The following is a 142,542-nucleotide window of genomic DNA, read 5'->3' as shown; positions in this document are numbered from 1 at the left end:
TGGATTTGAAAATGTCAGTTGATCTATAAAAAAGACTTGGATCACGATCAGACATATCAAATCGTGATCATGAATAACAATTGCAATCAGTTTTAAGAGAGAAAGACGTGCTTCCTATCAATTGGATACGTCGCAAGTGGCAAGTTGCAAGTTGCAAGTGGCATACATATAATTTGCTGTATGATCGTTGCCACCTGATTATGTGTCGTGCTGCCAGATCGAATGCTTAATTTACAAGCAATTATATTTGGAACTACACTCGCTGATTTGCTCGAAATAAATCAATTAAATTTAAGTGTGTCACTGATTGTAAGACCCTCAGCTGACATCGGGTGTTTAGGGAGTCTATGGTTCAGTAGCCGAGTTGCCCATTATGCTAGATTTATAGATTTCTAGCTTAATTTACAATCGGATAATATTTGTTTTTGTGACTGGGTTAAAAAGGTTTCTTTTTTTGTTTTTGGTATAGCGCCATTTTTGTATTGTGGAACAGGTGAAAATGTGTTTGAGCTATAAAAAGAATGCTTGATATATAATGCTTAATAATAAATGACTACATTTCATAGATAAGAGTTTATATTTAAAGAAATATATATATTACTGGTTACTTAAAGTATATTATACTCCCATATCAGCTAAGTGAGTAATGGTTTTGAAAGACTTAAGGCTAATCACGAAATATAAAAATTAAACTATATAAAGAAAAGTTTTGGACTATGATATGTCTAGGTTATATATGATCTGGACACTAACTATTTATATATATTCTCTTTTGCAAAGCAAGACTATATCGCCTTGAAAAGAGTTCTGAGTTTTGGCACACACATTATATTATTCGACAAATATTAAACAATAACAATATAATCAACTTTTTAGTTATGAAAAATAAATATTTGAATGATTACTCGAAGACCTTTTTGCAATATCTTAAAGGTGAAGTGAAGATATATTTCAAAAATGATATGGAAAAAGAATATTTGTTTGCCGACGGCAACTTGAAATGCCGTGAATGATTCAGATTTGAGATGGAGCAATTGAGATAGATGTGTGAATGGGGTCAACTCACCTTGCAAAAGACGATTCTCGGCGTCCGTAAAGCTGAGCACCCAGGCATCGCCCTCCATGGCGGAGTTCTTGCCCTGGAGTGCGATGCACTCCTTGGAAAGCATATCGAAGCCCTCAGTCTTAACCTCTGCAACAATATTTGGATGCGGCCAGGGTATGCCCGGCAGGGGCCAGTGCGATGCTGAGCGCGGCCAGAGGCCGGCACACTTAAAGGCGGGCGTAATTTGGACAATGATGCGCTCCCTGATGCGCAACTTCACCTCGGTGGTATCGGCGATCATCTTGACAATGTCGCGATAGGCGCACTTGTCGCACGCCTGAGCCACCAGCGTCTGGAATCTGGAGCGAATCTTTCGCGCCGACAAATAACCAGATGCCGTAATGAACTCCACCCACAACGACATGGACCGCTTGCGTCCATCGCTCAGCTTGAGTACCGCACAGCCCGGCAAGGTGCCATCGTCAACGAAATTGAGTACACCCATCTGATTCAGATAGATGATGATTTCGAACTCTGTGGGTGAGATCACTTCCAGTCCCTCGAATCGTCCATTGTAATCGTTGAGCGAGGATATGAAGCGTGGCTCCTGCACCTCGACCTCTTTCAGCACATCCTGCACGATGCGACAGACCTCCTGGATTTGTTTGTGGATCTGTGCCTTGCGCACCTGGACACGATCCGCACAATATTTGTTCATTTGATAGACCATCTTGGACTGTGCCGCGATCATGTCCGACGGCACCAGCATTATTGACCCGGGCGACGACGTCGTGAAGCTTTTTTATTAATCTTTTGTTTTTCTTATTTTCTTTTCTTTTCTTTTTCTATTTTTGTGAATTCAATTCGCTTTAGGAACTGTTATTTTTCTTTTGTGCTTGGTTTAATTTCAATTTGACTGCTCTATGCGAAACTGCACAGATGTTGCATGTTTTTATTTCTTCTTCGTATTTTTGGGGGCACAACACAAAAAAAATTTATAACAAAATTGCAATTGTTTTAAAAAATTCTTCTTGGACTTTTTTTTATGTTTCTTTATGTTATTTATTATCACGTTGCGAACGGAGGCGGCGGCGGCTTTTTTGTGTGTGTGTTTAGGTATCACGTGAAGTAACAGTTTGAGTTGAGTTCGCACGCGTCGCAGTCACAGTCGCAGTCGCAGTCACAGACACATTCGAGATGTCGCAGTCGAGGTCGAAGTCGAAGTCGCAGTCAACTCGTGTCGCGTGTACTCGCGCCATCAACTCCAAGACATTGACTGATTTCGTATGGCGTGCACGCCGCAAGAAAAGTATCCGCAGTCGCAGTAGCAGTCGCAGCGCTGCTGCCCAGTCTCCATCTCGCCATCTCCCCACACATACACACACACACATGAGTCGGCAGCCGGCAGACGTGAGTGCGAGCGTAACAGCACTATAAATCGCAATATGCTTTGTCTGCTACGCGCACTCTCGTTCTCGCTCGCGCTCTTGCTCTTCCTCTTGCGCTCTCTCTGGCCGCTTCAAAGAGAGCGCACATAATGGCTGAGCGCGCTCTCAGAGCTCAGCAGGCGTGTTTGCGTGTGTGCGTGTGTTGGTTTCACAGAGTGTTTGTTTAATGCTCATTTGATTGTTTGTTTGTTTAATCAAAGCGCTATAATGGCGACCAGCTGAGAGAGAGAGAGTGAGAGAGTGAATGCGTGTACTTTCACTCATTTGAACCCACACCTAAACCCACCCTAAAAATGCAACCACTCCGCAAGCCCCTTTTCGTTTCGTTTGCAAGTTTTCATTTGCTTCTGTTGCTGTTTGTCGCTTGGCTCCGCCCACTTTTTCGCTCACACACATACAGGCAAACAGACCGGCAGGCACTCACATAGATACGCACTAATACAGAGAAACGTCGCTGTATATTTCTCTCTTTATATTTTGTTTGCATTTATTGGGGTTGTGCTTGTGGGTGGTTTACTTGGCCAAGTGTGAGTTGCAAGTACGCGTTGTAAATAGTTCTGTCGTTGTTTGTTCTTGGTTGTTGTTGTTGTTTGCTGTTACTCGTATTGCCAATAAATATCTGACCAAAAAGGCAGCTTAGCAGTGGCCATTTACACATGTGATTTATGCTGAAAAGTCTATTAGCCAACCCCCAATACTAAATTACACAAATACTCAACAAAATGCATCACTACTATTTCAATTTGATATTATATATTGAATAAATCGAAATGCGCATGTGGAATATTGAATGTTGAAGATAAATAACTAAATTATAGATTATGAAAAATTGTTTGGTTTTTTTAAGAAAATAGTATTTTGAATAATGGGTACATAAATATTGTGTACTGCATAAAAGATAAATATATTCAAATATAGATTATGAAATAATATTGTTTTTTTTTATGACAAATAGTATTTTAAATAAAAATAGTAACTAAATAATATTTACATAAATTTCTTGTTGTTTTGTTTTTGTTTTTTTCTTTAAGAAACATAGCAAATCATTCTGAAAGAATAGAGAGGCTGACAGATTTATTTATACGTGACAGGCATACATATAAATATATGTATATCTATCTGAGTATCTGAATATGTATATGTATCCATAGATATCTATATGTATGCCCCACAGTCAGCCATTACGAAAATCGGCTCAAGCTCCATCTTTCTAAGCCCGTAGCGTATTAATGCATATCTAATTTGATTAATGGACGTTTAACACGAGCTTCTAACGTGCCTCGCATCAAGCTGGCCTGTGGGTGGCGTCTTCGGCTCGTAAATTAACTCAAAAATTGAAAGAGAAAAATAGAGAGCGCTGCGAGTGAGAGAGATACCGAGAGAGACAGAGAGAGAGAGAGAGAGAAAGAGAGAGAGAGAGAGTGTGGCTTATAGAGGGCATCATATCTTGGTTTTTATGTGCAGTGCGGCAACATTAAGTTCCACTTTAGAGAGTGGCAAACAAATTATTATGTATAATTCAGTTTGAACTGTGTGCCGGAACCTGCATTAAGATAAAGCTAATTAACACCTCAGCCCCTCAAGGGTCCCAAGCGACGACTAGGCTAGGGTACCGGGCATGGAGGAGGAGGAGGAGGCGTGGACGGGGACGGGGAGGGGGTGCACCCTAATAGCAACGCCCATAAGTTTAAAGACCAAGATGTTTTTCCACATGCGTCTATCATTTTTCTTCACTCTGACTACGACTACATAAGCGATAAGCGAAATGCGGAATGGAGCTAAATTGAGTTAAGGGTCCCGGACATCGAACCTTGTGCTTGTACCTGCCGCTCGCTTGTGCCGTGTGTCTCTGGTCGTCTTGGATTGGTTGCATGTCATCGTCGGCTATGGAAATGAGTGGCTCTTAATGTGCGAGAAAATGCGCTGGGAATCACTTTAATGGCCGCGTAAATGTGAAAATTATCAAAGGGACACGAACTTAATGCGGCATATCGGCTCTTATGGGCCCCCGATATCTATATATATTTATATAAATATATATACAAATGGGAAATGAATTATGCAAACGGCCCACAACTTCAAATGCCCAGCGATTCCAATGAGACATAAGCGGACATCTTCATTAGCAGCAGCCACACCACCACCAGCAGCAGCAGCAGCAGCAGCAAGCGTCTCAAGGTCTCGGTTGGACTGGCTTAGCTTATGGCCTTTTTATCGATAAGATAAAAGCCGGGCGATTTATGCAAGTCACGCAGTACGATCGATACTCGATCAACGATCAACGATCATCAGCGATCTCCTCGAACCGTTAAGTGGAGCAGAGCAGAGCAGAGCAGAGCAGTGCCAGCACGGTAGTCGTCTCGTTTAATTAAATTGTGTATGTTTTGTGTCCGCTCACCCCCTACTCCCTCACTCCCCCCCCCCCCCTTCCCCCCACTACTAACCACTGCCCACCGCCTGTTAACCCCTGCCACAGATGCGACGTCTTCATTCGCAGCGGTTGCCCTTATCAATAGCACGAGATCTGCATTGATGAGGTCCTCCTTGAGGTCCACCTTATAACATTGGCATTGGCACATACGCTTTATGGTACGGTCCCTGTGACCAAATGAGCAAATGGCGGAAAATTAAATTCGTCGTTTTGCGACAACTGCAACAGTCCACAATTAACTGTTGCTCTGCCACATACCCTGTACTCGTCACCATACTATCGAAACCCGATAAATGATTGTGCATTTCATTTCGAAATGCAACTCTCAATTGTATCGATATTTATCGAAATGATTTCATCCAGCTGAATCCAGTCGAAAGAATAAAAACACAAATGCTTCCCTCAAATGTGTAAGTTTACCAAACTACAAGCTTATTCCTGTGTTCTTATCGATATTTGTCGATATGTTTTGATCTACATGAGTTATCGATCTCGAAAGAAATTATCTTCTTATCGCAAATTTCTTTAATTAAATGAAAATATAGAACAAGTAGATTATTGATATTGATTGCGAATTTAGTTGATGGGTTCAGATGAATATCGCACAGCTAAATTTTGAAGGGGTACAGGGTATAACAAAAACCCACACACTCACTTACACACACACACACAGAGAAAGAGAGAGCGATAGATTGCAATCGCTGGCAACTCACAACATTCCCTGCTGCTGCTCCTGTTCCTACTGCTGCTGCTGCTCCAGCTTTGGCGATGGCGATGACGATGGCCCCTTCTCGGTGCTGGACACAAGCACAAGCAGCAGCAGCACCAGCAGCAGCAGGAACAGCAGCAGCAGCAGCAGCAGCAGCAGTTGCAGCTGCTACATGGACACGACACGTTCCTCGTAACCCCGCCGCGTTTCCCCCGGTTTTTGTTTTTTGTTTTTTTTCTCTTGACTTTGTACCTTTCCTTCCTGCCGCATGTTTTTTGTATGTGTCCCAATTTCTGTCGCAACTACTACTTGGCTACTACTTGCTTTGTGGTGACACTTGGACGTCGACATGTTCATTTGTGTTCTGTTCTTCAGCGCCTTGGGGCCAGCAAAAGAATTGTGCAAACATATGCACAGACATACATATAATATATATACATATATATATATATATATATATATATAGCACATATTTCGAGCTTTAACACATATTAAGCTGACCTTTTATGCCTTAGTCTATCTTCATTTGTACAGTCAGCACTCAGGTTTAAATTATATTAGCCTGTATTTATTTAAAATAGTATTATTTTATTTTGGCTCATCAGGAAATGCTTTTCCTAGCTTGCTTCCTAGAGTGACTTACCAGTTAAAATCTATTTATATTATGGCTGACATATAAATTTCAATATATAGTTGGTTAAATCTCGAATTGCTGGTGGCCTCTGCTGGTTTTCCATTCAAGCATAATTGGCTATAAAGGTAAAATTGTATCTTTGACTTGCGCTCAGCTGCACTTGTTATTCTAATCTCAAATTGGGATGAGATCCCAAAGAGAAACACAATTCAGAGAATGAGATTCACAGAAACCGAAACAGAAGCGAACCTTAATTAGGGCAGTGCCCAAAATGCCACCTTAAAACCCCGACTAATTGACAATCTACAGAGAAAGAGAGAGAGAGAAAGAGAGAGAGAGAGAGGGAGAGTGGGAGAGGGAGAGAAGAGAGTTTCCAATGCAATACAAATGTCAGTTTGGATGCGAACCCATTTCAAATCAATGCACACACACACAGATACACACAGAGACACATATGCGATCATCGATCATTTTCCAATTGAGCTGGCCGAGCTCTGATAATCTGCAGAGCTGCCAGCACGCATTGCGTTTCATTGTGCAGTCGAGTTTGTCATTTGATATGATGGCAACGCTGACAGCAGCCAGCCCAAGATGAAGACCGCGATTGAATAAGGGCAATACGCTGAGAGGGACGTCTACACAGACAAAAAAGACAACCAAAAAAACAAAAACAAAAAGGAAAAGAAAAAGAAAAAGAAAACAAAAAATATATATATTTTGAATATCAAGTTTGATTCGTAGCCGATTTGTATTGAATCAGGCATTAAGCTCATTAGGAGCAAATGAGAAACTTGCGAAAATATTCTTGATTAATGCATAATTCTTAAAGTTGAAGTAACTCGGTGAGAAATCAAGCAAACTATCAAATGGAATTTCGTGGGCTTATTTGTAGATATAGATATAGATAGATATGTATGTAGATATAGCTGAAATAAATGTATGTCAACTCATTCTTAAACTATATCTTTGTATTTAATATGTGTAAATTGAAGCTGCAGTTTGTAATTTTGTTGTTGTTTTTGTTCAGTGTAGTTTGCCTGGCGCTTTGACAGGGCCAACTGGCGACATCTGACCTCAACGGCCTAAGCCATGTTGCTGCTGTTGTTGTTGGTGTTGTAGTTGTAGTTGTTGTTGTTATGTGGCATGTGCAAAGGTCAGCCGGTTGCAGGCAGCGACAGCCGCAGAGCTATCAACCGAGGGCATTGGCATTAGCATTTACTTACCTGTCTGATCAGCTCTACTCTTCTCTGCCCTCCCCTCCGCTACCCTCCTCTCGACTGACCAACCCTGCCCTGCTCTGCCCTGCTCTGCTCTGCACTGCCCTGTTCTGCTGTGTTCTGTTCTGCTCTGCTGTGTTGTTGGCCAAGTGGCGCCTGCATCCCGTCGCGCTGTGTCTGCATATGCGGAATATGCGTGAGCGTCGCTTAACAACAACAACAACATCAACAACAAGAACAACAACAGCAACAGCAACAGCAACAACGAGCCGCATGCCTCATGCAACAAGCAATCTTTTGGACAGCGCCAGCGTCCCGTGTCCAGACATTCAAATCAGTGCCAGTTTTCGAGCTGAGAATTGCGATGCAGTCGCAGTCGGAGATGGAGACGGAGACGGCGACTGAGAACCACCGCAGTTGCAGCGCCCCACCTGAGCCCCCCACCTGCGACACACACACACACACACACACACACACACACACGCACACACACACACACACACATTAAATTCAGCGACATGCGGTTAAATATGCTTAAGTTTTCCCGCGGACAACTTGAAATTAAGTATATGCCACAGAGCAACGAAAGAAAGAGCACCAAAATCGTTGCAAGTTGCAACTTGCAACAGTTGCTGCTGCTGCCCTGCCCAGTGATGCCATTTTAGCCTTTTTCCACAAACATCTCTTCAGCTTTTTACTTGAGGCTCTTCCGCAAATTGAAAATATATTCGACTTTTTATGTACTATCAAAATTTGGCCGCTTAAAGGCATTGATCATTAAATCAGTTCAATAAAAGGAAGTTTAACAATCATTCATCAATCAGTCAGTCCATCAATCACGACAAGCATTTGATTGAACATTGAATTCTCTAAGAACTATTTTTGTATACCTTTTCGCGTTGTACAAAGAAATCTCAAGTTTAGCTCTTTACTGTTTAGGCTGATCATCAATCAGTCAATCAGTCAATCAATCAATCAGTCAGTTAGTAGGGACAAACTATGTATTTTGGTGTAGAAACCAATTATGAATACAACTCTAAATGCGTATTTTCCTTTTATTTTTGGCTTCTTTTTAGTTTGAGCTGTTTTGCTTTTTGGGCAGCACTCTTGTCGCCCCATAATGAGTCTCCTCCATATCGCAGTTCCAGTTCCAAGTCAAAATGCACTACCCATTCCCAATTCCCATTCCCATTCCCAATCCCAATCCAGTTGTGCGTCCCATGCAGTTACCTTAATTTATATATTGTTTGGCTCTGTGCAAATATCAACGCGCTTTCTTGAATGTAGTTAATGCGACTTCTTAGCCATTATCCATTCATTATGACCATTAGGCTGTGTACCAGTACCAGTTATCCCCCCATCCTCCATCCCCCATCCCCCATCCATGTATCTCTCTTCTTCTGTTTGCTGCTTCTGCTCCTATTGATTAATTCCCGGTCCCCTGCATCCACTTGAAATTCACCATGCCATCGGATCAGTTTATGGCTACGAGTCTTACAATTTCACGATATTTGCGAGTATTTGTAAATATCGACTATTGAATGATTCCGGCTGGACATGTCGACTGATTCCACAGCTGCCAAACTTGTTAATCAATGAAATTTATCAAAGTGAATTATGTATCTTTTAATTGTTGATACGGAACAGCTTTTTAAGGTTAGCTGATCAAGTTGAGGGTTTCAATTCAATTTTCTGTAATATTCGAACTGCTTCAGGTTTTGCTCTTTATGAAACAAGTTTGGGATATGGGATCGACTCAGCATTTTATAATGATCAAGAATATATATACCTTATGGTGGTTGTGAATGCTTTCTTCTATTTTTGCTCAACTTCATTTTACAATTTGTCTCTATTTTTAATTCTTTCAACAATACTTGTCCAAATTAAAAAATTACATAGCATTTATTGGATAATTCAACGTTAAATAAAAACTTCAAGCAGTTGCCAAAACTGATAGAACAATTGCTAAAATATAAAAGAAATACTGAAAATCTGAGCGAGTTTCTTAGAGGCAACGTAAATCTTACCAGTTGGTTGGGATAACTTGGTAAATAAAAAAGTTGCCTTCATACAAGAACTCATCTATCATCGAATCGTTCCAATGGCAACTATATATATGATATGATATAGTAATCCGATCCAGCTGACTCTGGCACTTATGCTGCCCGCAGCGAATATATACCAAATCAAGATAGCTTCAACATTGACTGAGTTCACATAGTTAGTTGGATATATGGGACAAGTTGACTCCTGCTGATTAAGAAAATGCATACTTCATGGGATCAGACACGTTTCCTTCGATGCGTTACAAACTACACAACAAAATAATAAGGATATAAAAAACAAGAGAAGACAAGATTTGTTATTGACTGCACCTGGGACTGGTTGACTGTTTTTGCTCAGCCGTTGGGTGTCTTATCTGGTCTGCATTTAAATTATTGGCAAAGAAATCGGTGGACAGTCTGCGCTTACACTTATATTAATGCAATGCAACGCAGTCCTCTCGAATGCTATGGATCGTGTGATAACTTAGCCCGACTCGCACACAGATCGGACCAACATGGCAGGTATGAGCCATTAGCCATTAGTCGCTTGTTAATGCCAACCTAAAGAGAGAGACAAAGCGAGAGAGAGAGAGAGAGTGAGAGGAGGGCAGGAGTGAGGGCGAGGCATTGCTCAATAAGCTGAAGCTGACCATAAACATGAATATGCTATTATGGCTCCAGGCTGTGGAGCACTTTACGCTTTATCCTCGCTGATTAAAAGGAGCCCCCAAAACAGAGAAAAAAAACAAAGAACAACAAGTATTTGTTTATTCAATTAAAGCGGCCATTGAATATCCATCAAAGTCAGCGATTGGAAGACTGAGCGGAGGAGAGAGGGATGAAATGCCAAAGCCATAATCTGAGTGCCAGATCAGAGATTTCCCAACATAAACTCATCGAATTTATGGCTATAAAAACATGTCTCCTCGCTCGTATTCTAAAAGTGTTTATTTTGATGGCCACCACAGTCGGGGCGCTAATTAGGACGTGCTGCAGTCTACACAGCTCTGCAACGACTGCAGTCGTCTCCAGACCCACAAACCAGATCCAGACCCAAACCCAGACCCAGACCCAGACCCAAACCCATACCCAGAGCCAGACCCAAACCCAGTCTCAATCTCAATCTCTCTAAGTCCACGTCTCAAGTCGCATCGTATCATTAAAATCAAAATCAAAATCATGCAAACGTTTAACAACGCAACAAAACTTGTCACTGCATATGAACCAGGTGTGGGGGAGGAATAAAATGAGGGGCTGACCAGTTAGGGGAGGGGGTAGGGGGGTAGAGGGGTAGAGGGGTCATCTCTATTGGATCGTAAAAACGCGCCGTTACAAGCAGTTGGCACTTGGCAGTTGGCAGTTGGCTCATAAACTTTATAAACTAATTGCCAAGTTTTTCACTGGAAACTTGCCGTTTCTGGGCTCGCTGTTCATTATACCCTGTGAGCAGCAAGTGGCGAATGGGTATACAGACTGCATGTATATTTATATACATTTTGCAGACATATTTTGATGCCGAAATATCATCTTAAGTTCATAAGCCCTCAAAACTTTAGTGTTATAAAATAACAACAAATTTAAACATATTTTGAAAGATCAGCTTCAAATATTTTTGACTGGCAATGAACCACATCTAATTTGTATTATTTTAAAGGTAAAGTCTTTTATATAAACACTATTGATTTCATCCATTAAGAATGAGATTAAAGTCTTTCTTTCAACTCCCACATTGCGATTTCTATGATCACTTTTTCAGCTGATCATAATCGAGGAACAGAGTATTCAACAGTTGGTTGACTTTTTATTTTTTTTGTATTGCTGGTAATGGCTCACAATTTGTAATTGAATGCATGTAAATTGATTTCATGTGCCAACAGTCGTAATATCAAGCATTTAATGCCTCATATCTGACAACTCCCAAAGTCAGAGAGAAATAGTTCTGTCTCTCTCTCCCAAAAAAGAGAACTGAAAAAAAAAGGAGAGCGAAGCTGCTCAGACTTAAGTGCGTAAATATTATCGGCAAGTACACTTTAGGCCATTAGCAGGCCATTTAGCAGACAGCTTGCAACGACTCCGAGAACGAGAACGGGAACGAGAACGACTCCGAGAATGGGAATGGGAATGGGAATGAGACTTGGGAATGAGATAATTTTGTGAGAGGCTTGCGCAAGAGCTCTGGCTGCTATCTTGAATTATGTCAGTTTTGTAATTTTATGCGAATCTTGTTAATTGTGCATAAGGTTTGCTGCTGCTGCGGCTGCTGCTGCTGCTGCTGCTGCTGCTGCGGCTGCTGCTGCTGCTGCTGCTGCTGCTGCTGCTGCTGCTGCTTGTTCACTTCAATCCCTCCTCCGATTTGCCCTCGTCTTATCCCCACTTGAAAACACGCACGCAGCAAGGCACGCAGCAAGGCACGCAACGAAAGACTTAGGCAACGAACTCGCGACAGAAACGACAGCTGCATGCTATGGCTATGCCACAAATGACCATGAAATTGAGCAACCTGCAAACAACAACAACAACAGCAACAACAGCAACAACCTGCAACAACAATAACAGCGACTGTCAACTCGATAAAAACAAAACTTACACAAATTAACACGCCTGCTAACAAAAACCTGTTCAAGCTCTGCAAGAACCAAATTAGTATTTAATATATATTCTTATGACTTAACTCGGACTTACATTAATTGTAACAGAATATAGAATTTGATAGTGCAATCTAAATATATGTTTTATGTGATGTCATATTGAACAATCCCAAAATCAAATACAAATTGAAAAGAAATCAATTTAAACAGCTTTGCAGAGAATATTATGATTTTCTCACAATGCAAGTAAAAACACATTTTAGCACTAAGGGAAAAAGTGTGAAACCTGTAAGACAATGTACAAAATTGATATATTGCCCAACTGTCCAAGCTGAGCTGATGGAAATTAGTAAATAAATTGAATAGCAACAACTAAATCCGATTTTCAACTTTGTATATTGATATACAATATCTTGTTAACAATATAATTTTATTCTCAAGTCGTAAATTAGACTTGTCATTAGAAAGTTGGACTAGCATTGAACCAATCTGATTGGATATAATTAAGAAGTATACAAAAAGTACTTTTAGCTATAACATAATCACTTTCTTTGGGGTGCAAGTGTATTAAAACTTCGGCAGATTTATGCAGCTTTTTATCATATTATTTGTGTTGCTTTTTTTAAACTTTATTTTTATATATTTTTTTTTCAATTTTTGGCGCCGCCGTCTTCAAAATCGCATAAATTGCGGTTATTAACGCGCGCTTAGGCCACAACTCATGTCAAAATGTATCAATGGGTTCCATATGGGGAATATTTATATTTCTGTGCAGCTTTCGACGCCAGAGCGCCAGAGAAAACCAATAAAGGCTCCAGCAGCTGCAGGCAAATATATATCGGTCGGTTCGGTGCAGTGTACCTTTGTACCTTGCCACCTTCCCACCTATCTTCCTGCCTGCCTGCCAGGCTGCCAGGCTGCCAGCGTGCCTTGGCGGCTGCCTTGCTTGCTGCCTGCATAGGATAAATTATTTCGGGACAAGCAAAATATCACTTCGATTAATTCAAACAAAGGCGAACGCAAAGCTGAAACCGCATCGCCTCCAACATCAACTCCAACTCCAACTTCAGCATACAGCATACAGCATTGGGTCTCTCTCAGTCTCTCAGTCTCTCAGTCTCTCAGTCTCCCAGTCTCCCAGCTGCCGCACCCAATGCAAATAGAGTTGGCATTATCGACGGAACGGGGCAGAATTGAAATGAAAGAAACGCTGTGCGCATTGCTTCAAAATTCCCGGCGGTCAGAAAAGGATAAAAAAAAAACAAATAAACCAACAAAAACTGAAAAAAAAAGTGAAAAAAAGGCAACATGTAGTCGTACGACTTGTTTATTTGGTATTGAGCTTAATTTGGACATGATAAGTTGCTCGGACGGCGTTGCCGGCAACGGTCGGCTCTGCCTTTCAAGTCTTTCTTTCGGTCTTTACAATCCAATTGATGTTTTACTTGCAAGCCGTGTGCTATACGAGGCAGAGAGAGTGCGAGAGAGATAGCACTATCGATTCATTATCTCGCAAAGTAGTTGCTGAAAGCCTGCAATGAATACGCCCCCAGTAGTTGTCTGCATCTTGGCTTGGTCTTTGCCTTTCAACTATGCAGATCCTGTGGATAACGTTCTTCTAATAATTGATTTACCAATCGGAATGCCTTAAGCAGAGAGAGCAGCAAGAGGAGGAAGAGTGCTTTACCAATTTTTTATTTTTTTTTTGCTGTCTAGTTTCGTAATATTGGAATTTGAACTCGACGCATTTTCCCATGGTTCTGCTTTATTTTATGAATTCTTTTTATTTATTTGATTAATGTCGAATTTAAAACTCAAATTAAAACTAAAATGAAAGTAACAAAATGATATCAAATAATAATTAAATTAAAATATGAAAATGTAAAAATAAAATAAATTATAAATTAGTCCAACATTTATTTATAAATGATACTTTAGAAAAAAGATAATCAATAGAAATATTGCTCTGCTCTCGCCTCTGCGACAAATTTTAACAAATTTAACAGCCAAAATCAGAGAACTTCAATGAATGTTCTGGCAAGAGCAATAGCAATAGCAATTGAAAATATTTTTCCATTTTGCTCTCTGTATTTGCAGCAATAGTAGAAAGAATGGGAGCAGAACGAGAACTGTTTAGCTTGTGCTACTGGTATAACAATGAGATATTACCGAATTACCATATATCACCAGTATTGGCTCTGCTATTTATGCTATTGCTCAGTTAAAGCTCGTAGCAGTTGCAGGAGCAATGGCAAAACCAAGAAAGGAGCGCAGCCTTTTCAATCAAAGTTTGAAAAGTGCAAAAGAAAAGCGGAGTATTTATGAAACTTAAGCTAGAAGCTGTTTTGCTTGTGGTACTTAAGGTCTACCGATGCACTATATCAAAAAGCAATGAAAAGGGATCGCAGCTGAAGCGCCTCTTCACAGCAAAAGTGTCTTAAATTGCATACAGTAAAAACACATGGCAAACAACAACAGCAACAACAACATGGAACAGCTTGGAAAAAAAAACAAAACACAGGCAATTTAGAGCAATTTCGATTAAAATCAATATTTACAAGTCACGAGCGCCATGGAAAAGGTTCTGGGTGGGTTCCTGGGCACCTAGAAAGCGGACAGTTCCCTTGTGGGTGGACGGAGGACGGCTGGACGATTGGACGGTGGACGAGAGGGGGGAGGCAGGTGGACTAAAATTACGAATTTAAACATGAAAAGTTATAAATAATGTGACGATGACAGAGACGGAGACAACACACACACAGATCACATGCAAGCAGCACAAGAACAGCACAGTCGGGTGTGCTCGATCAACAGATACCCTGTGAATTAAGTATAAAACTGCACTTGAAGTACTTATTAGACAAATTCTGTGTTAAATATAAGAAAGCCCATTTTTAAATAGGATATAATTTGTTTATAGTTTCCCTAGCTTCAGAAATAAGCTTTACTACTTTATTATTATGTTATCAATAATAATTAGTATATATACATATACATAGTATATACTATCAATGCTAAAGGGTATTTGAGAAACGAGTCAGAAAGATAAGTTTGGACCGCTGAACGCTGACAAAGCCAGAAAGTTTGTGTTCTGTGCTCGAAGAGTCTTTCGTGCTGCGCGATCTGAAATAAACAAGGCGGTTGCCCCAAGGCGTCTCTGGCAGTTCGATGCGCAACCGTTTTGGGGAAGATTCGACGGGTTGTCGGTTCCGACGTCAGTCGCTCGTTTTGTCCTAAAGAGCTGTTGATGCGTACCGGGGCCCTGACGGGGCCAGCCTTCCTCCAACTGCCTGACTGTTGATGCTGGCTGGCCGCCTTGTTGGCTTGTTGGCATGTTGGTTGGTTGGCTGGTTGGCTTGTTGGCTGGCTGGTTGGCTGGTTGACTTGTTGGCTGGCCTGGTTGCTTGGTGTCTGGTGTCTGGTGTTGTTGGTTTGCTTTGGTAATCACCTTTTGTTATAAACACTGTAATTAGGGCTTCATTAAAAGGGTGGTCCCCGCTTGTCTTCGCCTGGCATGCCAAGCGGCTGAACGGTTCAACGTTGATTGAAAACGTCGCCTTCCGTCCGCTGTCCGCTGTCTGTGGCCAAGTACTGTCCAATACACCATTCAAGCAGGTACATCAACAGTGTGGTTGGGGTACGGGCTACGGGGTACGGGGTACGGTCATGTAGCGCCGATCAACAAGCGTGCCACGCCCACAGCGCACGCCTCATAAATAATAAGTGAAATGTGCGTGCGGCCCGAGTCCCGAGTCCCGAGTCCCGAGTCCCGAGTCCCGTGGCACAGTGGTACCGACAAACCCAAACACAAATTAAATACCAGCTACTGTTTCCATCGTTCGACTAAAGCGACAATCCTCGCATAATCAACTTGATTGAAAACAAAATAAAACAACAAAAACATTTCTTTTTAATTATGATTTTTGGTTTATCAATCGAGAGTGCTGCTTTGGCCCAGTGTGCGATCTGGGGAACCCAGAGCTAAACAAATAGCGAACCCAGCATAATTATAGCGTGCACAAAGTGTTTTTTAAGAAAGGGCGGACAGTTGCAGCACAGTTTATTCACCTGCCGTCCCACTGAGGCATCGAGGTTCCGGAGACCCACCGCAACGTACAAATTTCACGCCTCGAAGCTATTTGCAGCAAACGCATAAGCGAAATCAGAGCCACAACTAGTGATTCCTTTGAAGATGCTACAGCAATGCTCTACAAGATAACAATAACCTAAATACACCAAGATGTTTTCTTAGAACTTAAGATATCGGTTCATCATGTTGCATTCTTCTTGACCAAGTTCAATTATGAAAGGACGGAAAATGCATTGCTTGACAATCGATTCAGAGTGGAAAAGTTAAGGGAATTCAATTGAGAACTTTGTGCAGCGAGGCTTTTAAATGTGTCCATTACTTGCATATAGGGTATTCCAAAGATAGAACTTTGCTGGTCTCGGCCTCAGCCTCAGCCTCAGCCTCAGCTGTTGTTTGCTTTGATAAACGAAGTGTGCTTAATCATTTTCAGTTGCCATAATTAAAATGCCATCAGGTAGATGCTGTGACGTCAGAGCAGCTGAGCTGAGAATATACCTGCACCACTTGGCCACTTGGCAATTGATCGCTTGATCGAGTGCATCGGATAAGGTCACAAATGTTCAAGAAAACAACAACAACAGAAACTGTCACCGAAAGCATTTGTTTTCTGTTTTCTGTTTTCCTTTTTTCCTTTTTTTTTTAGGTTTTCAATGAGCATATGATTTATGTGTTGTACTTTTCACATGTGCGGGCCAACCTGTTCAGCTCTCAGCTCGAAGGACCTTAGATAAGTGGACCTGATATGGAGAGTCACGTTGTGGCTAACTCTGTCGCCCTCTCATTCCTCGTCTTCTACGTTTTCTCTTTTTATAGATCAGCTATTGGTGTGCTTGAAGCAAGTGGTTGGCCATAAAGGTTTGACTTAAAATATATGTCAAAGTCAAAGTGTTGCGCTTATAAAGAAGTATTAGTTTCTGGAATACTTAGAAGTATTAGTATTCCAGAAAACTTAGAAGTATTAGTATTCAAGAAAACTAACATTATAGTCTTGGATATGGTAAATATTTAATTTAAGGCAGCTTACCACCTACTTCTCCAAACATCAGCAACTTTATACAAATTGAACTGTTTCTTTAGCTTGATGCAGTTATCAGTTGAATACTTGCGACTTTAGGTCTAATTATATTTAATGTTCGTATATTTATAATAACAAATAAACCCAGATTAACTATACTATAACTGGCAGTATATAGATAGACACAAATTGAGAGATTTGAGTGATCGATTTGAACAGAAAAAGAAGTGCAACCAATACAAAAACCCAAATCGGAAGTTTCACATTTCGATTCGACTCGACAACTAATTTATATATACTGTTTATAACGTATTATCCGAAATACATGATTTGAATTACAAAATTAGCGTTACTCATCATAACACGCCCCATTTGATAGGGCATTAAATATGCGGTGCTACTCGAAGCTAAACAATTCAGCTGCCTTTTTGTCAGCTCATTTGTTGTGCTTATTAGGAATGTTGTTGTTATTATTGTTGTTCTTATTATTGTGGTTGTTATTGTTGTTGTTGTTGTTGTTGTTGTTGCTTTCTTTGTTTGTCTTCGAACGCAGCGGGTTGTCGAACTTGTTGTACTGATGACCCACCCGTTGTGTTATCCATTGATAAGAGCGACTGGCGACTGGCGCCTGCGCCAAAAAGTTTTGGCTGATCTCTTTTGGACTTGGCTTACTACTGCCAAAGTTATTGGCAGTTGTTGGTGGAACACAATGTGTCATTTTAATGTTCTTTCAAGTGATTTTTATTTGGCTTTATTCTAGCACTGAGATCGTGTCACGGTACTCCACCACGTACCCCCGCGTACACCCGTCCCCCCGTCACCGTCTTGTAATGGGCCCCCTGCCGCTGATACCGCTGCCTCCGCAGAGTCGTAAACATTTATTGGTTACGGCTCATTTGGGAAGGCACAAAACACAAATAAACAGTCAGTGGTAGGGACAGTGGTAGGGGTAGGTGTAGTGGCAGGGGCAGTGACAGTGGCAGTGAACAAACCACCTGACACATGCCAGACCAGGCAACTGGCAACTGGCAACTGGCACTTGGCAACTGGCCGTACGCAAAGTACGGGCAGGTCCAATCTACCGATCTGCAGATCTGCAGATCATCCTTTCACTTTTAATGAACTTAATGAACAGCCCCATAAATCATCATCGGAGCAGACCACAAATGTCGTTAGTTTGTCGCGCTCATTAATGGATACCAACACTAGGGGGGCCAACCGGATGGGATGGGGCAGAGTCCGTTGTTTTCTTACCTGGAGTGAAGGCGACCTTTTATCACTACTTACTGCTTGCCACGCCCCAATGTTGCGGTAGCATTAGGCCAGCCAACAGCAACAACAACAACAACGGCAGAAGCAGAAGCAACAGCAACAACAGTTCACGCTTCTCGACAGGTCGACGGGTCGACGGGTCGACAAGACGACAACATTGTGAATTGTATGCCTATTAATCTATTGTTATGGCGCACTCGGAAATTAACTTGCCACATCATTTCTTAGATGCTCTACTCAATTTGGCTGATCGTTGCTCCCGTTGCGAGCCGCAGGTGCAACATCAACTTCTTTGTAACATTTCTTCTGTGTGTGTGCTCGGCAATTAAGGTTGAATGAGCTTGGCTTAGTCGAAAGCCATCCAAAACTGTATTTCTACAAATTTTTATAAGTGTGTTGAATTATGTGTTAAACAATGCCAATGAGATCGTTGAGGCTTGCCACTAATTCATGCAACTTATAGCCGAATTCCACAATGCCCAACATTTCATATTGTTTACATTTCAGCATTCCATTGTTGTCTGTGACTGTGAATTAAATAATAAACAATTAATGTTGCTTTTGATGAGCAATCTAATTTATTGATTGTTGTCGAACTTTGCTCATCTTTAAGTTAAATTATTATTAATATTACAATTTGTTAAAATATCAGCTATTTGCGATAAATCATCACAGAATAACTTGAATAATCTTGAAATTGTTTATATTGTTTGATGTCAAACAGCAATTTACTTTCAGAAAAAACTTAAATTTGGAATAGAGTGTACCCTAAGAAAAGGTGGAAATGTTTATATACAACTGGAACTTTATTGTATATTCTATTTCGATTGGTTAGATAATCATGTGGCAAGCAGCAAATTCTCAATGCACAAATCTTGCAAACCAAGGTCGAAGACGACTTTGATTTCGAAGAGTAATTATTATTAATTCACATATAATTTTGTTGATTGGTTGTAATGATAATTACGGAAGTTGTGCCAAAAATGCGTTAGATTCCGCATATGCTACTCTGAGGCGATGCATTATGCTATTTATTTGCAACAGCTGTGGCAATAACAACAGCAACGCCCCTCTACGGCTACAACAAAGGGCAAACAGAGAGAACGACAGAGAGAGAGAGAGAGAGAGAGAGTGAATGAGAGTGAGAGAGAGAGAGAGGGATATATATTTGAAGAGGTAGCGGAACAAAGGTACTAACAATGGTCCATTGTGGCCATTGAGGCAGCGTCAAAAAAATGTGGCAAATGCGAGTGCTCGACAATTGTTTGAGGCATGTCGCTTATCGGGCTTGTTAATCAGTTTACATCAGGCTCGCTGACTTTGCTGAATGCCTCGAGGCACAGTTGCCACAGCCAGCAGCCAGCAGCCTGCATCCTGCATCCGTCTGCTATTCCCTTCTCTCTCTCGCTCTCTCTCTCTCTCTCTCTCTCTCTCTCTCTCTCTCTCTCTCCCTCTCTCTCTATCTTTCGCGATTGCGCATGCGATTGTCGACCCTTTGAATTTGAACTTTGGTTGGTTTTAAGTTACCATCAAAATGATGTACAGATTTGACACGTGATTAGAAAACATGGTTTTCGAAGTACAGCTACCCTTGTATCTATATCTTTATATCTATGCATCTATGCCGCACCCCAATCCGAACCAAATCTCATATTTAGCCGGATCTTTGTTAGTTTTACATGCTCCCAATTTCACTTCACTTAATCTGAAATGCTTTTAGGTGCGATTTATGCTTGCGCCAATTGTTGTAGTTATCATTATTATTATTATTATTATTATTATTATTATTATTATTATTATTATTATTATTATTATTATTATTATTATTATTATTATTATTATTATTATTATTATTATTATTATTATTATTATTATTATTATTATTATTATTATTATTATTATTATTATTATTATTATTATTATTATTATTATTATTATTATTATTATTATTATTATTATTATTATTATTATTATTATTATTATTATTATTATTATTATTAATATTATTATTCCAGCTTAGCAGTTGTGCTCGCAATCTCAATCTGACCACGGCTCCATATATGGTTAGACTATTTACAATGCCAAACAATGCGACCAAGTTGAGTTGTATTGGGGCGTAAAGCGACATGTTCTTGTTCCACTTAACGATACGATACCCATTTATATATATATGTGTATATATATATATATGTATATAGTGCAAGTGATCCCTGGATCCCTGTTACTATTAACCATGCATTCCACAAGCACCTATTAACCATGCATTCCACAAGCACCAGGCCCATTGACATTGTTATTGTTGTTGTTGCATGTAATTGTTTTTGCTGCTGCTGCTGCTGTTGTTGTTGTTGTTGTTTCATGTCGTGTTTAGTTGCCGTAATACCTCTCTCTGTATGTGTGTGTGTGTGTGAGTGTGTGTGTTGTGAATGAGTGTGTTCGTTCGAGGCGAATTTGTTTGTTTTATGGCCGCATAAAATTTAATGCCGCATAAAGTTATCGCCTAACGAGCTCAATGAGCGCAAGCAGCAAACACGAGTCGCCCTGTTCTGTGCACGTCTAGTGCACCCTGTCCCACTTGCATGGGGCATGCAATATGCCGCCTCACCTCACCTCACCTCCAATCGACTCCGCTCCCCTCCCCTCTCCTCTCCTCTCGACACGATTCTGCTTTCCATTTTTTTTTTTTTTTGTTGTTTCCAGTCGCTGTTGCAAGCAATTTTAATTTGCGTTGCATTCTCATTGCTTCGCAGCTATTTTCAGGCGCTGCAGCAGTTTTTATTTCTCGTTTTATTTTTGGTTTTTTTGCTGCTGCTCGATTGGCGTCTTGTAATTTGAGCGTAATTCACGTAAACAGCGAATTCCAATGCTGCAGATGCCAACCTGCAACGCAGCAGTGGCGCCGCCTTTACCGGCCTCTTTTGGGGGCATTCTTGTTTATGCTAAACAAAATAAATTGAAAGATTTCCAAAACTAGACAAATGTGATCAGTTTTTTTCAATTTTCATATTTCTTATATCGTTTTAATATTTGCAATAAAAGCGATTGCTTTGATAAATTTAGGCAGTTTGTCGGCTTATTTAAAGTCGAGTTTTGCTTGAGCTGTTTGCTGTTGTCTTTTTTCTTGTTGTTAAAAATCTCCTTACACTGTTGTTGCTCAAATCCCCCCTGGCTGCGACGCCTCTGCGGAGTCATTTAGCTGGGCAGTCAATTTGCTTGACACCTCACGTTCGTCAATGAGCTGAGCAGCAGTCGCCGCAAACCAGACTGTATCTCTGTCTCTCTCGCTCTCTCTCTCTCTCTCTCTCTCTGTCTCGTGGCCAGTCCTTTTTCCTTGCTGCTGTCCTTGCCGACAAACATATCAATCTGTAGCTGTCAATGTGTGCGTAATTATTCCAGCAATTTGTTGCTGCGCCAATTGCAGCTGCATTCCAACGGCACCAGTCTCTGTCCTCTCTCCTTCGCTCTTCCTCTCCTCCGCTCTTGCTCTGTGTCTTAATCTGGCTTTCTCCCATCTGCCATCTCTCCACTTACTCTGTATAAAACGCCTCCCTGCAAACTCTTCTCCCTCATTTCTCCCATTTAAGCTTTGTTTTTTTTTAAATATTCTTTCCATTTATCTAATTTAAAAATTGCTTTTATTTTTGAACTTTTTCTGAAGAAAAAACATAATTTTTTAAATGATTTAATAAGAAAATTGATATTTTTGCGACACAAGAAAAATTGGTTTATCTGTGAATTAATTACGCTGATAAAATAGATGAATTCCTGTTGAATTTTGGTCAAAATATTGTGGTTTAGTAAATCATCAAAATTGTATTCGAAATACACTGAAAAAAATAGAGTGCTGTCTTTGTTCCGCACTAAAATCAGTTGTCGAGTTTTCTGCGTGTTTTTTGTTTTTTTTTTGCTTGATGTTTGTTTTTTCTGCTTTCATTTTTTCATTCAGTTTTCGCTCTTGTTTTGTGCTGAAATATGTGAAATTTATTGCCAGCAATTTGGTTGCATGCCAGCCCAGCAATGCGATGCGATGCGGTGCAACGCGTTGCAAGATTGCGACGTTTGCAATAATTAAAAGCGGAAATGCATGCCACATGCATGCACGAAGGGAAACGGGGTGGGCGGAGGGGGGTATAAAAAGGAGGAGGGCGGGTATTGTGCCTTATGTATGTCATTAGTCGCTAATGGGCCAATCCATCAAATGATGCACTCACTCGCTCGATCCGCTCTTGATGATCCTCCACTATAAATAATCAATTGGACTGAGTGGAGTTGGAGATCGAGTTGAGTGTTTTTGGCGGCTAATTGATGAATGCGCCCCAGTTGCACACACACACACACACATATATATATATATATATATATGTATAAATTTCAAAATAGCACCAGGTCGATCAAAAGAGAGAGAGAGAGAGAGAGACAGAAAGACAGAAATACAGGTAGCTCCCGGTCAGGTAGCTAGCCAGTTGGCTAAGCTGGCCGAAAAGAGCTCGGCGCACGCGCCACAGTCATTTATCATTTATCATGCAACGACTCTCAGCTTTCAGCTTTCAGCTTTCAACTTTAACCCCCGAGCCCCGAGCCCACCACAACTGTAACCGCAACCAACTCCAATACCCGACACCGATTGGGGCAACGCTTTTTTTTTTTTTTTGGATTTTTTGTGGCAGTGGTTATTAGTGGCCGCTTGTATTGACATTTTGGCAACGCCCTTTCTCATTAGCAACAACAGCGTTTACTTCCCATCAGCTAACCTCAAAAACTCTCTCAACTTTGCCTGATTTATGCAGATATGTGTGCGTATACCCTTTAGCCAGAAAGCGTGCCCAATCGGGTATTTGTAATATGTGCCTCAAAATGCAAAACATGGCAAAGAGAGACATGAAATGCCTTTGTATATGAAATGATATATGATGTACTTATGAGTAAAAGTGCGTGCAGGGTATCTGTTAGTTAGTCACTCTATTATTATGGCTCCTAAGCCTCATTGACAGCTCTTTTCCGTAGCACCCTACAACTGGTACCGATATATTAATGCTTTGGACATTGCTAAACGGCGAAATGATCCATAAAGATTACGAGAGACACTCACACACACACACACTCGCACACACTCGCACACACACACACACACACTCGCACACACAGTTGGAAATTCCCACACAAATATTGTGTTTTGTTTTTAGTCAAATGCTCTCTGCTCTGCTGTGATTTTAATTTCCTTTTTATGAGCCTGGCGCCAGCCGGAGGGCAACGGGGAGAACAAGGGGATAGATGAGAAGAGAAGGTGGTTGCTGGAAGTAGGGAAACAAGAGATCGACTGGCTGGTTTTTGGCCATAAAGTTTTAATTATGTCCCATAAAGTTAGCCGGACACAACGCCCAAGATGAAGTCATAAAATCGGAAAACAAAAATAAAAAAAAAAAAAAAAAAACAAAATAAAGTTGTTTCGAAACGATTCGAAAATCGTTAAACTGGGCATGCCTATGAGGAGATGTGTAGGAGCTACCAGTTTTTGGAGATATCTGAGCATGATAAAAGCAACGAGTGTAAAACCGAAACAAATCAAAAGAACTTACCGCATCCAATACAAATCGTTTAGAAGCTAAGCACAATTGATATGGGATCAGTGTTCCAATTCACCGATCTATTCGAAACAGTCGAGGGAAACTCAAGCGTGAAAGTGAATCCGATAGATTGAAAGAGTTTTTGGTTTTTGGTTTGGGTTTGGGTTTCGGTTCTGGCTTTGGCCAGAAGCAATTGAGTGAGCCTGAAGGCTCAAGGATCTTAACCGATTTCTCTGAATCGCGCGCAGCAAACAAAAGCCAAATTCTGAATCAGAATTCCACCAACCCAAGTCTTGTTATCATTTTAATCCGCAGACTTCTTTTGATTTGTATGCTCTGTTCGCTACTGGAACCAAGCGTATACATTGCGATTTGTATAGCTTCTTTATTTATTTATTTATAACACAAGAATTTATTATCAATTTTTGTGAAAGAAATGAATTTAAGCTTGTCAAAATGATTGAGAAAACATACACATTTAACTGGGGCAGATTACAAATATTGCAAATATAACAAAGATTGTTTTGAACAAAAATATTTGCATTAAATTCATTAAATTAAAAACAGAGCAGCTTGCAGTCGGTTGACTTATTCGTTTTTGGTTTTTTCTCCGATCTCTTTGAACGAAATCCAAAACCAAAAATGCAGCAGCCGCCAGGCACTTGCCGTACCCCAAAGCCAAAAACCAAAAACCAAAAACCCAAAAACCCAAACTGAGTTATTTTGTTTTATTTGATTTTAGTAAATTCTTTTTGGTTACTGCTGCTGTTGCATCAAGCGTGAAAATACCGCGAAATTCACTTTTTATACCCCACTCCCCTCTCCCTGCGCCTACCTCCCCCACCGCATCCCCCTCCCTCTATGCATGCCTCAAATCTATTTGAATTCCAATTCAACCGCAGACTTTATGCATTATTTTTATTTGTGTTCTCTTTCGGTTTTCTGTGTTTTTTTGTTGTTGAAAATTTTATCAAAATTTGAGCAAGCAGAGTGGAGAGTGCACGACTAGCAGCTACCCTGTACCCATACATCAGTTATGTCTGTTCAAAATAAACCTTAAATATCACGTGCCAAATACAATGTATCAGTTTGTAATTATGACTGTTTCTCAATGAGAAAAATGCGCTCAAGTCGGAAAAACAAGGAATAAGAATTGCCTTAAGGGATTGCAGTTGAAATTAGGAATATTGGATGCCCACCAACCAAAGTTAGCTAATGGGGAAAATCTCATAAAGTTCTTTCGTTTAGAACAGCAAACTTGAAGTTGGGAAAAAAACATTGCATTGGTTAGTAAGGACTAGACTAGACTAGATAATTCACATTATTATTATCAGGTTTCTATATATATATATATATATTATATTATGTATTTATCGCCTGGATATTGGGCTAGTATCAAATATATCATAGAAATTAACTTGGCTGATCAATATTTGCCTCTGCTCGTAGTTGCTTCCTTCTGCCTTCTGTTGCATAGCGTTGCCATAGCGTTGTAAGACCCGTTTTGAGCATTTTGATTGGGTACAGGGTATAGAAATAAGCGTTAACATGGCAACAATCGCCTCCTGCTGTGACATTAAATTATTGTTATTGTGCATTTTTACGACACTCTCCATTTGGTCAATGTCTTTCTTTCTTTCTTTCTCTCTTTCTTTCATTCCTTCTGCTGCTACTTCTTCTTTATTGTTATTGTTGTTATTGGTGCTGTTGTTGTTATTAACATTATTGTTATGATTGTTATAGTTTGAATGCATGACAAGAATCGTTAATTATCATTCATCAGCATTCGATCCAATTAAACAATTTACACTGCTCGAATTTTGTCAAAATATACACTTTTTTTTACAATTTTTCCTTATGGTTTTTCTTAATTTCATGCGAATTGGAAGACTGGTATAGTTTAGTAGTGTTGGAAAGTTCCGATATTCAATCTCTGACTTACTACAAATGGTTAAGATGCTCCTACAAATATTGAATAGGCAAACTTCGAGTTTCTGCGCTTTTTAATATATTTTTTTTATGTTTGTAATATTTTTCTTTTATCCAATATTATTCCAAATAGATTTAATGTCAGCAAATTTTAAGTTCTACGTTTGCCATTGTCCCAAAGGTTCTTAAGTCATTCGACACCAAAGAAATTAAAGTTTAAGTTCGCTTTTCGCTCAACTCAACTCTTGCCGCAATTAATTTGTTTGTTTCCAGGCGTTAATTGAGTACATTTATCTAAAGGTAATTTTATTTCTCTGGTATCGCTGATGGAATGTGTCAAAATGCGTGACCTCATCAGTGTCAACAGTATTTGTTTGTTTTCCTTCTTTGCCTTTTGTTGTTGGGTATCTAATCTTTGATTAAAATGCCGCTTCCTTCCCGCCCGCTGGCTGTGGAAAGAACGCCCACTGATTGTATCCTTCCGTTACACTTAACGCTTAACGCCCCTTCCCTCCCCAACCCACTCCTCGCGATGTTTGTGTCCTTGTGTCAAAATGCAAAATTCAGAATTCAATTGTTTAGCCCTTTGTCGAGTTGAGCAGGATAAAGGATAGAGGCTGGAGGATGGAGGATGGTGGTTGGAGGATGATGTACTGCGGAGTGGAAGTTGCAGTAATTTAGGCAAAATTGACATAGAAATCCATTTGTCAGCCCCTTCAGATTAAAATCAAGGATTTAAAATGTAATTTGATTCATGGGTTAGTCAAGAGCCAGTCTCTCTTTCTCTCTCGCTCTCTCTCTCACTCTCCGTCTCTCTCGCACTCGCTGTGTGTTTGCTTCGCGGGGAAATGCGATCAAAAGAGCAAAGTGTGACCCCAGTAAAAAATCACACAAGGAACACACAGCGGGAACAGCAGCCAGGAACCAGGAACCAGGCATGATTGCAAGGACAACACCAATAAATGACAACAAATACACCCCCTCCCCACCCCCTCAAAAAAAGGCAAGCAAAGGAAATGGAGAGGGGAAGGGGGCGGGGGACTTGTGCTGACTGCGGCATGTGGTGCCACACCACAGTTGGGTTCTGGTCGTGCTCGAGAAAATGGGGTTGCGAATCGGAAGAGTGATTTTAACCTCGACTCCTGGCGTGCAGCGGAAGGATGCAAGGGTGTCGGCCACCGGAGAGCTCAAATCTCCCGAGTGCTATTTTATGCCGGAGTGTGCCAGACACCAGACCAGAACTGCTCCATCCACCCGCCTCTTCCCCAAAGCCGTAGAGTAAGCTGTGCCAGCAGTAGCAGTAGCAGTACCAGTTGCTGGTTGAGGATGCGTCTGCGACGGCGCCAACGGAGAGCGGCAGGCAGGGGTTGGAATTGCAGTGGCGGAGGGAGGAGATGAGGGAGGAGGGAGGGGGTGGGGTTTGGGTTTGGGTTTTTGTGCAACCAGTTGAGTCCATTAATCATTTTCTAATTTGTGGAATGTGGAGTGTGGCAGAGTGGAATGCTGCTGGCCCAAGAGGGTCGCTCCCTGCTGCCTCTCCCTCTCCCTCTCTCTCTCACTCTCTCTTTCTCTATGTGTGTCTCTCTCTCTCTCTCTCTCTCTCTGTCCCCACGGACACCGGGTTACAATTCTCAGCTTGCCAGTTGTTGTTGTTGTTGTTGTTGCTCTGACACTCAAAATGAAATTTTCACATCTGTAATTTGTTAAGTGCGTTTGTTATTTCCATCGAATTATTTCACTTTTATGGGTTAAGTGCTTTTTGAATTATGTTACTTCTTGTTTGGATCCTTGAGGGTTGCCACCGTCTGTGCTATTAGGCAACACTGGCCGGAAATATGCGCAACACAATTTACCTAAATTAGTTGTCTGGGAATTGCCAGCTACCCAATTGTCGGGCCTAATCTATTTAGATGTAACCAGATGAAAATAGAATGCAGAAACCAATATTTTAGTCTAAGCTCAACGACCAGGAAAAACTTTAATATTATTTTTTATTATTATGGTATTTAGTATACCAAAATAACTTGACTTCAAGTTGTCATTTAAAGCACAAATTTATTTATTTTTACTTGTGAAATTATAAAATTTATTGTGAAACTCTTGTAACATTTGATCTGAACTAGTTTATTATCCTAGTAGATCTTTATGATGGAGTTCGCTTGAATGAATTTGTGTTTAATTAACTACAACAGTTGTGGGGATAATTAGTTAGCTAGTTACTCAATAAACTGTACAAGTTTGCCTAAAACTGTTTTAAAGCAAGACTAACTTGACATGCTTTAAAATGAAATGACGATCTTGAATTGGTTGGGAAGTGAAATTCCAATTAAAATCACATTCTGCTGTGCTAAATGTAAGTCATAGTCGCACATAAGTCTTGTAATCTATTATTAAAAGTAGTCTCATGCTAAACAGCAATTCGCAGTTAAATTTGTCTAGTTTCTGTGGTTCTTCGATAAAGTCCTTTCCAGTTTTCGCATTTCGCATTGTGATTTTGTGGCGCAGTTTCGGCAAACACTTCCAGCTCATAAATTTTTGCAGCCAACTGACTGAATTTTAAGTTGATTTGATTCCATTTGATTACTTCATTTGCGACAACTAATGGCAAAATGATTGTTGTTGTTGCCATTGATTCTTGCGACAAGTGAATATTTGCGCATTTGTCTTTTGCCCACAGCATGGGCGAGGCAGGCATGTCCTTTGGGAGGGGATGCAGTGGGTGGAGTGGTGTGGTGTGGTGTGGTGTCCTGCCGATTGTCGACTGTCGACTGTCGATTGTCGAGGGTGTCATTTGGTAATTGTTACAAGCTGCCGCATATTTGGACAGTCAAGCACGACGCACTCAAAACAAACAAATGAGTGCTGGATCAACCCTCGCAACAGGACATGCCTATCCACATCCTTAACATGCTGTAAGCGGATACGCACAAAAAGACACAGCAGCAGCAGCAGCAGCAGCAGCAGTCAGGCAGGATCATAAACAGATGAGGGTAGTGCGTGCTGCGTGTTGCGAGTTGCGTGTTGCATGGTGGCGTGGCGGGGGGGGTGGGGGGGTAGTCAGGGGCTGCAGCTACAAATGTCATTAGTTTACAGTTGTCTGATTTCATTTCAATATTGTGATCGATGATGACATCGTCTCCTGGTGCTCTAAGAGGCTTTGCCAACGGGGCAAGTCCAATGGAAATCATCGACCCAAACTAGCCACAGATAATGTCAATGTTAGTCCAAAATACACCCTGAATAACAATGGATAAGCAATCACAACTGGTTAGTTATCATTCAAGCAGAAGAAATCTATATAAAATCAGTTTCTTTTTTCTTTTAAAGAAAAGAAACAAAACAATTATGGGAATTACTTTAATCGAATCGAATATTTGTTGCTTCGAACTTATTGCATAATCAAGTCATAATTTTGTAAAGAATTAAATAAAATAAATATATTAATGACTTGAATTTATTTGTTCATTTAATAGCATAACGGAACACAATATCAAACAAATATTTGGAACCACTTCATAAGTCTGGAACCGGATCCGAAATACGATTTTCGATTATTCTTAGCACTACTTTTCCACTCGCAAAGAGAAAATATTAATGCTGTAAGCAGATTAAATATATGAATATAAATTTATATATATATTATATATATACATATATACATTTATAAATTAGACTAGTCAGTTTTAGTGGCGCATGAAAACACTTAACATTTGGAATAGTACATTTATTATATCATTAGAAACTGGAACACTGAGCTGACTGCATTTTATGATCTTCCAAATGATTCCCAAAATGGCCCTCAAATGTACCGCAAGATGTTGCTTGTTTTGTTGTTGTTGCTTGTTTTGTTGTTGTTGTTGTTGCTTGTTTTGTTGTTGTTTGTTGTCTGTTGTTCTGCTGTTCCGCTGCCGCCCCCTCGAGCTTTCACAAATATGAAAAACCGGCGACATCTGCTGATGCTCTGCTCTCGTTGTTGTTGGAGAGCATTCGATATGATTTGTGATTTACAACAGGTTTCAATTAACAGAAAGAAAAGAAGCCACTGCAAGGCAGTGTACACCCCACCCCACCCCACTCCCACTGCCCCCCCCACCCTCTGCTGATAGAACCCAGCCAGCCACCGCCTGGAACAGGCCTCCCCATTCCTGCTGAGAAAGACTCTTCGTCTGCACTAAAACTGGGTATTTTCGTTCGCTTACTGCACATGTAACGCCTGCAGAGCGAGCTCGACTTGAAGATACCCTGTAACGCAGCAGTTTGTTGCGATATAAATATACTTTTTGGCTAACAAAATCTGCATTTCTTATTTATTATTATATGCAATTTGTACAATTAATCAAAGGTTGATCTAATCCCAGTCATGAATATATATACCTTATGGGATCGGATATGCTTTGCTCTGCTTGTGCCTCACTGCGTTTAGGGTATTCAAATGGATCTGATCAGGTATATATATTTTAATACATATAATACTAAGTATTTAAAAATATTAATAATATTAATTATTAAATGTAAGCATATTCACTAGTCTATTTATTTTCTTCGTTTTGTTTTTCTGAGTGTATCTTCAGTTTTCATTTATTTATTTTGTCTTCTTTTTTTTGCATTTTGTAAAAGTGAGCAGCTGAGAGGCGTTGACAGGGACATAAATAAAGATCTTTTAAGTATCAAGTAATGCTAGACGAATAGTTTGAAGTTTGATTTTGCTCCCCCTCTCTCTATCTCTCTCTCTCTCTCTCGCTCTCTCTGTTTTACTGTGTGTGTGTGTGTAAGCGGAGATTCCCGAGATGTGCTCCCCAGGGGCAAGAACAAGAAGAGCAGTTGGCTGGTTGCTGGTTGCTGGTTGCCGGTTGCAGTTGCAGTTGCAGTTGCAGTTGCTGGCTGCCTATCGACTAATTGAAGACAAGGCGGCAACGCTGGCGGCATAAATTAGACAACAAGCCAAACAACAAGAGTGCCATTAAGTGGATACCCCGTAAAAGTGGTGGGGGCAATGGAAATGTCTGATTGATTGTTAAATGTGTATGAAATGTCGCCGCGACATATTTCAATTAAACATGCGCCAGCGACAAAGTGTCGAGACATTTCACTGCAGCCGTCATACAGCATGGATACCCTGTAAATTAATACCCAGCCATTGATTGGCTCAGCAACTCGAAAAGTTCATTCGACAAATGTGCTTCGAATAGTTTGGTTTTCAATTTCCAATTAAATTGCCCCCAACTCAATTCCACAAAAACTGTTGGAAACTGATTTTTCAATTTTTCAGCAACAGCTGCTGAGTAAAACTGGAAACCAGCATAGAACTTAAAGCCGATCCGAATCGTATATTGCTAGAAAGCTCCGACAAATGTTATCAGAATATCGAATATTTTTCAGTATTCGGTTTCTCCAGGCTCTTTTCAAGTCATCAGTTTCTGTGACTTGTTCTTAAAATCTTTTTGCCAAGTTGCGGTTCCGGTTCCGTTTCCGCTTCCGGTTTGAGACATATTTTTATTTACAATTCAATTATTTTCGTACAATCTTTTATTGATACAAAACAATCGAATTTTTATTATTATTATTTTTCTTTTTGCATTTGCACATTTTATTTCATTGAATTAAATATTTCTTTTGTAATATATTTTATTAATATTCGATTTTTTTGTATTTACATTTACTGAATGTATTTCATTTAATTTAAAATTGTTGAGTTTTTCTAAATCCTAAGTAATGTTATTTTATTTATTATTTATTTATTTCATTTGAATAATATTATTAAAATGTATATAATTTATTGATTGACTGTGGCTAAGCCAGACTCACTTTGAATTATGGCGTTTATCATATTGTTTGCCAATTACAGAGCATCTGCTAGTCGTTGTCGCTTGCATGTTAATCATGTGCATAATCTTTGGGGCCCATTAACTTCCAATTGGAATTTGTTTAAATTCAAACATAATCCGCTCATAAACATTTTGTTTGCTGCCACTCCTCCCCGCCTTTCTCTCTCTCTCTCTGAGCAGCTACCATAAATCACCAGCTGTATTTTGAAGGATTTTCCTCTGCCTGAACTCAACCCAACCACCCCCTCTGCCTCTGCTTGGACACGTGTTTTAGTGCGCACAGCGCACTTAAGACTCCGCAACGAAATGCTTTGCAACACTGGCCAATTTCATCCAGCTGGCGTTCATCATTCGCTCACTCAAAAAATCTAATTTCAAGCACCAAAGAGCACAAGCCCAGGACGAAGGGGCACGGGATGGAGTGTGTGGAGTGGGGGTGTGGCAAGGGAAACAGGTCGCAAGGACAGTGTTCCACATCGCTAGCTTAACGATTTTAACTGCTGCTGTCAGTGGAGTGGAGTCGACTCCCAGTTACACACTTTGATGTCTTAATGCACGAAAACGAGAAAAGAAATATAAAATAGACAACAACAAAAATAATAACACCCAATCCCGAAATCCCGAAAAAGCCAAAGTCAAATCCCAATTCGTGAACCACCCTGCTGCCCCTGCTGCATGCGATTTTAATCAAATGGATTTGTTTCTATTTTCTATCTAATTCGACTTCTGCTTTGGCTTCTGCTTTGGCTTCGGCTTCTGTTTCTCATCGTCTTCGTCAGCGTCCTCTTTGCGTCTGCTTTGTCACCCCCCAAAAATAGACAACATGTCAGCCCCTCCCCACGCCCCCCCCCCCTCACGTCTTAGATAGGTGACAGTGGTGGGGAGAGGGGTGGTTGTTAGGGGGAGCGGGAGCGGGGGAGGGGGTTCGTTTTTATTTATTCGTTTTTTTTTCTTGAGGAATTAAGTGAGCCTAGTTGCAACAATAATTCACAATATATCCAAGTTCACAGATCTCCCAACAACTGACAGATGGGTTATTGATCTGAATCTGAATATGTATATATATATATATATGTGTGTGTGTGTGTGTGTATGCATATGCATATGTGTGTGGGATCATAGAGAAAATAAATTAGAAATATTATTTACAGTTGTTGAGTAGATAAAAAGTGAAATAGTTTTTAATTTCAAATACAAAATTCGCAAAAGCTTGAAAAATAATTCACAATTTACAAAACAATTCACAATTATATCAAATATTTTATCCATGCAAAATCGAGTTAAAACATTAAAAAAAAAATTTTAATTCAAATAAAACCGACAAACGTTAGGTGTGAGTCTGTGCTAATTCCAAGATACATATATTAGCAAAATTATTGCCTAATATACTGGGAATAGACTGAGCTTTAAGCTATAAGCAGTGACACAAGCCAAATGCAAAAGCTTGAAAACATTAACTTTGCCGCCCCGAAGTATGCAATGTTAGTTTACAAATCCTGTACACACCACCAACTTAGTTGATAATAGCACCATAAAGCACAAAGCAGTCCAGCAACAAAACTCAACCTTGGCTGTGCTGCAAAATGTCGAAGTGTGTGCGCGCCAAACTATCGATATCGCGCGCATGGTTTAATGCCAAATATCGATATATCGATCGGTACAACAGTGTGCAAGCAGTGTAAGCAATAACAAGCAGCAGCGTGTTACTTTAACAGACAGTTGTCAGTCGGTTTTTTGTACTCGTTCGTTGCGGGCGAACTGCGCTCGGCATTTTTTTTTGTGTTTTTCGAATTAATTATTTTCTTGACGCGCTTGAAATTCAATTGTGGTTCGTTCAACTGACGCCCAGTTTATTTGAGTGCATATATTTAAACAAACAAAAAAGAGAAAGAGAAAGATTGCAACGATAAAATGTTAAACAACAAAAAAAGAGCAGAAAAGTGAAAAGCAAATTTTTCTGCTACGCTTGAGAACCAAAACGAAACGAAACACAACACAAAAAAGTTGTAAGAAACGCAAGACGAAAGCGAATAGCTCACAAGAGCAACAAGAAGAAGAAGTCGAGAAAAAGATCATGCGTGCTTAACGACGACGGCGACGACGACGCTAGCAACACACTCACACAAACACAGGCACAAACACATGCAGCTGGCAAGTTGTTAGAGGGGGGGGCAGCAGAGTGACAACAACTAGTGCCAAACAATGCAAGAGATAGACAAGAAGAGCAGCGCAGCTAACAGAAGCAGAAGCAGCGCAGCCAACAAGCACAGTATTTTCACATAATTGACAACGAGCGCCTGCAAACGTGAGCATTACAACAACAATAACAAGACCGAGAAGCCTCACAAGAGAATAGTCAGCAAATTAGACACAAAAAAATCGAAGAAAAATAAATAAGACTTATCACAACACAACAACAACAATAACAAAAATAGTGTGTATGTATGTATTGTTCTTGTGTTAGTATTATTGCACCCAGACAAGAAAGCTCTTTGCTTGTTGTTTGTAAAAAGGCAACAGGAGTTTGAGATTTAATTGAAGAATCCTACATTATTGCTACCAAGCAAAAAAGGAAGGTGTTACAAAAAACAGTGTTACTGTGCAAAAGTATTACTGCAAAAGCGTCTCAAAGGAGGCAGGCACAGAATATAAATAAAACAGTGTTGTGTGCAGCAAGGAAGTGCTATAGCCGAACAAAAAAAGCATTTTCTTCAAACCACAAACAGTGTTGTGTGCAGAAGCAGCAAATAAAAGGAGGTCAAACAAGGAAGCGTTTGATTCGGAACAGGAAAACAGTATTGTGTGCACAAGCAAATAAAAATAAGTTTCTCAGCCAACAAAAATAAACTGCAAACAGTGCTGTGTGCGCACACATCTACCACAAGTGTAAGCTCAACCCAAAGCACGCTCTCAATTGAACGAAGGATCAGCCATTCTCTCTCTCCCTCACACTCTCTCTCTGCATTGAACGACGAAGCTTTGCAAAGATGAAAAGCTTTTGGTTGCTGTTAACATTACCGTTACTGCTACTACTACTCCAGCTGAGCCACGTACAAAGTGTAGCAGAAGCGGACAAAGAAGAAGAGAATGTTACAATAACAGCAACAACAACAGCAGCAACTGCAACCACAACAATTGCAACAGCAGCATCTGGTCGACCACCGCCGCCGCGCATAATGTTGAACAAGTGTTGCCACCAGGGTGAATATTTGAATGCAACAACGCTGGCCTGCATCGCTGGCGCCTCCGAGTCGTGGATGCCACTGGTGTATTTGACGCAACAGTTGCGCTTCTTTGAGCCCAAAGGAGGCAAGCCGCGCTTCATCAAACTGCTGCCAAATGTGCGACCCGACTGTGGCATGCAACAGCAGCAACGGGAACTGTTCAGCAGTCGTCAGGCGAATGTGGTCATCTTCCCCAATGGCACCATGTCGGTGCGGGAGCGTGGAATACTCGTTCAGCCCAAGAACTACTGTATCGATCAAGATGTGGCCTGGGTTTGCCTCGAACCGGAAGTGAACAAGGATGAAACGCACCTAGTCAATGGCAACTCTGCTGCTGATGCTGATACTGATCCTGCTGCTACTGCTCCTAATCCACCCCCGGCTGCCGCTCCTTCAGCAATAGCAACTCCTTTGCGTCTGCGCAAATGTTGCGGCAAATGGGGCATCTACGCGAGCAGCAGCAAAAGTTGCAGCCTTGCCCCTGCGCCAGCACAGGATGGCCAACTAATCCTCAGTCCGAAATTGCAGTTGGGACAATATCAGACCACGTACGGATTGCCCGAGTGTTTGGGCAATGCCAGTGGCTATGCCATAGCCGGAGATTGGCATGAGGCAACATTGAATCGCAGCACGGGCGCCTTGCAACTTAGCCACACCAATCTGAGTGCAACGCAATATTGCCTCGAGCACACCGAGCGACCAGGTGAGGTGAAGATAATCGCCTGCACCCAGCACTTTAATCACGATCCCAGCAATCCGAACAACAACAACAATAACATATCCTTTGGGGTTGAGGGTAATCTGCAGAAGGCTGTGCTTGATGTGGGCATCCTGATCTCGATTGTCTTTCTGGCTGCCACTCTTGTCGCCGGCTACATGCTGCCGGCTGTGCATCATGCGTTGCACTGGCGTTGCCAGATCTATTACGTCTTCTGTCTGCTGCTCGGCAAGATTCTGCTGGCCATCGAGGAGCTCAACAAGAGCTTAATACCAGGGTCAGCGAGCTGTTTCCTTTTGGCCATTGGAATGCAGTTCTTCTTTCTGTCAGCCTTCTTTTGGCTGAATACGATGTGCTTCAACATCTGGTGGACGTTCCGGGACTTTCGTCCCAGTTCGCTGGAACGTAATCAGGAATCGTTGCGTCTCCGGCTGTATTCGGCTTATGCATGGGGTGTTCCACTGCTCATCTGTGCGATTGCCGCCTGTGTGGATCAGCTGCCGGAGACGGAGACATCCCTGCTGCGACCGGGCTTTGGTGAGGTCTTCTGCTGGTTCAACAATCGCTCACTGGCCATATTCGCCTACTTTTACGGACCCATCGGACTGCTGCTCTGCGCCAATATTGTGCTCTTCATATCGACAACGCATCAGTTGACGTGTGGCCTGTGGAAACGGGATGATGTCAAGTCAACGTCGGAGAAATCGGCGCTGGGCAAGGTCTGCTTGAAGCTGGTCGTTGTGATGGGCGTCACCTGGATATGGGACATCATCTCGTGGATAGTGGGTGGACCGCATGGTGCCTGGCTGGTCACAGATCTGATTAATGCCCTTCAGGGTGTCTTCATCTTCATTGTGGTCGGCTGCCAACCGCAGGTGTGGACCGCCTGCAAGCGTCTCTGTTGCCCGAGACTGCGACACGATATCACCAATACCACAAATGGGGTGCAGCACTCGAGCAGCTCCCAGGGTCTGCCCTCGATGGCCAATGGCACCGAATTCACCCAGAACACCTCGATGAACATCACAACGACAACAACGCCGACGACAACAACGGCGACTACAAATGCAGCCCCAGCTACACCCACATTTGAGAAGTCATCGCCAACTCCCCAAACAATTGCTGCTGGCAACAGTTCAAGTTTGAGTTCGAGTCCAAATGCAAATGCACATTCGATGCCAACTCTGGCGACAACTGTTACAAAGATACCAATGGAGACTATTTGCTAAGGTGAGTGTTCAGCATATATAAACATGAGATATCTTCACACACACAACCACACACACACATATATATATATATATATTTATCTCACACTTATCAGATAGATAAGCTTGCGGCTATTTTTCAAACAAACACTTGTCACAGGTATATCTTGCAATCGAAGACACACCTTAGCCACATATACTCATGTATATATCTGTATATGTCATGTGTATCTCTATATATATATATATATCCAACTTTTATCTTGGGAGATACGCAGAGTTATAGATAAGACAATTTCTCTTCTCATTTCATATGAAGTTTCTCTTGCCACAGTTAGCAAGATGGATCTTAAAACTAAATAGATAGAAAATGGTTAGAAATTGTATCATGAAGTTGTGCAAAAGTATGTAACAAGCAACTGGAATATATTATTTGTAACATCATGTTATCGATAATAACAGTCCCCCTTTGGCGAGTATGGATACAAATCGATTTCTCACGCACATTATTGATCATCTGATCAACAGATATTGTTAAGCAATATGTATTTAAAAATACCATGCGACCAACTATATATTCTAAATCTATGCTCGGACGATCTCTCGCAAAATAATCTTAATTTAATGAGAACTGAACCATTTTATAGAATGATGCAATACATTCCAGTTCTACTCAGTGATTTATACTTTATACTTACACATTCAGAGATTTTATCTTCATATTGAGTTACTTTTATTCGTTGATATCTTAGGGGAAGTCTGCAATTACAAGGTCTGTTTCGATTAATAGTTGAAATCTGGTTGCTGCAACTTAAGTCTGTGCAATATACCAGGCAGGGATTTGATTAAAATGGTTTTTTTTTAGGGCACTTGAAATGCCATTACTAATGGTAAAGAATTCGCAAATGTGTTGCTTTATTTGAGGAGCGTGAGTCAATTTGCAACGCCCACTGAGTAAGCGCTGCTGGAATGCGTGCCCAGGCATGTGGAATAAGCATGCTTGCATGCATTCCCTGTGGGAATATCACAATTAGAGACCATATGCCCCGAATGCAGACAGGAATTACATTGAAGATCTATCTTAACAGATATATATATATATATATATATATATATATATTGAGAAATATATAGAATTTCCAACAGTTTTTTGGGCGAGGCGCCGCGGCGCTTGTGGCATACTTTTACTGTTGCAACTAGTTGCCTGCCGCCTGCCTGCTGTTGTTGCCTGGTTCTTTGTTGCCACATCATTGTTGCATTGTTTAATTGCTTTACGACCATGTGCTATGCGACCAAGTTAACAATTTCCTCTTCTTCGCGGTTATCTTCCTCTTCCTCATATTTGTCTTGCATTGCGGGTCCACTTGAAAAATGCCATAAAATTTGTGAAATTGTGAAATGTTTTTCATTGTGTTTTTTTCGCTGGAAAACCAAAACGGCGTCACAGTCGTCCAGACGCCGCCGTTGGCAATTTGGACATTTCCTGTTAAGATTTCCACATGGCCATAAAATAATCAACGCAACCCTTGACATGCACACACATACACACACACACGCGCACAAAATCCCGATCCTCTTGAAATCGAGCAAAACATTAACCCAAAAACTGAACAAATATTCACAGCACAAACTTCAGATAAGCGAGAAAACCCGACTTAATCTATCTAAAACTTCATTCCCTCCCCCCTCCTCCAGCACATACCCCTCTTCCAAGTTCCCTCTGTGGCGAGGTTATCATTGTCAATTACAATTCAATATAAATACAAATTATGAAACGCTTTTCCGTAGACTATCCCCAATTTCAGCTAATTCAAGTTCGTTATTCAAAGTGCTTAATCAAAAGAAAAAGTTTACCCAAAACATGCCATTTTCAAAATGAAGATGCTGCTCTTTGAGTCATAATTAAACTTAAATTGATAAAGTTTTACACCTTTTTCCAATTTTAATAATGATATGAAAATTAATGAATTGCATGGGCGAAGGCTCAAATAAATGATGATGATACTTCCGGTAGATATATCTGTAGTCGCTGGTCCGCTTACTTGTCTGCTATTTGAATATACCCTCTCTATTGCACAGTTTCGAATAGGGTATAACCAGGAGAAAACCAAAATGAAATCGAAATTGGAATCGAAATCGAAATTAAAATGATGCAAAATGTTTTTTTTTTTTTCTGACTGCGTCACTGCCTGCCTCAAAAACAGAAACAGATGTCCAGCTGCAGCATGGTGTGCTGCCAGGTTGTGTGTGAGGGGTGGGGTATGGTATGGTGGAGTGGTTGGTGAGGGGCGGGGGGTTGGCTGAAGGTCTGTTTACCAAGCTAATAATCAACGCTGTTCGAAATGACTCTTTGCGTGCTTTTGCTGCTTTTGTATTTTGTGTTTATTGAGGTGGTTTTACCCAAAAGACTCTCAGTCTACTCACATTAAACACACACACGCACACTCACACACACTGTTCGCGGCTCCAACCTGCCTTTAGGCCATTAACGTCTCGGACTCTTACGCAAGCGACCTTTTTGGGCAAACTCAAAATAAAAAAAAAAATAAAAAAAAAACAAAATCCGGGCTCAAAACTGTGCCTGGGTCAAGTGTGTAAATATGTATGTATATATATATATATATAATCTACTTAAGAGCTCTTTCAACTTGTTCCACACTTACCTTTTTCCATCTTGCAACATTTACTAGACTCTTGCGGAACCTTCAATTAGCATATATATATATATACATTATATTAATGAGATTTAATTACTGTGGAGCGATTAACAAATTATATTATCAGTTAATGTTAATTGAGTAATTCTATTCACATTTTATCGAACCTGGGCAGAAGTTCAAAATACAGTATTCAAACCCGGTTCTTAACTTTTCCCCTTTGAGATACAATCGAACTTTGCTTTATCGAATTTTCTGTGAGTCTAAACAAATTAAGATAGAATTCCATTCCAGCTCCATAAATGCATAGCTGGTTATTTTTAGACCGAACACAAACACCTTGGTACTATTGACTAATTTAGGAGGTGTCTTTATGGGGTTTGGTAATATTAAGTAATCTTATGCAATGGCTTTCACAACTAGGTTGCAATAAATGTATTTATATTGTTAACTTTTACTCATTTTCTATATGCAATTCGACTGGGTTATGCGTAGTTTTACAGTTGGAAGAACACTGACTATTATTTTAAAGATTACGATTAAAGTTTTGAACTAGTTCGAATTTTTTGCCGGTCGTCGGTTGTTGTTATGTGGTACAAATTTTGCAAAACCAAATAATCAGCTATTATTTTGGCTAGTAGTTTTTTCCAATAATTTTCTAAATGTTTACTGAGTTAGTTAATGGTATTACAGTGTTTACAGTATCTTCTCCTGGAATTCGCACCCATTTATTCAGTAGTCAAATGATTCAAGTGTATTTTGAAGTGCGTTGTGCGTTTCCTTTCTCAGTTAACTTAAAAACACAAACAACAACCCTATTGTTTACTGTAATCAAATTCAGTTGGAATGTGTTTACTCAATGTGCCAGAGAGAGAGAGAGAGAGAGAGGGAGAGAGAATATAGACTGACTGACTACGACATGAATGGAATTTATTTAAGGGTTGCTCAATTTTGTTTGGGTTTTAGTCTGTTTTCATTTCTGGTTGTTTGTAAACAATAACGAGCACCTCCATTTACCAACATTTCTGCCTGCTGCAATTTGTTTACCAATTTTGATTTCGACATTTTTGGAGCAGTCTGGCACCACTGTGCAATTTAACTTTACTCTCGACTAATGCACGCAGCTGCGAATGCAATTTCTTTTGCTTCCTTTTCGTTTCTGTTTTTTTTTCTGTGCTTTTTTCTTCTGTTTTTTTTTTCCTTTACCTTTTGCATAATCCCTGGACAGCGTGTCACCGTCACGCTCTCAGCTCGACACAGCCGGCACATCCCTGGGCACCAGCACTGAGCAGCATCCCAGCAGATGATGTCGATCCACGCCACGTTGCACTTAAAGCGCTCCGCCTAAATGATCCAAAATACGGCTGCTGGGCATACACGGCGAGAAAAGATAGATAACTCTCTTAGATAAAAATAAATCAAACATAATAGATACAAATTTTAATTAGGATGTCAATCCGATTCTAAATTCTGTCAAGTTCGATTCTAAATGGACTAATAGTATTGGTTCTTGTAATAGATTCTTTTAAAAGAAAATGTTGAAATGTTTCTTCATGGTACTCTATGTGTAAATTAGCCATTCTTTTTTATATTTTTATATTAAAATACATATTAAAGAAAGCTTAAATGTGCTTAAGGTTGTCTTAAATTGTACCTAAATTAATTAGAAACGCTTAATTCGCCTCTCTTCTGACAATGCTACTTAGTAGTAGCATTACTTAAACATTTTGTTGGGATCATATTTCTTGCAGTGCAGAGCTAGTGGCAGGTAGTGCTGCTATCGGGTAGCGGCAAGGGGTAGCGGCAGCCACAGCGACAGCATCTTTCGTCAAGCGCTACGCGCATATCAGCGTTTTCTTTTTATGCCACACAAATGTGTGTGTGTGTGTGTGCTTGTATCTTGCGAATGCGAATGTATCTTATAAATACGACTGCGAATGCGAATGTGGAGTTCGAGTTCGAGTTCGACGAGTACCCGCCGAGTACGTGCTTGCATCTTTTCACTGCTCTTTGTCAAATTAGCGACAAAAAAGAAGAAGAAAAACAGCACAAATGCGAAACGTCCATCATTCACACACACACACTCATTTACACACACGTGTGTGTGTGTATAAATCTATATATACATATATAAATATCTTTGTATACAAGTAGACGTAGCTCCGTTCATTAATTGAGTTTAGCGGCAATTTTAATTTATACGTTCTGCTTTTTTTTCAAGTTATAATTGCAATGTGGCCCATTTGCATTTTACGCTCGATGTTTTTAAATGCCCTTCTACCAAGTATATTACAACTTTATGACAAGCTGTGCTGACAAATATGAGAAATCGCTCGACATGTCGAAATTTTTATAGTCGAATGCCCAAGTAATAAAATTGTTGCTAAACTAAAATTGGTCGGTAAGCATATGGAATTGTTTTGTGGTATTTTTTTTCTTTCTTTGCTAATTTGCACTGATAAGCAACTCTGCGTTCCCAGTTCCTTTACATTACTCAAACAAATTAGGTTCCTAACTTCTTAGAGATTGATGAGAATTTTTCTTTTCAATACAAACCACAAAGAATTTATTTGTGCGCCTCGTCTTCTCTCTATTTAAGATCTAGAAAGATAAATTATCTGAAAGGGTTAATATAGTTTAAGCAAGATTCTTACAATTACTAAAATTGTTGCATTTCTCAGAACTTTCCAAGCTAACCTCGCACTTACATAAAATACGTAAATATATTTGTAATCGTTTGCTGCCCTTTGGTTTCCTCACTTTTTTTGCAGAAAGCTGAGACGAGCGAAGACAATGCAAAAGTAAACCGGGCAACAACAATGCAGAAGTAGCAGCAGCAAGCCCGACAGCAATGCTAATGAAGGCAGGCCGACAACAGCAGCAGCAACCACAACAACAACCACAACAGCACAGAGAGTGGTCAGACTTGCGCAATAGCAAACGTAAAAGCTACAACACCAACAAAAACAGTTAAACATTCAAGCACGCGCATTGACCGACCTGCCAATGACAACAGCAACAACAACAACAACTGCCCAGCCCAACCACAGCTGGCCAAGCTTTTTCGTAATGTGAGTGTATTTGAGTTGTGTATGTGTGTGTGTGTGTAAGTGCTTTTGACAATCAGCTTTTAGCCGAGGCGACAAAAGACGGACAATTACATATGCATGTAGAAATGAATCTAAGTGTGTGTGTGTGTGTGTGTGTGCATGCGACAGCATTTAACTTGAGCGAAGGCTGGCACAAAAGAAATGTACAAATAACGGTGAGTGCAATGCAAATGTGTTGGGCAAGGCAATGCAAGAAGAAGAAAGCGAGTGCGTCAGTGAGTGAGAGCGAGAGAAAGAGAGACAACTTTAGCATATTTACCATTCTAATTGAAAAGTCAAAGTCAGTGTTGCAAAACGACTTGCGGTGTGTGTAGGCGGCCAAAGAATGTGGTAGAAATAGTAATAAATACAATAGCAAAATGCAAGACAAAGCGTTGCCATTGTTCACAACAAGAAAAATACTTTCAAATGGCAATTCACAACACCAACAACAACAACAACATAAGTTCAGGCAATGTGCTTTCTAAGCATTTATGCATGAATGTATTAAGTATTATTGTTTGTCTGTTGTTTAGCCAAACGTCAGCAGCAGCAGCAGCCACAAGGAATTTATTGTTGAGGCATTTTTACTCGAGTTGGGGTTTTATTTTTTTCATAGTCGTAGTTGTTGTTGCGCTTCTTCTTCCGCTGCTGTTATTTTCTTTTCAAGTGTTTCGAGTGTGAGAAATACGCCAGCATTCAAATTAGCCAGAATCTGATTGGAATTGTGGTTGGCCTGCTTGCCTAGCATTTTACGTCATCGCCACACACACACACACACACACATGTGTTTGTGCATGTCGCTGTTTTCTGTCATTTCAATTGCTTCATTATTTTGGCATTTCTTTTTCTGACTTCCGCTATGAACGTCAATTTTCTTTCGTCACTTTACAACCCTGCCCAATGCTCCATACAGAACTGCAGTTAAGATAAATCCATTTTATATACAAATTGCAAACAACTTAATAGCACCAATCTCTCACAGCTAATTTTTTCAAAGCTGTCTATTTCCAATTTTTAAGTTTAGATGTGAAAGAATACGCTTTAAAAAAAAAGTGAGCAAGAAAGAAACCATTATTTCATTCACCGTTTTCAAAATATATACATATATGTGCACTTATAATTATGAAAATTAGAAATAAATAAAGTCTGTAAGTGGTGATATTATTAATTATATAGCTGCTTTTTGGCAAATGAAAAAAATATACATACATATATTGAAAAGAATTCCATGAACAATATTAACTTTACTTTTCCCCCTATAAATTAAAGTTAGTACTGTTCCTACCGCTACTAAACAATATATTACAAAAGAACATTTGAAACGATTCCTAAAATAATGGTTTGTTTTTCATGCCTTAGAAAAAATGTTGTATTTCTCAATGAGCGTATTTTATATATATTTTTCTATGTTGTTTAGCTCATCAAGGTTCTTTTGAAAGCGTATTAAGCCACTTCAATTTAGATAAACTTTCTTCTTTTTTTTTAATATTTTTAAATATGTCAATTAATTGTTTTCATAACTATACTTCTTATTCTTCTTCTTATTCGACATTCATCTGATCGTTGTCCAGTTTCCGTAACGGGGCAGGGGTATTCAAAAATAGGTTAATATTCGTTTTGCTTTGAAATGGCAGCAAGAGTTCAACGTAATGAAAAACTTATCAAGGTTAAATGGCCCAAAAGCAATAACAAATACATTAAATATTTTCGAGCCATAAATGGAATTGAAAACAGAAACTGAGAAACTGAGAAACAGCAAAGCAGGTAAAGAAGATGCCAAGAGAAACAAGCGCTTTTAATTAACCGGACGCACACACACACGCACACACACACACACACTGACACACACGCAAAGTACAGTTAATTGGTGGCTAGCTTAATAGCGTTGCCAGATTTGTCTGTCGATTGGCTAACTGCTAAAAAAAAGAAAAGAAAAAAACTAAAGCTAATTCCACAGCGCTGCCAGACTGTGCTGCTTAGCGTAATGCTGCAATTGTTGTATATTGCATATTCTCCAACACACTCCTGTTTTTATTTTTTAATTTACACAAATTTAAACACAGAAACTAAAAAAAGTACAATTATTAATTTTTATTAAATATTTTATTTATTTGCTTTTTTTTTTAGTTGTAAAATGCGTCTAACGCCCGCTTAAGCAAAACAAAACAAAACACACAAGAAAATAATTGAAGGAATATTTATTAAAATGTCAACATTGTATTATGATAGTTATTATTCTATATATGTAAAGTACTTCCAAAGTGTTCAGGCCAAAAGTTATTTCCCCCCTCTCTGTTTGACCCTCCCCCCCCACTATTTGTTAATCTGCATGTCTATGTATATATGATATATTTAAGTACAATATGTATTTTTTTAAAAAATTTTTTTTTGTGTACTTTTTAAAACAACTACAACGAATATGAAATTTTAACTGACTGATGCAAAGGCAGCGAATACAATTATATATATATATAAACATGTCCTTTTATATTGTGTACACATATATATATATATATGTATTTATATACATGTATATATATATATACATACCTTTAAGTAGCTGGCATACTATTTTTGATACTACATGCAACAACAACAGTCAGCATGTAATTGTATTGTGTATATACAGTTATATATATATATATATATATATGAGTGTGTATGTATGTATGTATATATAACTATGTAAAACTATAATTAACACATATTGTAATTGAACAATTGAAATTGATGTATGAAATTTGATAGCTATAGACTTTTTACCACATATGCATACATATACCAGATATATTTTAAATTTCAACTTTTACACATTTTGTAACACTGATCAGCGCATATTTGCCCAATTAGAATTAAGTGTATATTTTTTTCAGAATCGATTAGTATTTAATTAAGTAGCTCGAACAATTGAAATTGAAAAGTCTGCAGTTATTTGGAAAATGTGTTTAGTCAGCGCCAACAAAAGATTAAAGAAATCGTTAATGGGAAGTAAATGCGTTTATATATGTATATTTACATATATATATAATATATATGTGTGTATTTTTTCGAATATCTTTTCTGATTATTTATGGAGCGTACCCAATCATTTTTCAAGGCGTGTGCGCTTTTTTTGTTCTTTTTTTTTTTTAATTTATTGCGCACAACATTTTTATAGATAAACAGTCGAGGAAAAATTGTCGGAAAAGGGGCAATTAAACGAAACCGAAAACTGAAAACTCAGCAAACAATTTGTGCAGCTATATAGGCTAACCAAACTATATATATATATATATACATATATATTTATATTTATATATGTTACGTGTATTATCTACTATATCATTATTCTGTGCAGAAAAGTGATGATGACTAACTTAGCACAGGCAACTACAATATAGTATTTATACTTTATATTTATACTTAATTTATATGCTCATCAATAAATATGCATCTCCCCTACAAATAAATAAAAACTCATTTATATATATATATATATATATATATTAAAGCAAACAAAACAAAACAAAAGCATAACAAAACGTTTTTCTCATTTCATGATTAGTTGATTCTCTGATTCTCCCTCAATCTAGCCCGAAATTTGTCAGCTTTCTTGCGGGCAAAATTTCGATTGTATGCAAACGAGGCAGCAGACAGGTGTGGCAATATATCTGTATCTGTGACGTAATTATAACCTTTATGGGACTTGCGATTTCAGTTAAATGCAAAAACCGGGTTGAGAAACGCTTCAAATGCTTCAACAATGCGACATCATTTATATAAATAAAGATCATTGCGCAAACCAACTATGCACAACTTGTACACAATTCTCTCATACGTATGCCGAATCTAAATACTCTTTTTCTGCAGGTTAATTGCATTTGCTGAACATGAATAAATATGAATATAGTAATCATCCAACAAGTTTTCGAATAGATATAACTATTATAATAATATACAGTCTACACACACATTTATTTTTCTCTGTGAATAGTTCATCAAATTGGAAAGTATAAAGAAAAATGCCAGTTATGGCTTTAAAAAAATGCATGCTTAAAAATGCCAAGCAAAAGAAAGGGTATTCAAAGATATAAGCAATATCTGAAGCAAAGTTTTATAGGCGTTACTTTCCCAGAAAAGGAGGAATACTATCAGGAACTTATATCTTACAAAAGGAATGGATTAAAGTCTCATCGAAATTGATATAGTGTATTAATGTAAACGGTCTACAAATGCGACTACATATAGATCATATACATGCATAGATCGGAAATTGCAACAAATAAAGCTAACTATATAAGAAACAAGGCCAACAAATGTTCCGTCGATTTTTGACTAAATTATATAAATGTCCAAGGCCTCCGCTAGCTAGTCAACATGGTATTCCGTGCGATGTGGTGAGCCACTTCGCTTCTCTGCAACAAATGGAGCCGAGATGCCCGACACGCTGGTCACGCCACGCAATCCGGTGCTGCGGAAATAGATGAGAACATATTGTTCGCCATGACGCAGCTCGACATCGTCGGCGAAATCCAGACGCACCAGCTCCTCGTTGGCGACCTGCTGACGACGCAATCGCTGCCGATTGCGATGATGATGTCGTTCGCTACGATGATGCGGTGCCGGCGTATCGAAGTAATCACGTTCCTGATTGGAATCCGATGAGGTTGGGGACTCCGCCTGATTCACATACTCGTAGGCCACATAATGCGCCAGACTGGCGTACTCAATGCCATAGATGGCAATCCAATCGTTTGGTCCCTCATCGAATTCAATTTGCTTGCGATACTCCACCGTATTCTCATCGCCAATCAACCAAACGGATAACGGCGTAAATGTGACGCCGGGCGCCCGATAATTCGGATACAATTTGAGTGTAAAGTCACTGGTCACCGGCTTATGATCGCTGATGTTGTAGGCGGGATGGGATTTATACGAGCACTGCTCGATGGCTAGCTGCATGCCGGGCTGGCGATTTGATGGCTGTACGGCGTACATAATGCGATCCGTCCACGCCGGACGACGCTTCAAATCATAGTCGCTGGTGCCCTCCTTGAATTTGAATGTGGGCGGAAAGGCGGGCAGACGTTCGTGGAGCACCTGAAACGCCATCTGCGATTTCTCGCGCACGTCGTACAGCTGATCCCGCTGGATGAGTGCGTCGTGCTGCTGCTCATCCCGTAGAGCGTCGCGCACCTCCGTCGCCGTATCGCTGCCATTGAGACGAAAATTGAGATCACCAAACCAGAAGACATAGTCATGATCATAGATCTCCCGATAACGTTTCACATGATAATGATGATTCTCCAGTATCTGTTTATAGTCCTCAATGCGCTCGTCCAACTGATGATCATGCGCCGCCAAGTGGGCAACGACAAAGGACAGGCCACAGCCGTACAGCGTGAACCGTATGCTGACCGCACCCTTATTGCCCCAAATGCCACCAAAGCCGGTACGTGTAAATTCCGCCTCCATATCCTTCAGATGCTCAACATGCTGTCGCCGCACAAACATCGTCAGCAGCAGGCCCTGCATCTGTTCGGTCTTCACGGCCACGTAATTATAGCCCCGCAACAGTTGCTTTGCCTTGTGCGTCCACGGATCCTCCTTGAACAGGCCGATCACCTGATGCTGGGGTTGTGCATTCACCTCCTGCAATCCAATCGCATAGATATCCGGCAGATCCTCATCATCCGCCTTCCCGCTGGCATCGTCATGCAGTCCGAGCAGCTGACGCAGCGAAATATTATCCGGAAATCGGCTGCCAACATTCCATGTGACAATGTATGCTCGATATGTTTCCAGCTGCTGCGCTTTGGGCGCGGCTGTTGCTGTCGCTGTCGCACTTGCATCTTCCATCTTGCTCATACTAATGCCACACACATAAACACACACAACACACATATATCAGAATTTGATTCATGCGATTTGAGCCATATTTCTACTTACATTAATGAATGATTAACGTGTACGTCTTCTTCTTGTTGCTATTGCGATTGGCAATATTTATATTGGCTGGTGTCGTAATTGGGTTAGATTCGATTCGATGAGTGCAATGGTTAACTCGTTACGGGCTTGTGCTCAGCGCATAGTAAACAAAGTCAGTAAGCAGTAGCGAAGCAATAGCAGACAAAGCTCGTTTTGAAATAGCAAGGCCAATTAAATCATAAACAGCTGTCTGCTGCGTTCACCTATCGTTATCGTTATCGATGCTTATCTCCACCACACTATCGGTGTCGCGCATTTACAAATGTATCAATGTTATTACGTGTTATTTTCAACATAAATTCAAATATTTTCCCTCTCAAAAATATTTGTAGCTCATTACGTTGCAAATTTGTTGTGCTCAGTATAAATATATTTAAATTTAATTTTGAACATAAATTCAAATATTTTGCCTTTAAAGAGCATACAATATATAAATCAAATAAGTTTACTTTAGAAATTTATTATGCTCATTATGTAAACGTAAAAAAAATGTACTAGAAAATGCAAAAATGTTCAACCAGGTGGCAACTATGAGCGGTGCTGCCACTAGTTGAACGCTTTGCAGCACTGTCGTCAGTTTTGGATTTGTTTTTGTGACACAGATATTTTTTTGTTTTATTGATGAAGTTGATAAGAAAATACATACTAATAATATACGGGCAATATCAACACTACAATGAATAGCCGATCAAGTTCGTGCGTTTAATTGAATATATAGCGCCAATACACGGCGTTCACTGCGGCCACCGAATAAAAGGCGAGCGAAGCACTAACCAAAAAAAAAAAAAACCAAATACTAATTTTGGTTCTGATTTTTGTTTGTGTTGTTTTTCTTATTTTTTTGTACTTTGACGTTGTTGGCAAGCGTTGGCGCTTTTTGTTATTGTTGCTGCTGCTGTTGTTGCCGTATGTTATGTAAATTATATACACGAAGAGCTAAACAGCATCCTTTAATAAGTTGAATCCGTGCGTTGAATCAAGCAACAAATCAAAGTCACGGGATCCAAAACAAATATTTAGCAAAAACAGCAGCAGCGCAGTCAGAATCGCAGCTGGGCATAAATTTATTTATTTTTTGCTTATCGAAATAGTTGTCATATATATATATATATTTGTTTTCTTAGTAATTATAATTTATTAACAATTACAGTTGAAGCATGCCAGCGTCACAGACAATTTCTGCTGCTGCTGCCATAACCACGGCTAGTGTGCCCAACAGCGATGCGAACGCTAATCCAGCAACAACTGCAGCGAGTGCAGCAGCAGCCAACAACAGCAGCAGCAGCGGTCGCCATCAGCTGCGACCGGTTAAATATGATTATGCGGATTCTTTTGCCTGCACGTATGTTGTATCGGTTGTTGCTGCCTCTGTTGCGGAACTGGCCACATATCCGTTAGATCTGACAAAGACGCGACTGCAGATCCAAGGCGAGGCGGCCAGTGTGGCCACCATTGGCGCCGTCAAATCAAATGTGAGTAGTTTTCTTTCGTTTTGTTTTTTTTTTTTGTTATTCCTCTTTGAGTTCAGTTTTGGTGTCAAGCGCTTGCTGTTGTTGTTGGTGTTTAATGCATGCTTCGCTTTTGAACCCGGCTTTGCTAATTGCCAATTGCTAATACAACCTTATAAATACATATATATATGTATATGTAAATGCATATTGTATATGCATATATATATGTATCTATATCCTTGCAGGCTATATGTTACAAACGATACCACAATATCATCTTATAACTGTGTCCGCCACACTCCACAACAATATCCGTGTGCCTGTCTCCATTACACTCTATCTGTCACTATCACTATCTCCACTATCAAATTGCGATCTCATCTTGCTCATATAGTTTTTCTACAATCGATAACAGTAACAGTAACGATAACAATTATTATTTAATGCAGATAACGGCTTTTATTTCGATTAAAATGCAGGTTTGTTAGCCTTGAACGATACTTTTGTTGTTACTCTTATCACTTTATATTATTGTATTTATGTTATTTTTTGTTTTATTTTTTTCTGTGATACAGTGAACGCTCGTGAAAGTGAAACTGCCAGAAAGTAGTAGTTGTACAATAATGAATATTAATTGATTTATTGCGTAGATAGGCGAGATTTCAAATAAGAATACGAATTGTAATTAATTATCGCAACTGCAAGGGTATTCAACTTTATTGGATGGCTTCGGTTTGCCGAAGTTAATTACTGCTTGTTTTATTTTTAATTTATCTGCTATGATTAATACTCATTATCAATTGATAAGCCAAATAAATGGGGTTATTTTTGTGGTATGTCCATCCGATAGATAGATAGATATGGATATTAGAGGCATATAAAGATCGAGATCAGCTGACTGCGTGTGCTCTTATGTTTGTTGTAATGCTGTAGTAGTCAACTCTAAATGTTATTCACTCAAACCACACTCAACCCTCCACCCCACTCCCCTCACACTAAACTTCTTATGCCACATCTCTCGTTTTGTGTGTGTTTTTGTTAAATGTGACAAATTTACAACTATTTTGTTGCGTGTGTGTTGTGTGTACTTGTGTATTGGATAGCCTATATGTTCTATGATGCATATTTCTGAGTAACCGAGAAACAACTGACCAACCAACCCAACCACCCCCCTATTACCAGATGCAATATCGCGGCATGGTCGCCACCGCCTTTGGCATTGTACGCGAGGAGGGCGCCATCAAATTGTGGCAGGGCGTGACGCCGGCGCTCTACAGACACGTCGTCTATAGGTGGGCAAAAAAAAAAAACAAAACAAAAAAAAACCGAAAAAACAATTTAACAATCAAAATCCAGAAAGAAGAACTGCTTTCTTTGGCATGCCAAAGCTGAAATACCCTTGCAGAATAAGTCCATTAAATCTAAAGATTATTCCCATTTTGATCTGTATAATATCTATGCCGTTGATATAGTTGTCTGATATATACCCCATGTAAACAAGTTCTCATCAAATACTTTTTATATGCAATCGGCTAAATGCTCATACTAAAACCGGGAAACATCTCTGCAAGGGTATCAAAAATGCACTCCTTATATTTTTTTTAGCATTGCTAGCATAACAAAAATAATTATAATCGCCAGTAATTGGCTTGATCGAAAACTAATGTCGCCTGTTGTTATATTGATAGCGGGGTGCGGATCTGCAGCTACGATCTGATGCGCAAGGAGTTCACTCAAAACGGAAGTCAGGCGCTGCCCGTGTGGAAGTCGGCGATATGCGGTGTGACAGCTGGTGCCGTTGCTCAATGGCTCGCCTCGCCCGCTGATCTGGTCAAGGTGCAGATCCAGATGGAGGGACGACGCCGGCTGATGGGTGAGGCGCCGAGGGTGCATGGCTCGGCGCATGCCCTAAAACAGATCATTCAGCGTGGCGGCGTCAAGGGTCTGTGGAAGGGCAGCATACCCAATGTGCAGCGTGCCGCACTTGTCAATCTCGGTGATCTGACCACATACGATACGATCAAGCATCTGATCATGCATCGCCTCCAAATGCCCGACTGTCACACGGTCCATGTGCTTGCGTCCATCTGTGCGGGCTTTGTTGCGGCCATCATGGGCACTCCAGCCGATGTGGTTAAGACCCGCATTATGAATCAGCCCACCGATGAAATGGGCCGGTACGTAATCCCTCAATCTCTGTAGCGCATATACGTAGGAGACTTTGATTTTAAAGCACTCGCCTTGACAAATCATATTAATAACTACTCAAGTTGTGGGGAGCACAAGTTATTTGTATTCAAAATTATTTGTTTATCTACCTAATATGTATATAGTTTCTCTAGATTCGCTTAATTCATTTGTGTAACATATTTGCATTTAAAATTATTTTGCATCTGTCTGATATATAGATGGGTTCTCTAGATTCGCTTAGTAGGAAAGATTCTTTTGATATATTTCGACTAGCGCACTCTTATATCTTGCTTTACTAATTGTTTCTGTATATATGCTTCCATTCCTATTTGCAGTGGTCTGCTCTATCGAGGATCTGTGGATTGCCTGCGCCAGACTGTTGCTAGGGAGGGTTTCGTGGCGCTCTATAAGGGTTTTTTGCCCTGCTGGATCCGGATGGCGCCTTGGTCGCTCACCTTTTGGCTGTCGTTCGAGCAGATACGCAAAATGATTGGCGCTTCAAGTTACTGAGTAACTTGGACAAACTTTAGCTATTAAGTCACAGTTCAAGAGTTTGGGCATAAAATGAGAATCAAAACTAAATGCAATCGATATTTTAAAAAGAAACAAAATATATGTATACATATATATTTAATGTTAATTCTACATTATATTTAGTTGCTTTGTGAGGCAAAGTAAAGAAGTGCTATTTTTAATGGCACAACTACTTTCAAGACTGTTTTCTATATGTCTCCAAATTCTATTTGGGAATCACTCTAAACTCAAAGCTAATCAGCTAAAGTCAACGATTTCATATACATCGTCTAATTCAGTAATATGTGGATATGATCGCAGAAAAATAATATTGTCTATGAATAATAATTGTATTTCTGTGTGTTTTCAAACAACCCTTCGATAATTGTGTGGCGAAATTATAGATATATAACCTATAATCATGTGTACAAATAGACTCCGCATTTTATACATAATCAACATGTCTGAAATAAAAATTGAACATCTGGCAGTTGATGTTGGGCCAATAACATCCGGGAAAGACAAAAAATGACAGTGATCATGATTGAGGAGAAAAGCCTTTCAAACTCTTTTGAAAAAGCATACTTGAATAAATGGAAATATAAATTAATTGAAGTTTTTTTTTTATTTGCATAAATGTGCGTTTAATTTATCTTATATTTGTTCATTTTTCTCCTAATTCCAGGCTTATACAATATATAGAAATATATAACCACAAACATTAGTCGATAAGCATTAAAATCTATAAACAGGTTTCAGAAAATCAACTATTTTTGTGAGTATACTTTTAGGATGAATAAAAAATAACAGATCAAAACTGAAGTAGTCTCAACTGGAAAGATGAAACAATGAACTTCAAATTAGATAGTCTTTCCTCAATCTAATAATGCAATGCTTAAACATTAACTTACTTAATTCAACTAAGCAAATTTGTCAAGTCTCGCAATTGATTAACAGCTGTAAAAACGATCCGCATTAAATTAAAATATACTTAGTATCGTTATCATGATGATGAAGCATCGATACCCGTCATGGTATTTGCTGTGTCACACACAGTTTGGTCACACTGCCGACCAGCGAACATATTTCATTGTGTCGTATTTAAGACGGGGCAACGGCAACGGCAGTCAATCAGTTTTAAGCACAGTCCAAAATGTTATTTAAATCAATTGTTCCGCTGCTGTGCGCCGCCTGTGCATTAAGCATTTCGCCATATTTGGCCAGAGCCGCCACCGACGAGGAGCAAAAACAAACAGATCAAAAGCAATTCGCCATCGAACTGGACCCGGAAACATTCGATGAGGTTATTGGTGCCGGCAATGTCTTTGTTAAGTTTTTTGCGCCATGGTAAGCAATATTAAAAGTTCTATTCTTTCGTTTTTCGTTCCTTTGTTTTTTTTTCTTTTTTTTTTGACAATTTGGCAGTTTTATTTCCTATTGGGAACAGTGCCGGCAAATAAGTAAAGTTCCAGAAACGCACACACACACAAGACACGCATACAAATGCAGCCACGCAATCTTAAAAAAAAAACATCTGTGCATACACAGGAACAACATACACACACACACACACATACCTGTTTACCTGTGTACATGAGTACATGTGTTTAAACATGTGTTGGCAAGCATACCAAAAAAAAACGAGAAGAAAAAAACATTAGAAAAAAAACATATTTTCTTGTTATAACACACATATTATTGTTTAGAGTACATTGTCCTACTTGACAACATTTAAACAAGTGTGTAATATTATATGTAGTTTTTGTTGGTTTTGTTGCATTTTGAACACGTACCACGATAAGGGGCTTGAACCGGTCAAAAGGGAGCTTTGCGTTTAGGTTCCACTGGGATGAAGAACTGCCATTGATTGACACACTGTAATTACACACTAATACTTAGTTAAGCGCCCGGTTCTAATCAGTTCTCTACACATCATCACACGCACGCAATACATACGCACATATATGATATTATTATCATCGTATATGTATATTAAGGTTTGGGGCCATAAACGCGAAAAATGTTGATGATCCACGAGACGATTGTTTTCATTAAATTTCACTTCTATTGTGAATCATTTTTTGTTCCACGATTTCTTATCAAGAGATTGTAGCTACTCGCCTAGTTGGGTTCGTTGAGATCAATGTTCTAGTTTTTGATGCTATAGTTTTAAGCATTTTGTACTTCCCCTTTCTAAGTTGTGGCTTTAAATCAGCTCTTATCAGATATATCATTAGTTAACTTCCTCAGCTTATAGTGTTCATAATAATCAGCCTTATCAATACGTGATTTTAAACTAGATTACGAAATTGTTTAAATTGCTCAAAAAGCCTTAAAGCATCTACTGTTCAAATTAACAATTAGTTTATCAATATTAAGAAATTACACTTAAACGATTTCCTCACTTGGTTAATTTTAAAACGCATCTGGCTTTCTGAGTTAGCTTTTTATTTATTAATTTAACGACAAAAATATATATCATTAATTAACATCTGTTCTTCACACAGGTGCGGCCACTGCAAGCGTCTGCATCCATTGTGGGAGCAGCTGGCTGAGATCATGAATATCGATGAGCCCAAGGTGAAGATTGCCAAGGTGGACTGCACAAAGCATCAGACACTGTGCGCCGATCATCAGGTGACCGGCTATCCAACGTTGCGACTCTTCAAATTGGGCGAGACGGAATCGGTGCGATTCAAGGGTACCCGGGACTTGCCAGCGATTACCGATTTCATCAATCAGGAACTGAATACGCCCGCCTCCGAGGATCTGAGCGGTCAACAGTTGAAGGATGAACAGAATCCGAATTTGGGCAAGGTCGTTGAGCTCACCGAGGATACGTTCGCCAAGCACGTCTCGAGTGGCAATCATTTTGTGAAATTCTTTGCGCCCTGGTGTAGTCACTGTCAGGTATTGTTAACTCCATCATATAATCCCTGATCAAATCCAAAATATTAATTGATCATGCTTTAATCGACAGCATTTGGCGCCCACGTGGGAGGAGCTGGCCAACGCGCTGGTTAAGGAGCCGGCGGCAACGATATCAAAAATCGATTGCACTCAATATCGGAGCATCTGTCAGGATTTCGAGGTGAAGGGCTATCCGACGCTGCTCTGGATTGAGGATGGCAAAAAGATTGAGAAATATGCTGGTGCCCGTGATTTGGCCACACTGAAGACCTATGTGGAGAAAATGATTGGTGCCCCCAGCGGCAGCAACGATGTAAACGATGCCACCAAAGATGCACTGGACGCAACCAAAAAACAAACCGTACTCCAATTAAATGGCAAAGATGAATTCGAACAGGCAACCGCCGATGGCATCACCTTCATCAAGTTCTATGCACCATGGTGTGGACACTGCCAAAAATTGCAGCCCACCTGGGAACAGTTGGCAACGGAGGCGCTGGCCAGCGATGCTGGCATATCTGTTGCCAAAGTCGATTGCACATCGCCGGACAACAGACAGATCTGCATCGATCAACAGGTCGAGGGCTATCCGACGCTCTTCCTCTATAAGAATGGCCAGCGGCAGAATGAGTACGAGGGCAGCCGATCCCTGCCCGAACTGCAGGCCTATATCAAGAAATTCATTGGACACGATGAGCTCTAAATCCCAACCTGAAATGAACAACAACAACAACAGCGACAACAACAACAAAGACATATACACAATAACATTAACGATTGTCATCATCGCGCCAAAGTCATCCAATTTCTGTTAGCCTGCCTCTATGTGGGCATCCTTTAATAGAGTTGTGCCATTTTTTTTTTTTTTTGGTACAAGTAGGCATCCATTTACATAAATAGCAAAAAAGAAAAGATGAGAAACATTTGAAAAGACAGCAAAAAAAAAAAGAAAAGAAAAAAAACAATCAATTTGTATTTGAAGTAATGGAATTATACAATTTAGTTTTGTGTTAGTTGCTCGTGTTGTCCTTTTAGCTGCATTACTTTGCTTGTTTACTTGCTCTTAAGTTTTGTTTCACATGTGCCAAATATCAATTTCGAGATGAGATATTATATGTTGTAGAAACATTTGAATTTAAATATAGTCTATTTATGTACAACAACAACAAGTAGGAATATCTGGCATGTTTGATCTCAACTTTCCACTTTCCAACATTGAACATCTCTTTTAGTTTTTGTTTTAAGCACAATTCTTGTAAATGAATTTATCCTTTGAAGTAACCTAATAAAAACAATTTTGGAATCGTGAACTGATTGTTGTTATTATTATTATTATTTTTAGTTTACTTTTCGATTATCATCCAACTAAAGTTATTTTCACGTTGCGTTGAAAGACTTTTGACTTAAAATGTTAGTCATTAATTTGTTTAAGTGAATCAGCAACATTTATATTTTGTTTATTTATATTGATTCAAAAATCGCATATTCTAAAATTAACGTTGTATAATTTGGCTTAAAAGTGCCACTTGGTATTAATGGCTGGTATTTTGATTGCAGCTTTCGCCGTGGTATTTTTCTCGTTGCAGCAGTACGGTCACACTAATCCACAAACGCAATTTGTTGTTTTCCATCGCGCTGCTAAATTTCATGGTAAAGCAATTGGGCATGTCCTTTCCCACGGCTCGTGCACAACTGGTGCTGTAGACGCCCAAGTCCAGCCAGTGCTGCCACATCGATCGATTTCGCATTTCTTTTTCATTTCTTTTTGTGTTCTCTCTTATTGCCGTTGTTGCTCCCGCTGCTGCTCTTGCTGCTCCAGCTGCACACAGGTGACAGTGTGACAGAGACAGAGACAGAGAGTGTATAAATCGCTCGCAAAGTTTTTGTATGAACGCAAATAGCAGAGGCGCTGCGGCCTCTGGCGGTGCAGGTGGCAGCGGTGCTGCTGGTGGAAGTGCTGCTGCTGCTGCTGCATCTGCTGCTGCTGCAGCTGCTGTAGCTGGTGTAAGTGGTGCTGTTGGTGGTGTAGCTGCTGCTTCTGCTGCCGCTACTCCTCCTCCTCCTGCTGCGGGCTCCAATGGGCCTGCTGCCCAATCAGCTGGCGAAGCTGTCTCAGCAGCGGCGGCGGCAGCATCTAGTTCTACAAATGGCGGCAACGAAATTGGCGGCACCAATCTCAATGATGATCAGGATGCAAAGCGGCGCAAGTGCTTGGAAACGGATGAGGCACAAGATGGCGCCAGCACAGTAAGTAAAGAGAATCCCCCCCTCCTTCGTTTTATATTAATTAATCCTGTGCTTTAGATGATTGATGCGAACAGCGTGCTCAATAAGATGGCGACTGTGTATGCGGAGCAATTAATGTCGGACATTGTGCTGCTGGTGGATGGCAGGGAGTATCCGGCACATCGGGTCATATTGTGCGCGAGCAGCGATGTCTTTCAAGTGATGCTCATGAATCGGGAGTGGAACGAGTGCAGCAAGGATGTGATTGAGCTGCACGAGGAGGCCTGCTGCTCGGCCGTCTTTCCACAGTTCATCAAATATTTATATGTGGGTCATATTGAGGTGACGCTGCAGACGGTGATGCCGATGCTGGCGCTCTCCGACAAATACAATGTGCGGGATCTCATCGAACTGTGCGTCGGCTATATGAATAAGAATGTCGCAAAGGCGGCAACCAGTGGTTATCTGGTATCCTGGCTACAGTATACACTATCGTTTACGCCCACGCATAATGATCTCACCGAGACGCTTAAGCGTTTCCTCAAATGGAATCTGGAAATGGTCGCCGAATCGAAGGATTTCATCGATATGGATCCGGCCATATTACAGTTGCTCCTACAACAGAATGACATTGTCATTACCAGCGAGTACAAATTGTTTACCATCTTGCAGACCTGGTTGCTCCATCGACGCGACCTCATCGAAGCGATGCCCGGCCTCAGTGCCGAGAAGCGGGCCAATACCTTCATGGAACTGATCGAGCAGACTGTCATGCATATACGATTTGGCATGATGACGCCACGTGAATTGTCGCATCTGCTAATTGTGCCGCTGGTCGAATACCACAAGGAGTTCCTCGTCGAACGGATTGCCATCGGCATGAGCTATCAGTCGGGGCAGGAGGATCGGGTGCGAGAGGTGCGCAAAACCGAATGCGGCGAACTGCAGTTCACTCCGCGTCTCTACTGGAACGACACGTGGAGTGTTCGGATCGATGTCCACAATTTCGATGAGATCGAGCACTATAAAAACTATGTCACCTGCTTCTTTTCCCAACGTCACATCGCCGAGACTGAAGATGGTGAGTCTATCTATCTATCTTATCCATAGTACTGCTATATCTTATATGATATAGATAGATATTAGTTTTTTTTTTTAAATTTAATACAATAAAATGGGGAAAAGGGTGCCATTATATATATAACAGGCAGACGGAATATAATATTCGTAATATGATGATATTCCTGATCAGCATCAATAGCCAAATAAATGTGACCAATTTGATTTGGCAGATAAGTTCTTGCAAATCAAATTTGTTAAATTGTATCGATATGTTACGAGAATAAATCGATAAAAATCGATTTCCGAAGAAGACATAGTGTTCTTATTAACATATAATAAACCCTGATTATTGATCAACTGTAAGCATATCATTAAGAAACACAGCTTTTGATATTGAACAAACTCAGATCAGCAAATTTTCTATCCGTTTAATTATTATATGTCAATCAAAGAAGTAAATTAATGAGAAATTGAGAGACTTTGAAATAATACTGTACACATTTTTGCCAGAGGCTAATTCCGCATTGAAGTCGTTTATATTTCGATAAGGTTATGGGAAGATAAAGATATGTATCTTGTGTAGAGGACTTGTAATTAAAATGCTGATAGTCTAATAAGAATATATATAGCATTATGTACTATTTAATGATATGATTCGATTCAATTCGAAATTAACAAAATCCTTTTTGCAGATTCATGCATGACTTGGGAAATTGAATTCTTTCCGCGCGGCGTCAGATATAATAAGGCCAAAATGGTGTGTGGTGAGGATGTGCCCGGCTGTTCACTCAACACGGTGCGACTGCGAGTCACATGCAAGCACCAGAATATTGGCGAGGAACGTTTTAAGGTACACTATATATATAACTAAATATATCTGTATATATAATAGGTAAATGCCCGTTTTTTAGATTGCTGTGCTGATTGTTGGTGAACAGAATAAGATTGCCCATATACGGACTGTGGTGGAGCGATCGGAATACTTTTCGGAGGTGGCGCGTGTCATCAATTTGGATAATCTATTGCCGTACGAGGAGCTCACATCGCGCTCTTTGAGTCCACATCTAACGGGCAATAAGCAGAATACGCTCTCCCTGCATGTGGTTATTACACCAATGGGTTCGCACACCTGTCGCGACACGCCCCCATTTCAATTTTAGGCTGATCGATAACATAATAAGGCGCATAAGTCTATACTCCAACCCCGCCCCGCACCCCGCCCCCGTCAAACCATGTGAACACATTGTAGAGTGCGAGTACAATCCATTTAGCACACCAGTTCTCTCCAGTTACGCTCCTGGTTCATCCTAGTCGTTTTTACGCAGTTTTTGTGCTCGCATCCAGCTACACTTGAAATGTTCTCCATACAACTCTAAATGTATTTGCATTCATCTAAAGCGCAGCACCTCGCCTCTGAGGTAGTTGCACACAGATACCGCTGTGCTGTACAATTCCCAGCCTAAGCATTATATACTATATATATATACATACATATATATAGGTCCTTCAATTCTGCAAGATTTACTGTTTTTGTGTTACGATTATTATTATTATTAATATTATTATTACTATGATGATTGTGTATTTTACATTTTTTTAAATATTTTTTATTCGATTCGATTTTAACTAAAGCAATAACTATAGCGAAAAGGCCATTTACTTGATTATATATTGTGTAATTTGCCTTTTAAAAGACATGTTTACGGTTCAATGAACATTGTAACTATTGACTATGGAAAACAAATTTTTTTCTAATAAACGTTGATTTGTATAGAAAACAAAGCGAGTTTTAACTAAACTAACAATTCCCCCACTTACAACTATCTATCATAGAAAAAATAATGGAAGACATTTATGATTTTCTTTTCTCATCTCATCACTTTGCAGCGGTTGATTTAGTTAGCTTTGGGTTTTTGTTGTTTTTTACTGTTTGTCTTCAGTTAAGTAAATAGAAATATTTCGTACATTTTTATTGTGACTACGTGTTTTTAAGATAATGCCAACCTATGTAAGCCTGTTACCAACTTACTAGAAGATAAATGTTAAACAACAAATACTTATTATATATATATACATATGTATATGTGTGTGTATATATCTCTGTATATACTTAGTAATTGCTAAGTCGAAAGCTTAACAATTTTACGTACTCTGGTTTTGTGTAAATATTGTGAGCCATGTTTTAATAGCTACTCGGCTTTCGTTCTAATCCTCAAAGACAGCTTCGTAAACCTTAATCCAGAAGTATACAAATAGATAGCTATCGCCCATAGATAAGAAGAGCTGAGCACACGCAGCAAAGGAGCGAGAGAGAAAGCGATGGCAAGCGGTGAGTCTGTCAACGAGAGAGAGGGAGAGAGAAAGAGGTAGCGAGAGGGAGAGAAATCGAGTGTGAGTCGAGATATGCACAAAGAAAACCTTTGAAATCGGTACAAGATAAAAGTTTAGTCATTTAAATTATCTGTTTTTTTCATTATTATATGGTTTTGACGTCATCTTCATTTACTAATTTAAGCACGTTTCTAACTTTCTTTCAAGTTGTTTTCTAACCATACAATAAATGCCATTGATTTACATATTTTGCTTACTTTGATTTTAATTTGGAAATTTACATATATATATATACATATATATATATATATATATACCACACAAAGATATATATTTGTGCATCGTAACTGTTTGAATCTGTGCCGCATATAATTGAGCAATCATTATAATGAAATGTTATAGTCATATTTTGATTTTTAAATTCGAATTTAAAGCAGTATTTGGAAACTGTTACAACTATCGAATTACTATACATATGTACATATATATATATATATATGTATTATGTATGTATGTATATAATTTTAAGAATAAGCAGAAATGATTGTACTAAGTTATACCTATTCTATACATAAGCTCATCAGTTTATAATATATATCTGGAAATTGATGTGCAATTGCTAAAAAACGTGTAATTTAATTGCTATTCTCCTTTTCTTGCTGTAATTATTTTTGGTTTTAATATTGTTCTAAGGGAAAACATGATTACAAAAAGCCAAGCTTATCTTATCTTAATTTTCAATCATTCAAATGTCGTGCTTCAAATATGGCTCTGATTATGTAATTGCAATAATTGTTTCACTATAAAGAAAACAAATAGAACTTAAATTGTTTTCACAACATTTATATAAAGCTTATGAGATTATATAATTATATTATATATTGAGCAAGTTAAAATAAAGAATAACTTATTTTGTTCTTTGTGGTTCCTAAACCCTGCTGGATCATGATCTATTTTATTACTGTAAGGTATTACATTTAAGATCAAATATAACTGCGAATTGATCGATTATTGTTAATAAAAATACTTATCTACATAAACTTCTGCTGTTCCGAGATATATTTGAATTTTTTTGTCATGAGACTCCACGAAAAGAAACGGACCAAAGTCGACCTTGAAAACACCTCCAGAAACATTAACAGCAACCAGTTTTTTCTTTCTTTCTTTTTTCTTTTTTGTTACTATATTGTTAACATGTGTTCTGCATTAAGAAAAAACAAAGGCAACAACAACCACAAAGTATATAATAAAAGCAATTACATATTTATTTAAGCATCTTCTGTATAACTGTATACCGCACTGCACCACCATTATAACCCTGGAAGAGTGAGAGTGTTTTTTAACCCACCGGCGCTGACTTGCACAAAATTGGGCAGAGCGCTGCTATTCTTAGCGTGGTATCTATGCGATTATATAAGTTTTATTGCTCAGTTAACCCGCGATTGCTATTGCGCCATATCGTAGTTCTTGTGTGACAATTGGCTTTCTCAGCTACCCTGTAAGCATCCAGAGTGTAGACGAAAGGGTATGCTCGAGTAGTGTAACAAGTGTAACAAGTCTCCATTCTCTTTTATATACCTTGAAAAATTGTGTAGTTCTGCACCAGTATAAAGCAGACAGAAGGAAGCATATCCAATCCGATAAAGTATATATATTCTTTATCAGCATCCGTTTGTCTTTCTGTATGAGTAAGCCGATCGCAGATACTCTTCAAATTTGGAATATAAAACACGCTTCAACATTTGTATCGATAACTGCTCCCGTTAAGCGAATATCGATACAAATCGATTTACGATAGCAATAAAAGGCATAATTGTTCAGATATAACCTTTAAATTAATATTTATTATATACTTAGACATATTTTCATTAAGATCGCATAAAAACCTCGAATTTTATTTGAATTTGAAAAGATATGGCCTTAATTTTGATCCTATTTACCTATTTTATTATCATCTTCATGTCTTGAAAACTTCATAAGTATCGATGATGTAGCAGTAAAGTTTTATAAGGAAACTGTCGACTATTCTATTGAACTATTCTGATTCTATTGAACTCAACCCAGAAACGAACTTGGTAAACGAATAATGAACATTTTACAACAGTTAAAGGTTGACAGTGATTTAAATATTATCAATTAAAATTGAACATTTTGTTAAATACGAATTACAGAAATCGATATTTTTGCTCCACAGAGTCCCATAACGGATTCGAATACCGGAACCGGAAACCCAAATACGATTTACTTTGTCATGCTGCTGAAGACTTGGCCATGATGTAAAAATCATTGCCTTTTGATACTCAAAAAAAGTATCTGAAAGCAATTTTGAATTGTTTTTTTTTTGTTATCAAAGTTTGTCGGAATATATATGGAATATATGTAAGATTAAGAGATATCTATTTTAATCGAGGAGAATTTGTTAGCCGAGCACACTCACTTCGAGCGAAATGTTTTTGGTTTGTTTTATGAGTTTGAATATACTCTCTGTTTATACAGAACATCATTCATTCGTTTACAGAACCCATTTGTAATTGGCCCATCAAACGATGGTAGATTGTCGAGCAGAACATTAACCGAAAGATAAATATGCTTAAATTGCCGTGTTGGGTGTTTTAATACTGCCAGTCGAAATTTGGCAGCGACAAAAGTCGCATCAACCTTCTTCGACTTTAACTATATATATATTTATAGATATAGCTAGAAAAAAAGCATACCATTTCGATTTGCAGTACGTGTAAAATATATAATATATATATATATTTTTTTTTTGGTTTTTCTCAAAGTTAATGCGCAAAAAAGTTCCATGGATAATCCGGGATATGTGATAGATTGCGAGCGCGAGTTCGGTGAGTTATATCGTTCAAAGCTTTGAAGTTCTTCAAAGTCTTAGAATAATAATAAATAAAGTGATATCTGAAAACATAATTGATAAGCTTTGGGGCACCACTAATTGCAAGCCAATGCGCATTGGATCATAATGTTTATGTGAGCTATAAAACCGATTTAGCCGATTTACGCAAACAGAAATTCTTTTCAGTTATTAAAATTGTTTTTTTTTTTTTAAATTGAGCACTGATTGCAAAAATGCGGTTACTATTCGAATACCAATTCTGAGCAAGAGAAAACAAATGAATTTAATTGGACAGCTCAACGTCAATTTACATATAAATTGTGATAAATATATTAAAATGATTTTTTAGCATATTGCCAGCATTCCATAGGCATATATAGAGCCTTGATTCTTGGTATGTATTATTCACCAATTCATCAAGATATTCGAAATATTGGGCTTATAGTTGAACACAGGTTAGTTAAGATATCTCAACCCTTAAAATTAGATTTATAATTTAGGCTTTTCATAGGGTATCTCAGTGAAGACTATTATTAAATCGTCTTGTTTTCCGCAAAATTATTTAGTTTCGACTCGCATCAAGAAGGTAATTAAAGTTTTCTTTGTTTATGTTGGTTTTAAACTTTGTTCTATGCTTTATTATTGCCAAAATGACTTTTATTTTTCATCTAAGTACATATACACACATATATGCATGCGTGTGTTTGTGTGTGTGTGTGTATTTTATGGCCATCAGATACAAATACAGTTACAGGGTACAGGAATTCTATGCCATAAAGCCATATAGTTTATATATATCTGTATAATATATATATATATATATATATATCGTTATTATATATATTTTCAACTCAATTCTCATGTTTAAGATGTGTGTTTTATAGTGGTTTAGATATGATATAGGGATTTTCATTTTTTTTTCTTCTTTTGTTAGAATTGCCTTTTTGCCGATCAAACTAGTCATATAATGGAGTACATCAATTATAATATTAAATATGAATATTTATAATAATATAACAACAATTTGCTTTATACAATTATAAAATTGCACATTCATATTTTAAGGTGATCGCTCGAAATTTCGAAAGTTGTTTGTATTTAAAAATTCTTTTTTTTTGAGCATTAGTTTTACTTTATTTATTTTAAACTATAAATTCCTTGTCCATCAATTCCATTCCATTAAATGATCAATTTTTGCTATAAATAAAATTAAGTTGTCCAGTAAAACATTCGTCTATTCGAGCGAGCACTGTATTAACAATTTCCGTTTACACATTTTGAATCTAGCAGATTCTGATATTTGTCTAAGTTTTTATTTGGTTTCGCTTACATTTTTCTTCTTTTTTTTTGATCGACTATGTTTTTCAATTTCTTGTGGAAAACAAAAAGTTAACACTTTTTTTGCATTTATTTCTGAATGCTCTGAATTCCATTTCCGAGGCTAAACATATATAGAAATGTATTGTAGTGTAGTAGTATATAGCATACTTTTAAGAGAGCAGGATAGATTGAAAATTCATTCGATTTGTTGTACTACTTATCGATGTATATACACACACATATATACATATATATATATATATATATATATATATATATATATATATATATATATATATATATGACAATATTCCATATATAGTTTTGTTTCGATCATGAAACTCAGCACAAATGTATATATATGTATATATTAAGTATACGTATATTTTCTATATAATATATATATATATATATATATGTATGTGTTTTTGCAATTATTGAGTGCTGTGCACTTTGACTTACATGCTATATACAAATACCATATATATATATATATATTTATATATGTAAATCGATATCAATCTATATGGAACCATCTATGAAATTTATGCATGCAAATATTTGCCAAAGCTGAACCCGCTCCGATCTCTTCCATTCATGCCGATGCCGTGATTTATCGTGACTTATATATGTATGTAGTATGTATGTAGGTGTGTGTGTGTGTGATATTTTTTTTCTTCTTTTTGGATATTACTAAAGTTAACTAGTTATTGTAGTTGGTGTAGCATTCGCTAGCTGCCTTAAAGCAGTGTCCTAGGTGGGGTGTTGTTGCATTCTTGCCGCAGTGAGTGACGCTCTATATAAATGTTTTTGGTTTTTTTTTTTCATTTTTGGAGTGGGTCCCGTCTAGGTACATCTTTTGTATACAAGTACCAATAACTATAAATGTCTGCCATATAACCATATCATTATCATCTATTATTGAGTAATTGCGTTCGCCGAGTGTTTTTCTGCCTTAGAATTCTATTTGCTGTGAGTCTATTTGGGTTTTTTTTCTGAAAAACTGTTTAAAGTATTGCCCCTCTATTTTTTTATATGTTTTTTCTTCATTTTTTTTTTTTTTTGTAGATATAGGTATGTATTGGAGGTGTTGATAGTTGTTCATATGTGTGTGTGTGTGTTTTTTATTTTTTTTAATTTGCATTACATCGTTTATATTGTACTTATCAGAGATGGCAATCGATTTCAGCATTCAGATCGATCAGATCGATAGCTCAGATATATACTGCTTCTTATACATAACTAATGGCCGGATTCCATTGGGCATCGTTTTGATTAATAGTTTTCAAGTGAAGTAAATATTTGTTAAAATAATAAAACGAAATTTAGCTTGCTGTCAGCTAACATGAACTTTAGCAGGCAGCTGAGAAAACAGTCTAAACTTATTTGTTAAAATAACTAAACCAAGTTTAGCGTAATGTCAGCCAACATGCACCTTAGCAGAAAGCTAAAAAAACAGTTTAGCGGGATACATATATTTGTTAAAATAACAAAGCGAATTTTCTCTATAAATCAGCTAAAAGTTACTTTAGCTGAGCAAGCAATGTAAAAATATTTGTTAAAATAATAATAATGAGAAAACTGTGCAAACATATTTGTTAAAATAACAAAACGAAATTTACTCTAATGTCGGCTAACATGAACTTTAGCAGGAACATCAGCGAATAACATTCTATTCGTGTAACTTTGGAACATCCAACTAAAGAATGTTTGCTGCCGCTTGAAGAGCTCTAACTGGGACCACCATGAGCTTCATAACGAACTAGGGAAATACCAAATACTATATATATATATATATAGCACAATGGAATCCGGCATTTATACCTACATCTCTGATATATACTCGTATTTATGTGATGCAATTGCCGTGTGCAAGTTTCTATTTGGGGATTATAGTAGAAGTAGTACGGAGTACGGAGATATGATGACAGAGTTAGAGTCGCCAGATTTTGCGACCTTAAAGTAAACTGTTTTTTGACTTTTGGCCAACAACTATTCAGCTAATCAACGTTTCTTTGATGTTGTGTGTACAAAATGGGGGAAAAACATTTGCATTTGCAACCAGTTGTCGCCGCTTACTTCTCGAAGATTAGCTCGCCGGTGAGGAATGGATTGAGATATGTCTGGGCATCGTAGCCAGAGACGCTAGCCGTAGTGGTGCGACGACGAGCCTGACCACCACCAAAACCACCACCACCACCAGCACCGCCCCGACGATCGCCATGGGAATGAGTGTGAATGTGATGCGAGGGTCGCTTCTCGCTATTGCTCGGACTGAGTATTAGCGGTATGGGCATGGAGGTGTACAGTTGTAACGGTTGCTGCACTATGGTGCCAGCTGCTGGATTCAGGGGTGTGTCCATATAGCCGTGTGGTGCTGCTGCTGCTGGCGCCGTTGGTTGCTCGGACGCTGCTGGGTAGCTGCTCGGTAGTGCGGTACTGCGTTCCGCTGGTAGCTGCTTCTTTTGGACACCAGCACTACCGAGTCGCGCTCGATGGTGCTTGTAGTGACCGCGATGAATCTTTCGCTTTGTATGCATCAATCCATCGGACGATGGGGGCGATGTGTCCAGCACCAGTGGCACCACATTCGATGGCGACAACTGCTGCTGCTGATCCAAGCGATAGGTGCCTGAATCACTGCCGGTATTGTTCGAGTTAAAATTGTGTGTTGCTGTTGGTTTCTTGAGCGTGGGTTCGCGTGAATGCGGATGCGCCTGTATTATGGTGGCGGTGGCAAATACCTCCTGGAAACGATTGCTCGCCTCCAGCTGCTGGAGCTGTAGATGTTGCTTCGCAAGGAACTGCTGGCGTTGCAGCTGCAAACGATTTAGGATGCGGTACTGTTCGAGTATGTGCTTGTAAAACTGCTCGGCGCTGACTTCCGATGAGTTTATTAGGCGTATGGCAATCTTTTCGGGTATCACAATTTTATCTGCAATAAAAAAGTCCAGAATTGTAAATGATAATCGTCATCGTCGTAATAATAATAATATAATATAGTATCTTGTATCGCATATCGAAACCAATTTCATGGCTGGTGACAATGCGTTTATTGAACCGCAACCAAACGACTGCATGTGCGTGTGTGTGTGTGTGTGTGTGTTGTATGTGTGTGTGTGTGTGGGTGTGCAGGAGATAGCCCATTGACCCAATTTCGAGTTGATTTAGTAAAATGGAAAAGAGAGAAATGCGCCAGCAACAGCAACAAGAAGCAAGAAGCAAGAAGAAGCAGCAGTTTCACGCCCTTCCGGCAAAACAACAACACACGTAACGACAGCGTTCCGAGCCGTTAGTTTGTGGGTGCTGCTGGGGTGCTGGTTGGATTCGGGCTAGTTGGGTTCGGGGCCTGGACTTGGGCTTGGGCATGGGTGTTATGTGGTTTTGGCTTATATGCAATTTATGTGTTAGCCCAGTGGAAAGTGCTTTGTGCTCCAGTTTAATTTAGACCCACAGTTGACCACAAACTAAAAACCGTAAAATTCCCCATCCCGCCCAAAAACACACCCCTACCACCCACCATTCCCGCCGCTAAATAACAGCATCTGCTTTTAATAGGAATTGCTCAAACATTTTTGTGATGCAAAGCAACAAATTTATAACTTAATTTCCAATTATTTAAGAAATGTTATATTTCTGCATTTATATATATATATTTTTGTTAAATATATTTATTTTGTTATTCATTTAACTTACCGCACTGGTTGGCCTTGGTGACAAAGGGACGTATGGTTGGATCCCATATGAATATATAGTATAGCGATAGCATAATGGCAGCAAGGGAAACGCATAGGACGTAAACGGCTACCGTTAGAATGCGGATGACCTTACGGTTGCTCTGCTGCGGCTGATAGCAGCGGCTTATTGTCTCCGTCGGCGGCAATTTCACTTTCTCCTCAAGCGAATTGCTTTTCGAATTCATTTTCAACAAATTGTTCTCGTTTTTGTTTTCTTTTTTGTTTATTGTTTATTGTTTGATTCTGTTGCTTTGATTTTATTATTCTTTTTTTTGGCTTTCAATATAATATTTGATTTAGATTTATTTGTGCTGCATTTTTTTGTTTTGTTTTTTGCACTTTCCTTTTTATAAATATATATATAAGAAATGTTATTTTATTTATTTTTGATATGTGGGCAGTGCAAAATTTGTTAGTCTAGTTATTATTATAAATGCAATGTTCTTTTGTAGTTGTTGTTGTTTTTATTGTTATTGTTTGAACGCGTCGCGTTGCGCTTGAGGTTAACAGTTTACAAAGTTTTACTGTACAATGGACTATAAAAAAAAGTGGTGCTGCTGCTGCCAACCGACGCGTCGAGCGAATGCAAGCCAAATGACGACCCAGAACACGAGGGAAAATAAGCCACAGCCAAAAAGCAGAGCCTGACGCCGCTGCCGCTGTCGCTGCTCTGCTGTCAGCAGCCAATGCAGCAGGAGTGTAATCGACTTTGGAGCATCACACTTCGTGTCGCTAACTGTTCGCGTGGCTTAGCCTTCGTGCCTGCGCCCGAAGGCGCGCCTCGTCGCCATATGCCGATCCTCTCGCTCTACGTTCTGCTGCTGCCGCTGCTCTGCTGCTGTTCTTTTTTTCGGCATTTTTTCCCACATATATAATTTCATTCATAAAATGCCTGTTTGCTTGCTGCTTTGCCTTGCTCATTTTCATACACACACACATACATGCATGCATGCACAAAATATGATACATCAGCGTCGGCGTCTGCTTGCTGTTGTTGTTTGTTAAAATGTAGCTGGCACGCGTCGTTCGCATTCCAAACAAAAACAATGCGCTGCTGGCTACGACTGCGACTGCAGCGGCGACGACGGCAGCAGCACGTCGGCACGTCTTGAGGCCTGTCCACTGCTTTATGTGTCAAGAGCGAGACGCCCACCCCACCGACACCCCCACCACCCCTCCTCGCCTACACGCCTGGTGTGAGTCAATCGGCGTTTGGCATTTGTTTATATTGTTTTTGCTATTGCTGTTCATTGCACGCGGAAATCGAAATGCGCGCCTGATTTCTGCCCAAATATCAACAACAAAAAAATTAAATATATATATAAGATATAAGAACATCAATCAATTCAAATGAAATCATGCTCCAATTGCATTTGCCAGTATATTTTAATTTTTTTCTTGCCTAGGGTGACCATGCGCGCGGGCAACCTTCGCTGGCGGCGTTGCGAAGGACAGCAAAAAGGCAAAAGGCAATGCAAATAAGAAACAAATCCATACTTATGCACGCATACACATACATACATGTATACATACACACGCCCATATGTATGGACTAGTTTGTAGTTGTTGTTGTTGCTTTTACTTTTTGCGCTTTGCTTGGGCAAACTTTCGCTGTTGGTTGTTCTCCTGCACCTGCAGCTTCGCAGGTTCGTCTGCCAAGCGATTTCGTTGTTGTACTCTATGTACTTAAAAGTTGTGAGGTGGGTATAACAACAATCACTAAACGAATGTAACGGGAGGAGGAGGAAGCTTTAGATAAATGATAATACATGCATAAATATACATATGTGTGTAGACATCCATCACATAAGAAGCGTAAAAATAGTACAAATGTACCAAAAATGGCATGTGCCTACATTTTTGCTTAGAATATATGGGCACACATAAAAATGGTACATTCTCATCACATTTGTGAAACAGATTCATTTGACAAGTTGACCATCAAAAGTTATGCTTCTACTTTATAGAATATGTATATAAGTATGCTCTTAGCTTTTTCTGCAGGGTATTTACGCACCTAGTCCTCGCTGCAAGTGCAAAACTTTTACTTGTTTTCTATTTCGATTCGGGTAACGTTGTTCGGCATGTTCGGCTGCTCGTTCGTTCGGTCATCATCGGACTGGGAGGTTAATAATCTGCAACTGGGTCACTAGGACAACGAAACGAATGCAACTGAAAAATCTGACACACACACACACACACACACAGAGAGAGCACACAGAGAGAGAGAGAGAGTTTGTGTGTGTGAGAGAGAGCGGACAGCGGCTTGGACCCAGAGCGATTGCAATGTTGGCCATTGATTTTGTTGTATAAGACTTACACACACACACACACACACACACACACGCATATAAACATCCATCATGCTGGCTAGCTTAAATGTAGGCCACACGCATACACACACACACACACACACATACACACCCAGTTCCAGTTCCCCTTTGCCAACAGACTGCAATAATGTTTTTTTTCTGCTTTTTTTTCTTGCAAATGGCCCTCAAGGAATTTTTCTTGCATTGCGGCACCTTGAATAAAACATAAACAGCAGATATGCTGATATGCCAACTCTATATATATATATATATATATATAATTAAATAGAAGTAGGATTATGCCATCAACTCGCGTTAATTGACAGAAGGTAAGGACAACTAGAGATAGATAGATACCCTGTAAGCGTTATCTAGATCGGGTCTTTGGGCACCTTTTGTGAGTATAAAAAGAATGAGCATAAAAAGAATTGCTTAAAACGCAGCCGGATTTTCTCACTTGAATTACTGTTACAAAAAATAAATAAAAATCGCTAAGTGAGTGAGTATTGTGAGCTCGACTACGATATACCCTGCACGCAGCCGTTAAATATACAAAAGATGCTTTTTCCACTTGAAAGGAATTATATCAAAATGAGACTATATTTTATTGGACTCCAACTTGGGTGTTTCTTATCCGATCTTAAAGAAATTTGTACACTTGATCAAAAATATGTCAATGTATATTTAATCGCAATTAGAAGTCAGTACAATACAAATTGTACCTGTTATTGCTTTCGGAAATCGATAAATATCGATATTTGAGAAATTTAGACAGTTATCGATAAAAATGAAGCAAACTTGATGGGAGTCGAGTATACGAGAAGCTATGCCTGTTACATACATTTGCCCAGAAATGGGTACATTTTCAATGGTTTCAGGTTATAAAAATGATAAACAGTTACAAATTCGAGCAGGTTTTCACTAATCTCGATGATATCTTACCAACTTTTTGCAACTCAATGGCTCAAAGACTGAGTTGGCCCAGTTAGCCAAAGGCCGGCGCCTTCTTTTGTCCCTTGAAGACGGGCGGCATCCGGGAGTCCCAGGCAAAGAAATGATAGATGGATAGAATGAAGCCGAGGCTGCACAAGCCGCACAAATAGATCACAATGACAAAGTAGCGGGCAAAACGTTCCGAGAATGTTGGCTCCGCAAAAATAATCTCCTCCAGTTGCGGCGATTTGGGTATGTAGGAGTAGGTGCTGCGACGGGGAATACCGCTGCTGGCCAATCGAATGTTCCGCGAGCTGCCAATGACAATGTTGGCGGCTGGCTCCTCGTCCTGCACATTTGAGCCAATGAGGTTCACTATTTTGGCCAAGTTAACGGCGGCCGCTGCACTCGGCTGCTGTTCACCGGACATTTCTCTCTAAGTTGGTGCACCTCCTGGTCAACTGGACAAGTAGACAGCTGGACAGCCGAACAGCTGGCCCAACTTGCTTTGCGTCGCAGCGATTACTGATTTCATTACTTTGACGCTGAAGTCGATTAAATCAAAATCGGATCGTCAAAGCGGCTGACGCAAGCCAATAAATAGGAAAACCAAAAAAAAAAAAAACAAAAAGAGACAGAGAGAGAGAGAGAGAGAGAGAGAGAGGGAGGTAGAGAGACAGCGCTATAGCTGCACTGCTCTGCGATTTAGCCGTACACATGCTAAAGCGGATTAGTTTTGTGCGTGCCTGTCAACTTTTTTATAACAGACCCGCCAACACAGCACCGCCAGTACCCTCTACAAACCCTACCCCAGCACCCTACACTCGACATATAAGGAATTCTTGGAAATGTACCATTTTTATATATCTAAATTGGAATGGGGTATAAGTATATATATATATATATATATCTCTTTATATATATTTATATATATTTTCCAGTGTTAATTACGTAACTTATGAAAAAGAGGCACGATTTTGAGTTGAAAAGTACCATTTTCCAGGTGAAAATCGATTAACAGATACTTTTTTTTAGCTGATGAACTGATAAGCATTATATATATATAATATTAGAAGGATTATGTATTAATATTAATACTTTCATAGAAGAAAAACAAACTTTATGTTTAAGTTAATAAATATTTAAGCATTAATATACAATTTAATATATATATTTATATACATATATATATAAGATAAGATGTACCAAAAGAAAAGAGAGTGACAGGTACATATTTTGGTACATTTGTACCAGCGCTCGACAACCTCGATTCTAGCTTGCCACCAATGTGGCACTTTCTCTTTCAAAGCACGAACACCCTACAAATTAATCCCCACCAACTTGGGACAAGTAAATAGATATCAAAAAATATATATATTTAAAATGAAGACCCCGAAGAACGTGGAGAACTCACCCAAAATAATGTTGATGAGAAGCACGAATTGTGGCACTGTGGCACTGTGGCTTTGGGTGGACTTGGCGAGTGCTAAACTAGCCAATGGGATGCGTATGCTTGAACACTGGCAGCGGTGGCATCCGTGAGTCCCAGATGAACATATAGTACATGGCCAGAGTTAGGCCCATGCCGCTGACACCGCCCATGTAGAGCATTAGGGTTAGCAGGCGAAAGGTTTTCGATTCGAAGAAGTCATCCGATTTGGGCACTTGAATCTCCTCGTCCTTGGCCTCCTTGACCACAGCAGCCATGTTATTCATCATTGCTGCACACGTACACAATGTCGAAAACAAAAACAATAACAATAACAAATGAGGCTAAACGAGGCAAGCGTTAGAAATCTGCGGTATTCCACGGCTCGGCGTCTCTGGAGGCGTACTGAATGACGGCGGACCAATGCCGATGCTTTTGCCCCTGCAATTTGCTCGGTTTTGCGGTTTCCTTATGCATTTGTATTTTGTGCCACTTCTTGTTGCAATTATTGTTGTTGTTGTTGCTGCTGCTGCTGCTGCTGTTGTTGTTGTTGTTGTTGTTTGTTTTTATTATTGCGGTTGCTTCTGGCCGAGCGGTTTTTGGGCGCTGCATCGTTGTTTGGATAGCGTCTTGACCGCCACGCTAATAAGATTCAACACCCTACACCCTATGCCCATACCTGCACCAACTTGCACCAACTTGCACCCACCATGCCACCAGCACCTTGCCAACCCACCCTGCCCCTGCTGCCTGTGTGCTATCTTCCGTTGGGGCCTCTTCCACAACGCCCACATCACGTGCGATATTCTTTTAGCCACTTGACCTGGTTTGATTCGCTTCGAAATTTGTCTCTTTTTTGTTGTTGCGCTTTTCTTCTTGTTTTCCTCTTCTTTTTTTTACTGTACTCTATCCACAGCAGACCCTACCATAGGCTTGCCACAGTCAACTACAACAACAAGTTACACATGAAGAAATTTTGTACAATTTTCTTAACTTTTGGCATATTTTAGTAAGTTTTCAGTTTGCTTAGATCAGAACTTTTGAGATGAGTTAAAGCTGCTAAATATTTATATTAAATTATATATTTATTTGGATATATTTAAGTGTAGGGTATTCATTGTTCGAGCTTGCTTGCAAGCAATGTGCATGGGCAAATCCAATTAGACATGGTCGATGTCAGGGGGTAGGCTGAGTGGCTGAGTGTTCTAGGGGAGCTTAGCTCAGACATACCTCTCTCTCTCTCTCTCTCTCTCTCTCTCTCTGGATGTTTCTCTTTCTCTCTCTCTCTCTATGTCTGTGTGCGTCTCACTGGTACTCGTGTACTTTCTGCACCGGGTGCCCGCCAATTGAGACGGGAAACTTCAAATGTATATCGGGCATGCCGGAGTCAAAGAAGATTAGATAGTAGAAGGCGAGAGCCATGCCCAGTCCACTGATGCCGCCCAAATAGATAATGATGGAGATCAGGCGAAAGGTTTTCGATTCAAAGAACGCCGATGTTGGCTGCTCCTTGGGCAGACTGACATCATCCGGCAGGGGATCGCTGCTCGCAGACGCTGCCATCGCGTACCGTTAACCGTTAACTGTACGGCGGCAACTTGGCATCGGCGTACTTAAAGCACCTCCAATTATGCAAATGAAGCGTGTGCATTCCTAATCCCAACCGACATTGATTGACTTCAATCGACTTTTGATCGACCTTCAAATCAACGCAAAGCCAAAATGCATTTTTATATATAAATATATGTATATAAAGACTGGGTATATCAGTTCAAAAATGCTCTTTAAATTGACAGGTTGATTTTCATTCGAAGTGTGAAAATGGGGAACAGCAGCTCAGCTGCAATAACTAATTCAACAATTTTAGACTAGTCGAGAGAACTCGTCTCGAAGATATCCTGTTAAGTGTTAAGTGTGTTGAGGCAATTAAAATACAGTTTCTAGTTTAGGACACTCAAATGTAAAAAGGTAATTAACTTTACTGTTATCTAATCTATCTATATTTGTGCTCATTTCGATTATCATGCTTCTCTCACAAACAATATGATATATATATATAAATCAGTTATTCTTATCTTGCTGAAATTTTTCCAGTTGATCAATAATATGTCAAGGTAAATCTAAAACTCAGTTGAGAGGCAATATCTTAATCAATTGGAATGCTATCGGAATGCGAAACTACGGCATTTATAGATAACATGAAGTAGACTGTGCTATGTGCATGGCATACAAGAACATATATATACTGACGAACTTATATATATATATATAAATATCTGCTACATTTTACACACCTTTTAACACAACTTGAATGTATCATTTCTTATTTATTTATTGAACATCAACTAAAGTCACTCGCCACAAAAATAAATACAAAAACTGATGCATTAAATTGAATTAAAAATAAAATGTAAAATACAATTTAGAAAATAAATAAATAAATAAGAAATATTGATAAGATTTCTGGCTGTATTTAAACGATTACGGACAACCCAGAAAAAAACCCAAAAAAGCTAAATATTATTCAGGAGAAAAAACGCTTAAAAATTGAGTTCTTAATTATAAATTTTAGAGGACTCTGAATTGATTACAGATGATAGAGTCTATTGTAATCATTGTAAACTACACGAAAGACTTTAATTGAAGTATTGCAAAAGGCAAGAAACTCTTCAGCAAAGATTCCAATCAAATTTAATGAATCGGATTCCAGAATTGGACGTAGACGAGAAGGGAAAAGCATCTTGGTCGTGTCAGGCTCATAAAGTTCCTTAATAAAACCACAAAAACTTGACAGTGAATTCAATTTCAAATCAAATCAAAATATATATTTATTAAGGTATATTTTGTAATTTGGCAGGCACTGTGGAGAAATGCAAGCCCGTCCAGAGTCGCGAGTACAGCTTCGAGGAGGCGATCACGTTGGCTGGTGTTGGCCGATTTCACCTGAAACTGCTGCTGATCTGTGGCATGTGCTTCATGGCTGTTATGGTGGAGATAATGGGCGTTAGTCTAATCATGCCACTGGTCAAATGCGATCTGAATGCCACACTGGGTGAGCAGGGCATACTCGCCTCGGCTGGCTTTCTGGGCGTCGTTCTCAGCTCGCATGCGATGGGCTTCCTGGCGGACACTTGGGGTCGGGTCGCAACGCTCCGGATTGCGATAGCGCTCAGCGCGATCTGCTCGATAGTGTCCGCGTTTTCGGTCAACATTTGGATGCTGATCGTGTGCCGTTTCCTTACCGGCTTCTTCATCTCCGGCGGACAGGCGTGTGTGTTCAGCTTGTGTGGCGAGTTCCATGGCAATGGGTCTCGTGTCCGTCACGTCACACTCCTCTCCTGCTTCATGTGCATTGCCATGATGTTTGCACCCGGTAAGTGCCCATCAAATGTCCAATATTTAGGTAACCTTCACTTGCTCCTCTTTCAGCTGTTGCCATTGGCATTCTGCCGTTGCAGTTCGAGGGCTCGTTGCTGGGCTTGCCACTGTCCTCGTGGCGTTTGTTCATCATTGCGGATGTTTCGATATCGCTGATAGCAATTGTGGGTCTCTATGCGCTGCCGGAGACGCCCAAATATCTGCTCGTCCAGGGTAACGTGGAGGAGGCACTGCAAACGCTGGGCAAAATCTATGAACAGAATTTTGGACGATCTGCCGGCGATTATCCCGTCAAGCGTTTATCGCCACAAACCGGTGGCGCCAGTTTGTCCAGCGTTCACAGTTTCTGTGATGCAGTGCGTCTCGTCTGGCAGCAGACGGTGCCGCTGTTCTATCGCTCCCGCGTCTTCCACACACTGAACATCTGCACCACACAGTTCATCATCTATGGCATTGCCCAGGGCATATTCATGTGGTTCCCCACCATACTCAACGAGCTGGGCAAGCACAGTGGTGAGGGCTCATTGCTCTGCACCATCTTGCAAGGCTTCAACACACCCGCCGAGACCGAGATCGCCTCAGACAGTGTCTGCCACATAGCAGCCGATATCAATACGTACCAGGTGATGATCTGCATTGGTGGTGCCTTCACAGTCATCTATCTGATATTTGCCTACACCATCGATATGATTGGCAAACGGAATCTGCTGAGTGAGTAACGGATAGATCTAGATGATGGATGGATCACCATATACTCATCATATTTTACAATCTATACAATCTATACAGTTGGCTGGATGATGTTGACAATTGTGTGTTTGATCCTGTTGCATTGGCTCGAGAATTTTGCACTGGTTGTCATCGCTCTGACCATATCGATGGCCATTGGCAATTGTGGGGGCTTGGTTAGCACGATTGCTATGGATTTCTATCCGACGCAGATAAATGCGATGGGCATGTGCTTCATCATGATGGTGGGTCGCCTGGGCGCTGTGGTCGGCAGCAATCTGTTGGGACGACTCCTGTTCAATAGCTGTGACACTACATTCTGGGCACTGCTTGGCGTGGTCAGCGTGCTCAGTGTGATGACATACTTTCTACCGGATCAGGCCAACACTGCCAACACCTCCAAGGCCAAGTCTGACAGCATCAGCAGCGCCACCACCAGCAGCAGCCAGGAAATTAGCTCTAAGTAACTGTAGCTCCGTACTATCTCTAACTATGTAGTTGTAAATTTTGTATAAAAGTAAAGCAAAAAACTAGATGAATTCAACACGGAACGGGAACGTCAATGGGAACGGGCAACGGGTGCCTGGAGCAGTTGCTGAGCAGGGGGGAACGGGAACGGGAACAGGAACGGGAACGGGAACGGGAACGAGAGCAATTGCATTGGAAATGGATTAAGTAAATGTTTGTGCTCATTTCAACAGTTGTTGTTCTTATTAAATACCCTCGACTAACAATGATAGCTGCGCATCGTTTAGACTACAATTTTGAAAATGAACAATATATATATATATATATATAAATATAATCAAGTTCTCTTTGGAAAACATCATTCATGAACATTTATTTCTACTTTCAATCGTTTCTCTATTTATAAAATAAAATGTTTTTCAAATCTCCATCAATTTCTCTATCGGATTTGTAATTTGAATTCCTAAAATTAGATATATCATAAAATATACGTGTAGTTTTGAAGAGGATCCTCTGTTAATGGAGTACAAATTGGTTATATTTATGATATGTGACTAACTTTAGAATGAAAAGTTCTTTAGACAAAATATGCAATTTTCTTTTGCATTTTCCTATTTTTTTTATTCAATTCATTTCTGGCTTAAGCCCAACAGATTATTATGAAGCAGAGCAATATGTTAATCTTAAATATATATATATATATATATAAAGTGGATATTGGAATGCCAAACCGGAACCGAAACCGCAGCATTATCTATAGAAAATAACGAACCAAAAACTCAAAGGAAAATCATTTTGAAGAACCTTTTACAGAAATCGCAATGAGTCAAAATAATAACGAATAACGAAAGAAAGAAAGTAGTCCAACAAATTCATAGGAGAATCTTCATCTTCGTTCCGGAACCGGAACCGAAACCGATAAACATCTTCTGTGTTCAAGAAGAGAAATATTTAACAAAACGACAACAAACGAAAACAGAGTCTGACAGATGATGTGAATGGGTATTTACAGGGTATACTGCTAGTGCAACAGTCAAGTCTATTGACTTACTTAGTTGCTTTGCTCGTCGTCAACGTTGTCATTTGTCGATAGTTGCTGTTGCTGCTGCTGTTGTTGCTGTTGTTGTTGCTGTTGTTGCTGTTGTTGCTGTTGTTGTTGCTGTTGCTGCTGCTGCTGCTGTTGTTGCTGCTGCTGGCTGCATTAACATTCTTCACATTGGCTGTCCTCTTCAGGCCTCTATTGCTCTTGCCTTCTACCACTGTTTGTTTGTTGTTCGGGGAGTGGTGGCAGTGTTGGGTAGACGATGGGGGAATGGTGGAATGGGTGTTGGGGGGGGGGTATGTCGCACACTAAACGCATTCCAACTGCAAAGTCTGCCGCATGTGGCAATCGCAGTAAGTACGCTTTTATTTATACAACAACGAACGCTGTTTGCACCGCCAACTGCACCGCCAACCGCACCGCCAACTGCACCGCCAACCTCACCGCCACACCACAGTCTCCAAAGAGTTTCAGTTTGAGTCTGATCCACCGGCAGCTGCCAATCATAAATACGCGTACGTAACACACACGTTGTCCATTCGACAAGCTAGCGGTCCTCAGACCATCATTGACTCAACTCGCCTCGACTCGACTCGACTCGACTCAACTCGACTTGACTCTGGCCTCGACTTATATGGCTTGGAGACAGATAACCAAATAACAACTGCCAGATCCCAGTCCCAGTCCCAGTCCCAGTCTCATCTCCCAGTGCCATCTCCCAGTTCCAGTTCAGCTGCGTCTCAGCTTCCCCTCTCCGTTCCCATCTCACTTCGACTTGGCCAGTTGTTTGGGTGTACCACAAAAAATAGATATATACTCGTATTATTATTCTGAGCAATAAATATTGTAGATATTGCAGATGCAATTCTAATATTATTCTTTATTATTATATATATATATTTTTTAATTTTAATCTATGTAAATTTGAGTTAAATTGGGACAGTTTCCCCCTTTCCCTAGTATTAATCTAGAGTTAAAATCATGAAGCTAAGTTGTGGCTTTGGGAAGTTTTGACCCGTCCCTAGAAGTACTCTTTGAGGGTCATCGCTTTTCCAATTTTAAATGTGGTTTTTTATATCAAGGTCAATTCATGACCATCTTTCATTAATTTGCTCTCTCTCCTCCAAGTATGTTTTATTGATATTCCATTAATTTTTTTATCTATCTTAAGATTATCATAACAGTTATATATCTGCTATCTTTTATATGCAGTTCATCTGATATTTATCTTCTATGTATCTTTATTTTTATATTGAGTCTATCTTTCGTTTAAATATCTATCTTTTTATATTTCATATCTCTTTAATATATCTTTCATCTGTTTGCTCTCTTTCCTCCAATTATATTTTATTGATCTGCCATTTATTTTCAATCTATCTTTAGTTTATCTTAACAGTTATTTGTGCTCAATTTATCTTGCATTTTTCATAATTCCATCTTCCATTTATTTTCTCTGTATGTTTCATTAATATTGAGTCTATCTTTAAGTGATATATGTATCTATCTATCTAACTATTAATCTATCTATATATCATACATTTTCTATCTATCATTAATGTATCTTAGCAGTTATTTATCTTCCAGCTATCTCTAATTTATATTGAGTATATCTTACATCTATCTGTAGTCTATATTCGATTTATCTTATCTGTAACTTCCCTTTATCTTATGTGCAGCACTCCACCGATCAAATGTATCTATATCTGTTTGCGTATCTGTATCTGTATCTGTATTCTGTATTCTGTATTCTGTATTCTGTATGCTGTAAACTGTGTATCTGTTTCTGTATCTAATCTATAGTTAATAGACTGCACCACATGCCTGCCCCTTTTTGTGTGGTGTCATGATTGATGGCGAGAGGGCGTGGCATCTGCATGCAGAGTGTTTGTGTGTCGACTGTGTGTGTGTGTGTCTGTGTGTGTGTGCGTGCGTGTATGTGGATTGTGGGCTGCTAATGTCGCGGCAATTAAGCGGCAGCAACAACTGTCGTCGTTCCATCAATCATGGCGAAGACTGCTCTGCCCGACAATGCTGGGGTTCGGCTATGTTGACCCACAATGGGCCACAAATTAGGCGGTAATGTCGGCTCTTCTCTGTGTCTGTGTGGCTATCTATTCAAATAGAGAGGAGAGCATACAGAGATAGAGAGAGAGAGAGAGAGGGGGGGGGGGGGCAGAGAGGAGCATTGGGGGTACTGTTCAGAAAGAAAATGCAGGTGGCGTCTCGTCTACGTTGACTGACTGCTAACTGGGCAACAAGCACGACAACAACAAACAGCAAACAACAACAGCAACAACAACAACAACAACAGCAACTTGGAAGAGGACGTGCCGTGAAATAAAATCAGAAATAAAAGTCGCACGTCCAAATGGGGCAGCATCAACTTGAACAACTACAACTACTGTGGCTGAGAGCCGAGCAGCCGACCAACAACGGCAAATGGCAAATGGCAAAAATAGTTAAATAGTCGACTTAGGCAAATTGGCACGAGGCGATCGCAATGGCAAAACAGGCAACGGGCAACTGGCAACTGGCAACTGGCAGCTGGCTAACGTGCAACATACACTGGCCAAAATAAATGCCAATGACAACGAAACAAATTTCACAGTTTTTACAAACTTTGTCAGCCAGTTTGGAGACCTCTTTTTGTAGCAAGGCTCTATGCACTATATGTCGAATCCGAATCGGTTTACTATAGCTTACAGCTAAATGAACTTCTTGTTTGAACAACTTTCTTGTTTAGCTCCTTTTTGCTCTGCAAGAATATAAAATTTTCTTCTATTTCTTCTTACTTGTTATTTGAACCTTGCATCGAACCAGTTTTTCAGACAACTACCCAATTTGAACCTGAGTTGAAACACTTTTTTCTTTATATATTTTTCTGGGATATTCTAAAAAATATGGAGTATTTTTAATTGAACTTGAAGATAAGCAACCAAAACCAGAACTAATTTTATTATATTAAAATGTGTCAATTTTAGGTAATTATTTTTGGGAATTTTTTACATTGTTACGGAACCAAAAACCAATAACATTGTCACGAACCAGACCAATTTGTGAACCAATGATTGGAGCCATGAACCGAACCAGATACAAATTTTATTCAACTTTTGAAAAATACTTGACAAATGCATAAAAATGCAAGAAAATGTTTCAACCGCAAGCGATGTGGTTTTTCTGAGTGTAGCAAGTGGCAGCTGACAACAACAACAACAGAAACTGCTGTCCAGGAGCAGCAATCGGAGCAGGTGAGTTGAGGAATTACAATGATGCGATGCCAGTCATAGAACGAGGCGACGTTAATAGATTTACACGCCAACTGAAAACAAGCAAGAAATGAAAGACAACAACAACAACAAAAACAGCAGCAGCAACAGCAGCAGCAACTGTTGCTGATGATGCCAAATTGAAAAGTAGACTGCGCATGCGTGGAATGGGAATGAGAATGAGCACAGAATCAAACAGAAGAAGAAATGAAGAAAGACACAGCAAGAGAGAGAGAGAGAGAGAGAGAGAGAGCGAGAGAGAGACGACAACTGTTGTTGCTGTTGTTGTTGTTGTTGCTGTATCCATGTACAGCTAATGAAGCGAACGGATGCATCGTTTATGCGCATCATTTATTGTGATAACGATCATGCGTTAAATATTTGCGAAACTTGAAACATCTTTGATAGTTCTCCAAAAACAAGCAACATCAAAATCAAATCGCATTTTTTTTTAGATTAAGCACTATTAAAACAAATTGTAATTATATAATATACATATATATTAAGTGTATTTCAAATAATAAAAAGAAAAATATAAATTTCATATATTATTATCATGATATAAAAGATTTTGTAAAAATTGCAATTATTAAAATTTGAGCAGAATCGAAAAAAAGAGAACATAAAAAAGGAAGAAGAAAAATCATCACAAATGATAGTTGTTATCAAGCAGTGCATAACGGGCCAATTGCCTATGTATGTGTGTGTGTGTCGCATAAGCAAGGCAGTTGACGAGGACGCCAAACAACGACGAAAGCCTAAACGCAGACGCAGACGGAGTTGCAGACGACGTCGACGTCGACGCCCGACGCCAAGTCAAACGTTATTTAATCAGAATCGCAAAGGCAAAAGGCACAGACAGACATACAGACCAGCGGACAGAGGACAGAGAAAGAAACACAAAAAAAATGTTGCCAAGACGTCTCAGCAGCGTCTGCAGCGCTAAACAACGACAGGTGGCTGCTGGCAGCGACGTCGACGTCAACGTCGGCTGCTGCTTTAAGCACAAAAGTGCAGTAAAGAAATAAAAGTTGGCAGCAGGCGCAGCGGCAGCAGCCGCGACGGCCAATCAATTCTGAGAAATGAAAATGCCGTCTTTGGCATCGTTGTTGTTGTTGTTGTTGTTGCTGGCACAATTGTGCAAAGCAAGAGCCCCACACACATAACCACACACACACAACACACATCAACATAAAAGAATGCGAAGAAATGCAAAATGCAAACACCACGAGCCACTTTCCAAATGCATTCATGATGTTTACCGTTGAAATGCGCCCAGTTGCCGCCGCTGCGTCTCTCTTTCTCTCGCTCTCACTGTGTGTGTGTGTGTATAAAAGAGAGGCTGCATCGCAGACTCTAACAGCAAATGTGGAGAAATGAACAAGCACCAACAACAGCAACTTTAAATCAAGCACGCACACACACACAGATAGACAAGTGCTGACAGCAGAGTTGCCAATTGCGCTGATTTTAAGCAGGTGCTAATAAATATAAAAAAGAAATATATGTATAGTAATAGTATATGATGCATAATAAATATATTTGGTGCTTGTTAAATTAAAACCCAAAAATTTATAACAAAGATAACTTATCGGGAAATGTTAACAAGCTTTGACAATTGGATGTAAATAAGTATTGACGACTCTTTTGCCAGCAGTGCTGACATTTTGGCTATTTAATAGCTATTTTTGCGCATTTCGATTGCTCTAGTTATCGGTTCTCTTTTGAACTAGATCAAGTTGTTGCAATGTTGCAGTCAATAGTATGTGGCTTTTTATTTGTTTCATGTATTATCAAACAATTTAAAAATAGTTAAACATTTATTTGTGTTTGCAGTGCTGCCAACACTGGTTGCTACAAATTAGGTGCTCGCTTTAAGTTCAAGTTCAAGTGCGCCTGCCACTGAATATGATCCTGCAGGAGCTTTTAAGCAACATTTGAACGGCCAATTGTTAAATGATTCTGCATTATTATTATTATTTGTGAACCAAATCGAGCCGAACTGCAAAAGTGAAGCAACAAGTGCTAATTGAGCCTCTACTGCGAGCGAGTGAGCGATGGAGTCTGTGTGTATGTGTGCGAGCGAGTGAGCGAATGCCAGTTGCTATGCTCTGCCGACGGCGCAGTCGCCGCCTGTGCTGTGCTCATTTGTGCAGTTTGGCGTCGCGTCGCGACGCGATAGCGTTGAGAGAACGCGGCGCCTGCGCAGCATAGTCACAGCCGGCTGCCTCTGTCTCAGCCGCCGTCGCAGTCTCAAGATTTTGCCGTCTGTCTCTGTGTGTGTTGTTGTCTTGAATTTCTTCTTGTGCTGCTGCTGCTGCTGCGACCGACTGCTGCTGTTGCTGTTGCTGTAGCTGTTCCCGACAGTTACATTACGAGGCCAAAGAAAGTATCTTGGTTGGTTCGCGTGTATTTCGCGTTCGTCGCTCGACGAGTTCACACGTCTTTCGCTCGCCTTGGCGCATCAGCTAGTTCGAATTTCGAATTTCGCATTTCGTATTTGTATTCGAATTCGAATCCCCGCATCGGATCGTGAACGAGTCTCGTTTTTGTCTCGTGCTCGCCCCCAGTGACCAGTGTTGTCGAGTGTCTTAAATTCTTTACACACACACACACACACAAACACACATACATAGATATATTTTTTTGCTGTTCGTTTCGCAATTACCGTTGGTCAGACTTGGAGATCGCAGTGAAGTGAGTGATGTTGTTGTTGTCAGACATAATTTAACCCAGAGCGGGCAACTAAAAAACGGACAACTGCATAGTAAAAAAAAACTACTACTATAAATAAAAAAGGTTTTTTTTTGTTGTGTTTACATATTTTTTTTTTGTTTTCACTCATAAATTGATTGTGTTCAAAACGAAAACAACAAAAATGTGCACAGCAAGGATCTCAATTGGAATCCAATCAGACACCTTACGAAATATAAAAAATATGAAGAAGAAGCAGCAGCTAAATACCGTTGCACCTGCACAGAGCCGATTAAGCCTCAAGAAGGGGGCAGGGGGATATAGGCGTTGTTGTTTTTTAGGGGGGCCAAGCGGATTCGACATTTCATGCTTTCTAATTTTTCCCAATTAGCACAAAAGCTGTGTCTGCCTTCTCTGTCTCGCTCTCTCTCTTTTTCGCTCTCTCCCTCTCTCTGAGAATCGAAACCAAAAAAAATCAAAGTTTTTCATTGCTTATTTATTTTTTTATTGTTCTTTAAAAGCTGTGAAGAGCATTAAGCATAATCATCGTAATCATTACACACACACACACACACACAAATCAAAAAACGAACAACGAATGCGACCCACAAAAAGTGGCTTGTCATGATTTTTACCTCCGTCTCCCATCCAATTCGTCTCCTTGCACTCGTTACTTATATTGACAATTTAACCAATGCCATTCACATTCCCATTCACACACACATACACACACATGCATACACACGCATATGCACCTGTGTGTCTGTGTATTTTTGTTCCTTCTTCTTCGGCTTTCGTTTGCCACTGCAAGAAAAGAAAAAAGGAGACAGCGCAAAAGAGATGGACAGTTAAACATACACACGCATACACACGCACACACATATACAGACACATATGTGTCAAATGGCAACTAATCACTAATCAGTTGGCATCATCATCAACTTTTCAATGTGAAAAATACTTTATGATATTTACCTCCTCTAATTCGCCCCTCCCCCCACCAACACACATACCCATCAGTGCTGTCATTTTTGTTCTTTTTGTTTTACCGTTTTTTGGCAGCTGGAATTTTAGCTTTTTTTGTTTTAATTAGCTTCTCTTGTTAGCAGCGAATAATGAATAACCGTTTTTAAGTTTAATAATCAAATTTTGATGTTTATGGCATTGACCATTATAGTGATCTGCACTTGGTAAATGGAATTTTTGCTGAAATTAGAGCTTGTCCTTGAAACGCCTAGAAAAAAAGTGATGAAGAATCTTGCCAAGCGCTTACTATAGATATTAAATATTTGCTTATTGCATTAAACATAGATATTAAATATATGTTTATTGCATTTAAATTGTCTTCTTTTTTTGCACATAAAAATAGCTTTTTCTTGCTACCTACAAGTTGGCAGCACTGATCACCCCTCCCTCCTGCATTTCACCTGAGTTGCTTGGCTGGTTAGTTGCTGATGTTGTTGTTGTTGTTGTCTCTTTGCTGGTTGCTTGGCTGGTTCTTATTTACGTTACGTGTTCTGCAGTCCCGTTCAACCGATTTCACTTCATCTTCTTCTTCAGCGTACTTACATATTCTGCTGCTGCTGCTGCTGCTTCTTCTGATCGTTTTTTTTTAGTTATTTTGTTATTTATTTATTTTATTTACTTCTTTTTTTCTCGCTGGTACATTTTATGCACTCGCTTTTTCGACTTTAGTCGCAGAAAGCAAACAAATCGTTGACAACACACAAACACAGACACACACACACACACACATACATTTATACCCAAGGAGCCCGACGTGCCGCACAAGCAGATAGAAAGAGACAAATAGAAAGAGTGTTTAACACTAGGACATTTGCTTTTCAACGGTAAGTGCTTAAGTTTACTCAAAAACTATCGCTTTAAGCGAGAAATGAAATAATGGATACAAGTTGGCAAGAAGTATTGACTCTGATTCGTTAAAATATATATAACAATTAATATCATCAATTATCGAACTGCTAAGAGTGGTTTCTGTCCAGAGACAGTTTCGAACTTTTGGAAATTTATGGGGAGTGTGGAGCTTAAAAAATATGGGCAATCGGAGCTTTTTCATTGATTAATTTGCAAGTTTCAAAAGAAAAACTATTTCAAATCTTCCTAGTTTCAAATGAGAGAGAGAGAGAGAGAAAGAAGAGAGAGAGAGAGAGAGAGAGAGAGAGAGAGAGGGAGTGAGAAAGAGAGGAAGAGAAAGATAGTGTTTTAAAATGATGTAAAGAAATGCTTCGTTTTTTGACAGTTCTTTTAGTGATACGGCTAATTTTTTGTGCGATGATTTCAAGAAATATTCGCTTTTTAGCAGTAGTTTTATTGATTCGGAGTATCTCAGACAACCAAAGCTTATCTCTTGCTCATCTCATCATCAATCATCAATCTATACACATAACTATACATATAGCTATATATGTTTGCACATAGCTTAAAAAGATTATTGCTCACACAGCTTATTGGTTAATTGGGGTTGTTATTGAGAGCCTAATCAGTTCACATATCAATCAAATCCAATCAAATCAAATCGAAAGCAATCGCAATTATTTAGTAAACAATGCCCATTAGAGCCACACACATACACACACACACACACACACAGAGGCAGAAGAGATCGGTGTTAAATGCATTTGATCCGTCTTGGAGCGCATTAAATGCACCGTTAACTACCTCGAATTCTAATCAAGCTGATGCGACAAAAAGAAAAAGAAAAAAATACAAACAAACGACAAGAAGCAAAGAACGCCGCGCGGTGGCACAATAAACTCAATTCCTCGAGCCAGTTGCAACAACAACAACAACAACAAAGACTAAAACAACACACAACACACAGAGACACTTTTTAGAGAGACAGGTAAGAAACACGCGACTTGGCCATAAATGCAATGCCAACTTGCCAACTTGCCAGTTGTTGTTGTTCTTGTTGCTGTTGTTGTTGTTGTTGTCGCATCAGTTGCAAGTTGGCAACAGCTTCAGCAACACTTGTGTGTGTGTTTGTGTGTGTCTGTGTTGGCCTCAAATCATTCGCCTCTTCTGCTTGGGAGACACCCTAAAAAGCAAATGTGACGCGTTGAAGTCTCTGAGCATTTATTTGATCTACGAGTTGTCGCTAGTTGTCGCTGTCTCCCTCCCTCCCCCCCTCTCTCTCTCTCTCTCACACTCTTTTAGACAGTGAAGAAAAGAGAGAGAGAGAGAAGGAGAATAGCCATTAGGCAGATTTATGAACAGAGAAAATCAGTTCGAAGTCGTACTATTTGTCTAAAACTTGATGTGCACATATTATCCTCATTTTAGTATTTTTTTATTTATTATTTTTATAGCATGTATTTTATTAGGCATATTCAAAATTTTTTTTCTTTCGCTTTTTTTTTGTTACTGACAGTCATACAAAAAATAGCGCTAAATTGTTGCTTAGTTTTTTAGTTTTCGTTTTTATTTTTATGAGCCATCGTTTTGCAGTTGTCATTTGAAGTTCATTCAAAGTTTAAACAGTAATTTTGTTGTTTTTCTTTAATAAGCCAATTGATTTCTTTTGTAGCTGACTGTTGATTGTCATAAAAAAGAGTATTAAGTCTTTGCCAGTCTTCTTTGTAGGTCTTTTTTATTTGTATTATTGTATTTTTTTTGGGCCTATATTTTTGTATTCGTCATTTTTCATTCATTTTGGCCGCTTCTTTTGGACAATGCATAATTTATTAGCTGACGCGCAAGTCACTTTGATATTGGCCATTTACTTAGTGCCATCTTCTCTGCTTGCTGCAGCAAATGGCGAGAATAACACTAAAGATACACACACACACACACACACACACACACACACACACACACACCTACTTTTTTACAGCAATGAAAACATGCGATTGGTCATTCATTGTGATATGCTAATGAGCAGCTCAACAAGTTTTTGAACAATTTCTTGGAATCTTCTGTTTCTTTTTAATGCTGTTTTTTGGCGTCTAACTGTTCTTTGCCTTTCTACACGCAGCATCGGCATCTGATTCAATCATGAATGAAATGGAAATCTCATAAACACATCTCGACAAGCAACCAAAACGTATGAAAAGTGAGAGTGAATAGTTTAGTTTAGTTGAGTGGAGTTGAGCTGAGCTGAGCTGAGCTGAGTTGAGTTGAGTTGTGCTGGGTTGATTTGATTTGATTTGAAGAACATGCAAGCCACATTAAACATTCAAATTTAATCCGCATCCGAATCAAATAGAAACTCGAACTGTAAACTGTTTACTGAATGCCAACACGCACTATGTACTCTCAGCCTCTTACCATAAATACTTGCGGCTACTCTGCGAATGGATTCAGTATTCGTCTCATTCGAGTGTCAATCCGAGTCTCATTTGCTCTCCGCAATTTAATATTATTTCTATTGTAATTTATATGTGAATTGACTAAATAGTCTACATAAGTCGATCATTCATAATATTCTTAACTGGTTACGAGTGTGTGAACACATTCGAATGGGAATACAACAACAGTTATCTCTTCATTAATTTATTCATAACATTCACATGGGAAATGAATAAGCGAACATCTCCCATAATTTCAATGAATGCTCACATTTCGTGGAATTTAATAGCTACTGTCAAGTGTGAAGTGTCAAGTGTCAAGTGTCAACTGTGTGTGTGTGTGTGTGTGTGTGTGTGGATTGTTTCTGTTGTTAATTTTCTTGCTCGCATAAAATTAAATCTGTCAGACGCTGATAAGCGTCCCAACTCAGTTTCTCAGCAAGTTAAACATTCCCTTTCCTATTACCCCTCTTCCAGCCAACCCCCCACCACCCTCCCACCTTCCACACACACACACACACACCTATGTTTGTATAGCAGGATGCCAAGTTCTGTCGCAATTTGCAATTCACATTTTGTGCCACAAAATTGAAAAGTTAGTTTGGTAGCAGCTCTTGTGGCAGCTGCAACTATTGTCAATCTTTTAGAGCCAGCCCCATATTAACATTAGCACTGACTAGACAAAACTCGCCACATCCCTTAATACCCCAACAACTGAAATTTGTTGCACTTGGCACTTGTCCAATTGCACAATAAGAGTGCAGCTGCTCCAAAACAGCTCCAACTTTAGTTTGCTTAACTCTGATTAAGTGCTTTAGCTGACAGTTTATTTGCAGATCTAGTTTCCTATAAGTAATAAGCTTAATAAATAATAATAATAATCGCATAACGCATTTTACGGACAGAAGGAATCTTCTCCGAGTCCATTAAATTTATATATTCTTGATCATTATGTGTATGATTAGATGAATGCTTGATTTCATTTTATCGATAACTTTCCCCGTTTCGCGAATATCAATTTATTTGTCATTTGCAAATCTTACAATGCCTCATTCCATCTATTCTCGATGGAACTCTCTCTTTCTTTAATTAACATTTTTCAATAATAATACAATAATAATATAATAAATATAATATAATTAGCTGAGGTAAACATATCTTACTCCACAGTTTCAGAGTTTCAGAGGTTTGCCTATCTTTATCCTCTATCTTTCTCTCTGCCTCTTGATGATTTTCAGTTTTCCTAATCTACTCACGCTTCACAATTTTCCCCAATACTTGCAATATATATTAGACTATAATAAATTTTAATAAGCCTAGATTTATATCTAAATATAGACTATATATATATATATATATATATCTAAAACTTATGGCTAAAGACTTGGGTTCAGGCCGTCTACTATCTCTGTGTAGATGTGATTTCTCGCCTAGAGCATTCTTACTTGTTTCAAGCAATACTCAAAACTTTGTATGGCAAACAGAGGTAATTAAAGGTACATAGAGTTAGGTACATGGGGGTACATAGAGTTATTTAGAGGTAGAGGTACCATTGCTCCGTGTGCTAGCAGCAACTAGACCAGTTCGGATGGCTGGTCTAGAAACCAGTTTAATTCAAATCAGGTGCAAAAGAAAGTGAACCATTTGTAAATGTATTTTTCACTTGCATATGTATATATATATGTATATATATATATATATATAGTTAAGTTTGGATTATAATTAACATTAATTGTGGTTATTGTTGTGCAGTTTTCATTGTGCAGCAACCAGTCAAAAGCAGAAGCCGGCGAAATAGACGAATAATGGCATTGAAATGGAAAGAGAGGCGAGGAAAATGCCAACATAAAAGCCAACCATAAAATATGGTTTGTAGAAGTAACAGCGTTTTTGTTCGGTGATTTACCGTTTTGCACTTGACTTGACTTGACTTGGCTTGAAAATGCCGCTTCGATTGGAAAGTGGTTATTTTAACTGTAGTCCAATTTTGTGTTTCCCAAGCTAAAAACGCCCAAAAAAAAAACAACAACAACAACAACAACAACAAAACAAAACAAAACGAAACAACAAAAGAAAAACGAGTTGAGAAAGAAAAGTGAAAACTGTCGCACGATTTGTTTGTTGCTTTTCCATTTCATTTCAGTATCGATACTTTAATGTGTTATTAATAAAATATGGGTATCGAGTATCGAATATCGGGTATCGGGTTGCTGCCGCTGGTGCTGCTGCTGCTGCTGCCCCATAACAAAAGTTAACCGGCTTAATGCCAATTCACAATTCACAGGCCCCAAAATGCGGCGGCCGTCTTAATTGCAACTAGCTGTGGCAGCATCTGTGACTTGCTGTAGTAGTAGTTGTTGTTGTTGTTGTTGTTTTTGTTGCCATTACCATTAATTAAGCGTTAGCGGAGCGTGCAACATGCCACACGTTGTTGCCCGCCACTTTCTTTGGCTTACATATACACTTACACACACACACACAGACACACACACACACGGGGTTTTAGGTCTGCTCGTCTGGCGGCTGCCACTTGGCCAAGACGACGCCACCACCACCGCTTAAGTAGATCCCGGCCAAGATGACGACGCCACTTAATTGGCTGCTGCCATGGCGCTGACTTTGACCAAAGAGGCGTTAATCGCTATTTTTTCTTAGATTTTTTTTAGCTGATAAGCAATTGCTGAGCGTGCAACATCAACAATGACAACAACCATTACTCAGGTGTTCTTTACAGTTAGCCAAGCCAAAGAAAACATAAAACAATCAGCTACAGTTGAACTTCTCCAATTTGAACGGCCTCAAATTGTATTTTGTGTATTATGCGAATCTAGAAACAATATTCTATACCGAACGCGATCCGAAGAGAGCTCGACTAGCAGTTATACTTAACCCAAGTCTTAAGAATATTCAAGCCAGACTCTGAACCCAGCTTAGTAGACTTTTTATATATTTTTATATATATCTTTAAATTTGGTGTTTTGTATGCAATCGGAAGAAGGAAGCGGCTGATGAGCAAGCGAGAGTGGCGGCAGAGCGACCCCTAATAGAGCCAGAACCGTTTTCTGGCATAGAAAGACTCGCAATACGACTGCAACTTAGAAACAAAGAAAGACAGAGGCGACAACAGAGCTGGGCAGAGGCATCAGGACTCCGACAATCCAGATGTCTTTTGGATGGTTATAATCTTTAACGATTTAAGCAAGTAATAACCATGGGGAAGAACAGGCTGAGGATACTCACCGGACATTGTAGACTAAGAAGTCACCTAACTAAACTAGGTGAAGGTTTAGTGAAAGCGAGGAGGAATCCTCAATGCACATCCTAACAGAGTATGTCGCCTTAATCAGGATGCATCTTATGAGTTTCAAAGACATAGAAGCCCTCAACCCAGCATTTGTGCAGGTGCTGGGATTGATGGAGGATAATAGATCTAATAGGTTGCAGTGCAAGTATCCCAACAATAATAATATAAAATGTGATCGAAAATCGATTTGTCAATCGAATTAAATACACTTTATCTGGTCGGAGGTGCTCCCATCTGCCCATTATTTATTTTTGCACAATTTATTTCGAAGCCATTTACACATTTTCTCCTCTGGTTTCAGAGTATACAAAATTGTTTATTTTATTTCTTCCAATTTGTCTTACAAAAGTATTCACATACTCGATTTTTGATGGTGCTGAATTGAAGTTCGATTGTATTGAATTGTAATGTGGTCAATGCTTTGTTTAAGCCCAATCGGTTGCGGGGCCAATTAGCCAAAAGAGTGAAAAGATGCTGTCAGAAAAAAAGAGAAATTAATTGGGCGCAAATTAAAGGCAAATACACAAGATGTAGAAGACATAAATATATGTGTATATATGTATGTGTATATATATATGTATGGGAAAACATAAAAAAATGTTTATAAGCTTTATAGGCGAGAATTTACCGTTTGTCTAAGAGCGTCTCTATTGATTCGTTGTTGTTGCGGCTCTTTTGGACGTTTATACAATTTACAGTTCTGTGCGCGATTCTGACCGCATTTTTGCGCTTGAATTCAAAGACAACAACAACAGCAACAACAAACAGCAACAACAAACAGCAACAACAATCAGCAACAACAATCAGCAACAATAGCAATTCAGCTTTAACAATGGCTTGTGGAAGTTGCGGCCAACTGTATCTGTATCTGTCTATCTGCATTTTGTATCTGTATCTGTATCTGTATCTGTATCTGTATCTGTATCTGCTGCCACCTGTCTAGCTGTCCATCTGTCCATCTGTCCGAATCCCAATCTGGCTTATTGTGTGTCCGTCCGGCTTTTTGTCTCGGAGTGTAACTGAAGCAAGCCCGAAGCAATCGATTGAAAGCCGCTTGAAAGCAGCACAAACTACAAACAACAGATTCAAACCCAATTTCGATTTCATTTTCACCTGTTGTTATTTGTATTCCCTCCCCCCTCTCCCCCTCACACACACACCCCTTACTCCGCCCCAACACCTCCCCCCACAACTGCCCGGTAAAAGTGCGCAAATACGTTAGTCATAAAAGAGAGAAATACAACTCCAGATCTGCTGTTTATCTTTATTGATTTTGTTTCTTTCTTTTCTTGGGTTTTTGCTTTTATTATTATTGCTCTAATGTGGGTTGATCCAAGTTACTCACTCGTTGCTTGACTGACTGACTGACTGACTGACTGACTGACTGCGTGGCTGCCTGGCTACCTGACTGATTGATTGATTGATTAATTGCATGATTCACATAGCTGCTTGTCTGTGGCGGTAAATTCTCTTTCAAATTTTAATAGCCACCGCTGTGAAAGTGCGTTCCCCAAATTCTCAGCTCCTCAAATGCTTTTCTCCTAAATAGTCTCTCTTTCTAGCCGTTTTTTTCTTTCGCAAACTTTTGCCAGCCTCGAAGTATTTTTGGGGCTATGAAATTCAAACAACGCTAAATTGATTTATAAATTGTATATCCATTTAGTTGGGCGTTGTTCGCTAGATCGTTTAAGCAACTCAATTAGAAATACAATGCTAATTTTATATGCCAACTTTGGTATTTAGGCTCAATCTTAACTCGATTGTGGCAAGAACTGAGCAGCGGGAATTGAAGTCTGGCCCATTTGGCCTATGGCCACTTGATCCACTTTTTGTTGGTGTTGCTTGGCGTTACTTAAATAAGCCGCTTTGTCGCCTTAACAATTTTAACGTGCTTCAGGTTAAGTGCAAGCTGAACCCCAACCCGAATTTGTAACATTGTAACATGAAATTGGGCTCTGAAGTTGATGAGCCACAGACAAATTGAAGCAACACTAAAAAAATTCCACAAGAATTCTTACAACTGTTGCACTTTTTTTTTGTTTTAGTCAGAATTTATATATATATATATATATATTTCTTGATATTACTTTAAAATTTAAAAATCAATTTACCAATAGGGTACGGAATAATTAAAACAAATGTCTTTTACACGTTAATAACCGAATTATATTTTAAATTGTTCATTGTTTTCTATAGCTAAAGCCCTGATCAGCTTTGACAGTGAAAAGTTTCCTTTGTCGTTTGTTTTATACAACGACGACGATAACGATAACTTCGATAACTCTCGATAGCTGCTTAAACTTGAGTGTATTTTGTATAGTGCCTTTCGCGCTTGGAATTCGCTAATATTATCCATAACCTGATCATGGGCAATCGTTAAAGAGTTGGCCGCTTAGCGAATTGACCACAAATGCAATCCTCGCAGGCGCAAACCGATTGTTTTGCGGCTGCGCTTTTATTAACCTCCATTTTGTGGGTCACGACTGGCTTGGCTAACTGGACCAGGCGTGAGAGACGGGCCCAAAAGCATTTCGCATTTCGCACTTGGCATTCGCATTCCTCATTTCCCATTTCCCCATTTCGCATTCCCCTTTTTCCCATTTACCATTTACCATTTCCCATTCCACAATCCGCAATCCGCAATTCGCAATTCGCATTCGTTAAGCTCTCCCCGCTGAGTTTTGCAATTGGCCAATTTCTATTCATTAGCCGCATTCGCCACGCCACCCACTCACGCCAACTGCAACTCCGATAAGTGGCAGTTGCAAGCGCCGCACAGTGGTGCCAAAGTCCACGAAACCCACGAACACCATTTATCTTTCATCAGATATGATTATGAATTGGCTCAAAGAATGTATTCGTTCCATTATCATACTATATGAACTAATGTCTAATAATAATATAAGATTATGTGTTATCTTTTACAAGATGTGATGACATACATATGTAATATTATCATTAGTACTTTATATATATATACCTTTATATGCTCCAATGCACTTTAAAAATAGGTTTCTTCTTCTTCTCAGCCGAGTTGTCAAGTGAATTATCATTAAATTGTTTAACTCAACACAACGTCTTCCTGAATACACTATTACAATATATACATAGTTCTAATAATATTATTATACATTTTATTTTGAACTGTTAACTTGGATTTATTATTATTATTTTTTAGTATTATTCGCTGGCAAAATCCGATTTAATTTGAACCCTGCTTCAGCTATATTGCTCCACTGTGCTGATGTGATCAGATTGGCTGTGCCTGCCGCAGTGGCCACAGTCAACTCCTATTTCCACGTCAATTTTTAATCGGCTAACTTATTCAACTAACTAACTTAATCGTTGTTTTCACCCATTCCAGATATAGGCGAAGCGCCCACATCGCCAGCATGTGGAGCCCACAAAAAGGTCCTACACGGCTGTGGGACCTTAGACTTAGTAGCTGTATATTTATCTTACATTTAATGGTGAGTATAACTAACATATAATCTAACTTTAAATACGCGTCTTCCTTTTAAATGATCCTCAATCAGGGTGTTAAATGATTTACAGCATTCGTGTTGAAGCCAATACAAGTAAAACTAAATGCAAGCAAATAAAATGATGCCACAATGCATTCATAATATTCCCGTAGCGTTTTCTTGACAAATATTATACTACGACACTAAGTCTGGCATCTGGCATTAGAGGTACTCCCACTCAGAAAAGATCGCCAATCATCTGCACAAATGCAATTATTGTAGTTGAACATAGAGCCCTAAGTTTACAAGTATTTAGCTGAGAGGGTCTCAGTCGGCCTATTGCCGGGCAATCTTCCAGAATTTGCTCTGGAGTCTCGTCAGATTCAAGGTGGAATCGGCATAACGAGCAGATGGAAACATCTCTAATCCCATAAAGTATAAATATTCTTGATCAGCATGAAAAGCCGTATCAATCTACCCATGTCAATTTCTACATCTGTGTGGCCAAGTCGATCTCATATTTAGATATTTATTTGCATGCTATCGATAACTTATCGATTAAAATTGAATTTCGTTAGCAATAAAATCCACTATTACACAGATAAGTATTTTTTCCATTCAGACATTTACCTCGACATAGATATTGATCAACTGCACAAATTTCATCAAGATCGGCTAGAATGCAACCAAGTTGTTAAACTAAACGTTTTATCATATTGAATTTACATCAGGTTGAAATTGTTCCATTGACGTTTTAATTATTGCAATAAATAATTAAATGGCGTTTCCAATTTTCAAATTGAAACGACTTTCGTTTACGTGGGGGAACTGCTTTCTTCGTCTACGGATTAATCGGCGCAGTTTCGAGTAGACTATAAAATAAACCAGCCTACAGAACTATTTAGAAATGCCACAGAGTTGCCATATGTACATAAAAAGAAAATACTCTTAACATTATTGCCAGACAAAAACAAAAGAATTGAATTAAATGTAAAATCATAACTGACAACGGAGTTGGCAGATTATGTTCCCATTTGCATGCAAAGTAAATACAAACTAAATGGAAAAATGCATTTCACTTTCTTTGTACAATGTATAACTATATAATTTAGACTCGATATTAGAACACATGCAATAAGATAATATATAAATAATGCAATTGTCCCATCCGATTGGAGTTACTCCCTTGCTTAAAAGTGCTCACCAATTGGCTTGATTGTGAGCTCGTGTATCTGAACATTCGGAGGTGTCTGAATGCAGTAGCTGATCGCATCGGCGACATCCTCTGCGCGCAACATGGGCAATTGGCCAATCTTCTCGAGCAACGCTTTATCAATGATCTCGGTATCGACGGCACCGGGACTGATACTCTGTGTTCAAAAGAATGACAATGATAATCACATTGATAAAGTATATTTGTGTAGTCGAGAATTGTTGACTTGAATTTGGAAACTCCACTTACGGTTATCTTAATCTGTGTGCCTGCGTTGAGGAACTCTTGACGCAGCACCTCGGTCAGTGCGGTCAACGCATACTTCGACGGTGCATACATGTTCAGGCTCATCCCCGGTACGATGGGCACACCGTGTCCAGCAATGCTATTCACGATGACAACATGCCCATCGTTGATCTTGCGTCGCTGCATCGAGCAGGCGGCCTCCCTCGTGCACCAGGAGACGCCCAAGACATTGGTGTCGAGTACGGCACGCAGATCGGCGCTATTGCCCGGTGAGATGATGGTAGTTTGACGCGTAATGCCCGCATTGTTCACCAGGACATCGGCACCACCCAATTCCTTGTCGATCCATGCGAAAGTATCGATCACGTCCTGCTCCTTACTCACATCGCAGACACGGTAACGGAAACGCTTCGCCTGATCTGGCGGCAGTTGCTGACTCAGTTCCTTCAGTCGATCCTCACGGCGTGCCAGACCCACGACGACCATGCCTTTGGCAACCAGCTCCTTGCAGCAGGCAGCTCCAATGCCCGAACTGGCTCCGGTCACAGCAGCCACACGCTTTGTCCAGCGATCCATATTATTTTATTTTAGCTATTTTCCTTGTCTGCCTGTTGAGCTATCAACGGTTGAACTGAGCACAACTTTGTCGTGCCGGCATTTATATCATCGGTTGTTCGAGAATAATATATGTATATATTCTACATATTAAAACGAAATAATACCATAGTACATAATGAGTAGATATATAATGTCTATCTTCATGTCGACGTGCAGATGCCCTCTCAAAACGGCGTAATTTATTTAATATTTGACTCAGCAAGCGACGGATTTAACTTGCAATGCTGACACATTGTAGAACGAAATTGCTAATATATTATTGTATAGTTGAATAAATAAAGAGATATAATTACTTAATGAACCCGCACGATAACCTACTACTTCAAACTTAAAGTGGCCTATTTGCTAGGGTATACTTGATACATACTTAATACATACGTAATACATAGGCAACATTGAATTAAAAAGCGTCGCGTCATGCTGATAGCAATATTACCAACCAGGCAGATAGTATGTGATCTATGAGAGGGCTAACCTTGAGTCTCTCTCGAACATTCGTTGCCCATTTACTGTTTTCCTCTCTCTCTCCCTCTCTCTCTCTCTCTCTCGTTGTTTACCCAAAAATGGTTCTAACGATGATTGTTTGAAATTTGTCAAATTTGACCAAACAATCAAGTGCGAGAGAGAAACTTTCTGTTAACATTTACTTGTACATAATATGTATATTTTGGGCAACTATTTTATTTTCTTGATCTACAGTCTTAATTTATGTATTTGAACTCTGTTATTTTTGATAACCTGCTCAAAGTGAACCGTATTTAGTAAAGGTTTGCGGTAAAGATTATGAATTGGTTTCCAAATGTTTTATTTTTTTTCGGTATTTGGCACCGTTGTGGTACTTTATGGACTAATAGTATCGGTTCCGGTTACTGGTTCTTCAAAAAAACATTGAATTTATCTCTTTTTATACCTGGAACATATACTTATCTATGCTCGCAGACAAATTGTATAATTTAAGTTCTACATACACTAGGAGGCTAGGCTAGGCTAGGAAATCAATAAAATCGATAATCGCAAATCGATAAACCCATATCTCCCACACAATTTGAAAACTAGTTATGTGTATTACAAGTAACACTCTTCACAAACATTTTGGACCACACCTACACCTGCCCCCAATAACGATAAAAGTCCATATCTCTCGCAATTTGAGAGCTACAGTTATCAGTTTTAGATGGTATTACTTATGGGAATCAGAGTATTTCGCAGTCGGTTACGCCCGACTGTAAGGTTCTCTCCTCTTTTTCTTCTACCTTTGTTTCTCATCTTGCAAAATAGGTTGAAAATAATTATTCTATAAAAAATATCTACAAATTTGAGTTTAATTTGTGGCTCATTAAAAATGCGCTACACTAAAAAAAAAAAGAGCTCTCGTCGATTGAGCTCGATTTGGAGATACCCCGAACCCAGATAATATTATGCAAAGGTATATTTATACTTAATATAAACTGTGTATGGTATACGATAACTTATATTCCAAATTTGAAGCCTCTTGCTCCTATAGCCTTTGATATTTTAATATTAGGTAAGCTATACAAAATATTTCACCAGATTTCAGGGCTTAGCCTAGTCGTATAAGCCACTTACCTGTTTTGTTACACCATTTTGGCGTATGTCATAATTTTGTTATTGTTTTTGTTATCCATTAAAGAAAACGTATATATGTATACATTCTTGATCAGCATGAGTAATCAAGTCGATACTTGTTCCCATTTGTTGTCTTATAATGCGCAGAACTCTTTCAGCTTAAGATCTATCTTGAAGAAGCTAGATATTCGTCATTTTACTGAAGGCAATACATAGAGATCGGAGCTGACCAGATCGGACCACAGTCATGGGAACAATCGGTAGAAAAATGAGGCTTAAGTTGCATTCATTTATGTATATGCCTATCTTGATTCCACAACTTAAGTATATTTAAAGTTGCGATAGCCGTTGACATACATATCAATATAATTTCACAAGTGTGGAATATTTAGTAAACAACCAAATCTGAAACTGGTACGATAAGACAAATATTTATATAAAGCGAACATTATTTTTTTATTAAGCTCAAATTTATTGAATAAAACGAACAAAAATATAATTTAAACATTGATATTGATATTGAAATCCATAATTGTAGCTGCTGCACAGCAAAACAAATATTCTTGTTTATATCCAAATATCTTTGTATATATTGTGAGATATATTGTTGAGATTGGATCGGTTATTTTAATAAAATTTTGTTTTGCTTTTTCAAAACATGGAAAAATAAAATTCCAATAGAATTTGTAGATAACGATTTTGTTCAAGGTGAGTTGAGAGGTGTTTCCCTTTTTTTTTTTGCATACAAAATGATCAGATAATTGGTATGCAGAGGAACCGGAAATATTGGAATGGGAACTTACCAACAATTTGTGATATTAATGAATACATTATTAGATGACCGTGATTCGATTTCGCACTGTCTAGTTTAGTTAAGTATATTTATCTTACATTAATATCTAGCTAACACTAAATTGCCTGAATCTTAAATTAGAGTAAGTCCAATATCTTTATCGATAGTAAAGAAAAGACAATTGTATGCCCCATATTTGTGTTGCATTAAAATTGAATATGAATTGAATTTAAACAAGTTGCAGAGAGAGAGAGAGAGAGTCGCTTAATTAATATTATATTCTAAAACAATTACCTCATGAAGTGAAGTCTTTAATTTAACCTGTCGGGTTTTTCTTTGTATATAGATACAAAAATATTGTATTTTGCATACGGGTTTTTGTACATTTCAAATATTTTTCATTTATCGTATTCACTATCTTGTTTCTTACTTAATCGCCAGTTGTTTTGTCAGATATTGAGATAAGAAATTTATGTCGAGCTTAGATAAAACTCATAATTACTTGACAGTAACAAAACCTGCAGCTTGTTTGGTTTATACACTTTCTTTGTATAGAGTATAAACATTATGTTGACTCTATTTTTCATGCTCACTAGTGCTGCACAGTGTAGATACAGTGTTGAAGAGTGTAGTTGTTGCAGACAATTTGGCACCGCCGTTTGGTCAATTGCTGCTCAGCTGTCGCTCAAGGCATGGAGGGAGAAAGAGAGGGGGGCAACTAATAATAAAAGGGGGAAAGGATTGTTTTGGTTGCTTTGCTGGTTGGGGAGCAACTTTTACTGCAAGTGCAACAAGAAATTCCATTTGCAATTTGGTTGCACAGATTTTTTTCTTACTCTTTTTGGCCAGTTTAATTAAAGCCAAGCCAAGATGAACTTGGAATCCGGCTCGGTGTGGCAAGGCAGGCTCTGGGGCAAGTATGCAAATGCCAGCCAGCAGCCAGCAGCCAGATTTAGCTTAGACGAGTTGTTCCCTGCCTCACTTGCCCCTGCCCCCCCCCCCCCCGCCCTTTCCCCCGCACGTGACTGGACTGCTGGAATTTGCTTTCTCGTTTGTGCTGCCAAATGTTGAAAGCTTTGGCTCGGCTGCATTTCGTTTTTATTGGTAACATGTTTGGCGGGGCCAACAAAACAACAAAACAAGTGCAATTAAAAAGAAAAACAACAACAAAAAGATGAGAAAAAAAAAATAGAATAAATAAATGGCAGAGGCAGTCGTCAAGGCCGTCGCTGTGGCAACCCTTATTAAAAGAAGTGCCATGGCAACTGGCCGAATAATTTAATGCAAGCAACTCAACTGAGGAAACAAGCAACCCAACTGCAAAACTGTTGCTGATGCTGATAGAGATGGAGATGGAGATGGTGTTGCCAAACCATTCCAGTTCCGATGGCAGCTTGCCCGATGCTGTTGCAGTTGCAGCTGCAGCAGGTGTCAAGTTAGCCAGTGGGAATCGCGTTAATTAGAAATTATAACGGTCTACATATCGTTGTCAGCTGCATCAGTTAAGATCTAGAAATGTGCTGTGTTCGCTGCGTACTTTCTCAAAACTACATTAAGAAAAGTCAATTAAATGTTGAGAAATGCTAGCAGTTATTTAAAGTCTAGCATAAATTCTCTCACACACACAAAGTCAGACAAAATTGCCAACGAAATTCCCCAAGCAGTTTTCTCACTGTTGAAACTTGATGTTAGACTTAACAAGTGCTGCATAACTGCTTAGAGATATTTCTGGTGTCGATCACTGATTCAAATGGTTTGCTACCTATTTGAAGACTCCTTAAGACCCCTTAGCCATATCTTTTCATTATTTATGTCATCGTTATTACTATAAATTATATTTATTTTTATGTTTTACTTTACAGTTTAGTTTAGTCATAGCTGGTAATGAACTGTGGCCCATGGATCGGCCAGATGGTATGCCAAACATAGTTTCACTTGAGGTCATGTGCGGTAAGGATCACATGGATGTCCATTTGACCTTCTCCCATCCCTTCGAAGGCATTGTTAGCTCCAAAGGTGCGTATAAATCACACACAGTACACAGTTTATTCGATCGATTGCCACTAACACTAAACACGAATCTGTTGACAGGACAACACAGTGATCCCCGTTGCGTTTATGTGCCACCATCGACGGGCAAGACGTTCTTCTCGTTCCGCATCTCTTACTCCCGATGCGGCACCAAACCGGATCTCAATGGCCAGTTCTACGAGAATACGGTAAGTGGAACATGTCTGATTCTGATTCTGATTGGGTTTCTATGTTTCTTTGTATAACTGTGAAATAATTGTATAGAATAATGAAATATAAACAGTGATCAGTGATCAGTATTCCAAAGCGCAAATTAGGATTAGACCTTAAGCTTAAAGTGTAAAACGATTGTTGATGGTACTAAATGAAGCCCACAAAGAGAGTGATCAACATGCAAGATATCTAACTGAAGCAACTGAATGCTCGATGTTATCTTTAAGTATCCCAAAATAGTTCGTACGATTAAACATTAATCGGAACTGCAAAACGATTGCAAGCCTCTTTCAATAAACAGTTCGCTTAAGGAGCGATTATTCTCAGTGTTCCCAAGTACTTAAGGTCAAATTACTTTAAATACAACTACAATTAAATACTCAAATAATGCTGCGATCAGTGATCAGAAAAGGGAGTCCCCCTTTATATAAAATACCCATACATGGAAAACTCAAACAGATTGAATTGAATTGAACATAACTGATTACTGATTACTGATAACCGATCACTGGTAACTGATTAGCGATCACTGATTGCTGATCACTGATTACTGATTATTGATCACTGATCACTGATCACTGATTACTGATTACTGATTGCTGATTGCTGATCACCGATCACTGATAACTGATCACTGGTAACTGATCACTGGTAACTGATCACTGGTAACTGATCACTGATTACCGATAACCGATCACTAATAACTGATTACCGATCACTGGTAACTGATTACCGATCACTGATTATTGATCACCGATTAATAATCAGTGATCAGTTTCCCACGTCGCATTGTTCACCTTGTGCATGCATTCACCTGCTCGAGGCTTTTGCCACTTGGGCCATTTACTTAACCCGCTAAACCACTAAGCCGATAAGCCGCTAACCGCTTAATGCCTGTTTTGCTTTTTATCTTTGGTTTTACTTTGTGACCGCAGGTAGTCGTGCAGTACGACAAGGATCTGCTGGAGGTCTGGGACGAGGCGAAACGTTTGCGCTGCGAATGGTTCAACGACTATGAGAAGACCGCCTCCAAGCCTCCGATGGTAATTGCCGATTTGGATGTTATACAGCTTGACTTTCGCGGTAAGTAAGCCATGCAAAGGTGAACCATTCACGGTTCACGGTTCACGGTTCTGATATAGCCAGAGCCCTTACTATGCACACCACTCCAAGAAAGAAAAGAAAAGAAGATAAAAGGGTATCCTAAAGTTGCGCAAATGCTGGTCACATTCAAGTAATAAGAAATTTGAACAGACAGCTTACTTAGAATGTAGCACATCCTTTATCCAGTAATCAGGATTGCATTTCAAAACCAGAATCGAAATTCAATATTTCTTTGTTTGTAAGAAGCAACCAAAAATAACACTGAGAAAACTTTCATACCTTGCTGCATAGATCTAAGCTGTAGCCAAATGTGTATGCGATTAGAATTCGCAGGGTATCTGCCAGTCGAGCAGAACACATCAACTAGGGCACTCAATTACATAGCTGACCTCAAAATTAACTTTCTTCTCTGTGGCTCTCTTCCCTTTTTGCTTGTGTGTGTGGCACAGGCGATAATGTTGATTGCTGGATGGAGATACAACATGGCAAGGGACCGTGGGCGCCGCCAGTGAGTGGCATTGTGCCACTGGGATCCACGCTGACGCTTGTCGTCGCCATCAATGACTATCGCGGTGAGTGTCATCCATCGAAATGAAATTTACACATATTTTTTTCAAAATCCAACTTGATTTTGTCCATTCGATTCCACAGGTGAATTTGATATGCGGGTAAAGTCTTGTGCCGCATCTGATGGTTCCGGACATGTGATCAATTTGTCAGATGAATTTGGTTGTGTGCTGCGACCCAAGATGATATCCCGTTTCCTGAAGGCCCGTGCGCCCGATGAGCGCGCCACGGTGATAACATACGCCTTCTTCCACGCCTTCAAGTTCCCGGATGCGCTCAGTGTGCACATCAAGTGCAAGGTGGAGATATGTCGTCATGGCTGTCTCGATCACTGCCAGAACTCGGCGCCTGTCGGCGGTGGCGGCGGCGGCGGCGGCGGCGGTGATGCCTTGGCTCATGGCGTTGGCAATGCGCATGAGCGCAAAGATGTTCACATTGCCGATGTGATGGGCAGCAGCAGCAGCAACAACAATGAGCTGCACAGAGATCTGGACATGCAGCCGGGCTCAATGGGACACGGCTCCCAATCGTTGCAACACGGCTTGGGCGGATTGGGTGGACTGGGTGGATTGGGTGGCATTGGCAGCATCGGCAATATGGGTGGCATGGATCATGACATCTTCTACGAGGACATTATCCACGATCACAAGCAGACAATGGGCGGCCCAGCTGCCAGCGATCTGTATGAGGAGAAGAGCGGCAATTTGCAGCCGCGACCCGTGCACGAGGATCTCGATGAGGAGGCCGATCTATCCGATCTCTTTGGTGACGATGATATGGGCGACATGGATGGCGAAGGTGAACGCTATCTTGGCCTGAAGAAGAGCGGCAAATTTCCGCATGGCCCCCGCCAACTCGAAGCACAAAAGCGAATGGGCGTACCAATGGCCGGACCACGCTCCCTGGAACCCAGATCGGATGATGTGCCGCGACCCGTTTACCGGCCACAAGCGGAGGCATTGAAAAAATCACGCGAAGATCACATCGATCTCGATGAGCCAACGGCAAACAGTTCGAAAGAGTCGACTGCAACGCGGGACAGCAGCAATGGCAGCAATGGCAGCAGTGGGAACAGTCGACGTCGTCGTCGCTCCTTGGTTATCTCGGATCGAAAGGTGCGCAGCGCCGATGTCGGCGTTAGCGGTCTATACGATGTCATTTCCGAGGCGGATTTGGCCTTCTCGCCGGATGTCAAACAGGAGGCGGTCACCGTTTTTCAGGGCAAGATCAGTGAGGAGGTCGTCTATGGCATCTGTATGCCGGTGCCCGGTTTTAGTATACTCTTCATTGTTGTAATTTCGGCGACAATTGTCTCAGCGTTAATTGCCGGCTCGCTGCTATATCGCTATCAGCTGCAGAAGGAGGCGCTCGAGAAGCAGACACCGATGCCGGTGCCCGGCACCCTTGCCTCCTGGATGACGTTGCGGCTCTTTCGCATGCGACATCTACAACAACAACAGCAGCAGCAACAACAGCAACAGCAGCAACAACAGCAGCAGCAACAACAACAGCAGCAGCAGCAGCAACAGCAGCAGCGACAACAGCAACAGGTGCCCAGCGCTGCTGCTGGCCATGAAACGGTGCAGTGAGAAATGGCTCTGACTTCCCGCCCCTAATCTATTCCCCTCGTATCTATATACCCAAAACTATCTAATGTACCGCTGCAAACATTATTAATTTATATACTTCTTATTTTTATTTTTATTTATTTATTTTATTTTATTTATTATTTTTTGTTTGAATAACAAAAAGAATATCGAACTGACTGACAGGTTTTAAGCCTGCGCCTTTTTCCAATTCGTTACAAAACTCGGCACAAGTAGAAGAAACAGCACAAGAGAAGTAGTCACAAGCAGAGAGACAGACAGAGAGCGAGAGAGAGAGAAAGGGAGAGAGAGAGAGAGAGAGCGAAAGGAACGAAATAGAATGGAACATGCATGTGCTCTCGTTAGTTAGCCACAAACTGGAATGGAACACCGAATGGTTAGTTAGTTGGCAACAAATTGAGTTGAGGAACATTATGGAATGGAACACGGAATTGTTAGTTTCTCCTTCATTCGTCAGTTAGCTACAGCGGGTATTGAATGGAACATGCCTTTCTATCACATTCACATTCGCAGATGGAACAAAAACATATTTAAATCGAATCGAATAAAACATAGATGGAATGGAACACGCATGTTTTCATTCGTTAGCTTCTTCTTTTTTTTTTTTTTTTTTTTTGTTATATACTCGTTAGTTTTTGCTCTCGTCAGCTGAAAACGGGCAACATGGCAATACCGGAAGGCCATCCATTAAAGAGAGGTATAGAGAGAGAGATAGAAAGAGAGAGAGAGAGATAGAGAGAGAGAAAGAGAGAGATGCATTCGATGTCCCGATCTTCACACACACATTACTTTTGTCTTACTGGTGCTGCACAATATTTATTATATTTATGTTGAATTTTTTTTTTTTAATTTTTTGGGTGCATTTAGTCGTTAAATTTGCAAAAAAAAAAAGAAAGAAAGGAAAAAAAAGGAAGAAAACAACCCAATATCGAAAAATACAAATAGCAATATCGTATGCCCGATATAATCGTACTTACTTCTTGAATAGAAATCGACGCACATGACTAACGTTAGGGGACACTTATTTATTGATTTACTTAGTACTCGATAAGCACCTATCATAAGCAGCACAAACTATCAAACAAACAGCAACAATTTTCAAGAATCTGAATCGGAATCGGAATCGAAATCGAAAATATTCGAAAAGTATTGAAATTATAACTCATCAAGTCATTGGAATGCAGCGTTTAGCAAATTTTAGTTAAAATTCATCACTTTTTATACATCTTAATTCATATAGATCAGCCATAAGGCATATATGTATATCTATATATATCTATATATTTAGATATATATGTATATGTATTTTTGGCATATTTCGTTTGTTTCAAATTAAGTTCCCATATCTCTGATCTATGTGAATTTAGACTTATGTATTCATGACTTATTTAAACATCTAGTAAATTATTATTAGAGCAATGGAATGGACAAAAAAAACAAAAACAAAAACACAAAACATACAACATAAAACATACAACATAAAACATACCACATACAACAAATGCAAATCGGTTGTCAAGGCCAAATAATTTATACAATTCTTATTTAATTACCTTTTTTTTAATAAATACTCGTAAAGCTAAACAATATAAACAAACACTGAAAATTGTAATGAACTAAATGCAAAAACAAAATAAATACTTAAAATTAAGATTAAATATACTACAATAATTATATATTGGGATGCGTCTTTTATTTTGCCACTAAATGGAAAATCTCTAATCTGTTTTGGGGCAAATCTATAACTCTTATACATATATATATATATATATATATATGTATATGCATCTGAGCACATTTAATTTTGAGAAGAGCGCTGTGGATTTGATTTTGATATTGAATATCAAATTTGTACTGCATACATTTAGGCATAATCGACTTTGATCAATTATTTGGATACTTAAAAATAGTTGAATCATTTTTGGAAATTTCTTATAGATCTATCTTGTATATATATTTAAATTTCGGAGATATTGGCATGCTCAGCTGGAGTTTTCAATCAAAGATGTAAATCTTCTCTGAAAATTTGCATAAAAATTAATGAATAAAAAACACTCATTTTTTATTATTGTCGTTTATTGGTTTTGCTCATACAAACATACAATGTTGCATTTGTATAAATCGTACATTTCGTAAATAAGTAAATAGATAATTTGATATATAGATTATGTAAGAAAGTAATCGGTACACTCGCATTTGTTTTCTGAACCTAAACAATTCGATTAAACAACTTTTCCAATATGTGATATTATTAACGATTTATTGAACACGTTATTAGCTTAATTTCCGCCTCTCTCTCTTTCTTGCAGGAATTACAATAGTAATAATAATATTAATAAAAAAAAAAAAACAAAAAAAAAGCAAATACTCATAATAAACAAATTGGGGCTTGTTGGGGATTGTACTAGTTGGTAAAAATAAATAAATAAATAAGAGTATAAATTAGATACGCTCCATGTGAGACAACAATTAAAAATTAACAAGATGCAACAAGGATCAGAAGGATCTATGGATCAAAGAATCGATTCGAATCCGGAGCTTAGACTAAGTTTAAAGCACTTAAAATATTTAGTGACTAATTGAAATATACACACGCATATCTAATGCGTGCATATAAGTATAAATATCTGGTAAGTATTAGTGTAAGGACAGTCTAAGAAGAGTCTAAAACGTTAGTGTGCATTTTCCCATGTTCCCGTCAAAAAGTTAACTGAACGTTTACCAATTCTCAGTCACTGTTAAATTGTTCAATTTGACAATTTTACTAGAATTGCTTGCGTTGCCAGCTTGTCGTTAAAGTCCTGTTCTGATCTCCTTCAGTACAATGTGAAAATGCGCCTTGAGCGTGAGAAAGACAGAGGCAGAGATAGTCGCATGAATGGGATAGAATTGACAGCGTTGCCAGATTGGCCAAAGTATTATTTTGTAATCTGTAAACATTGGGCTTAGCACCGATTTTAAGTAGAACCTCGACTTAAACTAAAGCATGATTTATATGGATTTCATTTATTTTCTTATTATTTTTTTTCTTTTTTTTTTGTTGTTTTTTTTTTTTGATAATAAAGACTACCACCAGGTGACGAAGAGAAAGACAGATGAAAGAGATGGGTTGAATAGCTTATAGAAAGAGAAGAAAAATCCAATCGAACTTCTACACTATAGTTGGGAATTGGCTTAGATACGGATAGGGATTGTGAGAGGAGAACCCAGTAAAACGGCATGAACTACATAATTATAGATAGATCTGTGACAAAAATTAAACTAATGAATAGCAATTAGCAATTAGCAGACGAATTCAAACTGAGGGGCAGACATCCTGAATGGATGGCTGGAGTGGATGGAGTAGCTGGAGTGGCTGAAGTGGATGTTCGGGATGGATCATTAAAACTGTTGACGCTCATGAGAGCGCCCGCTTCTTGGAGAGCGTGCCCGGCAGCGCATCCACCGGCGATGGCAAATGGATGACGGGCAGAGCGCCAGCCGCCAGCTGTGGATTCGTAAAGGCGACGGCTCGCTCCTTGGCGGCAAAACTGGAGAAGGGCCGCAGTCGGACATAGAGCACTGCCGAGATCAGACACGAGGTGACTAATATGCCCAACAGCACAATCAACGTAATGGCAAAACCGGGCGTTGTCATACAAATCAAACCCTCCTCCCTCACCGGGAATACCATGGTCTGTGGCAATGTGTTGCCGGCATTAACGGCGGAACCATTACCATTGCCCGCCTGCTCATCGATGGCAAAGGTCAGATCACCGGAGGAGACAACCTTAATGATGCGATTCAGGCCCACTTGCTCCGTTGGCGTTGCAACAGCTCGAGCACGACGCTGCACCCGACGCTCATCGCGACGCTTACCAATTGCACTGGCCACATGATAGGCATCCACATGGAGCTGTGGCGGTGGTCCATACTGCGATTCGGGTCCCACTTGCAAATGGTGGACATCCTGAAGGTTTGTTTCGGCACTGCACTGATCCGGGCAATGGTAGCGGCAGATTTGTATGGTGCACTGAAAGTGTACCTCCATCGAATCGGGAAACTTGAACGCCTGGAAGTGGGCATACGACAGCACCGATGCAGACGCCCCAAAGTTCTTGATTTTGGTGAAGCGGGACATCAGTTTGGGTCGTGTCACGCAGCCGCGTTGATCGACCAGCTGGATGGGTGCACGTTTGCCATCGTGAGCGACACAGTTGCGCACAAGCATATCGAATTTGGAGTCATCATCCTTGATTGCCAGCACCATTGTCATTGTCTGACCGATCTTCACCAGCCCAGAGACTTCCGATGCCCAGGGACCTTTGCCCACCTGGATTTGCATCCAGCAACCGACATTGTCGCCAGCAAAATCGGCCCGTACCACATCCAGCATGTCAACGGGGAAGGGTCGAAATGTGACACTCTTCTCGTACTGATCATGCCACGTGCAACGTAGCTTGCGCGCCTGATCCCACACCTCCTGCACCTGCGGATCGTACTGGATGACAATGATGTTCTCGAAATAGGTACCGGCACCAGCAGCACTACCGGCCGCCTCATGGCCATAGCCCTGATTGTAGTTATCCGTATTGCCAGCGGTGCCGCACTCATGCAAACCAATATCGAAGCTGGCAGAGCTGCGACCCAATCCGGATGGCAGATGCACACAGTTCATGTTGCTGTAGTGTCCCTTGGAGAAGACGATGCCGTTAAACGGTTTATCAAACTGAACGAACACCTTCATGCCGTTCTTCTCGCACTTCACATCCAGCGACACAATCTTGGGCATATCCTGGACGGGTGATGCCCAAATCTCATTGTTGCTCGACGCACCCACGCTCAGATCGGGCAGCGATTGCACCTGCACCTGCTGCACCTGCGATGCCAGCGATGGCCCCTGTACGAGTGGTCCTCGCTGTGGCACTGGCGGCGGTGGTCCCTTATAAAATTGTGCACCTGGCGGTGGTGGTGGTCCAAACGGCTGGCCAAAGCTCATCGGTATATTCTGATGGTTGCTGCCTGTGGATAGACAACAATAGACAACAGACGACAAGTGAGTGGGTGGTGCAAACTGGGTGAACTCTGTTCACATTGAATGTAAACAGTTGTGATTCTAATTAATGGAAAAAAAAGAAAAAAAAACGCGCTTTGCATTTCTTAATTTCAGGCCACATTTTTCAAAATTCGAATATTTATAAATTCTTATTAGTTTTTTTTTGTTATTTATGTTATTACAAACTAGATTTCACATATACGAAAACATTTTAAAGAGCTTATACTTAATTGTAAAAATAGATAATCTGATAAATATAAGTAAAGTAAATTTCATTACTTTCAGTACTTTTCACAACTATTTCTCGAAATAATTTCGAAAAACAAGAAAAACTTTCTAATTTTTAAGGTGATTTTCTAAATTTTAGGTCAATTTCTTTTTCTGAGTGTACTTGTTTGTGGCAACTTGTACAAAATGAGTATATTTATAATTACTTGAGAATTGTTGTTGGGGATTTTACTTACTTCTAGCGGGTCCAAGGCCTAAACTCAGACCGGGTGGTGCCTGTGGTGGACCATTGTGATGATAATGCACCTGAATCTTGGGCCCAGATTGTTGCTGTTGTTGTTGTTGCTGTTGTTGTTGCTGCTGCTGCTGCTGCTGCTGTTGTTGCTGTTGTTGCTGCTGCTGCTGTTGTTGTTGCTGTTCCTGCTCCGATTCGAGTGCCATTTGATCCACCTCATTGTCTTGATCGCTAAGCCCCATTGCGAGCTCATCATTGCCACCGTTGCCAGCGATTGCCTTCACCACCTCAACATCATCCGCCCGGATCAAGACGAGCTGCCAAAGGAGAGACACACAAGTAAAACAAATAGGTCAGAAAAGAAGAGCTTGCATTAATGAGGTGCCACAAATACTGATGCACACGGGCACACTGAGAGAGAGTGAGGGAGAGAGAGGGAGAGAGTGAGAGAGAGAGAGAGAAGGGGAGAGGGAAACATGGCAAGAATCTCAAGTAAGTACAATGGGAGCAAAGCGACATGTCGCATGCCAATTGCCAATTGGCCAACTGGCGAATGGCGGATGCGACTTGTGATTCAATTGCATAAGGCAAAGAAAATGAAGAAATGAAACAACAGCAACAACAACAACAACAATAACAATGACAACACACACAGACACACAAAAGAGACAAGAAGCACACAGCTAACTGTAACAAATTTCACTTTTTTTGTTGTTTCTCTCTGTTACCATCTGAAGTGACCCAATTGGCCAAGAAGATCCGCCTTTTTGTCGAACGATGTCAAGGCTAGAAATCAAAGAGGGAATCCACAAAGAGAGAGATAGACAGACAGACTGTGAGCGAGAGAGAGAGAGAGAGAGAGCGAGAGAGAGAGAGAGCACTGCAGAGAGATAGCCGGTTAAGCAGCTAGACTGACAATTGAATTAATTACTTAGCTACTTAATTTAGTAGCTCAATCGATTAACTCAATTTACACATTTCACAATATATTAAAGCCTTCTTCGATGTGCATTCTTCAGATGCGTATATTAATATAGATATAAAACTTAATGCTGTTAAGCGCTTAGAAGCTTAACAATATATTTAACTGATTGATACCAAAAGCTTGTCAGTGAACATAGCTAATACTATATAAACATATATATATATATTTATTTATATATTCCCAATGGAATCGATGCACATTTGTGCAACAGATACCCATTTATCCATATCCATATCCATATTTAAGAGCTGCTAACTATAATCAATATACATTTCTATCGATTCAGATCAAAATTGGATTAAGCTGGCAATTACTGTATTTCATATTATTGGATAAGGCGGTTAAGATTTGAAGATCAGTTTGAAAACATGTATATATATACATATATCTACTTAATACATTACGGATTAGCATTTAGAGACGACATTTTAGTTAGCTGAGGAAGAAGAATTACAAATACATATATATATACATAACTGAACAGAATTTTCTGAACTGAACTGAATTAAGGACTTCTGAGAATTTAGAAAACTACATTGTTTAAAAAGAAAAATGCTGAATAATTTCATCATTTTTGTTTGTTTTTTTTTCTATATTTTTTTATATAGTTTCTTCAAGTAGTTATATAAAAAATAAGCTGTCAAATCGAATCGTATTTTGACTCTGGCAAGCTGTTGAATTAGTTGCAATTAACTTGTCGGTTTGCGGTTCCGCATTGGAACACTATATGAACTCATCATATTAGTTGCGGTTCCGACTTTCAAGCGGTGCTGTTGCAGTTCCGGCTCCGATTTGACACATTGGTCGGGTGTGTAATAAGTATGGGAATAACAGCAAATGTGATCAAATAGAAATTCGCAAATTGGGCTTGAAAATGTTTGTGGCTCAAGAGAAAAGAGAAGTGAAGAGGAGTCCATTGAACATTTTTGGCAGACAGTCGTCGTCTGTTGTCTGTTGTCTGTTGTCTGTCGCATCTGGCCAGCTGGCCCAGACCCAAAGTATTTTTGTCTTTGGACCAGAAACTGTGCCGCTGGCCCAAAACAACTTTCTCCCCGGCAACTTTCGGCATATTGGGGCGCCTCAATGGGGAGATGTCACATAATCAGCGCGACGTGGTACGCGACGGTGGCATCCTGCCCGCCAAATCCTGTTTAAGGTAGAAAGTGATGTGATGCCCAGGCGACAGAAGCACACACACACATACACACACACACACACACACACACATACACATACGCATAAGCAGCCAGCAGATAAATTGGCAAACAAGTTTCGAACACCAAATTCTAAAAATACGTTCAAAAATTAAAAAGAAAGAAACAAAAACAAAAACAAAAACAAAAAAGAGTTTTGCATGCTAAGTGCGGAATCGGAGACGTGATTTGGAGCAGCCCATGGGCGACGACAAGCATGAATAATACCAAGGAGGCTGGATGGGTGGGCGGGGAAAGTGGAAGGAGAGGGGAGCTTTGCAGTTGCTCTACGGCTTTGGTTTCATTTCGATTTTTAGATTTTTGATGCGCGTGATCCGGTTCCGCAATGCGATAGAACTGCCAATGTGAGCACAACGGCGAAAGGGGCAGGCAAAGGGGTTGTCGTGGGGGCGGTGGAGGGGGCCAGGGGGGGATGGGCGCTTGACCAAGCAGAAGGCTAGACTCCTTGCGTTAATAGAAATGTATGCAAACGGTTTCCATTTTGGCGACGGTGCAATGGGCTTGACAAAGTCGTGAGTTTGTTGCGGCTGCTTGTTGCTTGTGGCTTGTTGCTTGTTGCTTGTTGCAGCAGCTGCTAATGCGACAACTAATGATGCGGCTTCAGTCACAGCCGGAGCTGAAGACGGAACCAAACACAAAGCCAAAGCCACAGCAAAAAGCTGCTGCTGCTGCTGCTGTTGCTGCTGCTGCTGCTGCTGCTGCTGCTACTGCTGCTGCCAATGCCAATGCCAATGCCGGCTGTTTATTGCTGTTTATTGCTGTGGCTGCTGTTAATCTTGACCTCGACCAATATGCTCAAAATGTCGAAAGATGCTGCTGTCTGGTGCCCAGTTGGGCGGAGGAGTTTTGGAGGGAGACAAGGAGGGAGCTGTTGTCTCCCTGTCTGGCTGCCGCGAGAGAAAGTACATGTGGCAAAGCCAAAGAAGCGCTCCTCTCCCTGTCCAGAGAATGCGCCCAAAAAAAAAAACCTGAAACCAACGAATCTGCCCGAAGACGGTTCAAAGTTGAACCCAAGCGAGGCTGGGAAAAATGCAACAATATCACCAACAAAAAAAAAGGAAGAGTTTTTTGTGTGTCTTTCTTTTGTTGTTGTTGTGTTTTTTTTTTTTTTTGTAAGCTGTTCGTCGTGCAGCCAAGGAAAGGGAAATCATCTTTTAAATTGTGTCATAGCCGAGCAACGGACCAAAAGGAGGACGAACCCAAGATCAGCAGACAAGCTGAGCGGGACTGACAGGCAAGCTGACTTTCTATATAGAAACAGCACCTCTGCAAGATGTATCTATTTGTTTTTATCGCACATATATCGCAAAATATAAATATATATATAAATCATCATAGTAGATAGTCTGAAAATGAAGTATTCGTCAAAGGTGAACTATATTTCAATATATAGCAGAATCTTTTCTTACAGAAATCATAATTTATCATTCATATTCACATCCTATACAAAACATAGATATTTTTCTTTCTTCTTTTCTAAAAGCAATTTTTTTTTAAATATAAATCGAATTTAAATGAAAAATATGAAGAATATTTCCAATGGCATTGTGAATTAGAAAAACATCCGGAACTCTATTCTTTTTAATAGTAATCTAACTTATGAAAATAAGAGTTGGAAATGATCAAAACTTCACGAAGACTGATAATGGTCTTTAATCTATATATAGATATATATATATATATATCAAAATGAAGCTCTTCAATCTATAAGCCATAAAACGAAAGCTGCTGTTTTTAATTTTGTTTCTTTTTTAGCTTGGGATTAGCATCGTATATCATATTTATGTTGTACTTCTTAAGACTATCAATGTGGGAGATTAAAGACATGGATAAGCCGTATGGCATTAGCCCGCTTTGAAAGCTACTTAAGTGGGCGCTATTAAACGAAAGCTCTTTCACTTCACACGCACACACACAGGCAGACACACAGACAGACATATAAACACACTCGCATGCAGCTTATCGATAATTATCGATAACTTGCTGAATTGCCAATTATGTCTATGCACGTTTTTGCATTAGCTTTAATTGATTTCAATTACGTGTGTGTGAAAGATGAAAGACTTTTTGTTGCTGTTGCGGTTGCTGTTGTTGTTATTGTTATTATTGTTGTTGTTATTGTTATTGTTATTGCTATTGTTATTGTTATTGCTCACCTGCAGTGAAAGGAAAATGATAAGCGGCAGACAAATCTTTTTGATCCCCAGACTCTGTCGACACAAATTTTGGCAACGCATTTGTTTTTGTTGTTTAATGTTTTTTGGCATCTCGTGTTGTTGTTGTTGCTGTTGTTGCGGCTGCAGCTGCTGTTGTTGTTGTTGCTGTTGTTGTTGCTGTGAGTGTTGCTGTTGTCGTTGCATATTGCTAGCGGGGCAGCTTGTTTGTTGCTGTTGCTGTTGCTGTTGTTGTTGCTTGTTGCTTGTTTGTGTCTGTTGTTGTCAATGTGCATAAATTGCAATTAATACGTTTTATTTGTTGTCATGTGCACGCTGTTGTTGTTGTTGTTGTTGTTGTTGCTGTTGTTGGTGTTGTTGCCTGCAATATATTGTTGTTGGAAAGCAATTGTCATGAAAAGCGGCAAGTCAAAGAAGAAGAAGTAGAAGAAGTAATAATAGCAGCAGCAGCAGCAACAGCAGCAGCAACAGCAACAGTTGTTGAAACACTAGAAAGTGTTTACTTTGTGGCTTTTTAACAAGTTGTTGCTGTTGCAGTTGTTGTTGCTGTTGCTGTTGCTGTTGTGGCTGTTGCTGTTAGTATTATTATTTGTTAAGCCCGTTTTCGCTTTCAAGTGTGTATTTATATGTTTGTGTTTGTGTTTGTGTCAGTTAATTATAATTTATTGGCATTAGTGTTGCACTTAAATTTGCGCCATTGACTGATTGACTTGATTGATTTGACATTTATTCATGCATTCAATGTGTGGCTAACAATACAATTGAATACCTCAGTACTCGCCAGCTGCCACGCCCCAAAAATTGGACAACACCAAATTGAAAGCAAGAAGATAACAAAAAAAAATGAAAGAGAGAAAAAAAACCCACAAGTGACAGGCTGACAGAAGAAGAAGAAGATGGCAAAGAGGCAAGCAGCGGCAAGCAGCGGTAAGAGGCAAGCAGCAGCAGCAGCAGCGGCGGCGACTTTTTTTTTTAATGACAACTTATTCACCTGTACAGGTGGTACTCGCGGGGCAGTTGGCGGAGAGGTGAAATGTGTTAATAATGTGTTCCATCAGCCAAGTGGGTCAACGTCAACAGGCCCAAGACAAACACGAGTCGAGCAATTAGAAAACTCACCAACTGACTGACAAACGCCAAGATTCAAGATTCAAGACTCAACATCGAAGACTGGCCACTTTCAGAGTACAACCAGCTGAGACAGACACAGTTAGAGAGAGAGAGAGAGAGAGAGAGAGAGAGAGAGACAGAGATAGAGATATTCTTGGAAGGATTTGTTTGAATGTTTTTGAAAACGGAAAAAAGAGAAAAATTCCAGTTTGAAAATTAGTTTGATTTTCATTCAATATTTGTATGACTTTTACTAATATCAAACAAGTAATTTTAAATTTAAAATCTGCCAATTTGGTGCTCTTTAGTTTTATTTATTATTTTTTAAAATATATATCAAATAAAGCTGACTTTGTCTTTTCTAGTATATTATTATTTATTTACTTTGTTTGATCGGAATATTAAATACTCGAAATCAATATTGTTCTATCGTAATTAAACTAGCTCTAATTTGTGCCCCATTTCAATCATTAACCGAATTGATATAGTGCCTGAAAGTAGCCTTGAATAATAAGAGAAGTTGCCAAGTAATAATTACAAAAGGGCATCTCCAAATTCTGATTGCAGATAAGTTATTATCTCAGATAAGTTATTATATTAATAGTGAATAGTATTCACACCGATGATAATCGATGAATGGCGTTAGACTATATGAGTATAGAGAGAAGCACTCGATAACATATTCAAGGGCTTCGAAATTGACTTAATTGTTTCAGTTGCCAGTCTTGGAGCAGCCAATTGAGTTGCAGTTTGAGCCACACTTGTGCTACTAGTAACACTAACCTTCGCTTTGGACCAATTCCAGAGAGTGCCGCAATTCCAATTTTGATGCAATGCCGAACGAGCAACAGGATGTGCTCGATGCGACTTTCGAAAGCAGTTGTTATTTGTTACTGTTGTTGTTGTTGTTGGCGGCTAGTTGCTGCTTGCTGCTTGCTGGTTGCTGGTTGTTGGTTGTTGCTTGCCGCTTGTTGTTGCTGTTACTGTTGTTGTTGTTGTTGTTGGCTGTTTAGTTTGTTTGTGTGCTGTTGACAATGGTACCGCTCGGCAGCTGCTAATTGCCACTGTTTGAAGTTCGAGTTGCACGCGGGCAATTAATGACGATCCAGCAGAAGAGGCACAAACAAAAAAAAAAAAAAACAAAAAAAAAAACAAAACAAAACAATACGAAAAAAATAACAAAAATACCAACGAAATGTCAACAACAAAAAATTGATATATATATATATATATAGACAAGAGTGCAGGAGAAATGTGTGCAACAAGGACACGCGCGTCTTTAAAAACACACACACACAAAGCACACACACATGCAACAACAGTGTTTGTTTTCGGGTTTTGTTTTTTTGTTTTGTTGTGTTTTTATTTATACAAAAAAAAAATTGCACAAATTTTTTAAAAATATTTTTTTTTGTTTTATTATTTTTTGATGCGTTTGTTTTTTTTTTTTTTTTGTTTTTTTTTTTTTGGTTTTCGGTTTTGTGTTTATTTTTGTTGTTTGGCTGGCTGTGATTTATTTGTTGATGCTTTACAAGTGGCGTTCGAAGTTTTGGTTGCGAATGCGAAGTGGCTTTAAAAACGCGTCTGGTCCGCGCCGTGGGTAAGCGCCGAATGCTGCATCCACCTGCTTTCTCGTAGCGAAACACTTCGCATGCGCAACGACGAGGCAAGCAGCGCTGCGACGGCGCTGCCAACGTTGTTGCTGTTGCTGCTGCTGCTGCTACGGCTGCTGTTGCTGCTGTTGTTGATGGCGAAATTTCTTCTTTTCATTGATAGGCAGCAATAGCAGCAGCCGACGCAGCAGCAGCAGCAGCAGCAGCAACAACAAAAACAACAACAACAAAATATGAGACACGAATACAAATACGGTAATTCAGTATCGGTATCGGTATCGGTATCGGTATCGGCTTTGCCGGCTGCTTCTTCGGTTGTTGCTGCTGTTGCTTGTGGCATGCGTTTTGTTGTCAGCGCTTAGTGTTGGTTTCCCCATTCGTCTGTTGTTGCTGTTGCTGTTGCTGTTTTTCATTGGGCAGACGGGGGCAACTTTCAGTTGCAGACGCATTGCATCGCATCGCATCGCATTGGACCCAAGTCCTCAAAAACAAAACAAAAATAATGTTTACACTTTCTATGCACCGCACCGCGCCACCGATTTGTGGCACCTCCGACCAAGGCAAACCATACACCTTCCCCAATACCAACTTATATCTTAAATATATTCTTTTCTTCAGTTATTCGAATCGAAAACATAAAAAAAGTCAACAAAAATCTCTGAAAATAAATATTTTGAGAATCTTAAAGTTTTTTGTAGTTTTTGTTTTTCTCATTTGATTTTAATGTTTAAATATTAAACTCATCTTCATCTAATATCAGCTCCAAAGATTTTGATTAACAAATACTTTTCGCTGAGTGGCTAGTTTTTTTCTGAGTGTAATCAAAGCAAACAATTTAGTTTCCTTGATAGTTTTGAGGGAGGAATTTGCGGAAGCGGAAACGAATGTTTACCGATTGAAATTTAGAATCGAAATCAGAATCGAAATTCAAAATTTGTCCATAGACCAAAATACTCGAACAGATCATATCCGGAACCAAAACACTATATGAGAATTTATATGCCAAATTTAAAGTCAGATTTGAACAATTTCGTACTCAAATTCAAGAGGAATCTTTAGAAACAAACAAGCTAAAAAAGTGTAGACAAATAGCGGAAACTTGAACATAAATTTATTTATTTTACGCACCCGAATCGAAAGTGGAATCGGAAGTGGAACCCCAAATTTGTTTCGGTCAAACCGAACAGAGATTTTTCAGTGGGTTTCTTGAGTCCACTCGCCACTCGCCACTCTCCAATCCCATTTCCATTCCCCAGCTTAGCTGCTGCAGCTGCAGCTTCTTCTTCTACGGTTTTTGCTGCTCGACTGTGCAGCGATCAGTTGCAAGTTGAGGTCGATCTTCACTTCACTTGTGGGCGGCGTTCCAAATGCCCTTCTGGGTGGCTTTCCTACTGATGATTTGATGTGGGTTGTCTCTCGATCGCTGCTGCAATTTCTGCATCTGCATCTGCATCTGCATCGGCATCGGCATCGGCATCTGTTTGGGCGGCTACCCAACAGCAGCCGCATCTGCAGCAACTTTGTGTTTTGTTTTTTTTTTTTTTGTTGTGTTTTTGTTTGTTTTTTTTTTATTCAAGTCGTCGCCGTAATGCTTAATCGATTGTTCCACTTTTCCATAAAATATTTTTGCCAAGTGCCATCGCATTTGGTGTTGCTTTGCTTTTGCCTTGCCTTGCTTTGTTTTTGCTTTTGTTTTTGGTTTTTGCTTTTGTTTTTTGCTTTTGTTTTTGTTTTTTGCTTTTGTTTTTGTTGATGACGCTGTTGTCTGAAGACGGCTTCAGTGGCACTCTTCCTCTTCAGGTGCTGCTGCTGCTGCTGCTGCACTTGCTCTGCTTGTGCTTGTGAATTGAAATGTTGCACAGTGTGGCCAAAACGGTAGATTCTAATTGAATTTAACATTTGACTTGTAGTGGAAAAATTGAACAAAAAAAAAAAACTATTTTATTTTATTTACAATTTATTTGACTTTTCTTTTTCTTTTTTTTTTTTTTTTTGTTGGCACTTCTAGTTCCGTCTTTGTCAACTGTTTATTTTGAAATGATCTTGGCTAAGCCGAAGCTTAATTAGCCCCTTGATCAGAGTTTGAATTATTATTAACAAAAGTTGAGATTTCGGCAGATTTACTCCAGTCTGAAGGGAAACAAAACCCGCTCCTTCCCATGGCATATGATATAGTGCTCCGATCCTATCTCTAAACTATGTCTGACTTTAGCAAAAAAAAAGGATATATATATATATATATTAATACATTATAGATGCTCGATAGGAAAGATACATCATATCATTGTGGGAAAGGTGAAAGTTGACCATAAAATAAAATCAACTCGCTAGAACTTGACAGAGAGAGATAGACAGACAGACAGAGAGAGAGATAGATAGATAGAGAGAGAGAGAGAGAGACAGAGACAGCCGCATAACTCAACTTATGATCAAGGATATACATATATATATATATATATGTTATGGGGTCGTAGATGCATCCTTCTGCCTGTGACACACTTTTGGCCAACTTCATTATGCCTTATTATGTACATGTGCATGAATGTTTTGAATCAGTGTGCATTAAACAGCGATTTCATCGCCATTTCAAGTCGAACTGGCAGCTTTTATTAAGGAGTTGGAGTTGGGACTGGCTCAGAGATCGCAGCTCGCATCGCGATTCCTGTTTGCTAAATATGACCAAAAATACTTGTCTCGAAATTGGAGTAATTTCATCGCAACTTGCTGTTAGCTGGTAGCCACCAACTGGCCAACTGGCCAACTGGCCAACTGGTCAAGTCAACTAGCCAAGTCAGTCAGTCCCCGTCCGTCCATCCGTCCATCCGTCCGCCTGTCCGTGTGTCCGTCAGTCAGTCAGTCAGTCAGTCAGTCGGCTGACTGTTGGTTCCGCCTGAAATTGGTCAATTGGCGACCGTCTCCAGCCTCGTCTATCGATGGACACACATTGAGTAACACGCGGACGCGAGTCGCGCCACAAAGTCTGCCAGTTAGTCAGTTAGTCAGTTGTTAGTTAGTCAGTTGTTAGTTAGTTAGTCAGTTAGTTGGCGGCTCAATCTTATATACATATTTTATGCATATTTTTGCTCATTTTGCATCCGAGTTTTCGCCATCCAATTTACGCTCGAACTTTGTCGTTTGGCCAATGTTTTTTTTTTATTTGTTTGCAACAAATCAAATAAGTGAGAAAATGCTCTACAAATTCAACTTGACTATAACGTAAAGTTTCTCTTAAGCTCGTACTTTAATTGCGTACTTAAATGTCTTTCAATTTATTTCATCAACTGTGGCAATTTCATTAATATCGGTCAAGAAACACAGAAGTTGTTGAATGGGAAACAAAAAAAAATAAATTTAAAAAAAAAAACATTTTTCACATATCAATAAAATAATTTTTTGTGGCAGCTGGTCGATTGAGAGAAGTTCAGCTGTATATATATATATATATATATATATATATATATATATATATAAATGCAATTAGATACAAAGACAAGCAAAAAATCTGTCTGCCGCAGGGCCAAGCCAGGTGGCAAGTGGGGCAAAGGGCTGTGGCAAGTTCCCATTGCTGTTTTTTGCTGTTCGCTTAATTGCTGGGCGCACGCCGTACGCATCTTAAGTAAATGCTGCTGACTGCTACCCTCCTTATCCCCCCCCCCCCCCCCCCCCATACGCTCGCCCCTTATTCCATGTCAACCTGCTCTGCTCTCAGATGTCTTATTAAAAGTATCTTGTTACTTTCACCGGCCGCAGACTTGAATTGCGCTTCAATTTCACACACATTGAACGGCTGACTAAGAAACAGAAACCGAAACAGACAGAAACACAGACAGACAGACAGACAGACACAGTGGGCGGGGAAGGGGGTTGTGGGGGGGGCATAAAGAAAAGAGGCGGGTGCGTTGAGGGGCTCCATCGATCAGTTGACACTGCCCAAATTTGGTGCTGGTGAAGGTCTCCGCATTTCTCAACTATGGCACTAGTCTTGGGAAAATGACAAACAAGAAGTACACTCAGCGAAAAACGAATGCTATCAGGCAATAAAGAGAGAGAGAGAGAGAGAGAGAGGGAGAGAGTGGGAAATAAAATGATATATAACTATGTATGCATATTATACACCCACAAGATAATAAATAATCCCAGCAGCGATTCCATGATACACATACGTAATTTTCATTTAAATACGTTTCCTATACACTTGCAGCGGGTATTTGAGTTTTGTCGTGCAGTTTGTAACGCTTCGAAAACCATTAGCTATATATATTCCTGATCAGCATCAGCATCGATATAAATGAAACTGGCAACAAATTCGTCTTTTTGCTGCAGTCAATAGATATATTGCAGCCGGCTGGATCGGTTCACTATATCCGATATAGATTTTCTTCATATAAAAAAAGTTGCTGTTTTTTTTTTAATGATTTTCACAGCAAACTGCCTCAAGACGAATCCGGAAAGAATTCAAAGTTGATAAAAAGAAACCAAAGAAATCATTTTACTAATTTCAAAATACAAACTTATAAAAACAAGTAGACTTTGGTCCTGGCTCAAAGGATATGAAAGTGTTTTTTTTCCAGTGTTTTTTTTTAATTAATTTTATTTTTATTTTGTTGTAATTTGTGCATTTGCATATAGCCATATTGTTGCAACACTCTTTGTGCCCTCAGCATAAAACTAAAGACAGCTGGAGAATCATCAATGGAAGCAGCTGCAGAGGATGGGGAAGAGGAAGCGGAGGCAGTGGCTGTGGCTGTGGCAGTGGCAGTAGCAGTGGCAGTGGCTGTGGCTGTGGCAGTGGCAGAGGAGAAGAGCCATCGCCCAGTAAAATCCTCTTTAGCCACGCCAGGTTTTCTAGCCAGCTATTTGGGTCGCTCTCACAATTTATTAGTTTAGTTTTCATTGCATTGACACTTCATCATCGAGTGGCTGTCGTTTGTCATCTGCCGCATACAACTTTAACGTGCTGTTGGTAATAGTGCTAGTTGTTGCTGTTGTTGTTGTTGCTGTTGTTGTTGTTGGTGTTGTTGGTGTTGTTGCTGTTGCTATTGCTGTTGTTGCTGTTGTTGCTGTTGTTGCTATTTGAGTTGTTGCAATAACCTTTGCGCTGACTGCAATCGGTCGCATGTTTGTCCATTATTGCCGGGTTACAAGGTGGCAACTGCAACTGCAACCAAAGTGAAAACGACACAAACAACCCGACAACCGACAACCGACAAACGACAACCGACAAACGACAACGAACAACCAACAACAACTAAAAAGAAGCCGAGAAACAGTAGCAGCGGCTGCCATTAAGCAATGAGAAGACACATTTTATTTTTATTTTTAGTTTTTTTTTTATTCAGCATTGCATCTTGGGAGTCAAGCTCGTAGTCGAAGTCGGAGATTGGCCCTTTTGAGTAGTTCACTCAGTGACGGAAATGCAGCCAAAGAATTGGGTTAAAGCCAGTTGCCACCATTGTTATACCCTGTAATCAGTCAAGTGCCGCATCGGGGGCATTCTAAACGCAAATGTGAAACAAAATTGAATAAATCCATTAACTATTCTATTTATTATTGTACTTGCAACCAATTTCAAGCCAGCGAATAACAATTAAAATTATAAAACTTGATTTGAAAGGGTTATATGCAATTTATACACAATTTAGGTTGATAATTATCTATAATAAAAGCATTTGAATTTACTTTATAACTAAATCAATTCTTAATTATTATTATTATGAGGAATTTATTTATTTCCTCATGCTTAAAAATGACTCAAAAATGGTTCAACTTTAAAATCGTTTTGCTCCAATCAAAATTGGTTAAGTTATTTATTTTTGTAACATTTTTTAAAGCAGAAAGATGCTTTTGGGCAGTGTAAAATAGAGCAGAAAGCAGTCAGATCTGGAAATTACAGGGTATCTATTTGTTAAGCACTTTCATTAAATAGTATTCTCACTGTTTACTGTTGTTGCTGCTGTTGATATTTGCTCGTTTCGTTTCGCTTTTAAGTGTCGCCGGCATGCGTGGTAAAAGCTGAAGTTGCAACTCATGCAACTCATCCCAGCAGCAGCAGCAGCGGCAGCAGCGGCAACAGCAGCAACGGCAGCAGCGGCATCATCGCATCAACAACAGTTGCAGCGGCGACTAAGGCGGCTTAGAAAGCGGCCCTCTTCTCTCCCTCTTCCTCTTCCTCTCTCTCTCTCTCTCTCTCTCTCACTCTCTCTCTCTCTCTCTCTCTCTCACACTCTCTCTATGTCTCTCTCACTCTCTCTGTCTCTCTCTCTCTCTCTGTGTTGCTGCTTGCTTCTGGCTCCTTTGCTGCTTGCTCCTTGCCTCCTTAGAATGCCCTGCGTCGCAATTGCAGCTCTAAAACCACCGACAACAACAACAACATCAAAAACAAAATCAAAAAAAAAAAGAGACGAGGCATGTGCAACTTGTAGCATGTGGCAAATGGCAAGTGGCAAGTGGCAAGTGCGATCAATTTCACTTTCTCAGCACCTCAACAAAAGCTGCTCCCAAACATTGAAAGTCAATTAGCAGCTGTCCAAAAAGATTCTTCTGGCGAGCGGGCAGAGTGAAGCGAGAGAGAAGCGAGAGAGAAGCGAGAGAGAAGCGAGAAGAGAGAGAAGCTCGCATCAATTATTTACATAGCCATTGTTATTGTTGTCATGCCTCAGTTTCAAAAGTACTTTTTTATCTTCTTTTTTTTCCTTTTTTTTTGGCAAACTGGGCGTGCGAGAAAACAGACACACTCACATGATCAACTTCTCATACTCATGCACTCATACTCGCACTCGCACTCGCACTCATACTCACACTCGCACTCATACTCATACTCGCACTCATTGCAGTATTTTAGGTTTTGGCACTTGAGGCACATCGGCTCGAGGCGCCGCTCTTTGTGCTTAAACACATACATATATATATATGCCACACATACTTGCGAGCCTCTCATTTCTCTAGATTTGGAATTTATGAAACTGAAGTTCGTCTGAATCCAATTTGAATGCTCTTCAATATAAAACTTAACTTAAACTGTACTGAGAATAATAATAAAAAGAAAGAAGCTGTAACAAATTTATAGATTCATTTATACATAAATATTATAACAAATGATATATTAAGTACATCATCTGGCAATATAATCAGACAGTTCAGAGATCATATCGTGTCTCGTTTCTATACTTATTAAGTATATACTTATCTATAGGTCAGATCATGGCATGGCAACCTCAACTTCAGCAATTAAAAGTCAAGATCAAAATGCAATATTTTTACAAGAAATAGTTACAAAAAGAAAGATTTCGAATAATTTTATAATCATCTTCACCGAAACGTTTCAAATATACACAGATCTCTCTAAATATTATTATGATTTCTTTTTGAAATTGAAAATATTATAATTGAAAGTTTGAGTTTTAACAAGAATCTCTCTAAATATATCTCAATATCGATATTATGAATTCATCTAGAGACTACACACTGCAGCACTTAAACATTGCGTTCTTTGAGCATATTATCATATCTTGCCAAATATCAATATTGATAAACAAAAAAACAGCCATCACATTTCCAGGGCTTCAATTCAGAGAGAGAGAGGGACAAATTGCTGTCATCTGCCAGCTTGAAAATATGTACGACAGATCACCGAAAATATATATTCTATGGCTGCTAACTTTTACCACGAGTATGACAAAAAAAAAAAAAAAAAAGTTTGAGCACTTTCCCAAATGAAAACAAAGTCGTCGATCTACAAATAGCATCACGAAGTGAGACTGAAACCCAAACTTTAGCTGAGAGATCGAGGGAGGGGACCAAAAAAAAAAAAACCCCACCCAATTCAAAAATTCCAAAATCGCAGACGCGTCGACGATGATTGTGGAATATTCAAAGTGTTTGTGCCACGCATGCGTAAACAAATGAAAACAAAAATCGACTCGCTTGTGGCAAGATGAATGGGGCAGATGCAAGGCAAGGGCACGCACATGCGTCTGTCTGTGCATAATTTAACTGGCTGCAACTCGACAACTGTGGCAGGCACGAAGCGTGTGTTGCAAGTGCGCCCATTAACCATTAACCATTAACCATTAACCAAAGCCCAGGCTTGCGTCTCCTCCAAATGATTGACCAGCAATTATGAACTGACATAGTTTCCAGATACTCGAGTACTCGAGTACTCGCCAGTCACACTCGAACAGTTGACTAGCTCAACGAGAGAGCGGCTAAAGTTATTTGTGCATGACTCATTCCAGATTACAGGGTATTCAATCAGTCATACAAATGATGTATGCCATCTGCTAATCGTACAATCATATTTTGTAAATGAATGAATGAACTGAGTCATATATATTCTGAACAAATCAAGAATGGGGAAAAGTGTATAACGAAGCAGCAGGACGCAAGGCCTATAAATAAATATATATATATTCCTGATCAGCATCAAAAGTCGAGTCGATCTGTGTGAACATGCCGATCTCCTTTAGCGAATATCGAGACAAATCGATGTCCGATATCAATAAGAGACACTCTTGATCGAGGATATAGTCTCCCATCTTGACACAATATATTATTATTATTATTATTATTAATGGCATTATTTATATTTGTTAATCAGCTAATAAACTATACATTTGATCAATCGTTAAGACTTGCATGTATAAATAAATAGCTAAAATATGTATTTAAACATCGTAAGGTATTTTAATGTGAATATATATTTGATATACATACACACCTATGTATATATGTGTATATATTTCTGATCAGCAACTCACTTTCCATTTAAACTAGACTGACTAAATTTAGTGTATATCAAGCTAATCAAAGGTTTAATCAGTTTCTGCAGCTGAATTTTATTGTTTGCGTCTCTTTTAATGCTGACCACGTTTTATTCAAAATAATCAAATAATTAAAAGTTTCGTAAGGTTTGCGAAAAGAAACTAATCTTAAGTTAAGTCTTATATTGGCTGTAGATCATACCAATCCATATCCCACACAGTCAAAGTTAATTTCACTTTTCCAAATTGCAACCACAACAATGATGATTATTCAAGTAACAATTGTTGTTGTTGTTTGTTGCTGTTTGTTGCTGCTATTGTTGTACTTTGTGCATTGAGTAGCACTTCCAGTTGGCATTCTTCAGATCAATCGAACAAAGCAAATCTTAATGGAATATGAACACACTCGCACAGAAATTGCCAACGGCAATGAGCTATGTTGATGAATCTTTACGATGCTGCTGCTGCTGCTGCTGCTGCACAACAACAACCACAACAAGCAGCAACAACCACAACAACCAGCAACAGCACACACAGTGAGCAATGTCCAGTCGCGACATTTGGCTTTTGATTTTGCTTTTGCGTTTGCCGCCTGCCAGCCAAAAATAATAAAAGAAAAAAAAAGACAGTAAGAGTGCCTTAAGCGCGAGTGCTCGACTGCCAGATATCCTGTAGCCTGTGGACAGCCCCAATTTGAAAGTGAAATATTACTAATTTTTCTATATATATATAAAATTTGTATTTTTTTTTTGTTTCGTTTCTATTTCGATCTTAACACATGTTTCTCTAGGATACTACATCTTCTTTAGTACTTTAAGGATGCCTCTTGATTGTCACAAAATCGGTAGAGTATCGGCTACTGACCAAGTTTAATGTGGTGACTTTATACAGCAGAGTTCCACAATGCCAATGACTTATTGTCTTCCATCGATTGATTTTCCAAACTCCGCAACATACTTTGCGAATGTTCGAAATGTTGATAGTGGAATCAGGCAATTAGTCTACAATGTCCCATCAAACGACCGATGCAGTCTATTCTTTCCGATGATATAACATCACATACAAACATCATAAATTAAATAAAGATAAAGAATATGGATATATATATATATATATATTGTATATTATTACGTGTGCAGCACACTTCAATTGTAATGTGTACAGGGTATGCAAAACTGAAATGAAAAATACATCAATCAATTGCAAATAGAAAACAAAATATTCCCAATCAGATGAATTGATCATTGAATTGCTCTCGGTTGCCCGGAGTCCGTTGCCCGGTTGCCCGGTTAATGGCTGACGGGTGCCGGGTGCTGGGTGCCGGTTACCCGCTTGCCTCTTGGCTGGGTGCGGTATGGCTCGAAGAGCACTCAGCTGGCAATCGTAGAAAATGTTGCGCTTGCGGGTGGGCCCCACCTGACCAACTGACGAACTGTCTGTCAGACTGTCTATATATATATGTATATATATATATATATGCATACGTATATGGATAAGTGTGTAAGTGCCCAGAGGCTGGGCCTTTGGGTTTGTTAGAGGAACGTGCCCGACGTAGAAAGTGTTAAGTCCAATTCCAAATATTCGCTGGTGAAATTTAAATCATTTTCAAATTTAATTACCGGCAAATAAACGTTTGACATTCCAGACGAGTCAGTTGCCTGCCACCTGCCACCTGCCACTTGCCACATGCCTTGTCACCCTGTGGCCGCTGTTACTGCTACTACTGCTGCTTGGTTGCTGTTGCAGTTGTTGTTGTTGTTGTTGTTGTGTTGGGGCGTGGCAGCGCACTCGACTTCAGCATCTAAACATCATAATTACCATTCATCATCAGCAACAACGGCAGTCATTATGATCATTGGCTCATTCTACAAATACGCATGACTTTTTCTCTTTTCTTGTTGTTGTTGTTCCTGTTGCTGCTGCAGCTGCTGTTGTTGTTGTTGTTGTTGTTGTTGTCATCTTTAAAATCTTGTTGGCATGTCCAAAAACAAAAGCTCATCGCCTTATCATTTGTTACATTGTGAAATCGGGACCACAGTGCACAGTGGCCTGATATACAATTAGCAACAAATACTTATATACTTAAAGTGAACACAATCACATATAATTCAAAATAGTTAAGCTGTATACATATATATATATATATACATATATAGTTATATATATATATATATATATATATGTATATATTATAGATAGTTCTTCAAAGATATAATAAATACATTGTAAAATATAAACACCCATCAAATCTAGTTTCTAGAAAGGGAAAGCTGTGTTAACTTCACTATTATCCCACTACTATTATGTTAAATTAAAATAATAATTTAATAAAAATAATAAATTTAAGGAATTTAATATTTTTTTTTTTAATAAATTTAATATTTACTTATCTTCAATATCGATTGCTTGAGCTTAAATAAAATTCTCATAATATTTAAACTATATTTGAAGTATTTTCCAACACATATGTATGTAAGCACTACTATTATTTTTTTATATAAAATACATACTATAAGTATATATGTATTCTATATATTATTTTTAACTGTATACTTTTAATCCTATACTTTTGTATTACAGACATCAAAGGACTTTCACCTCTCACATTATCACATGAATTTTATTTGAATTTTATTGAAGTGTTATCCAAGCGCCATTATCTCATTTTGCTGTCAAAGTTAATGTTAGCTAACTGGCAGTTATATTGGATGCACTTTCGGTAATTATTTTCCTTTTAATTTTAAGCTGTTTTTTTCTTCGTTTGTTCATGCCAAATATTTCAAAGTTCGCTGAACTGCATAATAAATTTAAGTTTTAACATAAAAAAAAAATAAAATAAACAATCAGTGGCAAATGACCAGTTTTATTGCAGTGCATTTTGATAATGTGTTGACAATATATATGATCCATAGATCATAGACAGACAGTCTGTGGCAGACAGCCAGTCACCCACTCAGACGCCCCTCAGCTCCGCCCCTGAGTCACCGTCTCAATTGCAACAGTGCAACTGCAACTTCAACAGTTGCACGCTTTTTGTTCGTTGAGCTTGTGGTAAAATGGGTTACCTGCTCTTGTCTACGCATTTTGTTACTTATTATACCCTGTATAATAAAAAAAAACAATAATTTCTCAATTTTAAAGGGTATTCTATATGCTTGATCTGCGTACATTTGTGCCAAGATTTCAATATCCATTTCTTTCCAGTGACAGACAGGTAATCGATAAATGGGCGATACAAATCGATATTGTCTGAATCGGAACATACAAATAAAATAAATATAAATATATATTAGAATAAATAAAATATATAGGCAGTTCAAGTTTGCCTTTAATTTGTACGGAATTGTTAAGAGTTACAAAATTAAAATATCTGCATAAAATTAAAGCAATACCATTAATATTTATAAATAGATACATTTGCAATTAAATGATCAAATATAAAAGCATTAGAATTTCATTTTAAAAAATAATAGTTATAATAATAATAAACTAAAATTATAACAAAAAAATAATAATTCATTAAAAATTAAAGGGCATTAGCTCGTCGATCATTTCAGCAATATATTTGCGACTTGTTTTCATTCATCTTCAGCGCACAGACATATGTAAGTACTCGTATATATATATATATATATATATATATGTGTGTGTGTGTGTGTGTGAGTCGATCAGGAGACATTTCTCGTTGGTCGTTTTCTCGCCTTTTTTAGCGCTGGCCACTCTTTTCTTTTCTTTTCATTTCTTTTTTCTTTCTTTTTGGCGCACATAAAAAAAAAGCGGCTTTTCGTTTAAGTGCGTCGCGCCTGGCTGAGAGATGTCCGTCCGTTGGCCAAAGTTTGTCCAAAGACTGCGTCTACGTCTGCGTCTGCGTCTGCGTCTGCCTTGTGTAGATGATGACCGCTAAAGCCGGAACTGTCCATAGAGCCAGTCGCTGTCGCTGTCGCTCTGTCGCCGTCGGCAGCGCGACGAAAGTTGCGCCGCGTTTGGGCTGGCCAACTGACTGACTGACTGACTGACTGGCTAACTGGCTAACTGGCTAACCAGACAGAGACACAGCAGACGCAGCAACAGCAGCAGCAGACGGCGAATGCATGGCGGAAGAAGGAAAGTGAAGACGCTGCAGCTGCTGGCGTCAGGCGTCAGCGTTAGCGACGCCACCTGCAGCCGCAGCGCTGAGGATGTCAAGTGAATTGTGGATGCTGGATATGTTTGTGGATTGCATGGCATGTGGATGTTGAATGTGGCTCTGGCACTGTGCCTGCGATGGCTGCGTGAAAATGCCGCCCAACAAGTTTCGCAATAAAGAGAAAGTGTCCAAAGGCTGTTCTCGCGATCGTAAAGAATAAATTTGTGTTTCCTGTTTGCTGCATACCTTTTTAACAGTCTCGCCACAAAAAAAAACTACACAGATTTCATCTTTATCAGCCGCCCAGCAAGTGGCGCGAGAAAGTTATTTAGCATGGGAAACTGACCGATGTCCAGGGCTGTTTTTATTTTTATTTTTTTGTTTGGAGAGAGAGCTAAAGGGACCGTCAAGTCAAAAACAACAAAAATAAAATGAAATATAAAAAAAACTCCAAATGCAGCCAAAAATACTAAATTTCAGCTGTCTATGTGCATCTCTATCCAAAGTGTATTTGCACAGTGGTGCATGCTCTATGAAAACAACAACAGCAACAATATGTATATGCATAAACACTGGAACGTTTGATAAGAGAGTGTGAGTGAGAGAGAGAGAGATGCTGGATGCTTACACGCATTCCAATATCAATTTCCATAAGCTAAATGACGCATTGCACACAACACACACACACACTCATGCTAGTGCGCCTCTGTTGACAACTGATTCGCAATTTACAGCTAGATGAGTAAATCAGTGCAAGCCAAGCAAAGCTAATTTAGCTATAGCTAAATTTATACAAATGTTATTTGTTACTGTTGGCGGAATTCTAGCCTATGGCATATTAAATATACATCTATATGTATATATTTATATGTATATGGAAATTTATATTAGAGTATTTCTGCTGATGGCCAGAGTTATGCGATAGTTTATATTGGTCATTTGGCTATAAAATCGCTTAGTGCACAGCACTAACAAAATGCAATTGTATGTGTGTGTTTTATTTTCAGCTACGATAATGAATAAGCGACAAAAACAACGATCACATTTTAATAAACTCTACATAAAAATGCTGTGTAATATACAACTCTGTCTGCACACACACACACACAACACATACATTCATATATGTAATTGTATTTATGGCGTCTTATCCGCTAAGAGTCAGATCTGCTGCTGCTTGCGGCGGCCGCATCCGTTTGCGATGGAAACACAGTGTTTCAACTACAACGCAACAAGCAACTCTCTAAGTCCAAGTGCTCAATTAGCGGATAAGCGTATCCCTATCCCAATGACCGCCCGCAAAAGGGGGGCAGCTCAACTGCTGTTTTTGTTCACATTTCTGCTCCTGCTCGATTGGCCCAGCGCTTTGGCCTTGACGAAATTTAACAGTTATGCGGCACAATGCAGAAAGCGAACGGATCTGCGCAAGAAATGCCCAAATGTGAGTGAAATCATTCCAAGAAATAAGAAAAAAAAATACTATTAAAATCGTATAACATAAAAAAAAGATTTTCATGCTGAAAATCAATCGTATAAGAATATAGTAAATCCAACTAAATATTTTTGGGGCTCTATTAAAAATGCAATAACGAAATTCCACACATATGTACATATATATATATGAGTGTGTGTGTGTGTGTTGCTCATCAATATGCGAGTGAAGTGCGACTCTCATTCAGAATGTGTCTGGGGGCGAAGAAATGGGCGCACAGTGATGCCAAAATCAATCACACTTTCTAAGTGCCTGGCCTGACTGACTGACGTCCGCGTCTCGCAGTCACTGTTGACGTCGCCGTCGCCGTCTCAGTTGCTGGCGCCGACATTGCGCCAACGTTGACAGGCGGTCAAGTGCAGTGATTTTTTTTGCGGATTTTTCTAACGTTTTTTTGTATGACTAGCTGTAAAGCGAACGCAGCCAAAAGCCACAAAAACAAATTGAGCAAATGCACAAAGTGACATGCAACTACATTTTGTACATATGCATGTATGTGTGTGCGTGTGTGTGTGTGTGGCTTAATTTCAGTTGGCACGCACATTTGCCCCAATGAATTTGGGTTTGCTGCTGGCTGCACAGTGGTGTGAGTCAACGCAATAATTAGAATGCAAATTAAGAGTGCTGTAGTCAAGTCAGATCGAAGTCAGCTGTTTCATAAATTATAGTTTTATATTGCCAAATATAAATTTCGTGAACTCAACTTTTTATCCGATCTTGATGAATTTATCCATATTATGCGTTATCGATTATCGAAAGCAAACTTGATCTGGTGAATTGTTTTATTAGCTTTTTTGCTTCTTATATTATTAATAAACCTTTGTATTTTAAGATACACAAACCTTTTGCAACGTTTATATAGATATATGTTTCCTCATATTTAGAAATGATGTCTGAAAAATAAAAGAGAATTTCAGATGTAACTATTGAATTTGTTTGTGAGTAATTTATGAGATCTGCACAAATGTTCGAGCAGGTGCGCGCCATAAGGAACTTCAATCTGACCGAGATGATGGGCAAGTGGCATGTGGTGCAGTATTATGCATCCACTGAGGAACTGCCGGAATATGCCTGCATGCGCAGCAATTTCGCCTTCTCCATTGAGGATCGGCATGTGAGTTAGTCGACAAGAATATATTATATACCATAACATGTAAATAATGCCCATTTTCGACAGATAACAATGAACTTTAGCTATATCTTTGCGGAGGATCCGTTACGCGAAAAACTTCAGGGGAATATTACGTGGCTAATACCGGATCCCGAGACTCCGGGTCACTGGAAGCACACAGAGGATATATGTAAGTCGCTTAATCCACACATATATGCATATATAATCTTAATTTGCCATATATTTCCAGATGAGGGCGTCTATAATACATATGTGCTGGACACGGATTATGCCAATTGGGGTCTAATTATGCACTGTGCCGAGAAGAAGAAGCATTCACGTTATTTATCCGCATTGCTCTTGTCCCGGGAGCAGACATTGGGCGATAATGTTATAACTTTTTTGAGGTTAGCCAAAAATACAAAAGAACGTTTTTACATACGTTAATCGACTCAAAATGTACATTTTTAGGGAGAAATTGCCGCGTTATTGTATCGATTTGTCGTTCATGTTTCCGATTAATCAAACATCGTGCGAGCATCTGATGGAGTCCAGCAAGGATGATCCACTGGCGTATATTATCAATGGACAGCAGAGTGAGACGGACAGCCATAAGCTAATCAATAAGCCATAAATATTAATAATCACACAATAAACGAACGATGCATGAAAATTCAATTGTGGCGCCAACATGAAGTTGGTCGTGTCAATCACTTAATGTTGGCTGCACGCAGCGTTCTACTCAACAGAAGTTGGCTGCGCAACGCGTGTAGCGCTGCAACGTTAACACGCAAATGCGCAACTTAAATGTTATCGGAAAAGACAACACTGCGTTCGTTCGTGGCGAATGTCGGGCCTTAAACAACGCAAACAAAATTTGGTCACTCTAAATTGTAGTTGCGAAGAAAAAATTAAATATATTTTGTGTGTGATTTTAATGCTTAACAAATTGGATTGACCAGAAAACAAGAAAACGGTGCATTTGAAGCGTTCCATTGAACCAGTGTGCCACAATGTGCAATAATTGCAAGTGTCGCACAGCGAGCGATTTGTATGTATGTAATTTGTAGCTGTTGTTGCGATTTGCTGCTGCTGCTGTTAAAAGTGGTGGAAAATGTGTGCAACAAAAAACATGCAGTTTGCTACTCAACACTATGCACAATATTAACAAATCGGCTGCAACAGTGAGTGTATTAGTTGTTATTATCGTAAATTGTTTATGCGTGTGTGTGTGTGTGTCATGCGAAAAAGCATCGCAAGAATTCGCGCGTGCAACAGAAAATTGCGCCAATAAGCTAAGCGAACGAAACGACAACGTTTCTGTGTCTGTGTTTCTGAGTGTGTGTGTGTGTTTTTTTATTGCATTCCTACTCGCTCATACACACACAACATACACACATGTACACATATAGAGCAACAGAGATTTGAAACACACACACGCATACGTATATGTTTATGCATGTGTGTATGCATATACATATACATATACCCACATGCAGAGCAGAGCAGAGCAGCAATAAAAACAACAAACAGCAACAACAACAAATGTGTTTTTTTTTCAGGTGAGCCAAATGCAACGCAAAACAATCGCACGTTAAATGAAGATAGCAAAGAAAATAAAATAACTCAATTGATCACAACGAAAGTGCAATAATTTACTTTTTTTCGATGCCTGCTTTTTTTTTTGGCAACAATAAAAATGTTGAAAAACGGAGTCGGTGACTATTGTGTTCTCGCTCGCACGCACGTCATGTTTACGGCGCTTGCTGGTGTTGTTGTTGTTGCTTTTTGACATTTGCTGCTGGCAGAAGCTGTTAATTTTTTTTTCGTTGTTTTCTTTAATGTCGAATTATGGCTCAGGAGTACACACTATGCGTGTGTGTGTGTGTGTGCGTGCAATATTAATTATGAATTGAAGATAAATATTTAATTATGTCTCTTCTCTCTCTTATACTCAGCAGCGTAATTGTTGCGCCAACAACAACAACAACAAAGAGAGCAATAAGCGCCTAGAAGCAGTATAAACAAAACTGAAGAGAGAGCGCCAGAAAGAGAGAGAGAGAGAACGAGCACAAAACTTTAAACGGGACTTTGTAACGGGACTTTGCTCGATCCTTCCTTGTTTTTTTTTTTTTTTTTTGTGCAAAATGTCACGGTGGGGCAAGAACATAGTTGTGCCCCTGGACTCACTGTGCAAGGAGAAGGAGAACACAAATCGTCCCACTGTCGCCCGTTCCGTTGGCACTGTCGGCAAATGGGGCAAAATGGGCTTTACTTCGACACGCACCTACACACTGGCTGCACTGCATCCTGCTGCGGCCGCTAGTCCCGCCCAGAGTCCGGCCTCGTCGCACGATCATGATCCAAATGATATGTCCATATCGGTGCCGGAGCCACCGAAACCCAAAAAATTCTTCAAATCCCGCAATGCGGCACCGCCCGAAGTCATCGCCCAGATCATACAACAGTTGCCACATTGTGGTGCCGCTGGCAATTCACCAATGCGAGATCCGATGGCAAGCACCCATACCCACCATCAGCAGCAACATCAGCTTCACCATGAGCCGCTCAAGCTGAAGTTGAGCAAGGCGAGTAGCTCCGCTGAGCGGAAGCGCAAATCCCCCAAAAAGAAGGCAACAACAACAACTGCAATTTTAACGCCCGGTGCGTTAAGTGACAGCATGTCCATGGATTTGGCAGATCACATGCTCGACCTGGCAGCTGCATCACCCACCACCACCACCAGCAACACAAACACAACAACTCCAAACACACCCAGCAGTGGCAACACGCAGAAGAAGAAAAAATTCAAGGAGGAGAAGAAATTAAAGCCGGAGGCGCCGCCGTCAAGGATATTGGGACGTGCTCGGAAACAGGTCAACTATTGTGAGGTCGATGAGGATGAGCGTTATCCAACGCCCGTTAAGGACCTCATTATGCCCAAGACGCGTCCGGCGGAGACGGCAACAAATGCACAAGATGCTGCAGTGGGTGGAGGAGTGGGAAGAGGACCAGCAGGAGGTGTGGCAAGAGGAGGAGGAACAGCAGCAGGATTAGCTGCCGCAGCAGATTCAAGTCCAGCGCTTCCACCACCAGCAACAGCGCCCAGCGCTTCATCATTAGCAACTCCAGCAACAGCTGCTCCAACTGGTCCAGTTCCAGCTGCATCTACAGCTCCAGCAACAGCAACAGTGCCATCCACTTCCGCCTGCTCCTCAAGCGCTTCCCGTACACCCGAACATCCGCCAATTGTTTTACGCATTTCCAAAGTAAGTTGCCCAAAAAAAGCTCTACTTAAAATTGTTAATGTTATTTTATTAGAATTTAAATTTGAAAAAAGCTCTATAATTTTTAGTTTCATATTATTAGAATTTAAATTATAATTTATAGTTTTCATTTTGACATTTACTGCTTGCACATAATCAAAATGTCAATTTTTTTACTGTGTATACATTTTATATAGTTTGCTTGTCTTAAAAAACACAAAAAGAGTAAGTCAAATGCATTTCTTTTATTTGTTGCAACACTGTGAACCACTGTGCACGCGTATGCGAACGATCGATAGCTGTCTCCATTTCTTTCTTTTGCTAACTCACGCACGCACGATCGCTCGCTCGCTCACTCTTTCGTTCGCTCACACATGCACACACACACACACACACACATGCATTGACTGTTTGAAGCGCTCTTCTGAGCGCTGTGTGGGAAAGAGAAAGCGACAACAACAACAACAACAAGCAGTGTTAAATTACGCGCGCTTTTACATTAAATGGAGTCTTTTTTTTTATTTGTGCTGTTTTCTTGAGTTGCTGTTGTTTTCTTTTTTCACTACTAACGCCGCCAGTTGTTGTTTGTTTCCGTTGTGCGGCAGTCGTCGGTCGCCAATAGCCAAGTGTTAATTGTCACTGAAAAAATAAACCCAATAGAAATTGTAAACTGTAAACTAAACAAATGTTGATCTACAGTTATTAAACAACGGCATCAATTTTCACTTCAATTTTCAGGGCACATCGCGCTTAGTCAGCACGGATAGCGAAGAGCCGCCAAATAATTCGCCGACACATTTCCAAACGCCCAACGATGAGAATAATGAACGAGTTCCTTTCGAAGCTGCGGCAGCAGCAGCAGCAGCAATAAACACGCCAACAACAGCAACAACAACTACAGCAGCGACAGCAACAACAACATCAGCAGTAGCAACAACAACAACAACAACGCCAAAAATAACTGTAAAACCACTAAGGCCGCCAACTGCAGCAGAAGCAGAAGCAAGGCAAGCAGACGCTGACGAAGAGGAAGAAGAGGAGGAGGAAGAAGAAGAAGAGGAGGATGAGGATGAGGAGGAACCGCCCGAAATCAATTATTGCACAGTGAAAATCTCACCAGACAAGCCGCCCAAGGAGCGCCTAAAACTGATCATCAAAACGGACGTGATTCGCAACGCGATTGCCAAAGCAGCCGCTGCAGCAGCAGCCAAAGCAGCTGGCGAGGATTCGCGGAGCGAAAAGAAATCCAAAAGCAAAAAGCACAAGCATCTCAAACACGCAGCCGCAGCAGCAGCAGCAGCGGCAGCGGCAGCATCATCAGCAGCAGCTGGCGTGGGCGCGGCAGCAGCTGCTGAGCTGGCCAACTCGGAGTTTAAAACACCATCGCCACACCTGGCGCTCAACGAGCAACAACAGCAGCAATCGCAGCCCACAACACGCTCCGCACTTATTTCGCCGCCCGAACACGATTTCGATTCGCAATCCTCGGTGCTGGGCAGCAACTCATCCAAGGGGAATAGTACGCCACAGCTGCTCGCCCAGTCGGTGCAGGACGATAGCTGTGTGATACGCAGCCGTGGCTCGAGTGTCATCACCAGCGATCTGGAGACAAGTCAACATTCATCGCTGGTGGCGCCACCCTCAGACATTGAGTCGCGACTGGAGTCCATGATGAACATGGACTGTGGTGGGGGTTCGGCGGCAGCGGCAGCAACTGTTGCTGGCGAAGCGGAGGCGGCTCGGCCACTGCAACAGGCCGACATATTGGCTGTGCTGCGTGGTGAGGTGCTCATGCCACGCCTCAATGGGGAGCAGGAGACCCAGCAGCAGCCGCAGCTGGGTGGAGCGGGTGGCAGCAATAAGCGGACCACACGTGGACGCGCCCGCAAGGCGAACAACAATGCGGAGATTGTGACGCCGGCGGCAACGGAGACGCGCACACGGATGCGCAACAAGCTGCAGCTGGAGGAGGCAACGCAGCAGAGCACAAAGCGTGCAACACGCGCGCGTGCCACAACCACTACAACCACAACAACAACCACCACCACCAACAACAACAACAACAGCAGCAGCAGTAGCAATAAGCGAACAGAGATTGCAACTGCAGCAGCAGCAAGTGCATCAACGGATGCAGTGGATGCAACAGCTGCAGAGGCGCCTCCACCTGCTGTTGTTCCATCTGCTGCCGCTCCTGCTCCTGCTGCTAGTGCTCCTATAGCTGCTACACGACGTGGTCGCGGTCGCACTGCTGCCAGCAACAACAACAATTTGCCCAGCAGCAACAACAACAACAGCAGCAACAGCAACAACAACAATGTGCACAACAATATCAATAAAATTGCCGCAAGTCTGTCGGCCAAAGCGGAGGCGAGTCGTGCCACAACGGACAATGGGGCCGGTGGCGCCGCAACGCGTAGCTATGGACGGAAACGCAAAAATCAGCAGGTGACGCAGGTGTTGCAAGTATTCCAAGTGCAACAACAACAGCAGCCTGCCTCGGTAACAATGACAGCAACCGCGGAACAGATGCCACTCGATACGGATGCGGCACAGCTGAAGCTGAAGCAGCAACATCTCGCCGAGCAGCTGAGGAAACAGGATGAGGCACAACCAACGCCCGCCAAGCAAATGCACACAGATCTCGATTTGGCGTTGGATTTGGAACTTGATCTGGACATGGGACCGGAATACGAGTCGTTGCACGAAACGACGCTGCACGGCACGGAGCAGGAACCACAGACGCAGACGGAACCGGAGCATGAAATGGAACCGGAACCGGGCATGGATGAGTTGTCGAATACATCAAATAGCTCGTCCATGATGCAACACGATGGCTCCTCATCGTCGCCGCCGTTGCGTGACTACAAGTTCAAGGATAAATTCAAGCGAACAATTACGCTGGACAACCAAGTGCCAGGTGGAGCCGCAGCAGCAGCAGCGGCGGCAGCTGGAGCAGCGGGTGGAGAAGCAGCGGCTGCTGCAACCGGGGGAGCAGCAGCAACAGCAGCGGGTGGTGCTGGTGTAGCAGCGGCTGGAGCAGCTAGAGCAGCGAGTGGAGCTGGAGCTGGAGGAGCAGCGACAAGTAGTGCAGACAACCTAGAGGCATCCATCAGCACTGGAAGCAGCAGCACCACCACACAGCCACCAAATCTCGAGGAGACGCAACGTGGCGCTGTCAAGCTGGTCATATCGAAGAAGAAGGGCTCAATCTTCAAGAGTCGCGCCCTGGTGCCCTCCGATCAGGCGGAGCAGGCGACGGTTTCCAAACGGCATCTGTACAAGCACAGCTGGGACGCTGCCCTCGAGGCGAACGGTGGCGGCAATGGCAGCGATGCCAGCAGCAACGCCTCCGCAACAACAACAGCTGGCGGTGGCGGCGGCGGTGGCGGCAGCAGCGGATGCGGTGGTGTCGCTGCGGGCGATAATCTGGCCGCGAGCAAAGCGGCCGCCATCGATGCCATCTATGGGGACTTTGGTGACTCCAATTCCAATAACAATACCAGCAGCAGTTCAGCGCTGCGTGGCGAAAGTCCAGCGTTGGGCAAACTGAGTGCTGGTCGCCCCACCAAATCGCAGCAATCGACGACGGCTGCCTCTGGCAGCGATGCCTTCGATCTGGACCTGGAGCCGAGTGCGGATGAGGGCATGAACCTGGGTAACATGGGTGCGATGACGACGGCGACGACGACGACATCATCATCATCGGCAATGGCCGGTTTGCGTGTGGAACGCAAGACCAAGGAATACTATACGGTGGTGCGGAACGTGAAGACGGCACATCAGATCCAGGAGATTGGCGAATACCAGGAGATGTACGACGATGTCGAGTATATACTCGATGCACTGCAGCCGCACAATCCGCCGCCGACACGTTGCCTCTCCGCCCTCCAGCTGGCCACCAAGTGCATGACGCCAGCGTTTCGAATGCATGTGCGTGCCCATGGTGTCGTCACCAAGTTCTTCAAGGTGAGTGGCATATATTTAAGCAGCCAGAGGACAGTAGACAACTCCTGGCAGAGGAGATTCATCGATTGTATCGATTATTAATTGTGGAAATATTTTGTATTTTTGCAGGCGCTCTCCGATGCCAATCGGGATTTGAGTCTGGGTCTGTGCACCTCGGCGATTATGTACATCTTGTCGCAGGAGGGTCTCAACATGGATCTGGATCGGGACTCGCTCGAACTGATGATCAATCTGCTGGAGGCGGAGGGTGTGGGCGTGGGCGTTGCCGCATCGCCCACAGATCGTGCCAACTATGAGCGGAACAAGCAGAAGGTGCGCGAACTGTGCGAGGAGATCAAGGCCCAGGGCAAGGGCACCCATCTAAATGTGGAATCGATAACGGTGGGCACCCTGGCCATGGAGACGCTGCTTTCGCTCACCTCGAAGCGGGCGGGTGAATGGTTCAAGGAGGATCTGCGAAAACTGGGCGGACTGGAGCATATCATCAAAACGATATCGGATTTCTGTCAGCCGGTGATTGCCACAGCTGCCACAGACATGTCGCTAGTTGTGTGGCAACCGACACTGCTCGACAACATGCAGACGGTGGCACGTTGCTTGCGCGTCCTCGAGAATGTCACCCAGCACAACGAGGCGAATCAACGGTATATGCTC

The 142,542-nt window shown here is 39.9% G+C and overlaps 16 protein-coding genes across 21 annotated transcripts in view; 8 read left to right on the top strand and 8 right to left on the bottom strand.

Moving 5' to 3' along the window:
* Window positions 1-2,036, bottom strand: part of LOC6566082 (protein mab-21) — a 5,410-nt gene extending 3,374 nt beyond the window's left edge. The window contains exon 1 of the mRNA XM_001992094.2: window positions 1,067-2,036. Within this exon, the coding sequence (XP_001992130.1) occupies window positions 1,067-1,814 (748 nt within the window). The 5' untranslated portion in view covers window positions 1,815-2,036. The remainder of the gene's footprint in view (window positions 1-1,066) is intronic.
* Window positions 2,037-33,618: 31,582 nt separating this feature from the next.
* LOC6566081 (probable G-protein coupled receptor Mth-like 1) lies at window positions 33,619-45,068 on the top strand. 2 transcript variants are annotated; one of them, XR_004365299.2, is made up of 3 exons: window positions 33,619-36,984; window positions 42,391-42,690; window positions 44,839-45,068. XR_004365299.2 is itself a non-coding variant. In XM_001992093.3 (2 exons), the coding sequence occupies exon 1, from the start codon at window positions 34,800-34,802 to the stop codon at window positions 36,981-36,983; it is 2,184 nt and encodes a 727-aa protein (XP_001992129.2). In that variant the 5' UTR covers window positions 33,619-34,799; the 3' UTR covers window position 36,984; window positions 42,391-44,787. The 2 variants fall into 2 exon arrangements, 1 of the variants encoding a protein (XP_001992129.2); XM_001992093.3 differs by lacking the exon at window positions 44,839-45,068 and having other exon boundaries at window positions 42,391-44,787.
* A 1,578-nt stretch (window positions 45,069-46,646) lies between these two features.
* On the bottom strand, window positions 46,647-48,884 carry LOC116805651 (inositol polyphosphate 5-phosphatase K). Its single transcript, XM_032738922.1, has 2 exons — window positions 48,640-48,884; window positions 46,647-48,559 (listed from the first exon to the last, which is right to left on the bottom strand). The coding sequence occupies exon 2, from the start codon at window positions 48,556-48,558 to the stop codon at window positions 47,059-47,061; it is 1,500 nt and encodes a 499-aa protein (XP_032594813.1). The 5' UTR covers window position 48,559; window positions 48,640-48,884; the 3' UTR covers window positions 46,647-47,058.
* Window positions 48,885-49,231: 347 nt separating this feature from the next.
* LOC6566264 (mitochondrial uncoupling protein 4) lies at window positions 49,232-53,442 on the top strand. 4 transcript variants are annotated; one of them, XM_001992092.3, is made up of 5 exons: window positions 49,232-49,435; window positions 49,829-50,150; window positions 51,312-51,421; window positions 51,818-52,306; window positions 52,655-53,442. In XM_001992092.3, the coding sequence occupies exons 2-5, from the start codon at window positions 49,836-49,838 to the stop codon at window positions 52,827-52,829; spliced, it is 1,089 nt and encodes a 362-aa protein (XP_001992128.1). In that variant the 5' UTR covers window positions 49,232-49,435; window positions 49,829-49,835; the 3' UTR covers window positions 52,830-53,442. The 4 variants fall into 4 exon arrangements, with proteins under 4 accessions (XP_001992128.1, XP_032594473.1, XP_032594474.1 ...); XM_032738582.2 differs by lacking the exon at window positions 49,232-49,435 and adding an exon at window positions 49,560-49,584; XM_032738583.2 differs by lacking the exon at window positions 49,232-49,435 and adding an exon at window positions 49,623-49,644.
* A 438-nt stretch (window positions 53,443-53,880) lies between these two features.
* Window positions 53,881-57,049, top strand: LOC6566263 (thioredoxin domain-containing protein 5 homolog). The gene is made up of 3 exons (XM_001992091.3): window positions 53,881-54,179; window positions 55,340-55,742; window positions 55,813-57,049. Exons 1-3 carry the CDS (start codon window positions 53,986-53,988, stop codon window positions 56,443-56,445), a joined length of 1,230 nt encoding a protein of 409 aa, XP_001992127.1. The 5' UTR covers window positions 53,881-53,985; the 3' UTR covers window positions 56,446-57,049.
* Window positions 57,050-57,175: 126 nt separating this feature from the next.
* On the top strand, window positions 57,176-60,807 carry LOC6566262 (BTB/POZ domain-containing protein 17). The gene is made up of 4 exons (XM_001992090.3): window positions 57,176-57,989; window positions 58,047-59,049; window positions 59,723-59,880; window positions 59,942-60,807. Exons 1-4 carry the CDS (start codon window positions 57,630-57,632, stop codon window positions 60,188-60,190), a joined length of 1,770 nt encoding a protein of 589 aa, XP_001992126.1. The 5' UTR covers window positions 57,176-57,629; the 3' UTR covers window positions 60,191-60,807.
* A 5,552-nt stretch (window positions 60,808-66,359) lies between these two features.
* Window positions 66,360-69,471, bottom strand: LOC6566261. Its single transcript, XM_001992089.2, has 2 exons — window positions 69,229-69,471; window positions 66,360-68,467 (listed from the first exon to the last, which is right to left on the bottom strand). Exons 1-2 carry the CDS (start codon window positions 69,452-69,454, stop codon window positions 67,608-67,610), a joined length of 1,086 nt encoding a protein of 361 aa, XP_001992125.1. The 5' UTR covers window positions 69,455-69,471; the 3' UTR covers window positions 66,360-67,607.
* LOC6566260 lies at window positions 68,404-73,060 on the bottom strand. 2 transcript variants are annotated; one of them, XM_001992088.2, is made up of 2 exons: window positions 72,524-73,059; window positions 68,404-68,467 (listed from the first exon to the last, which is right to left on the bottom strand). In XM_001992088.2, exon 1 carries the CDS (start codon window positions 72,942-72,944, stop codon window positions 72,567-72,569), a length of 378 nt encoding a protein of 125 aa, XP_001992124.1. In that variant the 5' UTR covers window positions 72,945-73,059; the 3' UTR covers window positions 68,404-68,467; window positions 72,524-72,566. The 2 variants fall into 2 exon arrangements, with proteins under 2 accessions (XP_001992124.1, XP_043071879.1); XM_043215944.1 differs by lacking the exon at window positions 68,404-68,467 and adding an exon at window positions 71,291-71,418 and having other exon boundaries at window positions 72,524-73,060.
* Window positions 73,061-73,934: 874 nt separating this feature from the next.
* On the bottom strand, window positions 73,935-74,339 carry LOC6566259. Its single transcript, XM_001992087.2, has one exon. The coding sequence runs from the start codon at window positions 74,231-74,233 to the stop codon at window positions 74,006-74,008; it is 228 nt and encodes a 75-aa protein (XP_001992123.2). The 5' UTR covers window positions 74,234-74,339; the 3' UTR covers window positions 73,935-74,005.
* A 635-nt stretch (window positions 74,340-74,974) lies between these two features.
* On the bottom strand, window positions 74,975-75,506 carry LOC6566258. Its single transcript, XM_001992086.2, has one exon. The coding sequence runs from the start codon at window positions 75,504-75,506 to the stop codon at window positions 75,249-75,251; it is 258 nt and encodes an 85-aa protein (XP_001992122.1). The 3' UTR covers window positions 74,975-75,248.
* Window positions 75,507-75,720: 214 nt separating this feature from the next.
* Window positions 75,721-78,522, top strand: LOC6566257 (3-hydroxybenzoate transporter MhbT). Its single transcript, XM_001992085.2, has 4 exons — window positions 75,721-75,739; window positions 76,801-77,316; window positions 77,373-78,032; window positions 78,111-78,522. The coding sequence occupies exons 1-4, from the start codon at window positions 75,721-75,723 to the stop codon at window positions 78,515-78,517; spliced, it is 1,602 nt and encodes a 533-aa protein (XP_001992121.1). The 3' UTR covers window positions 78,518-78,522.
* A 6,906-nt stretch (window positions 78,523-85,428) lies between these two features.
* On the top strand, window positions 85,429-107,825 carry LOC6566316. Its single transcript, XM_001992082.2, has 9 exons — window positions 85,429-85,523; window positions 87,216-87,370; window positions 96,496-96,601; window positions 102,915-103,068; window positions 103,144-103,271; window positions 104,232-104,379; window positions 104,850-104,972; window positions 105,052-106,461; window positions 107,815-107,825. Exons 3-9 carry the CDS (start codon window positions 96,524-96,526, stop codon window positions 107,823-107,825), a joined length of 2,052 nt encoding a protein of 683 aa, XP_001992118.2. The 5' UTR covers window positions 85,429-85,523; window positions 87,216-87,370; window positions 96,496-96,523.
* On the bottom strand, window positions 97,675-98,684 carry LOC6566317 (farnesol dehydrogenase). Its single transcript, XM_001992083.3, has 2 exons — window positions 98,058-98,684; window positions 97,675-97,965 (listed from the first exon to the last, which is right to left on the bottom strand). Exons 1-2 carry the CDS (start codon window positions 98,628-98,630, stop codon window positions 97,786-97,788), a joined length of 753 nt encoding a protein of 250 aa, XP_001992119.1. The 5' UTR covers window positions 98,631-98,684; the 3' UTR covers window positions 97,675-97,785.
* Window positions 107,826-109,748: 1,923 nt separating the features above from the next.
* Window positions 109,749-116,511, bottom strand: LOC6566315 (the record flags this gene model as incomplete). Its single annotated transcript, XM_043216000.1, has 3 exons — window positions 109,749-111,575; window positions 112,074-112,389; window positions 116,428-116,511. Coding segments are annotated over 3 exons (2,004 nt in total), but the record flags the coding sequence as incomplete, so codon positions are not given.
* Window positions 116,512-133,222: 16,711 nt separating this feature from the next.
* Window positions 133,223-135,334, top strand: LOC6566314. The gene is made up of 5 exons (XM_001992080.2): window positions 133,223-133,494; window positions 134,522-134,659; window positions 134,723-134,846; window positions 134,907-135,063; window positions 135,128-135,334. The coding sequence occupies exons 1-5, from the start codon at window positions 133,255-133,257 to the stop codon at window positions 135,288-135,290; spliced, it is 822 nt and encodes a 273-aa protein (XP_001992116.2). The 5' UTR covers window positions 133,223-133,254; the 3' UTR covers window positions 135,291-135,334.
* A 234-nt stretch (window positions 135,335-135,568) lies between these two features.
* LOC6566313 (protein wings apart-like) overlaps window positions 135,569-142,542 on the top strand; it is a 9,828-nt gene continuing 2,854 nt past the window's right edge. The window contains exons 1-4 of the mRNA XM_001992079.3: window positions 135,569-135,840; window positions 136,615-137,925; window positions 138,661-141,888; window positions 141,997-142,542. The exon at window positions 141,997-142,542 is cut by the window's right edge and continues 315 nt beyond it. Coding sequence (XP_001992115.1) covers window positions 136,804-137,925; window positions 138,661-141,888; window positions 141,997-142,542 — 4,896 coding nt within the window. The 5' untranslated portion in view covers window positions 135,569-135,840; window positions 136,615-136,803. The remainder of the gene's footprint in view (window positions 135,841-136,614; window positions 137,926-138,660; window positions 141,889-141,996) is intronic.

This window comes from Drosophila grimshawi, unplaced genomic scaffold, assembly GCF_018153295.1.
Source record: "Drosophila grimshawi isolate 15287-2541.00 unplaced genomic scaffold, ASM1815329v1 contig_848, whole genome shotgun sequence".
NCBI lineage: Eukaryota > Metazoa > Arthropoda > Insecta > Diptera > Drosophilidae > Drosophila > Drosophila grimshawi.
This window is presented reverse-complemented; position numbering and strand designations above follow the sequence as displayed.

What these genes read in the sequence shown, in the direction of transcription:
- LOC6566317 (XM_001992083.3), bottom strand. Translation starts at nt 98,630, where the DNA reads ATGGATCGCTGGACAAAGCGTGTGGCTGCTGTGACCGGAGCCAGTTCG. An exon ending in GCACACAGATTAAGATAACC is followed by an intron (nt 97,966 to 98,057) that starts GTAAGTGGAGTT and finishes TTTTGAACACAG; the next exon opens with AGTATCAGTCCCGGTGCCGT.
- LOC6566258 (XM_001992086.2), bottom strand. Translation starts at nt 75,506, where the DNA reads ATGGCAGCGTCTGCGAGCAGCGATCCCCTGCCGGATGATGTCAGTCTG.
- LOC6566264 (XM_001992092.3), top strand. Translation starts at nt 49,836, where the DNA reads ATGCCAGCGTCACAGACAATTTCTGCTGCTGCTGCCATAACCACGGCT. An exon ending in TACAGACACGTCGTCTATAG is followed by an intron (nt 51,422 to 51,817) that starts GTGGGCAAAAAA and finishes TTATATTGATAG; the next exon opens with CGGGGTGCGGATCTGCAGCT. An exon ending in CCCACCGATGAAATGGGCCG is followed by an intron (nt 52,307 to 52,654) that starts GTACGTAATCCC and finishes TCCTATTTGCAG; the next exon opens with TGGTCTGCTCTATCGAGGAT.
- LOC6566260 (XM_043215944.1), bottom strand. Translation starts at nt 72,944, where the DNA reads ATGTCCGGTGAACAGCAGCCGAGTGCAGCGGCCGCCGTTAACTTGGCC.
- LOC6566316 (XM_001992082.2), top strand. Translation starts at nt 96,524, where the DNA reads ATGTGGAGCCCACAAAAAGGTCCTACACGGCTGTGGGACCTTAGACTT. An exon ending in TATTTATCTTACATTTAATG is followed by an intron (nt 96,602 to 102,914) that starts GTGAGTATAACT and finishes TTTACTTTACAG; the next exon opens with TTTAGTTTAGTCATAGCTGG. An exon ending in AGGCATTGTTAGCTCCAAAG is followed by an intron (nt 103,069 to 103,143) that starts GTGCGTATAAAT and finishes ATCTGTTGACAG; the next exon opens with GACAACACAGTGATCCCCGT.
- LOC6566259 (XM_001992087.2), bottom strand. Translation starts at nt 74,233, where the DNA reads ATGATGAATAACATGGCTGCTGTGGTCAAGGAGGCCAAGGACGAGGAG.
- LOC6566314 (XM_001992080.2), top strand. Translation starts at nt 133,255, where the DNA reads ATGGAAACACAGTGTTTCAACTACAACGCAACAAGCAACTCTCTAAGT. An exon ending in TCTCCATTGAGGATCGGCAT is followed by an intron (nt 134,660 to 134,722) that starts GTGAGTTAGTCG and finishes CATTTTCGACAG; the next exon opens with ATAACAATGAACTTTAGCTA. An exon ending in AATGTTATAACTTTTTTGAG is followed by an intron (nt 135,064 to 135,127) that starts GTTAGCCAAAAA and finishes GTACATTTTTAG; the next exon opens with GGAGAAATTGCCGCGTTATT.
- LOC6566257 (XM_001992085.2), top strand. An exon ending in TGCCATGATGTTTGCACCCG is followed by an intron (nt 77,317 to 77,372) that starts GTAAGTGCCCAT and finishes CTCCTCTTTCAG; the next exon opens with CTGTTGCCATTGGCATTCTG. An exon ending in TGGCAAACGGAATCTGCTGA is followed by an intron (nt 78,033 to 78,110) that starts GTGAGTAACGGA and finishes CAATCTATACAG; the next exon opens with TTGGCTGGATGATGTTGACA.
- LOC6566262 (XM_001992090.3), top strand. Translation starts at nt 57,630, where the DNA reads ATGAACGCAAATAGCAGAGGCGCTGCGGCCTCTGGCGGTGCAGGTGGC. An exon ending in CATCGCCGAGACTGAAGATG is followed by an intron (nt 59,050 to 59,722) that starts GTGAGTCTATCT and finishes TCCTTTTTGCAG; the next exon opens with ATTCATGCATGACTTGGGAA. An exon ending in TTGGCGAGGAACGTTTTAAG is followed by an intron (nt 59,881 to 59,941) that starts GTACACTATATA and finishes CCCGTTTTTTAG; the next exon opens with ATTGCTGTGCTGATTGTTGG.
- LOC116805651 (XM_032738922.1), bottom strand. Translation starts at nt 48,558, where the DNA reads ATGAGCAAGATGGAAGATGCAAGTGCGACAGCGACAGCAACAGCCGCG.
- LOC6566263 (XM_001992091.3), top strand. Translation starts at nt 53,986, where the DNA reads ATGTTATTTAAATCAATTGTTCCGCTGCTGTGCGCCGCCTGTGCATTA. An exon ending in GTTAAGTTTTTTGCGCCATG is followed by an intron (nt 54,180 to 55,339) that starts GTAAGCAATATT and finishes TTCTTCACACAG; the next exon opens with GTGCGGCCACTGCAAGCGTC. An exon ending in CCTGGTGTAGTCACTGTCAG is followed by an intron (nt 55,743 to 55,812) that starts GTATTGTTAACT and finishes TTTAATCGACAG; the next exon opens with CATTTGGCGCCCACGTGGGA.
- LOC6566081 (XM_001992093.3), top strand. Translation starts at nt 34,800, where the DNA reads ATGAAAAGCTTTTGGTTGCTGTTAACATTACCGTTACTGCTACTACTA.
- LOC6566261 (XM_001992089.2), bottom strand. Translation starts at nt 69,454, where the DNA reads ATGAATTCGAAAAGCAATTCGCTTGAGGAGAAAGTGAAATTGCCGCCG. An exon ending in CACCAAGGCCAACCAGTGCG is followed by an intron (nt 68,468 to 69,228) that starts GTAAGTTAAATG and finishes TTTTTATTGCAG; the next exon opens with ATAAAATTGTGATACCCGAA.